Source organism: Kryptolebias marmoratus, linkage group LG18 (genome assembly GCF_001649575.2).
Source record: "Kryptolebias marmoratus isolate JLee-2015 linkage group LG18, ASM164957v2, whole genome shotgun sequence".
Lineage (NCBI taxonomy): Eukaryota > Metazoa > Chordata > Actinopteri > Cyprinodontiformes > Rivulidae > Kryptolebias > Kryptolebias marmoratus.
In genome coordinates this window covers 10,302,465-10,432,965 of record NC_051447.1, presented here as the reverse complement: position 1 = coordinate 10,432,965, position 130,501 = coordinate 10,302,465, and the positions used below count along the sequence as shown (strand labels likewise).

General features: G+C 40.2%; 6 protein-coding genes across 17 annotated transcripts; 4 read left to right on the top strand and 2 right to left on the bottom strand.

Annotated features, from left to right (window-relative positions):
* The first annotated feature begins 9,413 nt into the window (after positions 1–9,413).
* LOC108233234 (leptin-B) lies at positions 9,414–10,391 on the top strand. Its single transcript, XM_017411529.3, has 2 exons — positions 9,414–9,593; positions 9,684–10,391. Exons 1-2 carry the CDS (start codon positions 9,441–9,443, stop codon positions 10,002–10,004), a joined length of 474 nt encoding a protein of 157 aa, XP_017267018.1. The 5' UTR covers positions 9,414–9,440; the 3' UTR covers positions 10,005–10,391.
* A 2,509-nt stretch (positions 10,392–12,900) lies between these two features.
* Positions 12,901–15,998, bottom strand: LOC108233210. Its single transcript, XM_017411501.3, has 3 exons — positions 15,329–15,998; positions 13,866–14,470; positions 12,901–13,350 (listed from the first exon to the last, which is right to left on the bottom strand). The coding sequence occupies exons 1-3, from the start codon at positions 15,352–15,354 to the stop codon at positions 13,016–13,018; spliced, it is 966 nt and encodes a 321-aa protein (XP_017266990.3). The 5' UTR covers positions 15,355–15,998; the 3' UTR covers positions 12,901–13,015.
* A 5,996-nt stretch (positions 15,999–21,994) lies between these two features.
* On the top strand, positions 21,995–43,566 carry LOC108233258 (proline rich transmembrane protein 4). Its single transcript, XM_017411591.3, has 4 exons — positions 21,995–22,100; positions 29,610–30,645; positions 35,266–35,388; positions 40,198–43,566. Exons 2-4 carry the CDS (start codon positions 29,700–29,702, stop codon positions 42,246–42,248), a joined length of 3,120 nt encoding a protein of 1,039 aa, XP_017267080.1. The 5' UTR covers positions 21,995–22,100; positions 29,610–29,699; the 3' UTR covers positions 42,249–43,566.
* impdh1b (IMP (inosine 5'-monophosphate) dehydrogenase 1b) lies at positions 42,947–66,970 on the bottom strand. Of its 9 annotated transcripts, XM_037981304.1 has the most exons (18): positions 66,688–66,970; positions 63,977–64,081; positions 53,974–54,072; positions 53,730–53,810; positions 50,989–51,037; positions 49,059–49,160; positions 48,887–48,961; positions 48,693–48,698; positions 48,283–48,489; positions 48,114–48,201; positions 47,836–48,035; positions 47,137–47,227; positions 46,914–47,009; positions 46,302–46,445; positions 45,991–46,135; positions 45,769–45,912; positions 45,550–45,633; positions 42,947–44,804 (listed from the first exon to the last, which is right to left on the bottom strand). In XM_037981304.1, the coding sequence occupies exons 3-18, from the start codon at positions 54,069–54,071 to the stop codon at positions 44,783–44,785; spliced, it is 1,632 nt and encodes a 543-aa protein (XP_037837232.1). In that variant the 5' UTR covers position 54,072; positions 63,977–64,081; positions 66,688–66,970; the 3' UTR covers positions 42,947–44,782. The 9 variants fall into 9 exon arrangements, with proteins under 9 accessions (XP_037837232.1, XP_024860731.2, XP_037837231.1 ...); XM_025004963.2 differs by lacking the exon at positions 66,688–66,970 and having other exon boundaries at positions 63,977–64,197; XM_037981303.1 differs by lacking the exon at positions 66,688–66,970 and having other exon boundaries at positions 53,730–53,807; positions 63,977–64,196.
* On the top strand, positions 66,862–81,509 carry si:dkey-159a18.1 (sortilin). 4 transcript variants are annotated; one of them, XM_025004957.2, is made up of 22 exons: positions 66,862–67,001; positions 68,170–70,613; positions 71,680–71,742; positions 71,918–71,994; positions 72,095–72,191; positions 73,199–73,366; positions 73,475–73,548; positions 73,759–73,805; positions 74,698–74,834; positions 74,956–75,039; positions 75,420–75,480; positions 76,900–77,052; positions 77,364–77,458; positions 77,560–77,659; positions 77,755–77,929; positions 78,016–78,209; positions 78,309–78,501; positions 78,630–78,746; positions 78,852–78,996; positions 80,387–80,493; positions 80,581–80,642; positions 80,780–81,509. In XM_025004957.2, exons 2-22 carry the CDS (start codon positions 70,365–70,367, stop codon positions 80,914–80,916), a joined length of 2,535 nt encoding a protein of 844 aa, XP_024860725.1. In that variant the 5' UTR covers positions 66,862–67,001; positions 68,170–70,364; the 3' UTR covers positions 80,917–81,509. The 4 variants fall into 4 exon arrangements, with proteins under 4 accessions (XP_024860725.1, XP_024860728.1, XP_024860724.1 ...); XM_025004960.2 differs by having other exon boundaries at positions 80,581–80,671; XM_025004956.2 differs by having other exon boundaries at positions 80,566–80,642.
* Positions 81,510–82,303: 794 nt separating this feature from the next.
* Positions 82,304–87,424, top strand: fam3c (FAM3 metabolism regulating signaling molecule C). The gene is made up of 10 exons (XM_017411450.3): positions 82,304–82,421; positions 82,798–82,860; positions 82,954–83,058; positions 83,553–83,579; positions 83,719–83,842; positions 85,193–85,251; positions 85,405–85,455; positions 85,538–85,622; positions 85,727–85,853; positions 86,657–87,424. Exons 2-10 carry the CDS (start codon positions 82,845–82,847, stop codon positions 86,744–86,746), a joined length of 684 nt encoding a protein of 227 aa, XP_017266939.1. The 5' UTR covers positions 82,304–82,421; positions 82,798–82,844; the 3' UTR covers positions 86,747–87,424.
* Positions 87,425–130,501: the final 43,077 nt, after the last annotated feature.

The following is a 130,501-nucleotide window of genomic DNA, read 5'->3' as shown; positions in this document are numbered from 1 at the left end:
CCCCCCCCCAAACTGGGGCCACAGAGCAGGGCGTTCACCAGGCAGAGAGAGCGGGTCTGGTTTTAGCACCAAGGACAGCTCGTGGTGCATTTCAGGACCACGGAGAGCGCCTTTCCTTCACCATGCAATTTGCTTTCATTTTTAGGTGTAAAAAGGTACACCTATACCCCAGCAACCTATGCCAAGCAGACAGCTTCAGCTGCTTAAGGCCCTGCACAGCTACAGCAAAAAGATAAATATTTCAAAAAGGATCATTTTGGGGGGGGGGGGGCAGTTTGTAAAGCATGGGACAATGTAGGACATGCAGAAGTGCAGAATTTGTGACACTTTTATTTTTTTTTGTTCCATATGACGCATGTGGTGAAGTAAGTGTGGCAGATGCCTCTGTGTGTGTGTGTGTGTGTGTGTGCAGATGGTCCAGTCCGCTGGTCCCTATCCGCCCTGGGCTTGACGTAACACACATGCAAAGACCCCTTCGTCCAGATGTGTTCTTGTTCTGTGCACGGCTTCCCAGCTCACGCCACAGCGCCACAAAGACTCCCCCCCGTCCCTTCAAACCAGTGCTCTACTGGAAAATTTACCATGCACACTGCACGTATTTACACCCTTCGGTTAGATTCTTCTCAAATTTGAACAAAAATCTGTGTCTTAGATGTTGAACATAGAGGACTGGATTCATTTCTTGGTCCAATAAGTTACTAAATATGGTACATTTTACATTCAATCTATCCAAAATGATGAAATCTGTGAGGGAACAAAATGTGAAACAGACAGGTGTAGTTTTCTTGAATACAAACTCCACCAGTAGTTGTCAGATTAAAAATGACAACTAACTGTTTAACACACATGGTGGTTTGTCTCAGCAGACTCAGTTATAGGAGCAAAATAAACCCTTTAAACAGCTGCACAGCCTAAATAGGTCAACATTTATAAATGAACCCTGTAAAAAAAAACATTATGAAAATGTTTTTAAAGAGTGATTTTTTTGTTGATGTTGTTAAAGCTTAATGAGTTGAATTAACTGTAATATTATGAAGTTTTGAGCAGGTTGTGATTTTGCTGATGGTTGTTTGGATCAGGGTGTGGCGCAGAATGCTGTTTGGAGCAAATATGTGTAGTGGTTTGATGGGGAAAAATTAGGATTTTAGGGTTCTATGTGAAGCAGAAGTGTGACTTATCTTATACTATCTTACTTAAATGTACCCGTACTACACCAGGTATGTTTGAATTTTAGTTGTTTCGTTGTGATTTATTAGAGTGTATTCAGAGATATTTCATATGTCTGATTTTTAACTGCATCCTGTTTCCTTTATAAGATTTAGAGTACATTTGATTATGATTTCTGTACTCAGACATGTTTAAAGCCGATCAAGTGAAGTTTTGGGTTATTGTTGTTTTACACTGTTCATGTTTTCTTTATTTACACAGAAAAGTAACCAGCAACTTTTATTGCTCTAGACTGAGTTAATATTTCCTAGAATAAGTTTTAAAAAAATGTCTGAGACGGTGAAACAGATCACTCAGATTTTGTGGCACAATTTAAATAGACTGATAAAGTTTGTTCTGATTAGAAGCAATACTTAAAAAAGGGCAAAAGCAAATGTTTTAACAGTATTTGGTGCTTTAATGCAGAGTTTAGAGAAAACTGCACATTCACATTAGTTTCAGGCATATCGCTAAAGGAATGCATATCGCCCATCGCCTTTCACGCCAGAGTTTTAGACTTAGATCCTCTGATATTGAGAAATGACAGAAGTTGTGGTTGTTTCAGTTAAAACTTTGAAAACAACGTTTTGCATGCCCAGAGTATTGTGGATGACTCCCAGCTGCTGCCAAACGTTTAACTGAACATCTGTAAAACTGACTGTGTTAGAGTCATTTTTGTGTTGACTAACGTCAATAAGCTGAAATAAATTTTAAAATAAATGTGCAAACATGGGGAAAACAAGAAACAGCTCAGATCATTGCACTCTTTGAAGGTACATTTTTGAAACGTGCGGTCTCAGGATGGGTTTTGCAACTCAAGCGAAACGTGAAACGTCACTGTAATGTAACAAAACCTGGGCAGGGATCACAGTGAGGTAACGGCCAACAACAGGTCTGTTGGTGTCTTCATGGCTAAAGACTCGATGGCGCTGGTTTCACTCCTGTTTCATCATCGCAGAGCTGCAATTATGTTGTGAAACTCAAAAACATCACAGACCAAACCAGAACATATGTGATTGAAACATCTGCATGGATGACATCTTCATTTTCAGCCATTCAAGAATAGAAGTATCTGTTTTTTGTTAATACTTCAGAGAAGTGGCTTTTAAATACTGAAGATGCTTTCTTTATATAGTAAGATGAAGGCACCCGTTTGTGCTTTTGGGAACAAAGCAAAGAAAGAAAAAGGGTGTGTTCTTCTGTGCAGGAGATTCCCAAAACTCTGCGCCAAATCGGGGACTTCCTCGATACGTTTCAGCCTCCCAACTGCATCAGTTTTCAGTTATAGGCCCAAAAAAACAAAAAATAAATGAGTGAAACAAAAGGAGACAGATGGGGATGTTCTTGATGTTAAAAAAAAAAGAAAAGCTTGAAACACAAATCAGCATCTATGTAGTGGGACTCCCTGTGATGGTGGGTCTCATGTTGTTGATGAAATCCTAATTAAAAGAATGTGTTAACCTGGACATTGTAAGCAGCTTTGTATAGAAAATGTATTTTTGTGGAAGCAATTTAAAGAACTATGAAGTACGTACTTCACATTTCGGTTCCTCTCTGAACGCTACAGCAAGTAACAAACTGTCCAAATGGCATGTTTCAGGACTTAGAAACATTTGCAAGTGATTGATAATAATGCAAAAGTTTCGTAGGTAAATTCTGAGCCAGATATTATAGTAAACTGGAAAAACAAACTGTCACATTACAAATCAACTGTGTGAAAAAATCTAACTATTCTTAATTACCATTTAAAATTCTTAGTCAACTAGTGTGCTGTTTTTTTTTTTTTTTTTTAAGGGTGCTACTGCTTGTCCTGGATCTTGTCGCACAGCTTTGAAACAAAATGTGAATATTGTACGTCAATACATGAGGTCCAGTTAAGAACAGAGGGCTGTGACTTTTGGTAGTGGTATATCGTACAATGTGGACAAAATTTACAAAAAAAAAAAAATCCTGCTCAATTGAAACAGTGGTGATCAATGGGATTTTAGTGGCACACATGAGAAAGCAGTGCTTTCTACTCTGTGATAGTAAAAGCTTAAATAAATCACAACAAATCAGAGTTTATATGTCTGAACTGGCATTTTGATTTTTTTTTTCATGGATTTTACATAATTGCAGCTTTAGTTTTTGGAGATTTCTTTATGAATTGTTGAACCTACAGTTGATGATGTCACACTCTAACCTTAAATGTGTTTTTTAAGCAAACTCTTCTTATTCCCACAACTATTGTGGTACCTATACAAGTTATATATCAAAACGTCTGTTTTTTTGTCTCCTTTAACCCAGTGTATCTCTCACTGCTATAGGACATACAGTTTTCTTTCAAATCCCACCAGAGTACAGACAGCGCACACCCAAGCTTCCACAGACCAGTTGTATTTTAGCTCAAAATATTTTCTTCAAAAGTAGAAGAGAGGGATCTTTCATAACTTATCATATCTCTGACATGAAACACTATAGAAACATAGGATTTCACACATGTGACCATCAGTCTCTTTTACTGCTCACAATTCAAGAATATTTAAGATCTGACTTACAGTTTTTGCCTGGCGACGGTTTGTTTGAGGCTAAGTTTTCAGTCTGTTTGTCGGCTTCTCATTAACATGCTGTTAAATATGCAAAACTGTTTTATTACGTCAGTTTTGTCTCAGCAGGCTGCTCATTTTGACCAGGAACCCATCACACGTTTTACCAAAACTGATGAACATATTTAATAATGCATTGTTTAAGCAGACATACTGTACCTTTTTCATTCGGCTTGTTTTATAGAGCTCCTGAAGTTGTGCTGAAAGCGCCTCTTCTTTCTTCAGGTGCTGAGGACATGCCGCCACGGGACATGAGGACCTGAAGATCCCATTTATGTCCTTTGTGGGTCTTTTTGCGGTCTGGGCTTGCTGTTCCTAAGGCAGTAGTCAGGAAGCCCTTACCCCAAAAAGTATCTGCAGCGGATTCCGGCATCGGAAACCTGTCTCGTCCGTGAGGGAGCTGTAACAGCCAGCATGTCAGGATGTAGCTTGTACTCATTGAAAAGTAGGAAATCAAATATAAAGTAGATTATCCCGACCTGTATCAAATGGTGCAGTTTAGAAGTCTTGTTACTCCACTTGTTTTTCAGATATATTGACAGGCAATTCTGAAATACGGATATGCACTCAATGTAAACACTCTTGGCTGAATCTGCTTAAAACCATAAAGAAACACAGCTGATAGTTGGCATCTAGTCACAACTTTTGCTTACATTATTATTTTTTTAATTTAAGGACGTGTTAACAATCGATACAAGGAAAAACACTGCACAGATTAAGTCTATTTTTTTTGGTCTGGTCTTCATGATTTTGAATTACCTTTTAAATCAAGATGTAAAAAAAAGAGAAAACTTTAGACAGAAACAGTTAGTCTGAGTTGTAATTTTGCATCTATACTGCATGCAAAGAAAGTGCTTTAATTGCTGCAAACAAGGCTTTCAGCGTTAAGTAAAAAAGGGGGTATGTAGTTGTAAAAAATGATAGTGGTCAAAAAAAAAAAAAAATCAAAGGCACTTTATAGAGTTTGTAGGAAAAAACTATTTAAAATGCCTTTTTTTCACAAAATGTCTGTATCTTTTCATTGGATATTGTTTTTTCCTTCTTCTTCTGTGGTTTATAACATCATTTTTGACCTGCACTAGTTGTAATTTACACTTTAACGCTACAGTAAACGGTGCTGTTTTAAAGTATTTAAGTGAAACTTCGTGGCCAGGCATTCAGTGAAGCAGCCATTAAACTCCATAAACAGGACACACACAGTGAGGGGAAAATAGACATGTAGCTCGAAGCCTTTGATGCACTGTGCATTACGTAAATGTGATTATTTATCCGAACTCACGAGCCTCCGTTGAGCAGTTTCGTGTGCATTAAAACCATGTTTTCGTGCTTTAAGAAAGACTCTGTGACGCCATCGCTCCGGGAGCATTTCCATGCACACAATACGCGCATACAGTCTTCTTTCCGGTGCTGTAGGAAAACACAATTAGGGAAACATGTTCAGCTATAATATGCAGATGAGTTTGTCTGTCAGTGGAATGGCAGGGGCTTGTCTCTTCCCATTTTTGTGCCGTTTTCTTCTCCCTGTGGACAGCTCCTTTCACATGTTTGCACTTTGTTCAATAAAACTGAAATAAAATGAAATTCTTGCGCTGTTACTTTTTGCCTGGGAAAGCTTGCGCAGAACATATCAAGTTTTGTCTCAGTTAAGTCATTTGCATGTTTCTAAAAATTACACAAAATAACATGCATTAATATATAGTTAAATCATACAAACAATCCTATTTCTAAGCCTGTAAGAGCAGAGCAAACATGTAATATTTTCCTTCCTTTTCAGAGGATTTTAAACAAACTCATGCTTTCGGGAACAATAATCGATCAAACAAGTTCTCCTGACTGACATTCGGCCCGGAGTGAAATATTCCCAGTTAAACGGCCCACACTTTGTGTGTCTCACACCGCCCTGGGAAATAGGGCATCGCCTCATCCGTGTCACCAGAGAGGAATGTGGGGAGTGGGCGCATGTTTTCCACTTGTAGGGGAGTGAAATCAATCTGGAAACCACTGGCAACAAACATTAGGAAAAAAAGGGGGGGTTATTTGTGCACTGATTTTTCCTTTCTTTTTGCTTTGGTTTGAAGTAAGATGCAACATATAAATAAAAGAAAACTACTAGTGAAAAGGGGGGGAAACTAGCCTCACTATTTATTGTTTTGTCCAAAAATAAGAAAGGATAACATTTAGGGGGTGGGGGAACTATAACCTTGCACTGAAATTCCAAACAAAACAAGCACTAGATGTTACTTTTAACAAGAGATCCTCAAAGGCTGAAGAGGAAATGATTAAAGTGGGGAAAATGATGCTGTCCAGGACAGAAACGCTTCAAATTGTGCTGTTAAATCTCTGGGTGAGTGTTGCCCTCTAGAGGATGTTTTAGGTACTGCGGCTGGTGACACAAACAGGACCAGGGGAAACCACCAGTGAAGTCCTGCAAGTTTCATGTGCAAACAGGTTTCATGGATAATTTCATGATGGTAACCTTCATCCTGAGTTGTCAGAGCTCTCAAGGCAAATTTCCACCCTGGGACAATAAACAACAAATTGAACAAACAACTTGGGCTGAAACAAATCTAACCTTCAAACTTCCTTCCAAAAAGTTAAAACTGTCTGTTTTTTCTTTTTAAAATAAATGCAAAATTCACAAATATAGGTGTGCTTTGGAATTTCTGAAAAGGTAGCCCAAAAAATGCATGCTTCTATCAAGTTATTGCAGGAAAATTAGTTTTACTTTATTTATTTATTTTTTTTACTTTTCCTGTTTCCAGCGTGTCAATTTTATTTCTATGACACATAAAAACAATGCAAGTGCTTTAAAATCCAGTCCAACAAAAAAGGTAAGACAACAAAAAGACTAAGAAATATAAAAAAGCATTAAAAGAATAAGTAAAGCTAAATAAAATACAGAAACGCATCATAAAACCAGCAGCTCTAATCGGATCTCAAACTCTGCCTGAATCAAATGCCAAAGAAAAAAGATGGGTCCTGAGCACAGATTTAAGTCTCCACAGTGTCAGCAGTTCAAATATGAAGAAGTAAACTACTCCACAACTTTAAATTAGCTCTATCTTTTAGTTCAGATCTTAAAAATGTCTAAGGGAAACTGGTTGGTTGACCGGAGTGCTCTTACTGGAGCATAGATGTTAAGGAGATCCCACATGTATGATGGGGTCAGACCTTTTAAAACTTTAAAAACAAGCAATTAAGTCTTGAAGTCAATCCAGAAACAGACAGGAAGCCAACGGAGAGAAGCCAGCACCGGGGATCTGTGTTTGTGATGCAGAGATGATTTATCCAAAGCATTAAAACACAAGTAAAAGCATGAATCACTTTTTCTGTGTCTTTGTTATGAAGATATGACGCCACCTTGGTGAGGAGTCCTTGTTGGACAAAACCCAGGTTCCAGACAGCAAAGTCAGGAGCCTGGGTTTAATATTTAATATCTTTTGTATTATATCTACCAAAGCTGATGACTTCAGTCTTACTTTTATTGAGATTCAGAAGTGAAGTGAAGTGAAATGTATTTATACAGCGCAAGGAGATCCAAAGTGCTTTACAACACAGAAACAACAACAGAATCAAATACAGAAATACTGAAATAAAAACATAAATCAGGTCAAAAGCAACTCTAGCTAACAGAACGGTTGATGTAATGATATTGATAATGATAACAAGTCTTTAGTACACTAGGTACAGAGCCGTTCAGTGATCTATAGATCAATGGGAATATTTTAAAGTCTATTATTTAACTTGGATCAAAACTTTCATCTAAGAGGAAATAATTGAGGTTGATACAGTGATAACAGGTCTTAATAGACCATTAGAATAGAAATAATTTTTCCTCTTAGAGAAGCATTAGTAAGACAAATCTATTTGATAAGGGTAGACTGACAGAAGCAAAAGAGAAAGAAAAAAAAAAGCCACATGAGGTACAGATAGCAAGCAGGGTGACAGACGAAGAGAGAAAGCAGAGATGGTGTAATGTGTGTGTGTGTGTGTGTGTGTGTGTGTTTGCAGATAAGTCCATGAATCACGTCACAGAGGCCATCGTCTTTGATAATATGATGAAATGTTTATCAGCCAGCCCAGAGCAGAGAGTTAACCAGCACGGTTCAAGTGGACCGATGATGTCTAACGTAATGGGCAGATCAACCTAGATATGATTCGCAAACAAGTGGAAAGGGATGTTATGCTTTCCTAAAAATCTTTTTTTATTCGTCAGTATTGTCAAACCAACAAGGTCTGTTTTCACTCGGGTCAACACAGAAACTAACACTAATATCCCTCTAAAGACTGCAGAGCTGGTTGTTGGTGCACCATTCCTCGGATTTGAAGCAAGCGCCTAAAACCCCATCTTGCATACGCCATGGAGCTTTTCTCGCTACGCTCCTTAACTTTTCTGCTTTATTTAAGCAGCAAAGACCGTGAAACAAAATCGCCACGTCACAAATCCACTTTTTACTGCTTTCCTTAAGATGAATATGATGACCCAATACAGCAGGAAAAAGAAAAGTGAGCAGGACTGAAATAATAAAGACGGCTACGTTAAGTTACCATGGTAACCAGTGCTGGGTATCTGCTCCGGGGCAGGCTCGGTTTGACATAAGAGATCAACAAAGAACAAAAAAAAAAAGATATTAACTGAGAAACTATTGTTGTCAAAGTTTGACAACATCTAAACCAGTGGCTCCCAAAAGCTGGGGACTGACAGAAACAGCAGATATTTTCACCGTAGGTGTTAGAAGGAATACAAAGAGAATTGGCTTTGTTTGACTTTTAACTGCTGAAGAATAAGGTTTAGAATAAGGAGCTAAGAAACACGGGGCTACGCACCTGCAGCACATTCGTTTAATCCAATATAAAATCATAACCATGATCAAATCTGCTTGGGTTTTATTGTTAAGGCTTTAACGTTGATAAGCGTCTGAACTTTGATGTTCACACAAGGCTGGATGATTTACCAAAGTGATAACCGGCTAAGCTTGATTCTGTTCGTTAATTTGAGTTTCAGAATCAGAAAAACCTACTCTGCCGTCACGTTTTAGGGTATAAAGCACCAGTGGCCTTGGTTTTAAAAATGCAAAGACAAACTCTCATTTTTCTTTGATGCAACAGTACAATGAGTCTGACCCTTTTCCTTTTTGCACCCCATCAGATGCTTTTGCTGGTCTACATGGATAAGAAAGGGGTTTGAATTGTGTGATTCAGCTCGAGATAATGCAGATCTGCGCAATTTCCAGTAAGTTGCGCCCTCATAAGGAAACACGACCAAAAGTACCAGATGAGTGGGAGTTCCAAATAACTGAGTCAGTGAGATCTGTTCGGGTTCAGGACAAATTTCCAAAGTAGTCGGTCGGGGTCAGACTCAGGTTTAACGACGAGCGTGGGTGGGTAGGTGGACGGGAGGAGGGCTATAGGTCGGGCCAAGATTTGGGCTGGGGATAAAGTATTTAAATGAGACCTGTGAGAAGGCCTGTGCCTTCTCTCTTTGATTCACTGTAACCGGAGCGCAGCCACAGTGAAAATAGAAAGGTAGGGGATACGGCAAGAAAAGTAATTTAGGTCGTGTACCAAGATATTGATCCAAAATGTGTGGTTTTGTAATAATACAGAGTGTTGTGTCTCAGTGTGTAATTTTGTACTTTCTTTTTTAGGATGTGCATCCCTTTGCGACTTCTATACGTCTTTCTTATGGCATCTCATGATTGCACGAGTCTTCCTACAAAGGGTGAATGCATCAGAAATAACATACACGGCATACTAGACATTGCCCAGATAACTCTTGTCCACATTAAACTAAAGACAAAGGTATACGCCGTGTTCATCGTAACAGCTTTTTTTGTTTGTTTGCTTGCTTTTGAGTTTAATTCCTGCTCCTCTTCCTCCTCTTCCTCTCAGTGGCAGGTGCTTTCCCAGGTAGAAGCAACCTCTGCGCCCGTCAGCGGACTGACAGGCATCAGTAACGACCTGGGACAATTGGACAACGAGCTGCAGAGCCTGTCCACCGATCTCCTGAGCCAGATCCAAGCCGACGTCTCCAGCCTGGACGGACGGGTGCGCTCGCTCGCCCTAATGATGGACTGCCCCGTCCCGGACAAGCCCAGCGCTCGGGCCGGAGAGCAGCGGTTTCCGGACAGCCAGCATTACGTGACGCTGGCCAAGGTGCAGCACTACCTGGAGAGCCTCCGCCTGAACAGGGACAAACTGACGGTCTGCTGACACGGGCCGCCTATATGCAGCACCTTCAGTGTCTTACAAAATAAGACTTTGTAAATATTTTCCTATGAATGTTTAATTATGTTTGTCATATTTTTTTACATTTCAGTAATGTAAGGGTTTTAGATGCTGTTTTAACTGTTTTTAACGACTAAAACGTGGAATTAAAAGTGAAGTAATGAAGTGACAGGAGGTTCCAGAAGTATTGTGTTTTGACCATTTCTCAATACGCAATTACGCAATAAAAGGCTCTTTCTCCTCTTTTGTCTTTATGTTTTAATGTGTATGCTTTTTGTTTTTGACAAAGCACATCAAAATTAAAGAATTGTGCTGAATCTGAAACATCCTGGCGTCATTTAAATTTATTTCTGCATGTTAAATCCTGTCCCAATTTGGCATGCTGTGTAAAATGTAAAAACCTAATTTTTAGGGGGATTTGCTAATCTTAGAAACTCAAGTTTTATTCACAATGGAACATCGCAAACATGTCAAATCTTTAAACTAAGATTATGGACAAATTTATCTGAAGAGAAAAAGGACAGGGCCATGTTTCCTACTGTGAAGCGTCAACATTTTCTGGATGTTGTTCTAAAACCTGTGTACACTTTTCTGCATGGACGGGGCCTTTCCAGATGTGCAAGCTGCTCATGCCAGAAGGATGAATGCACCCCCATACCATCAGAGAGGCAGGCGTTTGAACTGTGTGCTGACGACAGGCTGGATGATCCCTCTCCTCTTTATTAGGGAGGACGTGGCATCAGTGGTTTTCCAAAAAGGATTTCCAATTTTGATTCGCCGGCGTTTCTGGATGGTGTTCACATACAGATTCTTTTTTGCCAGATAGAGCTTTAATCAGCATTTATAGATGACACGGTGAACTGTGATTTGCGGAAGTGTTCCTGAGTCCATGTAGTGACGGTCAGACCAGAGCCAGCCCTGGTTTTAATGCTCCCATGGCCATCGGGTCCCTGAAGTGAGAAGGGGGGGTTAAAGCAGTGTCACCTGAGGGCCCGATACTGACTTTTGGCTTTGTCCTTTGATCACAAAATCTTGAAATCTTTTGGAGAGCTTGTGAACTGTAAAAGATGGGATATTCGAAGCCTTCCAATTTTCCATTGAGGAACATTATGAAATTATTTCACTATTTTTAGATGTAGTTTTTTTCAGACTGGTGAACCCCTGCCCATGTTTACTTCTGAGAGATACAGCCTCTAAAAAAAAAAAAAAAAAAGAGTTATTTTTATATCCCGACTTCTTCCTAACCTGTTGCCAGTTAACCTAATTAATTGCTAAATGCTTCTCCAGTTAGTACCACTTACTTTTACAGGCTTTTGTTACCCCTGGCCCCACATTTTTGTGATGTGTTGCTGTCATAAAATTAAAAATTTCCTTAAAAAAAAAGATTTGTTCAACTTCCTAGATATTTGATGTATTTACTATGTTCCACTGTGTATAAAATATAGGTTTATGAGATCTGCAAGTTACTGCATTGTTTTGGGTTTTGGGGGGGGGGGGTTCCATTTTTTGTTTGAAACAACGGCCTTTTTCAAGACCTTTTTTCAGAACTGGGGTTGTAGAACCACCTGGGTTCTTCAACACACTCTGTGTTGTTCCTTGGTTTTTGTTCAGTAGCACGAATGTCTCATCTATGACAGTCGTTGTCTTTCGCTCCCTGTCTTTCACCACTATGCCTGTCTCGGACTTGAAGTTAGCATTTTTTGCTTCTCAGACACTTTCTGTGGTGGGTTTCAATGGCTCTTTGGGAGCTATAAGTGATTTGACTCCTGTATTTTCCATCATTTAATGCATATGGATTAGAGAAGCTCCGTGGCATCATCACATTACCAGTATCAGCTATAGTAAGCTGATGTTATTGGAGAAAATAGCTAATATTTTTAACTTACAGTTAAGCTATTGGTATGCTTAAAGATTAAAAAAGAAGACTTTATAGAATGTCTACATCTGTAAGTGGGGCATCCCGATCAGAGTAACCATAATCATGTTCATCTCTTTAAAGAAGATACCTGATGCTCTCCAGATGTGTACAGAACTGACACTCATATCTGTAATAGCAAAAACCCAATACTGGACATTACTGATGCAAATAAATACTTTTTTATTTTCTTGTTGCTCCCTTTTAAAAGTGCAATGGTTTGATGGCAGAAAGACCTATATTAACCCATTCAAGAAATATGAACAATTAATTTATAGTTAAATAAATTACATGTCTAGCATTCTATGAAGGAATGCATATCAGAGATTTAGACAAATATCTTCTTATGTTAAGAAATGACAAAGTTGCAATGTTTTGGTCACACCGTGACAATAACATTATAGGATATTTTATTCCATAATGCGATCTGTTTGCACTCAGAGTATGTGTTGTGAATCACTCTCAGCTGATACCACATCAAGTTTTAGCTTGTTATCTGTAAAACTGACTGTTTACTTGCAACAAAGTCAATCCAATAAACTTTTACCGGGTGGATCTTCAGCTTCCAGGCACCACCCTCTGTCTCTCCTCCCAACATAGCTTTTTATCTCCATTTCCTGTTTGCACTGACTGATGGTACTATTAGATCCAAAAACCTCACAACTGTGTCTGTATCTTATCAAAAATATAGATATTCTTGATCTATTACACTTTAGCTGCTCTGTATCCAACACCTTCTACGATAACTGTTACAGAAATAAATATACATGCGATAAAATTTAAAACTACAATTAAATTAACCTTAGAGTTTCAAACTTCTGTTTCTCATATTGTGTAGAAAACAGACCTTTTCTAAGAATCACGGTGTATGATTATTTTGCTAAACAAACATTAAGTGTTGCATTGACTTTTTAAATTATTTCAAATATGACTTTGATTAAAATCAAATCAGTGAAGCAGATGGGGGAAAAGCATTTGTTTCATTATTTTACACAAGCAATAGGATGAAATCATCAAAGGTCTTAGTTCATGTCTTAAAAACATTCCTAACAGTTTACATAGTAAAGTTAGGAGAGGAAGTTCAAACTGAGTTCAAAAAGTGTTGCAACGTTGAAACATACTCTTCTGGGTGGCATCGCAGGTGGGCGGCATGAGTGGACTCCTTCCACTTCCTGCTGTCGACCGTTACGCCCCTCCGCCTCCAGAAATCAATCAGTTTCTCCAGGGCGGCCGGGTTGCACATTGCGTCATTTTCACTGAAGAAGAAGAGTGCTGGGGAGGTGACGGGGCTGTTGTAGAAAACCTGGATGCTCTTCTCGTACAGGTCTGCAGTGTGGGCTCTGAAGAGCCAGAAGTAGAGCATGGCAATATTTCTGACAAGGCCCTCTAACCGAGGCATCAGAGTCTTTCCGAGCCCTGAATCACACAAAAAAAAGAATTTTATTAAATATTCAGGAGGCTTAATATTTTATAAATATTATTGCACTTACAGGATTCCAACAAGTTAAACAGTTTGAAGCAGGACAAGCTATCAAACATCAGTTACCAAAATGCAGCTTCAGTTAGCATGTAATAATACATTTAGATAACCTTTTTGTCAAAGTGACCAAACATGTTTGTTTGTCATTAATGAAGCTGCAACAAGACTTTGAATATGTTTTTAGGTTTTAAAATACAGGAACCTGGAAAGAAGGAGCATTTATGGTTTATTGTATGTAATTCTGTCAAACAATAGTGATCAGCTGGATGGTGTACATCCTTGAGCCGTGAGACTAAATTGGCATTAAGGAATATATTTAAATGACACCCGTGTAAATGTAAAACCGTGAAAGTGAGGAAGTGGGTCACCGGCTGATAAATTCGTCACTGATCTGTCCGGCACAGATGTAACCTGAGCTGCAGTGCAGCTGTGGCGGATCGCTCTCACTCACCTGTTGCCATGTGCTCCAGTGTGCCGACCACCAGGCTGTCATAGACGTGTCCTATCACCCTTTGCGTCACATCAGCATACTGTTTTGGCTCTTGAGCGATGTGGCTGACCACCTGGGTGAACGTGTAGCCCCCGATGGAGGAAGTGTGCACCAGCACGGCCCTGCCAGAGAACGGAGGCTCCTTCAAAATGTTCAAAACCTCCAAGCCGTAGCTGAGCCCCCAACGAGGCCACAGGAAGTGCATCACTCTGCTCTGGACCAGGAGGACGTCCATGCCACGGTCGAGGTACAGGTCCCTGTATTTGGCCACGGCTGCTGGCTGGGCGCCGAGCCAGCAGAAGAAAACGAGGAGGGGACGGGAAGCGGAGGCAGTGTGTGAAGGTGCACCCAAGAGCAATGGGGAATCAGTACAGTCTGCAGCAGAGGGGTCACTGAGAGGCAAAGCTGCGATGGAGCAACGAGATGTGGGAGTCTGAGAGTCTTTGGCCTGGAAGTCTGCCGCTGTGACTGGAGCGTAATAATAAATAATGCTATTGCAGATTCTTTTGGCTACAAATCCCTCTGTGGCAACTTTTTCAGACTTAGTTGCATCAGTCTGGAATAAACTAGAACAAAAGATAAATCAGAACCAATCCTCTTTACACACAACACCTACTTAGTAGTAGTAGAGTGCATGTGCACTTTTTTAAATACATTTCAAATTCAATATCTAATCTAATATTTTGAGTATCAGTTCAAAAGACAAAAATTGGGATGGCAGATGAGATTATGTGTAGGTAACTTCTGTGGGCGTCGGCACAGCCAGATGATGTGGATTTAAACAAAAGATCTGCTTATTTCACCGTGAAATGTTAAAATAGGAAATACAAATAGAAACCTGTTGGTTCAGTTCCATATTTAAGCCCTGCTCATACTCACTTTAAAGTCAGTCAAATTCTATTTGTTTCAAGGAGTTTTTATTATTTATGTGGCTGATAAACTGATTCACCTCACCTAAACGTCTTTTTCAATAGTATATGGATTTCCTCAAGTGTAACCATATAAATTTCACACTTATTTTACGTCTTAATTATATTACAGTGATATATACACACACACACACACATACATATATATATATGTGTGTGTGTGTGTGTGTGTGTGTGTGTACTAGTATTCTTCACGGAGCTACATTAGGCTAACTTACTATGCTCGCATAGCTAGCTAGATATGCTACTGTACATCCTTGAATTATCTTCCGTGAAAATTATACTTCAGATATGGGAGGGGAAACGGACTGTCTAGACTTTAAAATACCACCCTTTAAAAATAAATAAATAAATAAATACAGGTTGCCAGTTCAGCTAGAGGAGGTGAACTGGAATTCATTTGAATGGATTCCTACGTAACGGAAGGACACAACACATCATATTTTATTACTTTTTAACCACAACAAAGCAGCGTTTCGTGTCATGTCGTGTTACCTAATGGAGAGCGGCAGGTTTCCCATGCTGACGGGCTGCAGAGTGCACTTGTCCTCCTGGCTGTCTGGTTATTAACTTCGGACGTGGTCGCTGAAATCAGACGGCGGCGATGCATTGACAGCCCTGATGCGATGAATCATCGCGAGTCGCCGCCCCTGCTCCTGCGGGTGCACCGCCCCCTTTAACTCCCGCAGTCCCTCCGTGAACGCGCACACTCTCCTCCTCCTGCGACGCTCGCTCCCGTCGCGCATACGCAAACAGCAACAAAAGGTGGCCAGAAGGTGAAAGCAGCAGTTATAAACCACATGCATTAATATTAAACGACTGACCACGATACAGTGTTCAGTAACGCTTGTTAATTGAGTACTGACAGGTCAAAGGCTTGTGGCGTTAATAATAAAAAGGTCACGCTGACCGCTCATGTATCTGAAACTTAAGGTCACATTGCACTACTTTCCTTCTGACCTACTAACCAAGCACCTGCAATACCTCTTTATTGCCACAAGATGGAGCCAGTCTACTGTTGTGAACTTTCCTGAACACAGGAAGTTTACAATGAAGTGTCTTTTTGATCCTTAATATTTCTGAATGATCTGATCTTTCAGACTATAATGATATTAAAACTTAAGTAGAAGTGTCTAATTTAAATAGGCACGTTTTCACCTTAAAAATGGCTATAACTCAATCAATTTTTTTAGATATTAACCTGGAATTTGGATTGTGCAAGGTCTTTGTTTGAAATACTGCCATTACTTATTTGGAGTCATCTCTGTTTGTCTGTTAGCAAAATATCACATGAAACACTGAATGAATTTTAATAAAACTTTCAGGAAACAATCATTGGTTGTTCTTCTAAAACTGATTAACTTTTAGAGTCAACCACATTTCAGATGCTCGCTACAGCCCGCTGATTTTAGAAAACACAAAAATGGCTATAATTTAGTCTATTTTACAAACGCTAAGCTAAAATTTGGTGTGGTTGTAGCTAAGAAATATTCCCAACACATACTCCAAAGGCGACTCATTGTACAATATCTATGCTTAAAACTTTAGCATTAACTGATGGAGTCAACCTTGTTTGTCTGTTAGTGTAGCTGAGTTAATTTTATTTATTTATTTACTTACATTGTTTTAATGAACCTTCTCAAAACACCTTTTTGTTTAATTTACATGTCTGGTATCGCTTTTGTATTATAGTAGGACTATTTCTGTTCATACTGCTTTTCATTTTTGGTTTCTGATATTATTTTGGGAGGATGGTATTTGGTGTTGCACGGGGCGGAGCTCTGGAACGCGGCTGCAGCAGTCAGGCAGAGGCTGCCTAACTGAGCTGCTGGGATTTGACTGTGACTGAGTGCGCCTCGTGGTTAAGTGTGTCCCACACTCTGTTTTGTAGGAATAAACCGTCGCAGAGCCTGAGTCCAGTGTGTTCCTGTTTTACAACTGTTACATTAGCAAAATATTTAATTAACTACTGGGTGGTTTTTATTGAAGCTTTTACAAAGTATCCATTGGATGAACATCCACAATTGATTACTTTGAGGAGTCAGTCCAATCAAGATGGATGTCACAGCTAAGTGACATTAGCCTACAAGAAAAATGGCTATAACTCAGTCAATATGTCAGATATTGACTTAAGATTTGGTGTGGTAGTATCTGAGAGTCATTCACAATGCATACTCTGTCGTCTCTTGATCTTGCGCACAATGCTTTAAAGGTTTGACCAAAACGGCAACAACTCATTTCTCAACGTCTTCATTCTGGCATGAAAGGTGGCGGGTGACGTGCGTTCCTTCAAGGAATTCTACACCTTTAGTCAGCAGATATCAGAAAACACAGTCGAGCCATCCTGATGTCGCGATAAAACCTCAGAATTTCTTGCAGCGTGCTGAAACAGGAGCTCAAAAGTCCTAAAACTGTTTCTATCTATCACTCACCCAGAAACGTTTTACCCAGTTCTGACACAAATTTAATTTCATCATAAGCTCCATCTAAATGCTGCATCTCACCTAATTTTACAATGTTGTTCTCATCTACAATGCTCTCCAAACCCAGCTCGTGTTTCTCCTTGTTACGAAGTGAATAAATCATCTTAATGGTTATTTATTTCTCAGATAACATATTGAGCTTTTATTGGATTTTCCCCTGTTTCTTAAGCACATTCTTTAAAATGTCGCCCATTTGTTGTAGATGCAATATTTGAAGACCACTACCTTCTTTTTTGTCTTCCACATTTCTAGTTTCTTCATAGGTTTTCGAGATAAACAGCAGGCCACCTTGAGAGGACTCGAAACAGACAATAACGTAAACTCTGACAGGTCAAATTTTTAAAAAAGCACATGTTTAAAATGGATCTGACAAAAAGCTCATTGTATTAGACTAGATCACAGCACCTTGAAGTGCTCAATGGTGAGCTAATAGGTTTAAGTTTGTTGGCACTTTATAAATTTTACACAAAATTCCCCTTTTTTTAATTTGGGGTGGGGAAAATTGGAAACACGACCTCATATTAAGCAGAGTGACTTTGTCTGGTTAAGTTTAATTTCGCTTTTTAAACATGTCTTTGGGCTACAGAAAAAGTCAACATTGTTTTGTTTAGTTTTTTTTTTTTTTCTTGGCTCAGCATGATCACTTTCAGGCTCAGTCAGCCAGAAAAATGTTTAACTCCCACAATAACATAACCCTCATCCTGCAGAGGCCATGTTTCTCATCGCCCTCAACACCAACTGGACCCTCTCCAGTCTCTGCCCTCGCACTCAATGCTTATTCCCATTTTACACCACCCTCTTGAGCGGACCCCTCCCCTACGTCTCTGCTGATTTTCCATACATCGCCCTCCTCAAAAGTCCTCATCTAAATAAAAGGGGCTGCAACGACCACCTCCCTGTTGCTGGCACATAACCCTGTGGCCTTTCCTTTCTGCTTTGTTCCTCCATGGCCTCTATTGTCCGAGCAAAGAGAGAAAGTTGGGAGGGAGGGGACTGCAGAAAGGGAAAAAAACGAGAGAAGTGGAGGGGAAACTGTGCCCTCTGTTCTGTTCTGTTGGCAGGAGGGGTCCACCCACATCAGGGTGTGGAAATTCCACCGCAGCTTCCTGCTTTTTCCATTCGCCCAGTCGCCTCGGTCATACTTTCGCCCCGGCATCACGTGCCCTCGTGTGTACAATAAAAATAGCAGCAAACTGCATCTGAGGCAGGATTGACCGAATTTTGATTCTGCCATTTAAAGTTTAGTGTTAGAGGCGGAGGGAATAAAACCAGAGTCAACTGCAGGAACTGGTGAAGTCAGCGTTGTTTGTGGTTTTTAATTTGAGCTAACTTTTAATTTTAAATGTAGCTAACTTTAGCTTTTAGCTGCTGTTCTGCTAATTTTAGCTTCTAGGTATTGTTTTTATCATTTTAGCTTATAGCTATGGATCTACTCATTTTAGCTTTTAGCTTCTAATGTGCTAATTTTAGCTTTCATCTATGGTTTTGAAAATTGTAGCTTTTAACTCCTGTTGTGCTTACTTTAGATTTTAGCTACAGTTTTGCTCATTTTTGCTTAACGTAGCGTTGAGTTACTGTTTTGCTAATTTTACCTGTGTTAGCTTGTTAACTGTGATAATTCAGTTTCAGCTTCTGAAACAAATTCCAGCCCTCAGCATTCACACTGCATGTTCACAGAAAATGCAAAATTGTCTAGTTGATATTAAAGACGTTCTTAACTTATTTTCTTATTCGTTTAACAAGGAAAAGAGAAGGAAAAAATCATAAATTGTCTAAAATTGCAGGCCCAAACCAGCTGAGTTTAAGATGACAGCGTCTCCTGGTGAACAGCTTTAGTTTGCAGAGTGTGACGAGCGTCAGCACCGCAGGTCCCAAAGCTTTCTTCCTTCGTAAGTTGATGTCCTCGTGTCGGCCTGTACCGGATGTGGTCACACTTTGCCCAGTTCCAGCTATTTTACCACACGGAGTCCAACATCTTTAAACATTATTCTGATTCATATTTTCCAAACCCAAGGAAACGGTGTTGAGCCTGGCACCGAAGGAAGCATGTCCAGCTCCAGTTTTCCATCTTCAGCTTTCTTCAGTCCTGCTCTCTTGCCCAGCTTCTTCCCTCTGTTTGCAGGCTGACATTTGCATTCATAACATGGTTAAAAGCTTTCACAGCAACTGTGTGGCACCTGTCCTCTGGGTGAGGAGGTTTTATCCCATTTATCTTCCTTTATTGGTTTGGAAACCGTCTGAGATTCCCAGTGGGACGTTGGCGCATTAAACGCACTCATTGATTGCAGAGAACAGTCAACGCTTCAGCGAACACAAAAACAAGGACAAAATGCTATTTTAAGCCCTTAAGTTTTTTTGATGATCTGCAAAATTATACAAAACGTGTTACCTGTTACAGATCTGTCATATCCCAGCCCGTTTTAGTGAAACATCATTTGCAGATCGTTACAAAAATTAACACATGTATTTACCACACATCAGAGAGACACGAATGTGTAAAAAGCATAATTTTTTAATAACGCGAGTTCAGTTAAAACAGCCCAGCCAGGGTTTGTGTACATGAGAGAGCCAAAAAATACTACTGTGAGTGCCCATTGTTTTCTGTTTTCTTGGGTTTTTTTTAGAGAAAGAAACTTTCTTTGACCTCGACAATTAACCATTGTCCGGCTCTTTCCGTCAGCTGAGGCCAGACAGTCGCGCAACACCCTGAATATTGTCCTAAAGACGCCAGCATAACTCTGCACGGCACAAGCACACGGGGAAGTTTACCGCCATTAGAGATGCCGCAGAAATATGAGCGACAGTGCATCCCTGTCTACAGAGAAATAACCAAAAATGGAAGAGGATCTGTTCAGTTCAACTTTGATGACTCAAAGGAGAAGCAAAGCGACAAAACAGTAAAGAAAGTGTAAATAAATGATCATTTAGAGCAGCTAAAACTGTTCACAGGGGTTTATTTGCAAATCAAATAGCAGATGGATGACAGAAAAATTGGCAGAAACTCAATACTGATAAATCATGGGCAGAGGAGCGAGCGAGCACTAAGCAATGAAAACCAAGCAGCGTATATACTCAGAGGAGTTATTAGGAGAGTGGAAACAGGTAATGAGTAACAGGGAATAAGGAAGTCATCTATAGACAAGAAATGGGTAAATGAGTATATCATGGGTAATGGGAGGTAAATAAAGCCAAACTCAGGCAACAAATACCAGAAAACAAGAAGAAAAGTGGAAAAACGTCAAAAATAAATTAAGAACATGAAGTTGCTGATTAATCTGCATAGTGATAGGTTTATTCAAGGGAAAAAATTCCAAACAATTACCTCAAAATTACAAGTTTTTACAGTCTTTTCTTGTTTTTTTTTTTAAAATTGTACCCATATTTGATTTTAGACTCAATTATCTGATACAGCCAGACACCTTTACAAGTGTAAGTGCTCACATTCTTATTTCACGGGAGAGGGGGCAAAATAAGAAGGTGTTAAGAATAGAAAGGAGAGTCAAGGTGAAAACCGTCATCTTCCGTGAGCCGGTGGGACTGAGGCCAGCCACAGAGTTGGGGGGGGGCTTCATCACAGACGGGACCACTCAGGAAATTATGTTTCCTCGCTGATTGTTTCTATATTTGACATTCCTGGGGATCATTTAGGCAAAGATCTGAAGCATGTTTGATGAAAGTTATTGGCCAGCTGTGACAGCCTTTCACTGTGCACTTTAACTGTAATCAGAGATCAGTCTGACACGCTGAGTGCCAAAACAATGCTGCAAACTGGGCTAAAGGTGAGATACTTCTGACATTGTGTAAAATTATTTGGTAAATGGATGTGGTGTTGATAACTTATTGGACAGACAGGAGCCAATGAGAATGGCACATACAGCATAACCTAACCCCCTAACTCTTATGTTTATCATCACCCGCCACAGAAGGTGAAAGAGTAATTTATTTTGGATTCAAGATGGCCACCACAATCAACCATCCTTAGAAAACACAAAACTGACTCTACTCAGTGAGTTTTACAGATATTGAGCTACTATTTGGTGTGGTGGTAGCAAAGAGTCATTAACAACGCTCATATTTTTTCCCATTTTTTCCTATGAAAATGTAGGAAATTTTGCATTTAGTAGGTTTGACCAAAATGGCTATAACTCTGTCTAACTGTATATTTCCGTGAGGTTGATTTGAAGGGTAATGGAGAACACAGTGTTGCAGCAGACAGCTAGACAGAATGCCAAACTCCACACAAGAAAGCACTTATTTTTTCCTGGCACTTTTGGTCGCTTCAACCTTGATGCACTTAACCCTGCTGGTACCTGATCGGAATATGGTTTTGTGCAGTCCTGGAGAACACATTCTGAACGCAGGCTTCAGACTCAAAAAGTCAACATCAGCATGTTCCACGTTCAGATAAACTCTGTTTGGCAGCCTTCAGCCCGCATACGTGTGCGCATGCATGCAGGGGCTTTGCATTTCATTTTCAGACTGTGCGCTTGCATACTGTGTGTCCGGGCATCCACGCCTGTGGGTTGGTCTTTGGTAATGAACAATTTGCTCAGTGAGGTGTGACCGCAGGCATTGTGACGGCAAACTACTGATGCAGTGGGTGAGAGAGACAGGAGAGAGAGAGAGAGAGAGAGGGAGAGCGAAGCAAGTGGGAGGGAGGGACGCTGGAACTCTATTCCACACGGGCAAAGGCACAGAGGCTCGCAAAAACCTCCCTCGCCTGCAGCGCGCACACACACACACCGCTGGCTGTGGATTCTCCATCTTATTCGGAACATCTGCAGGTAAGCAGCTGACATTTTCTCGTCCACCATCTGCGTCTCTGTGTCCAACTCTGTTTGAGATTTCCAGTCAGCTGGTTTCGGAAAACAGTGGCTTTTATTTCTGCATGCATGTTGATGAGCGCACCGTAGCTGCAACTACACTGCAGGTAACGTGCTATATTTCACCAAAAACACGTAGGGAGGCTGGAGATTAATGCCACTTTTTATTATCAAGAAAAAGATGTAAGGAAACCATTTTAATGACGATTCTATAGGATGACAAGCAATCTATATGTGAGTTAAAAGGGATAAACCTCCCATACAGTGACTCTGACATCTGTATTTCTCACTAATGCCTAGCATTAGTGACATAATTCATCCATAATTGCTTATCTTATTTTAGATCAGGAAATACACATGGGCCAGTTTGTATAGGCTGATGTTTGATTGTCCATTTCCATGTGAGAGCAGCACATTTCTGCAGCAGCTGAATCCAAAAAGGTACTCAAATCCGTGGGATTAACGCGACGTCTTTGGCTTCAGCTGTCACCGTGGTGAAGGCAGCCGGTGGAACGTCTGCGCTTGAGAGCATCCTTTTTTTGAAACGAGCAGGTCCACTGCATCCATTAGAGCCAGGGCTAAGGCGAGCATTAACCCAGGATGTGATACTCGAGATTCGTGTTTCAAGAGGATTTAAAAGAAACTAAATTTAAAACATGGGTAAAAATATGAGGGCAAAAATGGATAAAGTCCACTGCATGTTCTGGGAGAAGTTCTGCGTGTCGTGCGTGAAACTGCGAGATTAGAACAGCGATGAATTAACCTCGTTGGTAAATAGAGTAACTCAGGGTGGTGTGTGTGTGTGTGTGTGGTTGTAAAGCGGGCGGCAGATAAATCACCTGTTGGAGTGCTTCCTTTTTGGAAACACAACAATGGCTTTCGCTATTCTTAGACATGGGAGCAGCTCTCATTATGGTCGATAATGTGCAGGGACTATTGACTGGGGCTGGTTGCATAATTCAATCTGTGGCTCTGCTACAGCTCATGAGTTAATGATGGGGCATCTGGAGTGGAAGATTAAGTTAAAAAAAAAAAAGATAACTAGAACTTAACCAAGACTGTGACTTGTTAAAAGTTAAAACAAATACAATTAAATGCTTTATATATGTCATATTCTTAGTAGAGATATACTGCGAAAGCAAGTAATACTGTTTATTAGATTTTAAGCCATAATTTTAATGGACTTGTCAGCCAAATAACATTTTCTTTCATCAGCACTCATACAATTGTTAGATGCAGCTTTTCCAAATAACAATTTGCAACTTAAGTTTCCACATTATGACAACTATGGAGTTTACTGAGATTAAACACAACAAATGCAACTAAACAGCTTCTAAATTTTTCCTAACTTTTTTCCTTCTCTGAATTATGGTCTGCTGGATAAAGCTTCCATGTATGTCGCCAAGAATCAGCATGCCTAGGGCCCCACCGTCACCAGCCACTCAGCTTGCACTGCATCCAACCTTGACGACTCTACGCAAAGGTGGTGGGCCAACAAAGAGGTGGCGTCTTGTTGTTGTTGTTTTTTTGAGGGGAATTGGCCTGAATGAGCTTCAGGAGGCAAGCCTTGACCACCAGGGTTTCCCCTAATCCAAAGGTATTAAAGGTATCTTCTTCCACGTGGTCCTCCTCCATCATCAAGGCCTTCGAACTGGAAAAAGGTGGAAAGCTCCCGGAGTTCAAGTATTTGGAGGTCTTGTTCGTGAAATAAACCAGGATGGGGCAAACCCGCAAAGCCCTGATCATGTGGCTTTGGATGAGGCCGTTTCTTGACCAGGGTTAGCAGTTTTTATAAGGAGTGCTTACCAAAAAAAGATACGAGCAAAACCAATGTTTACTCAAAATGCGTTGACGTGCGAACTGATGCTCCTGCAGGGAGCACAAAGGTTCATTTTCATGTGCAATACTGATATGGAAAGTTACATCGAATCGATGTTTAAGGTAATGTTTGTTGTCTGTAACAGAGACAAGAGCAAAGCAGACTAAAACCATCTGGGAGAAATTTGGTTGTTTTGTTTTGTTTCCATATTAGGCCAGACTAAAATCATTTGACTGCACAGAAAATCAGAGTGTAATTTTTATAGCTTCATTGTTGTTTTCCACTCTTTCTTTCTTTCTGACAGTTGAAAGACCTGGGCACCTGCTGGCTACATTAATTAGGCCCTTTCTTTACTCTACTTTATGCTAAATACATCCCTGCTGGCCTGGAACTGAACTGAAGCATTTCAATCAAGAAACTGGTAAAAAGCTGCTCGCCGACTCATCGAATGGGGCACTGTGCAATCAAAAACACACGAGACCACGAGGGGGGAAAAAAGCATGTGCGCCCACATGCTCGCACATGCTTACGCATCACCATGGAAATAATGGTGAAAAGTACAGCTTGTAAATATGCACGCCCACTCAGCAGATGCAGTAAAGAAAACAACAACTATCACCCTGAACGGGAGCCATTTTCAGGAAGGTGAATTGCTCCATTATCCTGGACTGTGCCACCGATCCGGAGACTTCGCCGTGTTTACACCGGGTTTGTTAAAAAGTAATGACAGTGGCAGCAGTCAGTTCGTCTCAATTTGCGGCTCCCCGGGGTGCAGAGCCTCTCTATTTCAGTCAATCAGCAGAGACAAACAGCTCTAATTCAGCCACTATGTTTTTATTTCAGCTTCTCCTGTTTTTTTTTTTTTTTTGTTTGTTTTGTTTTGTTTTTTACCACTATCTCTATGTTTATTCTTGCTTTCCAAAAAGCTTTAAAGCTATGCTCACGCTGAGGCGTGCAGAGGCAAAAATCCTCAGATCAACAAAAAAGGAAAATTCCACGGAGAAATAAGCTACAGCAAGGTGAAGGCAGATTAAGATCAAGATGGCTGATAGCGCTGAGAGGAGATTGCAAGCCAGGAGGAGGCTTTTCATGAACGCACGCAGAGATTCGGGCTAACAAACGAACATGAGCATCAAGGAGGCTGCTGCGGAGTTTCGACTCTGATGATGCCACAAGAGAATGTCTCCTTTCTCCTCCACTGTCCTTGTCTTTTGCTCCATCGAGTGTGGCGCGCCAAACCCCTGTGTTTGTCAGGAGCAGTGAAACAAAACGACAGAAAAATGAAAGACGGGCGTTGTAACATCACCACAGACACTTTTTTTTTATGCTCTCGTTCCCTTTGCTCTGCTGCCTGTCAGCCCCCTGCCTTCAGATTTGATGTGGTTAGAGATGGAAAGTACATTAGATTAACGGCGGGAGAGCGTAGCGAACACATAAATTATGTTTAGTTGTTCAAAATTGGAAACTGGAAACCGAGTCGTGACACCTAATTTATCGCGTCTGCATCACAAGGCGTTGCGACATCTTTGTTGTTGCTTCAGTTTTTATTTTTATAAAACGCATCCACTCACCCATTTCAGCTACGTGGGGTTCAGTTCGATGGTGCAACAACAGATCTGTTGTTTATGACAACAGATATCTCTTGTATATTCAAGAAAAACTTTAAACAAAGTCATTAAACAACAAGAACTCGTTAATGACAGTTTGGTAAAAAGAGACTTAATCGGGTATTTGAAGCCAGTCTGCATTTTGTTTGAGTGGTCGGGCTCGATTTAACCATTTAATGCAGAATTTACTGAAGTTTTTACTTTAATCTGTACATTTTCTTTGTACACAAAGTCTCGGAGAAGGAAAATAGCTTGGCTGTTAACCGAACGCAACAGAACTGCTGTTGTTTTGTAGCCAGAAAGAGTTAAAGTTGGATAACCTCCATTGTTTATGTTACCACTCTCTCCACAGTTTTTATGAGACTCTAAAGTGGGACAAAGACAAGAGGGTCTCAGACAACAACACAAAGGTCACTAAGGCACACTCCAAATGTGAAATGGGCCACATGTATACAGCGGTTTTTTTTAAACCTCTATAGGTCCTGCAAAGAGCTGTTTCTCACAGACACACTCACTCATACAGTGCTTTCTATTGTACAGCACTCTTATATTCTCAGTCATGCACTGATAAGAGCGTTGGAGGCAGTAGGGTGGGGGGGCCAGCTTCCCTTAGAATACTTTGGCACGCTGCAGGAGCTGGGGATCCAATCCTTGAGCCTCAGATTGAAAGGTGACCTCTCTATTACTGGGCTCAAGCTGCCCCAGAAAGGGGATGATTATAGATAAGAGAAAATTGCTGTTTTGTGTGTGTGTGTGTGTGTACAGATGTAGCATTGAAAAAAAAAGATCTTTATGGACTATTTATGTGTGTGCATGTGATTCCCTGTTGTGCAGTTTGAAAAAGGGGGGAGAATTTTCCATATTTTCAACTATTAAGCCAACATTTTGGGCTAAAAGGTTTCCAACAAACCGCCTTAAAGGGATAGGCCAGTCAATTTTGAAGTGATGTTCTGTTAAATTGCTGTCAGTAGTTAGTACTTTATCAGCCGCAACGCCAGCATGGAGTATGGGGAAAGAGGCAAAAGTCTTCATCCAGGCTAGGCTAATGGCTAGCCAAATGAGGGCTTGTATTTTACTGTTTATCGGTTTTAAAAACAATTAATTTTTAAAAGAGACATGCTGGTGTGAAAGAACACTACATTGAGTAATAGTAAAGTGACACTTTAGCATGACAGTTTGTTTAGTTTGTCACTGTTTACTCACTGTATTTTGTAAAAACGTATGTTTTGCCTAAAGGTCCTCATCAGTTTTATGAAAATACTCAAGTATCACAGCTCCCATTTCACGTTTTTTGTCACTTTCTTACTTCTAGAAATGTCTAGAAATCATATCCAGCTGCTGTTTGCCAACAAATTTGGCTTATAAAAGGATGGGAATCTAATTTTATTGTCAACACATATTTGGTTGATGCCAGTCTTAAGAGAAAGAGCAACTTTTCATTGTTGCCAAAGATATAATCCAAAAATAACATAACCCAAACCTCAAATGAGTGTTAATGTAGCTTTGTAATCTTGGAATTCAATTAGAATTTATCCCTCACCAACAAATAAAAGAGGTCGTTGTGTAGTTTTTATTTGACACGAGCTTACTTTAACCACATGAAAGAGTTGCTGCAATGAAATGTGAGAACGTTAGGCAAAATAAATTATACATGGTCTCTGCTGATCAAATCATAAATATTTTAAGCTTCCAATCAACAAAAGAGCAATAAGGGAGGAATGATAACTCACTTCAAGACATGAGTCTGTTTTGCATTTGAGTTTATTGCTGTTTGAAACTGTTGATGACATCTCTTGAAGGAACCAGGAAGAGTCCGTGCGTGGGTGTTTACACCTACAGAACAGTGCATGTGGGCAACAAAAGCACACTCTGTGCTAACATGCAGAGTCAGGTCCCAATTCATCTGCAATCCTATCTCTGCACGCATGAACTGCATGCAGGTTGGTCACTGCGGGCTCCAGCAAACAGGTTCCTATAAATAAAGCCCTCACTTCCTTGGAAACCGATTTTCATGCCGCTCAGTCAAAGTGCTAAAACTGGGGAGTGTGTGGGAAGCTCTGTGTTTAACCCCATGTGAGTCAGACCTAAAATGAATGTGACTTCCCAGCCAGGCTGGCCTCATCCCTCGAGGCTCGAACACAAGGGGAGATGGCTGGTCAAACCCCTACCTCTCTGATTAGTTTGATTCTGTGGCCCATTGGTTTGGTTTATGAGCTTGTGAAAGGAAACAGTAACAACAGAGCAAAAATTGAAGGCCTAGCATTTCTTGACAGAATGCATATCGTCAGCCACCTTTCATGCCAGACTTTTAAACTAAGAGTATCTTATGTTGAGTTACAGCCACTTTTGTCAAAACTTGTAATTGACGTTGTGCGCAATCTCATGTGATTTTATGACATTTTTTCAAGATGTATTAGCACTCAGAGTATCTGTTGAGGATAACTCTAAGCTAGTACCCTGTCAAATTGTAGCCTAATACATGTAAACCTGACTGAGTTATAGACATTTTTGTGTTTTTAAGGTACATTAGCTGTGCCGACCATCTTGAATTGAGCTGACTCCAAATCTTAAGTCAGTTGTAGATGTACACCCAATGATTAGTTTCTGGGAGTTCTATTAAAATCCGTTCAGTGGTTCGTGAGATATTTTGCTAACAGACAGAGACAGCTGACTCTAATAGTTTATAACAAAGTTTGAAAAACAGATCATGTGCGCTCAGTTAGTGCTCCTAGTACGTGTTGGGAATGACTTTCAGCAACTGCCATAACAGCTTTTAGCTCAATATCTATAAAACTGACTGAGTTCGAGCCATTTTATGCACTGTAAACAACACAGACTGGAAGCTGATAGTGAAGCGGAAGCATTTAGAACGAGAGTAAGAACAAAACAGAGAGACGCAGGCGAGAGCTTCAATCTTATAGCAGCTTTCGGTGAATATTAATGTTTTTTTTTCTTTTTCACTCCCACACACCAATATCTTTCTCCGTCTTCCTTAAAGAACAAATAAATCTGAGACTTAAGGAGACCAAATCCAAAGCAGGGGTTATTTAGGGGGGTGTTAGGAACAACGAAAGCACACAGGTTGTTGTTCTCGCAGGGGAAATTCCTCTGGTGCTCCAGTCTTTTCACTGAGGCAACAGGCTTCTGACTTTGAACCATTACAAAAGAATAGGAGGTCCCCCTATTCTTAGGATGGAAATCCAGCCTTCCATTCTTTACTGACCTCCCCCAAACCCAACTCTCAGACATCATTTCTCGACCACTCCTTGTTGGAGATACTACATAAGGATGGAAGCACTTTCATTGTTTGATGACATAGTATGTATGACATGGAACCTATTGTATTTAAGCTCTTGTTATCAGTGGTTGGCGATGGTCTAAATCCTTGTGTCTCTATTAGCGTGTGCATGTGTTTGTCTGTAGTGTTCGCAAAATATCTCATGAACCAGAGGATGGGTTTTAATGAAATTCTCAGAAAGTAGTCAAAAAGTGTGCATCAACAACTTATCTTTTAGAGTAAACCTGAATCAAGATGGTTGCCACAGCTAATCAACCTGAACAAACACAAAAATGGCTATAACTCAGTCAGTTCTACAAATATTAAGCTAAAACTTGGTGTCGTTGTAGGTGAGAGACATTCCCAACGCATAGTCCAAGTGCTAACAAATTGCACAAGATCTTGCAATATCATATGCAATCGCATATAATGTTATTATGGGCTAAAACCCCTTCATTTTTCCAGATAAGGTTATTTCAGTTTAGAACTCTGACATGAAAGGAATGCCAGGTCTTTAAGTGTGACAGGTGGTTGGTGACTTCAGCTTGTTTGTAGCCTGCTTACTTCAGAAGTTTCTTTTTAGAGTGTCATAGTTTCCACACTTCTCAGATCACTTTCTGAGAAACCAACGCTCTGAGCCTTCCAAAAGGTGTTTCTTAAAAAAAAAGCAAAATGAAAAGATCTATAAAGAAAATCCAAATGTAGCTGTCCACCATGAGTGGAAGAAAAGTGTGTCACCGAGTGTCCTGTGTGTTCTTGTCTTCTAGGCCATTCTGCAGAGAAGCCAGCCGTACCCGCCTCAGGGAGCAGGAGAAGAGAGAACAACATGTGACAATCCGTGCTCCACTGTCGGCAGCATGCTTCGCCTCCACCGGACATTAGCTCTCTGCTTCTGGTATTTTTTACTACTTCACAGGTGGGCTCTGGCAGACGAAGAGGCCAGCTGGGGGCCGACAACAACAAACAAAAATCCATCCGAGAAGAAGCCTAGCAATTACTGGTGGACCCCCTCCTTGTCGAACTTTCCCTCCCTCCCCTCGTTTTCATTTCGTATCCCTTTTTACGGAGATTCCGAACACAAAGCAGCTGACTCGATCACAGCTTCCAAAGGGCTGACAGAATCTCAGTCGCCCACCACACTGACTCAGGAGATAAGAACTGAATCACTTCCTACAGCGACACCAGATTTTCCACGCAGCAGCATAGTTCCGAGTGACAATGGTGCTTTTGTTTCTCCCACAATCAGCTTGATCAGAAATACTCTGTTTACCGACGGTTCCACCAGAAGTAACAGTCCGAAACAAGATACAACAGATACCCGCCCACCATGGGGGACCACAACAGTAACAAAACCCAGCGTGGGTTTGCCTACACAGCACCTCACAGAGGAACAAAGTGTTAATCAAGAAGCAGAAGATTTATCCGTGGTTTACTCAACAATACCACCAGAAACTACAGTTCCCACTGCGCTGATATGGGCTTCAGCCCAAACCACAACACTAAACCCTGGAGTGGTGGCGCTGACCAGCACACATGTTCCGAGGCCTGTTACTCATCCTACATTTGTTAGAGGACCAAGAATTTCAACCATTAATGTAGGGCATTTGTCATCAGCGGGCACAATGTCAGAAACCCCCCCCACTCAAAGCCATATGGGCCAGGGCTTCTCTGGAACCACGACTGCGAGTTCCGAAAAACAGCCAGGGACGCTCTCCTCTACCCTCAGGATCGATCAAAACCAGGTTTCAGAATATATAACGAGCACAACTCAGACCCAAAGGGCCAACTCTCCAACTGCAGGAGGTAAGCAAAAATATTCAAATCGATAGAACTGAATTGACTCAATGGCTGTGATCAATCATGTGTTCGATCGACGGCTGTCAACAGGCAGGAGACGGTTTGGCTTTGATCAATGACATTTCTGCCATGGAAAAAGTGGTTAAAGGCCTAAGATTTGCATAAAAAAAAATAGACTCTGTTGAAAGTAAAAGTACAAGTCTCATAATCAGCCATCAAATAATTGCAGAGGTACAGTATGCAAAGAGATGTTTAAGAGTGGGAAAAAGTATCTTAAAAAGGCAATTAAAGATTTCTAACGTGACATGATGTCATTTAGTGAAGTGTAAAGGCTTCAGAGCGTGTGAAGTAATAACTACCAGCTACAAAACAGCTCGTAGAAATAGAAGCATAACAACATTTATTAAATTTCCAGTGCACACATCAAGAACAAAGCATTTGAATTCATTGAGCAATGTGTTGATTTAAAAAGACCCCTCACATGCCGGGTGGTTGTTTATTTATATCATCTAGTCTATAATCCTCATTTTCCATTTCACAATGTCTTCCAGTAATTTGTCCCACCCTATTTAAAAATCTATCCATCCCCTTTAACTGTCCCTTTAAGCGTTTATGATGAGATTCTCAACAGCAAATCCACTTCTCCTGCATGAGTCATTACGTCGGAGCATAGGAGGAAAGACTAGCTGATTGAAATCTAATGAGCACTTGGATGAAAAGGGAAAGCTAAGGAAGAAAAACGGCTAACGGTGGGGTGTGTGCTTCATGGAGTCCCTGATTTGACATTGAGGCAGTTCCACCTTGTCCCTGCCCATCCCCCATGACTAGCCCGCCTGGTGTCTGTAATGAGTTTGCAGGAGGAGTCTGTATCCTCCAAGTACAGACACATTCATCATGTAGAGCCAAAGGTCGGACAAGAAAATCACGAGTTGATTATTCTCCACCAGGGAGCGTTTGGTATGCATCTGACGAAATCATGACGGATGAGTTTCCATTGTCTGTTGTTGCCATCCCACCAAATGTCCATTAATGTCGACTTAAACAATTTTTAAACTATAGCATTGAATGGAATTTTAAGACAATTCTGTCCACTTCACAGCAAGAAGGTTCCTGTTTCCATTTCTGGTGGACCTTTCCTGTTCCTTTGAAGTCCGAGTGAGGGTTTCCTCTCACGGTCCAAAAACATTCTTGCTTGTTTAATTGGGAGCTTTGATTTGGACATAAGAAAAAGTCGGAACTTGAATGGTTGTCTGTTTTTGTGCGATAGGTAACCCACCCAGGGTGTGACCTGTAACCCTAACAGAGGCAGGGAGAGTCTGATTCCACCTGAGACTCTGAACAGGCCAAAATGTAAATAATGAATAATAAAGTTAAAAAATAATACTAATCTGAAGACCGAAACAACAGTTTTGCTTCCTTGAACACTTCAGGACTCACCAATGTTCAAAATCCAAAAGTTTGAAATGAATTTTTTCCAAGTTAGAGGATGGATTGTGAGTCTATGTTTACAGGTAATAAAATATTATAATAACTGGTCTGGTTAATGTTGAAAAACTGTTTTTTTTTTGTCTTATACATCAACGGTATTGGAATGCAATTAATCTAGATTTTGATCTCACTCTCTCTGCTGAATCTGGTGAATGTTTTGTCTGTGCCGGTTGTTGCGTCTGCTCTTGTTTTCAGCTGTGCACCGTGTGGTGGCAAACACAGAGAAACGGGGGGGTTTCAGCTAAAAGGGGGGGGTGGGTTCACGTATCAGTATTCTGGGCGCACACTCAGCAAAACCACCGTGTCTCTCCTGTGGGACCGTCTGCTCGCCATTCGCTGTTTGGGATGGTGAACAGGCTTCTTGACATTTAAACTCCCCCACCCCTTTCCTGTTTGATATCTTTTTACCCCTGTCCAAACACAAACCCCTGTCTCTGATTCGTGGTCATAGATGTGAGCTCCAGCTTCTTTGAAGAATCGAAAAGGTTAAACATGGGGGAGAAACCAGTCGGATTATGAATTAAAATGGGAATGAATGATGTGTTTTGGATTTCCCTGCTCTTAAACTGAACTGAAGTCTTGCAGTTGCTCCTTGCAAAAGGAAACAGGCGAAGAATAATTGGAATATATGAGCATAGCACCCCTTTCACTATCGTAAAATACCCCCATATTAGCTTGCCAGAGTCGCAGAAGTTAAATCACCTCCTACCACAGCTAGTAGACATTTTCTCCACAAAAGCCGAGCGGCTTTTCGTGGATCAGGAGAGCATTTGCCCTTAAGGAAGCTAGCAGGAACAAAAAAAAAAAGCAATGGTTTGAATCTGTGTCAGATCATCTATTTAAGGGGAACCATGAACAAGAAAAGAAGAAAGAAGCAAGAGACTAAGAAAAGAGGGGAAGAAAAATTAATACAGGGAATATAGGTTTTTCTAGAACCATTGCTGTAAATTTTCATTCATCCTACTTATTTTCCCCCTCATTCTTCTGTTTCAGGGCTATTACCATCAAGCCTATATAGTTGATTTAAGAAATAAACCATCAGAGATTGGTCAGTAACAGTCTTATTTACCATGACATAAAAATTCACTTGTGATTTTAGCATGTAACACAAATATTGCATGCCCTGTTATTGAATTCGCACAGATAATGTGCTTAAATGCAAATGGAAAATGCTGTGGGAGGTTAAATATTACTCCTCATGTTAACCTTTCATTCTGAAATGTTTTTAGTATTCAGCCCACAGTTCACAGCCTGATTGAAGCCGAAAACAAGGGTTTTCAGATGGAAACACAGCAGAACAATAAAGATAATTCTGTACCCTGAATTCAGACTGAGAAACAAAAGCATGATGCAATTTGCCACAAGGCAAAAAAAAAATAATCACAATGAGCTGCAGATTTTAAGTTATTATCCACCTAATTATGATCATCTTGCTCCCTTCTTCACAGCTTAATAATACATCTTCAGTGTTTTTTGTAACAAACCCATGCGTGTATTCTTTTCAGAAACTCGCTCGGGCTTAAAAAGATAATGATGTAATAGAGTGCAACATCATCTTTCTGAAGAGCATAATGTGGAGTCCTAAAACACGATGCAATGGATGATAACTATCACAGTGAAAAAAAATAATAAAATAACATAGTTCAGCTCTTTCATTTGAGAAGCATTTCAGACTGAAACCTAAATTTGGTGAGAAGTCTGGACTGAGAACAGACCAGTTCAGCACCCAGACTCATCTACTACGAAGCCATGCTGTTCTCACGGATGTAGTTTGTGGTTTAGAATTTTTTTGCCGATATATGCAAGGCCTTCCCTGAAAGATAAGTTATCTGGATGGGAGCATATGTTGTTCTAAACCTTGTATATACTTTTGTTCAGTGATAGTGCCTTTCCAAATGTGTAAGCTGCTCATGCCATAGGCACTAATGCATCCCCATACCATCAGCGAAGCAGCCTTGTGAACTGCATGCTAACAGGCCGAGTGGTCTTTTTACTTGTTCATGTGGATGATGTGGTTTACAAAAAGAATCTCAATTTTTTGATTCGTCTGCCCACAGAACAGTTTTCCACTTTGCCTGAGTCCATTTTAAATGAGATGTGACCCAGAGAACATGGCAGTGATTCTGGATTGTATTCACGTTTGGCTTCTTCTTTGCCTGATAGACCTTTAAGCGGTATTCGTGGGTGGCTCAGTGAACTGTGTTTACAGACAGTTATTTGTAGAAGTGTTCCTAAGCCCATGTAGTTTTATCCCTATGTCAGAATTAAAATCCATTAGAGCTGATTTTAGCTCAGTGCCGCCTGAGGGCCTGAAGATCACAGGCATCCAGTATTGACTTTCAGTCAGGTCCTTTGAGCTCAGACATGTTTCGTTGATATTATGAACTGTAGATGATGGGATCTTCAAAGTCAATTTTCTGAAATTGGTCCACTTCTTAGACACCGTTTTTTGAACCTCTTCCCATCTTTACTTCTGATTGATTCAGTCTCTTTAAAATGCTCTTTTTATACCCAGTCCTTATACTGACCTGTTGCCAGTTAATCTAAATTGTTTCTTATTATGTATGCCGTTTCTTATTCAAGCCACTTACTTTTACATCCTAACTGGAGTTGTGTTAATGCTTATTGTATTAGTGGTCAGCTCTGAAACATACAAAAAAGGTGGGGATCACATGAATATAATGGTGAGTTTCTTTAGCTATTGCAGTCTTTCTGGGACGCCTGTCTCACTCTTTGTGCACTTTATAGGATGTTTTCTCCTCAACTCCAGTTGCACTAGAAAGGAGTCTGGGTTTGCAGTAAACCAGGATGTGCACACCCATCCACATCCACATAAGGATGTCAATGTAATTAGACCACAGAGGCCCTGTCTTCTGAGCTATGGATGACTGGCTACAACTAAATGGATGACAGGCCCAACTCCGACAGAACTGGGTTAAGACTTATAGTTCTTCCACTTTCTGCCGAGTTCAGTCTCAGATGTGCTCTGAGCAGAGAACAGAGAGGGTTAAACCGTCCCGTGGCGAGACCCGGGTCTGCTGATCAGTTCTACTGAAGATGCAGCCCTTTGTAAATTCCATTTAATTCCCCAGACGTTTCGAGATTACTCAGAGGTGAAACTGTGTCCGTCTTCCCCAGAGCTGCCAGGCGAAGAGGTTACAAAGGAAGATGAAAGTCCTGCAGATGAGGAAGCTGACACAAGTGTGACGGCTGTTTCCACACCACCCGCAAAGCTGCTTACGTCCACGACACAGAGCCCAGGTAAGCAAACATATCAGACTTTCTTTAGAACCCACCTTTATTATCATTGCACGGAGAACAACAAAAATAACTGCAATATTCTTGTTACATAATCTGGTTCGTTCCAGCACCTGTAAGTATGTCAAAAAGACTGGAACAGTTACCCTGCGTCCTTTCCTTGAAGCTACTAATTGCCTCCACTGGGAGAGGAAAACTGCTCATCCAAGCTGTAAATTTAAAGAAAAGATGGGGAATGATGCCCATCCACTGAACAAAAATGCCTCTGTACTGTCCCTCAGACAAATCATCACTTGTCTGATGAAAGTAGTCACACCGAACTTCTACCGGGCAGCAACAACAGAGCTCTTTAAGATGAAGACTTGCTGCAGTTTTTTGTCAATAAAGTGTTTTTATTTTTTTTCTTTTGGAAACCAGTCATGGCAGAGGTGCACAATTTATGTTTTAATAATAAATAGATCTTTATAGCTGCTTCATCTTGTCTTCCACATGTGAGGGAAGCAAAAAAACAACAAAGAGAGCTGAACTACCAGATGTAATTTGGCTCGCATAAAATAAAAATGTCTCCTAACCAAAGTAGTCCAGACTCCTCTGCATCTGAAACTAATGAATCAAATCATGTGATTTAAAATGTCATTCAAGCATCAAATCTACAGACATGAATAATAGGGAGATTGGTCTCATGGGATAAAGAGACGGCAAATTATCCCATAAAACAAATCCTTTTTAAGGCTTTGTTTGTTATACAGTCTACAGTTGTTGTTTTTTTTAATTAGCTCTCTAACGCTTTAATTTTAATAGCGTCTCATTGAAATATTCATTTTGATGGATTAATACCTAACGCCTGCAGAATGGGGGCACACAAAAACACGGATTTAGTGGAAGGAAGGTTCTAAATTGTGCCTTCAAACAAACAACATAAAAAGACTAAAACCAACTTCCTGTTTTTTTAAACTCATTTAAACTTGGATTCTTAGGCCAGAGCCTGTTGCCTGTTGCAAAATGTTCCAAGGACCGGGGAACGGCTTTTGACGAAACGCTCAGAAAGTAATCACTGGGTGTGCATCTACAACTCATTAACTTCTGGAGTCAACCCAAATCAAGACGAATACCACAATTCATCAACATTAGGCAACACAAAAATGTCTCTAACTCAGTGAATTTTACCGATACTGACCTCAAATTTACTGTGGCAGTGGCTGACAGTCACCCTCGACACAAACGCCGAGCGTTAACACAAAACTGCTTTTTGTTCATTTTACTCTGCACGTTGCTCAAATATTTGCAGTTCGATCACATATTTTGCTTCTTTCTGGTCAGATACGTTTCTTAAGAGCCGCAGTTGGCCCAGTTCACAGGAGCAGATGTAACCTACATTACCTCACCCAGATTAGCAAATGATGTGAAGCGACTCTTAAAAATGGACCTGTCAAATTTTCCATGAGCCGATGATGAAAACGCTGTCATCATCAGCCTGTGCCCCCTAAGTTTTGACTGAAGGTAAAAAAAAATAATAATTTTTTAATCGTTTCCTGAACACACATTGATAATTATTAAACAGAATCCCAACAGCGGGCCTTTTGGCACCACGTAAACTGTTTAAAAAGCAATTTCACAATCCCCCACTTGCAAGCCGCTCCTCCTCGAAATGTGTAATCTGACTTCCCCTTAGTGATCGTGTTTAATTGCTTTTTCAGAGGTGCACCTAATTGAAAATAAAGGCAATCAGATTAAAACTACACCGGGCCGTCAGTTTCATGATGCAGAATCGACTTGCAGACGATTAAAAGGAACAGTGCTGGTTTCTTCACTCCTCGTACTATCAAAATAAAGCTTCCCTTTCATTACTTCAGTCCAGGTTGGGTGCCTCCAGTGAGACATTTCAGGGGTTTAAAGCAGCGCTGACAGAAATTAAAACATGCCCATGTGCATTTAAACAGATTTTTTGCATACCCTGCAATAAGCCTTCATCATCACCTGCCACAGAAAGCTGGAGGCAAACAATGTCTTTACTTTCAGGTGCCTGTTAGCAAAATATCTCATGAACCACTGGACAAATTTTAATAAAACTTGCAGAAACTGATCAATGGTTGTAACACCTACAATTGAATAACGTTCAGATTTAATGAAAATTTAAGATGGCCACAACAACCAAATGACTTAAGAAAATACAAAAATGTCTCTAATTTAGTCAGTTTTATAGATTTTGGGCTAAGATTTGGCGTGGTAGAAGCTGAGAGACATATACCGAGTGAAATCAGCATTCCTTCAAGCAATGCTCGGCTTTTAATTATTTGGAATGAACTTCGAATGAAAGTTGAACTTTCAAACTTAGCGGATTATATTATTGTATGCCATTAATGCTCATAACCTCACGGTCCACGTGTTAGTCTGCTGTATGTTCACTTCAGATGTGTTTACTGTCCATAGCACTCGAGACTCGTGACCACAGGAACGTGTCAGATGACCCGAGCTACACGTAGTGCAGCCGCCATCACATAGGCCCCGTCTCAAGCGAGCAGACAGATCAGATGTGACACCAGCTGACATGAGCGTTTTGGGTTTTTTTTTTTTTTTTTCCCAAAGAAAAGAACAAGAAACATAACCCTAATTCCACACGTGTCACTGTTTCCACTCTCTGGCGTTTGAGTCATTGCCTGTGTTGGAAGGTAAACAAATCATGCTGGACCCGACCTGCTTTATCAGCAGCCTCAGCATTCAAAAGGTTCACAGCTGTGCGTTTGTTTTACACTCCAGTCACATTTCCCACACAGCTACTGGGATGTTATGATAAATGATGTGGCTGGAGTAACCATACTTTTTTTTTTTTCCTAGCATTATAGCTTCATGGCATTACCAATAGCTGCCCATCTTAAGTGCTTTGCAAATGTGACAAATACAAAAAGGAGTGTTTTTTTTTTTTCCTATTTAAGTCGTCAGACTCAATTAAAAAGCAATGCATCAGCGCAAAAACAAAGCCACTGAAGAACATCCATCACCGTTTTCCCTCTTCTCTGTGAAGTAAAACTGCTGTGTCACACAAGCAGCTCGTCCCGAGGTCACACTTTCCCAAAGCTTGACAGAGGTTAGCAAAACAAGCAAGAGAAACGATCGGGACGAACTGCAGGCAACGAGCGGCGACGTCCTCGAACGCTTCTGCAAATTTCCCAGCTCTCATGAGGATCTGTGGCAGAGAGGGAGCACGGCCTTCCCCCACTGAGGGTTACTGAAATGTCAGCAGTGCAAATGAATGGAAGTGCACAAACACATAGCCTAGAAATGGCTACATAGACAAAAAAATATTGTGCAACACATGCAAAAATTCAATTCTTTTTTATCTCAACAATATAGCTGAGATCACCATTGCCCACCACCTGTGGCTCCAGAACCAACCATAGAAAGCACGGCAGAAATAGTGGATTGTGTCATATGTTTTAAAAAAAGAAACTCTCCAAGTTTAGGACGAGCAGACCCATCTTATGGGAGTTGCCCCTCATTTAAAAAGGCATGTGTTAAAAAGATATCAACAGAAGCAGGAGGCTAGAAGTTGGTGGGATGAGAAACACGAGAACACGACTTGAAAACACAAGACAAGAAAAGGGAACTCGAAAATATAAAGCCACAAGAATTCTGTTTTTAGTCAGGCGTAGGAAACAAATTAGACATTTTAAATTTATTCGTAAAGATTAAGGGGTTTTGTGGTGCCGATGTCTGGACATTTATGGCTTTTTAACTTGAACATGACATCACTAACAGATTTAATGCATTTCCCAGGTATTGCTAGACGGGATTCAACCCGTTTTTTCCACCGTTTCAAATGAACTCGTGCAGTTTCGGCTTTTTCTTTGGCGAAGTGCTCCTTTTTAAAATCAGAAAACGTCACTGTGTGAGCAGGAAATTATTGCAACATATTTTACACTTCACTAAACCAGCATGCCATGTGATTAACTGTGCTGTCAGTTTATCCTTGCTGGGTTTTTTTTTCTTTGGTTACCACCAGGCTCTTTTTGGATTAGTTATTGTCTCTGACAGCCTTGCAGCAAAATGACTAATGAGCCTGTGCGTGCAAATCAGACGCCGCTTCTCTCGTCTGTTGCATTGGAAAAGCCAGCATGCGCTCTGTGACGGCGATGGAAAAGGATCAAACGCCGGGACGTGGAGGCAGGAGAGTGACAAACTTCTATTTTTTATTTTTTTCGCCCATCTGTGAGAAACGATGGCGTGTGAAGAGATTTGCACGCAGTCACTGAAATGCAATAACATGTTGCGGGTAAATGAGTTTCGCCGGGCTTCTCTGAGAATGTCACGTAAACGCATATAATATAGACATGGTTACGCCTTAATTCTCAAAGCTAAATGACTTCCTTTGTAATGCTAAAACACATCTAACAATCAGAAAAAAGAAAAAAAAAAAAAACTTTCTTGGAAAGACCAGCTGGCTTATGTAATGCAGGAAAGATCTGTGGTTCTGAGTGGGCTGATCACACACAGACGCCTGCTTTTTTTGGGCCTAGTTCAGTTTGAAGTTGCCTTCTTACAAGCTTTTGCACAGGATTAGCACATTAAAGGACCAGCACTCCTTCAGCATCTTGGATCAGAGCCATTTGAGCATTTCTTAAACGCTTCCACGCATTCTTATTAGTGCCGGCTCGTAAGGGTTGTAAAACAAGATTTTTACAGCCCTTTAAGTCTTGAAGTTGAAGGCTTTTCTTCTTTTTTCTTGTCAATGTCTTACTCTGTAACAATGTTAGTTTTCTCGCCACCAGTGCCGGGTCAGTTTGATCACGATTATGATCTTTCCTTTCCTTGCAGACATTCTCCCTGAATCTCCGTCTGTTCTTCTGTATTCTGAAGACTGGATGTCCAACCAGCCGAACAGCGAGGGCACCCTGCTTCCGGACTGCAATAAAGAACGCTCCGGAATCTGCAACTTTTCCTACACCTGGGATGCCACAACTCCCTCGGGTTTCAAGCCTACGCAAAACAGCACTGCCACAAACCAGTCAAACGGCCCCTTCGTGTACCCAGCTCCACCCATGTTGGTGCCCCTGTACACGGACTGGAACAGCGCCATGGCAGACTGGGGCCTGGCCTGGGAGGCGCACGTTTACGGTGTTGGCTGCGCTTTTGCCATGCTAACGCTGGCCTCGGCACTCAATCTGCTTTGCCTGCCGCTGCGCTGTCCATCAGGATGTGGCTACTTTGCTCTCGTCAGCCTGTTCCTTCTTGCTGCCGGTGGCACCAGGTCGTTTTCTCTCCTGTACGACGCCTACGGCCACCAGGACCGAATACCCTCCACAGAGGCTTCGCTGATGCTCTACGAAGCACCTTTTCCCTGCCTCACCGCCGCCTTCGGTTTGGTTTTTCTCCTCCTCTCAATGCGCTCAAGAATGCAGCTCTCCTACTCGGCCTTCCAGAGACCCTGTTTCCTGGCCTGCCTGGTTGTGTTGCACTTCGCTGCTGCATTCGGCCCGGTGACTTTCCTGAAGCTATACCAGCAAAAGCCTCCCTTGTGCCTCCTTTTGTCGCTCATCTCCCGTGGAGCCTTCGTGGCACTGGCAACGTTTCTGTCTGCTGCCTATTTTGTCTTTTATATCTACGTCCGTGCAGACTCAAAGCACATCTATCACCTGAACAACACATCTCCGACACCTGCCGAGCGCTACAACCGCTGTCCGTTTGCCGAAAGCCGTGACTGGAACCGTGCAGCTGGAACCGTCTGCCTCTCTGCATTGTTTTCTTTAGCATGTGCAAGTCTGCAGTTATATGCAATGCTTAATGCTATGGGTGTGGCAGGCGGAGAGGAGGTTTTCCATCCTTGGCCCTGGTGGGCTTTTCAGTTTAGCTGTAGATTGTGTGAGCTCGGAGTTTGTCTCACCTTAGCCTTGGTGGTCGCACAACCAGTCTTTTGTTCCGACCAGCTTCCGGCTGCTGGAAGCTGTTGGACTGAACTCTTGGCATCCAAGTCACCCATCCTGCCTGGAACCTATCATTGGACCCTTAGCCAGCAAGAAAAGCTCGCCATTGTCGACACCGTTGGGCTCGGAGAGACGGAAAGCCTTCCACTGTACACTCTGATGGATGAGAGGCTTGGGAGCAGCTTGAACGGCCTGGACCTCCTGTACCACAGCAACCGCGCCTTAGCATATCGAGACCTCGACCTGGATTTGGGGATACAGGGTTTAGAAAAACCCGAGGATGGCAGAGGCAGAGAGCCATCGGGAGGATCCTCGTTTACCAGCGACTCCACTACAGACCTGCGGCCACCTTCGCCGATCAACCTGCGCCGTAGCATAGATGAAGCACTCTTCAGCGAGGCCTTGTTCCCCATGAGTCTATTCAGCCCCACTAGGCCTTTTCTCTGCAGTGACATGCCTGTAAACAACCACTGGACGCTTCCAAGCAAAGGGCTCTGTGATCCCCTCTCATCTGAACCTGGTTTTTATCGAACCTCCTCCTGCCAGGAGATGGCCTCTCAACCCCAACCCCCCTGTGCCCAGTCTAAAGGTGGCGAAGACGCTCCGGCATCTTCCTCCATGTGCTCATCCTGCAGTCGCTCTTCACCCGAACGTTGGAGGGGCAGTTCATCCTCCTGCTCCCTCTACCGAACCTCCCTTGGAGGCTCCTCACTCATCCTCTGCCCAAGCCCGGAAAGACATTCAGGGCAACGTCTTCAAGAAGGGGGCACGGGCCATCACGTGGCATCCTCCAACTTGCAGAGGCACTATCAAACTCTGGGAGCTGCCTCACAGGAGAGCTTGGACCTGTCTGCCGAGGCAGATCGATCCGTGCAGGAAGAATTTATCAGTGTTTGCAGACAAATCGATTCGTCAAGCATCTGCAGCGAGACTATAGACTTATAAAGAAAATTGCATCAGCCAGGACCTTAAATGAGTGTCTGTTTTGTGCAGCAGGTTGGCTGGATTTTTCAGTGTGTTTGATAGTGCATGTCAGCTTTATATTCACTTAAAAAAAAGACTATAGCTGCCAAAAAGTTTTGGGACTTTTATTACAATTTCTTTAGTGAATGTTCCTGAGAGTCCAAGTGCCAAGACTGTCAAAAGCCAAGAGATCATTTGTAAATTTTACATGTCTTATAGACGCTATTGAAGTTTGTTACAGCCGAATTAACACTTTACTAGGTGGTGATATCAAGAACGGATTTGTAAAAAAGATTTTTAGAGCATTCCGACATTCCAATAGCTATTACTGTGACTGGATTAAACTCTTCAATACTACTGAAAATATGTCTTTAAAATATATATATTGTAATTAAATCTCATGTTAATTTGGGATTGAAATGATCAAAATATAAGCTCATTTTTCAGTTATGGCACAACAATGCCCTCTACTGGTGAAAAAAAAACATGTTATTTTTCTTCTTTACATCGGCATTCTTTATGACTGACATACTAATTTATTTATGCTGATATAAAATTTTGCTCGACATGTTTAATAAAATGCTTTAACATATTTGGTGTTCCCCTCCCCCCTCCGTTTCTTAAAATGAAATCTTACAATAAGGTTGTGCGACCCTCGTCTAAAAAGACAGCAGCCCAGACACAGTCTTATGCATTTATTCATCTTTAACATATTAAACAGTAAAATCAACTTTCCTTTGAGTGTTTACCTGTAAACATGTCTTGAAGTAATGGTTCTTTAAGTCATCTAAAGAACCTACTAAATACTGAGTTTTTACCCATAAACCTACAAAAAAAAATAATTAAAAATTGACTTTTCTTTACATTTGGTCATCAACTGCTGAGACCGCCACTGTTATGGCAGCTGTTGTGAAGCTGAAATCATACAAGAAAAACAAAACAAAAAGGAAATCTGAGTTGTGCTTTTTGGTTGGACGAAAAGGTCTAGGTACATGATGTTAAGACATTTAAAGAGTTAACCTGTGTAAGTGAGAAAGTGACACAAACAGCAGCCACTTCCATTGAAATATACTTCTCCATATAGTTTCACATACTTTTTCTTGCAATTTAGTCCAGTTTGCAAGCCTTCTGTTAGTAAAAATGAACTCTTTGCAGAAGAAAAAAACAAGCATGTTAGAGGGTGAAAAATATATTTTGGAAAATCAATTAAAACAGTAAAAAAAAAAAAAAAAAATTTCACGGAGCCGTAGTTTGCAGCTTTTGTCTGTGTCAAGGCAAACCTTCGGTGAGGCAAAAAAAATAAAACAACATGTATATAAGTATCTATGCTAGACCGTGAATGCACAGAACAAAGCAGAGACAAGATTACAAGTAAGTTGCTGCAATAGTTTTGGTTTTTAAAGTTACAAAATAAGAAAGTGTCAAAAAGAAGTGTAAATCCACTCGGCAGTATGTTTGCGATTAAAGCAGAGTATAAATACAGCCACGTTTGGCTTAGTGGAAAAAAAAAAAAAAATAACACTAAAAAACCCTTCATTCTCAATTCAAAGCCCCCCAGGTCTATACAGGTTTAATAAAAAGAAATTTGAATTAAAAAAAAAAAAAAAGATTCAAATTACAAAGACATTATTTTCCTTTAGCGTGTTTGATTGATAAATTTAGCTCTTTTTAAACAAAACTGGTCCCTTCCACACGAAACAACACACACTGAGATTGTACACTGGTTGCTTGGCTCAGTATGTCCAAGGGATTAATGATGAACGACTGTTTTCTCCACCGAGCTGATGTGATTAGTAATGGCCAGCACAGAAAGAAAAAAAAAAATGCATGAAACAAAAAAGGTAAACAATATGTGGTGTGACATAAGCAGCCGCTCTTCAAGTAACATACACCTATGACAACATAAAAATACACAAAAAAAAGGATTGCTGTCACAAAATGGCACACTGCTCATGAGTTCACGCGTACCGTCGTGTTTTCCCCGAATATGTACATGTGTTTTAAGAAGTGGGATGAGTTTAGCTTCGAACACAAGTTCGCTGGCAAGTGAGGATCCCAAACAAGCGGAAATGAAACGCTGCTGAACTGCTCCGACAGGACAGACGAGCTCGGCTCACTCCGTCCTGTCCCGTGTCCACGCACGACCCCTGCTTTCGCCCGCTGCTATCAACACACTAAACCGGGGGATGAGGCTGCATACGGAGGATACAGCTGTGTGTGTGTGTGTGATTCCAGAAGAACCCTGATGCGCCGCTTCTTGAGAGCAAAGTTTAACGTGTTCAGAGAGTCCGGTGTCAGTTTTGAAGGTTCTCCGTTTTGCTACGATGCCGCTCTCCTCCCCCCCGCCCCCCTCCAAGTCAGCCGGGGTGAGATAAGTTAAAAGAGCAGGCGTGACGTGTGTGTGGGGGGGGGAGGCAGAGAGGGTGGAGAGGGTGGTGCGGATTTTTTTTGGCAGAAGTGGCGATTTACCATTTGGTCACCATGAGATTGAGCATCGTCTTCACTCTACCAGCCACTTAGTAAAGACGCTTCTCGTAACTGTGGAAAAATAAATAACAACAAAGAAGCTATTTGAATGATAGAAGCCTTGTTTTCTCTTTTAAGTGTGTGAATGCTGAGTCAGGATTCACACCATCGTTTCTCTGTTTAGGGTTTTCCTCTGAATGCTGAACTATCAAACATTTGTGTTATTTTATCATTTCATATAAACCAAAAGGCTCAACTCGATCAGGAATAGTGTGCTATAACTTCTGGTTTTTGGTTAGTTTTATATTTTTCAAAATACTTAAATTTAAAATAACATTTCCCATAGAAATACAATGAGATTATTTCAAATCTGCTTCAGTATACTGGTATTAGTTTTAAATTATTATGTTACTTGAAGCTTTTAGCTGCTGTTTTGCTAATTTTAGCTTACATTCTGCCACCTTTAGCTTAAACATCAGTTTTGTTAACCGTAGCTTCTGTTCTTCTGCGCGTTTCATCCACTTTTCTGCTAGTTTTGACTTCAGCAAATTACTTTCAGCGTCTTCAAAGTCTCAGAATTCACACTGCATTTAGTTTCTGTAGTTTTCTACACAACGTTCATGCTAAATGCTCAGTGCTGATGAAGAAACAGTATTAGCACTAAATTCTTATTTACACTTGTTCTGAAAACAGTTTTGTTCAAAAATAATGAAATGCAAATAGTTCTGAGTGTTTACCTATAGTTACAGCATGTATCAAAATGTCTACATTAACTTTGTGTGGTGGGTTTTATTCATTATTTATATTTTTTACTTACGAGTGGAGTCCATGAACGCCTCCCTCCACCTGTGCAGACATGGTTCTCTTCTCAAACTTCAGCTCCCCAGAGTACATCATGGAACTACAGGAAGATGGAGACCTCGTTAAACAAGATCAAATAGCTTTTGACTGAAAATTCCTTTCTGCACTTAATCAGATAGCACTTTAAATCGCTGATAAATATTAATATTACAGCCAGCATTTGAACGCAGCTCACCGGAGGACAGAGAGACTCTTTGCTCCAATGTCCTGGCAGCCATGCTGGATGCCTGCTATGAGGTAAGGTACAAACTTGTGGATGGAGCCCTTGTCCTGGACTGAGCCAGACACCCCCTGGGCTACCTTCACCTTGTCGCCCTCACTGTGAATAAAAATATCACTCGCTTAATATTCGGCCTTCTTATCACAAACTTTGTAAAATTCATCAGCCTCCACAAACCTGAAATAGCGCTTCTGGCTGCTGGTACTTTTCTCCATGGCATCCAGAGAGCCCATACCCCGGTATTTCTTCAGCCGCACACCGTCTGAGAAGAAGTACTCTCCGGGAGCCTCGGTGGTTGCCGCTAGCAACGAGCCCATCATAACTGGAGCAGGAGATAAGGGAGATTGGGCTTGTTACACAGACCAGCCTCGGCTCTGCTGTACTCTGCTTTATCGTTACAAAGTTCATAACATGCTGTATGAAGTAATAATGAGATGGGCCTTTTCCCAACATCACACAAGTGTGTGTCGCGCTCTGTCGGCTCTCACCAGTCGATGCTCCCAGAGACAGCGCTTTCACCACATGGCCCACAGTCTGAATGCCACCGTCAGCGATGACCGGCACGCCGAAACGCCGCGCGTACTCCGCCACCTTGTACACAGACGTCCCCTGGGGTCGCCCACATGCCATCACTAGGAGACAGAAAGCCGAGCTGATGCGGTTGCCATGGAAACGGAACAAATCCAGGCGATGCGGGCCAGGACTTGGGTCGAAGCTAATCGTGGGAGATAGTTTTGGGTTTCGCTGCAACTCGAGTCATCCGAGATGTTAGGTAAATGCGACCTAGTCTGAACATCAAAAGACTGATCTCCATAGCAACAGAGAACAAGAGGCCTTGGCAAAAATCACCATGACAACTAGGAGTGGTCTCAGGGTGGCCGTTACCGGGATAAACTGATAACCGTTTCTTTTCGCCGCGACTCAATGCGAAGCAGATGAAACTGTAAGACTTGTGTTCATCTACTCCAGGTTTTTTTTTTTCCCTGGTGTTATTTTCAGCCAGCAGCTTTCAGACACGGCGTTATTTGATTTAGCATAGCGCTGCGTGTTTACAAACTTCACGTTTCATTCCCGCATCCACGCTGGCTCTGTTGTTGTACCTTCCTGTGTGATGCAGATGGAGCCGCAGCCCATGCCAACTCTCAGAGCGTCCACACCTGCATCGATCAGATTCTTGGCCTGGGCTGCTGTAACAACTGGTAAAAACAAACATCAATGCTTCATTTTCATCTCAACTGCAAATACATTTGAAGGAAGACTATTACATTATATCATTTTATACTACGAAGTGCTAAAATGTATAATGTATGACATAAAACTCACCATTTCCTCCCACAACTTGTAAGTCTGGATATTTTTGTTTAATATAGCTGATCATGTTGATCTGATACACCGAGTTGCCTTGTGAAGAGTCCTAGAAATGTAAAACAACAATAAAGTGAAATGACAAGACTGCAAAACAAAAGTTCTGACAAACAGAAGGCATTTTGTATACATATTGCATGTGAAGACACTAGAGAAAAACTAGTTATATTTATGGATTTATATTAAAGGACAGTAATCTTGCTAACCTGAAGAGTGTGATATGTTACAAACTCAGTAAAATATAAAATCACCACTCTTGGAGGATTCAGCTGTTTTACTTTGCAATAAAAGATTAAAAACAAATAAAACATCCTCCAAAAGAAGTGATTTCTTATTTTTCCCACCAGAAGGTGTTGACTTTTCTTTTCATCTCCAAAAATCATAGCAGCAATGCAAGTTGATTTTAACATTTTTTTAAGCAGAAAATCAAAATTTTTAATCTCTTTAATCTCTTCCATGATAGTCCAGATAAAATACTGTATTTTTTAAAGAAAAGTGAACATTTGTTTCAGACAGCTCGGCTAAGAATCAGCTGCCAACTGTCCCGCAGACGCACACTATTAAATCCGTGTTATCTTTTTGTCAGTGGAGGTTTTAGAGTCCATTTCAGATTAATTATACTGTCGTGCTTTCATCAACGTCAGGCGCGACACCTACTAGTACGACGACGTCCACTCCAGCCTGCACCAGCAGGTCCAGTCTGTATTTGTCGTCCTCCCTGGTGCCGATGGCCGAGCCACACAGAAGCTGTTTGCGCGAGTCTTTTGAAGCGAGCGGGTAATCTCTGTTCTTCTTTAGATCCGTCCGGGCGATAATGGCCACCAGCTCGTCATTGTCATTCACAATGGGAAGCTTGCCTGGTCGGAGAGGGTGAATGTGAGCTTACAATTTACACGAAAACACGGGAAGCTCCGCTGCTGCATAATTTATCTCACCTTTTTTGCTGCGCTGCAGAATATCATTGGCTTCTTTGAGAGTAACTCCGGCTGGAGCCACCACCAAGTCCTCTCTTTTTGTCATGGCCTGAAAAGTAAAGTGCGATAAAAGTAACTACATTAAATGTTTTAAACTGAAGGAACTGGACGTTCTGTAAAATTTACACACCTCCTCCAGAGGTTTGTCGTGGTCTTTCTCTGAGAGGAAGTCGATATCTCTCGAGGTGACGATCCCCACAAGTTTGCTGCCCATTTTTCCCGTTTCTGTGATGGGAATCCCAGAGAAGCCGTGCCTCACTTTGGCCTCGATGACGTTCCCGACTGTGTGGCGTGGGCTCATCACGACTGGGTCTGTGATAAAGCCCTGCTCAAACCTCTGAGAACCAAGAAAAAAGGAAAAGAAATGGGAATAACGTATTCATAGTGAGCTGTTTTTTGGGTGAGTTAAGCAGAAAGAAGCAGCACAAAGTCAAACTCCACACACAGGAAATTAAAAACAAATGGACAGCAATACACACGCGTAATATGAAAACAGCAAAAACAAGTAGTAAACACACACAACACAAGACAGACAATTACCATAGCCTACATCAAAATATCCAAAAACAAACAAAAAAAGAGATATTTTAGAATCATACAGACAAGAAAAACAAATCCATTCATACATTGACCACCAGGGGACAGTAAACAGTAATTCTAAAATCACTACAACCTGTACAACTATCCACAAACTGTCTGAAAACACTGAGAAATATTCCTAAATATTAGTTTACCTTGACTTTGCGGACTTCATTAGCTTGAAATTCCGGCGTGCAGTTGTGATGAATAAAACCAATGCCTCCCATGAGCTAAATTTGATAAGAAAAGATCATTTTAAAGTTAGAGTCTTAGCATATTGGGGAGGCAAATAACATTGTCTTGCATAAATGTTCAGCATTTTCTCACCGCCATTGCAATCGCCATGGCTGACTCTGTGACGGTGTCCATGGGGGAGGAGATGAGGGGCGTTTTCAGAGTTATCTTCTTGGTCAGAGCTGATGTCAGGTCCTGAAAGACAGAAGGCTTGACATTTCATCTACTGTCCACCAGGAGGCACACTCCACTAAAGAACCATTCAGTGCGTCTTTGTTCTGTCTTGTTGATGTTTCTGAATCTCAAAGCAAATTAATATGACCTTAAACTCACAGAAACCTTGGATTTATCAGCGTTACAAGAGGCCTGCAAATTAAAAACAGATTTTTTTTTTTAAGAAAAAGAAGCCTGAAAGTCTAAAAATTGAACTACGGCTTCTTTCCATTCTTCCTAAACCGAAACATTCAAATGTTTTAGTCAGTTCACTTTTTACTTATCAGCCATTCCCACAAAAGCCAGCAGATTTTGTTTTCTTCCACTGAGTGGGAGACAACGCTGGCATTCCTCACACATGGGAAAGCAGCGAATTACTGCGGTCGAAGCTCCACTCTTTATCTCTAAAACGTAAACCGTGAGCGCTGCTCGCTGCCTTTCTCAGGGTGAAGGTGAGAAGAGTCACCCTTTTTCCCATAAAAAGTACTGCACGTGAAAGACAAGTATGTGAAAAGTGCCGCAAACTCGAAAAATGCCCCTCGGCAACAAAGCACACCCGGCCTGTGGTTGTGTTCCTACATGCCTGTAAAATGTGAAAACTACCAGGTGAAAGAAATAAGCCAACTTAGTCACTTAGTTACCTCTAACATGGCAGGCAAACAAATTTGTTTGTGTCGTGGGTTTTTTTCTTTAATGAAACGGTGCAAAGGTCATTGAAATAACTAGAAACTGACAAAAGCAATAAGAAAAACAAAAGTGCTGAAAATCAATGAAAGAAAATCAGACATAGCTTTGAAACTGCAGTTCAGCAGAACCATTTTAAATAAACCAACAGAAGAGTCGATGCAGTTCCTGTAAGTCAGACTTCTGCGCCTGTCCGCAGGTATTTTGGCCCACTCCTTGTGAGCAAACTGCTCCAGCTGTCTCAGGTTTGACGGCTTCCTTCTCCAAACTGCATGTTTCCACTGCGTCCAAGATTTAAATGCGGGGTTAGAAAGCCACTTCAGAACAGTTCTGTTCCGAGCCACTCTTAGGTGTTCTGGGTCATTATCCTGTTGGATGACCCATGATTTCTGTTTGTTTTATAGACACCAGGCAGCACATTTCACTCCAGAATGCTTTGAGATTTTAAATTATACCCTGCACAGACTCCTGACACCCTGTCATATTTAAGTTATTTGGTTATTTCTTTAACCAAATAAATGTAAACAAATTTCCCTGCATTGCCTACTGGAATGCAGCCTTTTTAACTCTGAAAAAATAAAAAAAAACAGAGCGAGATTAGAGATCAATTAAGCTAAAACCTCTCAGAGACGGGCGAGCAGAGGAGAGGGATTTCATGGAAAAAGCTCGGAGATTAACTCATTTACCGCCAGAGACGGATGAGCAATCGGCCAGACGTGAACGTAAACACAAGGGTGCCGGAGCAGCCAGCGGGCGACCACGTTGAGCAAAAAATAGCAGGGCAGTGAAAAAACCAAAATAAATTTGAGATGACGCAGGAGAGAAATGGAAAACGTTTTGACAAAACACGCTATTATAAAACGGAGGTGAGGTTTAGTGCAATGGCAATTAAAAAAAAGGTTTTACTGTGATAAAGCTGACAGTTTCAACTGTTCCAAAAATAGTCTGTTTGCTGACTGTGTTATGAAGCACATAAGTCATGAGGAGGAGAAAAAACCTGAAGACTGCCTTGTATTAAAAGTGTCTACACTAACTGCTCTTGAAGGCTCTCGCTTTAATGCTCCTAAATATGATCGTAACTCGTGTGTGTGTGTGTGTGTGTGTGTGTGTGTGTGTACACACTCACCACTTCATCCGAGGTAAAGTCAATGAAGCCAGGTAAAATCAGGAAGTCACTGAAAGATAAAATGCAAAACAAATGATCAAGACTGAGTCGCTATCCCTGAGGTCTAAAAATAATAACCATGACCACACTCAGTTTTAACGTTTCTGGATCTACAGATTATGTGCAAACAACCGCAGAATCATCAAGTGAGCCGTCTCTCCTCTTTTTGAGTGACTCAAATAAAACGGGAATGAACTAAAAAGGCCGAAACACTTCTACAAACAACATAATGTGAATGAAAGATTGAGATTTTGAGACATTTTCAGGCCAAAATTGGTAACATTTCTTCCAAGGGCCTAGCTTATTACCACCTTCAATTGCCAAATTATCATGTGTCTTATTGTGTTTCCTGGAAAATAAAGTGACTGAGCACAGATGGTAAGCACAGCTGGTTACTGCCTGTAACTGCTAAAAAGCTGCAGGTGACTTCCTTCAGCCAGTAGAAACATGTCAGATAGAATTAGATAAAAATAAGTTAAGGAAAACTAGCTACACAGAGGAGTTTACTTTTTTTCCCACTCTCCTGGCAGATTCTGTATGTATTTAGTGGTTTTAGCAGATGTGTGTGTGTGTGTGTGTGTGTGAGAACAGACACAGAACTAAGGGAAGCTTTATATTTCTGATGGGGGGGAAAGTTGGATGAAACTACGCAGTAAATCTAAAAATCAGAAGAAAGTCAGCGCTATCGGTGGACAGGAAGCGTAAACAAAACTGGAAGATCTGGAAATGGTGTACTACCCACGTTTAGTCTGCTTCAGACATGGGTGGGGACAGGGGAAAAAAAACTAAGAATAGATGCAGTGAGAGAGAAATTGCAAAGGAGAGAGGTCGCACCCACAAACGGAAAGCAAGGATCCACATCTGCTAGCATTTAGCTGCATCACACAGGCTGAGGTGACTCGAAGTCAGCAGCTTCCCAGCGGCCTTGTTATGGTTTTTATTTGAATGGTAAATGTAGGCAAATGCACGATGCTAGATTGGAGTGTTTAAATCAAACCAAAAACCACAACAGGTCCTCATGCTCTGCTTCTTGTCAACATGAAAGGTGTTGACAGAATGATATCTGATATTTAGTAAAAGGCGAGCATCTGAGCTTCAGACAGATGTTGTACCAAGAAGAACATCAGTGACCTGCACACAGCTGCAGAGGATGGAAGAGGGACTTGTCGTGTGGTCCTAGTGCCTGACCTGTTTTGTTTAAACTGTTTAAAGTGACCATATAAAATCAAGAAACGGGGTTCTTTGGGTCTGCGAGACAGTTATCAACTCAGTGAGAAGTTTTGTGATGTTTTAATTTTGCTCTGTATCTTGTTACCTTCATACTACCAACCGATGAGCTTCATTTAGGGTGAAAAAATCTGATTCTAGTCAAAGAATTTCAAGATGATTTGATATCTAAAGTATGATCAGAGTGCTTTAGTTTGAAATTTGATTGGAATTTTTTTGCCGCTCAATGGTTGAACTTCCTGCTCAGCACATCAGCTCTGTGGAGTTTAATGTGGCCTCCATGAAAATGAATCAACCAGTTACATCAGCTACTGAAACTAGACAAAAGCCAGCAAGAAGAATTAAAGATAAAGACGTCAGGTCTTTTTACTTAAACTCAACTCAAATTCTGAAGATTTGTGTGCTATTACCGTGAGTTTTTAAAGGGCATCTAAATTTTAAAAGGGTTGTTTTGAAATTGCATACTGAAGTTCAAGTTCACAAAAGAACAGGAAGTTTCTATTTTCACAGAGCTGCTTCTGTTTTCCTGTATCAGTGCATCACCTATGACCTTTACTATACAGAGAGAAAAACAGCAATGAAGATTTTTACATCATTTCAGGAAGAAAAATAACAAATCAGATGTGTGTTGGGGGGGTGGGGGGTGTTAATACTACAATTTAACAAATTTTGTGTCTGGTTCATTTGTCTTTGTAAAAATTAAAAAAAAAAAAAACAACTTCATTCCTTTTATCTCAGGCTCTTAAATAAGTCACATGACCTTTCCCACAGATATGCATTTCATTATAATCCATGCAGAAACATTTAAATAACAGTGACGTTCTCTTCTCAAATAGCCACTGAAACAGAGGAGAAAAAAAATGATGGTTAAAGCCAAGATTTTAACAATTTTTTTGCTGGTATCTAATGGATCTTCAGGGAGCGCTGAGAAGGCATCTAAAACACTGATCGCCAACGAGCCGTGATTGACGGAAGGGGTCGCTACGCCCTCCGGCTAATGCGTTCAAAGGCACTGAAATATTTAAGTAAGTGTCTAATAAGAGTGAAAGCAAAGAAAAGAAGAGGCCACTTCTGTGCCAAATCACAGGTCTCGAACTGCGAGATGCAGATAAACCTTTTTAGTCACAATTCCTGATTAGTTGACACACGAGGTACGTGCCATCAGGATGATGAGAGGAAAGTGGGAAAACAGGTGAGGAAATCTGTGATATAATTAGAACCTTCAGAGCAAAAACCCAGTGTGAGAAGTGACATGAGGTGTTAGTCGTGCATTCTGTGTTTACAGGACAAATTCACTGATTAACTGAAATTAATTGAAATTATTGTTAAACATTTCAGTCCGAAACAACACGCTTGGCATCAAAAGAAATTGTCTGGAAGGACAGAAATTTGCTTCCCCCTTTTTTTTTTTTTCAAGTCGCTATCTGGAGAGACAGAGGATCTTTTAACAGTTTGAAGAGGACTGGTTTACTCACTTGTAAGTCAACCCATCTCCTTTAGAGCAAAGCTCTTCAGCCGTATGACCATCCGAGACAACACACTGTTGGTCAGATCTGCTGGTTCAAAACGCGTTGGCCATTACAAAGCACCGGTGCACACACTTCAACCCAGCGTTACGCACGAGCGAAGCTTTAACAGCCAGGAAACCTTTGACACGGTTGCTTTACTCTGCAGAGATGTTCGGGAAAACAGATCAGATTGTGACGCAGGGAAACTTACTTGTACGTGAGGCCGTCCCCGATTGAGAAGAGCTGCTGCGCTGAGAGTCCATCATCGGGGACGTAGCCTGTCCCACCACTGATTAGGTAGTCTGCCATGCTGCCGGACGACAAGAAAGAGAGGCTACTTTAGCTGGATGAGCTACGGCCTGTATTACGAAGGAGGGTTAGTATAAGGAGGTAACTTCTGGTTCAGGTTGGTATTTTTTTTTGTTATCATCATCATGGTAGCTTCACCTGTTCTGGAACAAGTCGGGTTTCAAGATAAGCAATCGACACATTTAAAAAGCACCACCACTCAACCAATCAATGGCCTAAAAAAATAAAATGGATGCGTGAACAGTGAGCGTGTCCTCACTCCTGTCTGACTTCCACCTAGATGCAGCTTCATGAGACGTTTCAGTAAAACAGACTTTTGTTTTTTAGTACCGCACACCACCGAAGGCACTAACATGCTTGACTGTGTCTGTATGTGTGTGTTTGTCCACGCACATACACACACGCACAACATGTGTATCACAAAAACAAATAAAAGCCCCTCCCGAATACATTGAAACCGCTTTGTAGTACCGGCCTCAGATCCACACCTGACCAAAAGGTGTTTACAAGCAGACAGTGTTATGATGCTCTGTAGGAGCTCCAGACATCCGCCCTGCAGACGGTGCTGCTGACCTTCTCACAGAAAGACATAACCATGGCAACGTCAACATTTCCTGCCTGGCTCGGGTCAGTGCTTCTGCATGTTAGGGGGAAAATGCATCCCTTCCCTCTATAAATAACCCCATTAACTAAAAAGAAAGCTTGCTGCTCACATTAAAGAAAATTTCCAGCTAGATACATTTTTTTTGTTTGTTTTTTTAAATGAAAAAAACATGATAAGAAAATGGACATAAACACTTCTTTTGTGCTGATGGAAAAATAGTAATTTTGCTTGTTTATAGCACCAAAATAAACCAGTTGTTTCCAAAATTCAAATGAATGAATCATGAAATGAAAAGCAAAACACAGCCGGTTGACCTACTAACACATAAACGCACCACTCACTGCAGCAAACAGTACAAGCTATTATTTAAAGCCCCGTTATTTGTAGATAAAGTTTCAAAACGTGTGGCTTTAAAACGCTGCAAGGAAAATAACAAACATAAACAGCAATATCTCAACTCGCGCTTTACTGGTCTGCTGACCCAGATTAGATTATCGGCTATTAGCAAACATTACCTGCAGGCACTGCGAAGGCGTAGATAACGGAAACATGGCACTTTCGACATGTCTATGTTGTTTCAGGGAAGGTGCCTGAACGTCTCATCTATCTGTGTTGCATTATCCATTACAGCTTTTAGCATCCATTTAATTTATTAAGCACCTGTCAGGTTTGGGAAACAAGACAACCCACAGCATCCTTTTCTTATCCTCTTATGTAATGATAAGTTATATTTAGCTATTATTAGAATTAAGGGAACGATACAGATCAAAACGGGAGATAAGGGAACTGCAAATGTTCATTCGTTTAAGCAAGTAGTTGTGTTTTTTGTTTGTTTTTTGGCGTTTATGCTACTCCGAATTGAAGATGAGGTAAATATACATCTTTTTAACATGTGTCATAATGCTCAAGACGACATGTTAAATCTCTGGGAGAAAAACGAGCCAATTTCAGACGAATTTTGAAGCAAGTTCGGTGATCGAATTAGAGGCGTGGACCACGTGCATAAAACACAAGCTAAATGAAACATTTAACCACGACTTCTTGTTAAACCGTGCAACACATCAATGCTACTTTAAAAGTTAAATAAAACAATGTTAATATTCCATTTCGGCGAAACAATGCACAAAATACACATCAACTTAGTCGCCACAGCTGGGTTAGCAATGCATGCTCAATCATTGGAATATTAGCCTGGAGTAATAATGTCTATTGATTAATCTCCACCAGCTGGCAGTAAGGCTTATAGTTAATTTTGCGCAATCTAAATAAGTGATAAATTAACACCAAAGTTAGCAAATATCCCGTGTAAATCGTGGGACTGCGTTTAAACATTTACACGAGCTTTCTTTCTTCACAGCTTGATGCGTGATGAAGCTAGTGTAACAAACAAGACTTGACGAGATACAAAACTATTAAACTTGTGTGTGCACACGTTAATGATAACAATAATGACGAACTTGTGGTGGACCACATGACTCGCAGACATGTGGGAGCAACCGTTAGCATTTAGCATTAGCAGCTTTGTTATTTGGGCTTCCTTTACGTTAAAAAAAACAGGCTCGTGAGGCGTTCAAGTACCCGTTTTACAAATTTCGCACGAAAGCGTTTGAAACTCCGCAACTTCCTCCGAAAAGTGAAGTACAGCATCTTTCTCTTTCACTCCCAGCTTAAGCCTTAAAGAACCTCCTCAGAGAGCTGATGCCCACGTTGACAAAAAAAAATAAGGAAGCAACTTTACAGCTTTACAAAAACAAAACGAGACGAATCGCATCCATCGTTACCTTTAGAGGGGGAGGGAAACGGATGAGTTCACCAGTGGTGGTTCGCGGGTCCAAGATGAGGAGGGTGGGGGGGAAAGTGCAGTAAGGTGATTGAGAAGTGCCTGCTGGTCGCCGTCTGCAGACGGTGTTGGTGTTTTTGTTCAGGCAGCGGCGTCACATCCCCTCTCCTCCCCGTCGAGGAGACGAGTTAACCCCCTGCATCCTGCTGCCAACTCAGCGTTCATCTCCAACACCAGGAAGGGCTTCACGGGGACTTTTTGACTTTGTCAGCTTTTTATTTATCGTACCATAATCAACAACGATAATTCAGGTGTTGGTGCTGACTTCTGAAGCAACTAAAGCGAATATAGTTTCAGATTGCCCCCCCATAATAATACATTAGGCCACCACAGATAATCAACCTATTGCTCAGTCAGTTTTACAAACATTGAGCTACAATTTGGTGTGGTAGTAGCTGAGAGTCATCCCTAACACACACCTAAAAACATAATATTTTGCTTGAAACTTTTGCATTAACTGTTGGTGCCTGTTAACAACATATCTCACAAACCACTGATTAAACTCCCAGGAAGGAATCACTGGAAGCACATCTACAACTCCTTAACATTTCCCAATTCAAGATGGCCACCACAGCTAATTGACCTTACTAAACACAAATATGACTGACTCAGCCAGTTTTGCAGCTATTAAGCTAAAACTTTGGTGTAGTAGCAGCTGAGAGTCATTCCCAACATGCACTCCGAGCTCTACACGCCACGCCACATCTTTGCCGATAACTATTAGCGTCAACAACATTTGTTAGCGAAATATCCTAAGAACCACTGAACAGATTTTAGTGAAACTCTCAGAAAACTTTCACAACTCAGAAAACATTTCGAGGCAACTCAATTCAAGATGGCTGCTACAGCTAATCGACCTCAAACAGCAAAGAAATGGCTGTAACTTCGTGAATTTCAAAAATATTGTGCTAAAATTTGACTAGTAGCTAGTAGCTGAGAGTGATCCTCAACGCATACTTTAAGTGCTACCAAATCACGCAAGCTTTCACAATTTCGCACGAGATCGCATGTAACGTGATTTACAAAGGTTTGACCAAAACGGCTATAACTCTGTCCCATTCTCCTCATGAAACAATCTCAGTTTCAAACTCTGTGCATTCCTTCAAGATGATGTAAAACCAGACAAACCAGAATGAATTAGATCTGATAATTCATACTTGGCGGTTTGGCCTAACCTCATGAGTGAGGAAGTCATGTGGCTTAACAAACACAAACAAGTCCATTGATTGATAATCAGAGGTGCCGTGCTTCAGTCGATTTAATTTTTCTAAGTGAGAGCGTCTTTTCGAAGCGAGGAGACGCTGTCTGAATTTAGGTCACATGTGAAATGATTCTAACTGGATTAGAAGCACAGAGAGGTCAGCACCGGCCACGTTTCATCCAGCCTGAAGTCTGAATGTGTAAGAAGTTGTATGTTGCCCCTACTTTCCTCTGTTCTTGGGTTTTCAAATCAAAGGTACGCTCACTAGTTTATTTTACTTTCACATTGTTATTCTAATAAAAGAGCAGAAGTTGGGCGTTAATAAGAGGTAGTAAGAGCAAAAAGATCAAGTTTTTTTTCCAAAATAAAAGAAAGAAGTTAGATTTAGAGTCATAGTAATACATGTTATTGTTTCAAACAATACCAAGGTGACTCGGGGGGGATCTGTTACTCACTTTGTGTCTGATAAATGTGGGTCATTACAGATATGGGTCAGTGATTCCTTCATGCACTGTTGCTATTCTGAGCACTCCATTCTGCCTTTGTTTATCCTTCCCCGCGCCGTGCCGCTCACTACATCGCACCACGTGCACAGAGGGTTAAAAATAACACCTGCCAGCTCCAGCTAACGACAGGAATATTGTGTTGGCTTTACACGCACAGTCTTTACGCTGGCCCAAAGTGAGGCGCAGCAGCCGATGCAAACGACATGTAAACGGATCCGGTGCCTGGTCGTAGTTACATAAACTGACCTGACAACGTGGAGTTGATTGGGTGGATACGGATTCAACATTCATTTTACTGCTTTTCAGAGTCTTCAGACATTTATTTTATTTTTTTTTCAACTAACCAGTTCCACACGCTTAATGCTATTTTAACCGTTCATGTGTCAAACCGTTCAGCTCACTCAGGAGATAGATTCTATGACATGTGATTTTTGTAACTCTTACACTTTTTAAAAATATTTAACTTTATTTATCAATATTTTTCAAACAGACATACACTGAGATGTAGTCAGTTCCTTCAAAAAAGTTCTTCTCTTTGAAACCTGCTTTAGCAAACTAGCTTTATTTTTTTCTTTTCTTATGCAACTTTTAGTTTTTAATTAGCCTTTACCTACTTGTAGCTTTTAGCTAGTCTTTGCTACTTTTAGCTTCTAACTAGCCTTTAGCTGCCTTTGGGTTTTTGTCAGCCTTTTCTTACTTATAGCTACCATTCTGCTACTTTTAGCATTTTAACTAGCATTTTGCTTCTCTTAGCTTATAGCTACCATTCCGCTACTTTCAGCTCTTTGCTACTTTTATGTTTTATCTAGCCTTTTGATACTTCCAGCTTTTAGTTAGCATTTTGCTACCCTTTTGTTACTGACCTTTTGCTGCTTTTAGTGAGCATTTAGCTCTTTTAATCTTTTAATTAGCCTTTTTCTGCTTTCAGCTAGTGTTTTGCTACTTTTAGCTCTTACGTAGCAATTGCACTTCATTTAATTTTCAGATATTGTTTTGCTCCTTTCAGCCTTTAGCTACTGTTTAGCTAGTGTTCTGCTTCTTTCAGCTTTAAAAACTCAGCTTCAGCTTCTTTAACAAACTCCATCAGTTTCTCTGGCTTGCAGCTGCGACCTGATAAAGGGCCGGTCGGTTAAAGCCCAACAGTCAGAGAACTAGATCATATTTATGTCTTTGACTCCGAGAAGAACTTGTCATTCTAAATCTTTTAGACTTATATTTTCCTTATCCCGGACAGGAACTCAGACTGACCAAATACGGACATCTTTTCAGCGCAGCCAAAGTTTTACATACTCACTTTTCGGAGCAAAAGCCTGCTTGGATCCTTGTGGCGGTGTATCTCTGGGCTGCAGTTTCATGTCTATGAACGTGTAAGACGTTTCTTAAGCAATGCTCCCCTTCCCTGGAGGAGACATTTGACGGCCGAGTGTCCCCTACTACCCTGCGATAGTCCACCTGCAGGTCCTCCTTTCCTCCGTCCCCGAAGTGCTCGTATCCGAACCCTTCCATCGTCTGCCCAAGGTCACGGTCTGATTCCAGAAGGGGGCCTCTGCCTTGTTGTGCAACCAGTTTAGAGTGAATTTACAAAATAGGAAAAGATATCCAACAGCTGAAGGTTATGTTTGAGAGGGGGGAAAAAAAGCTGAGGCTGAACTCCTGACAGCCATGATCCAAGTTCAGCAAAACAAAGTGTTCAAAATTTGCAAAACAGATGGCTTCCCTTTATTTGTGTTTAAATAGTGATATTAAAAATCTCAGCATGTGATCGGTTTACTCTGCTGCTCTTTTCCAAACTACATATGGATCTGAAAAAAACTCCAAAAAAAAGAGGAACGTGAGTCAGGCTGCTTCCATCTGGATCCACCTGTCTGAAGAAAGCCACCTCTAGGCGTGTCAGCAGAGGGCGTCACCTAGGAGACTCTCCCACTGAGGGTGTCGCCGTGGTAATGATGCCCGCAGCCGAGCGCTCTTGTTGTTGTGCCCATGTCTCGGAAATCTTTCTCTAACTTCTGCTTGGGATGAAGCAGCCATTGCCCTGAGCGTGAGCTGAATGGAGCGAGCTAAGTGCTCCACGAAGCCCTCTTTATGTCCCGCTCCCTGTCTCCGCACGGGTTAATCCCGCTCTCTGTCAGCGGCACCACGTCATTTTCACAAAGAGGATTTCAGCATTAGAATGAGCAGCAGACGACAGAACAGCCTCTGCTTCTCCGGAGGACGATAAGGTTTCCGATATGTTTGTGTTTGTCTGTTAGCAAAATATCTCATGAACCACTGGTCCAGTTTCAACGGAGCTCGCAGAAACTAATCATTGGATGTACATCCACAACTGATTAGCTGTACATCTACAACTGATTAGCTGTTAGGGTCAGCCTGTTAAGATGGCCGCCACAGCCAAACAACATTCAAAAACACAAAAGTGGCTATAACTCAGTCATTTTTACAGATATCAAGCTAAAATTGTGTGTGTTAGTAGCCGAGATTTACCACGAATAGATATGTGGAGCACTAAAAGGTTGTGCAAACTTTTTTTTGTTTGTTTTGCCATTAACTATTTGAGGTAAGCTCTCTCTCTCTGTTGGCAAAATATCTCAGGAACCAGTGAATAGTATTTACTTGAACTTTCATGAAATAAACATTGGATGCACATCGACAACTGATAAACTTTTGGAGTCCAATTCAAGATGCCCGCCGCAGCTAGGACACATTAGCAGACATGAGCATAGGTGTGATCATAGCTGAGAGTCACTGGCATGTCAGGTTGTAAGATAATTGCACTTAAACATTGTATGAGCATTCTTTTTCTTAAAATAAAGAAATATAGTCATGGCCAGAGGTCAGGCAGTTGTTTTTTCGTATGTTTTTGACACCACAGAGAGGATTGCTTTAAAGTGTGTTAAGCAACTTCTCTAAACAGCTGCAAAAGTGTTCAGTTCTCAAAAAACGATATCCCACATGGCTGCACATCTGTTCACCACCGTACGATACAATACAGTATGATATGATGCGATACAATATACTTTTCTACAAAATAGATAGGAATGGATTCAGCTTATTTTAGAGGAGAGAGACCAGTGTTGGAAAGTGTGAATGGTATTTGTTCAGAATCACCTTTATTGACCAGGTTTGTGTGCACAAACAAGGAATTTTGTTTGGTTTCAAGTGCTCACAGCATACAGACGTCAGATATAGTTTAAACCCTTAGAGGAAAGCTAGAAGGAACGGTATGTACATGTAAGTGTAAGTGTGGCTGACTGCTCAGTCTGTAAGGTGTTTATCGTGTCCATCAGAGACACAGCCTGGGGGACGAAACTGTCTCTGTGGTGACTGGTTTTTCCTGACCCTCGCCCTGTAAAAGTCCTGGAGTGAGGGAAGGTCAGTCTCAGACCTAATTGTTCATTACGGCCTGGATCTGTCCTGTTTCGTGGCTGAGCACAAAACGGACTGAGTAATGGTCGTGTAGAAGACGACCGGCAGCTCCTGTGGTAGGTTGTACTTGTTGAGTTGCCGCAGGAAGTACGGTCTCTGCTGGGCCTTCTTCTGAACAGTGACTATGCGTGAGGACCGTCTCAGGTCCTGAGAGATGGTGGTTCCTAGGAACTGGAGGTGATCCACGGTAAATACAGTGTTGCTGAGGGTGGTGAGTGGAGGCAGTGTGTGTGTGTGTGTGTGTGTGTGTGTGTGTGTGGGGGGGGGGGCTTCTCTTTAAGTCCACCGTCAACTTCACATTTTTTATACAGCACATTTGTTGTTTTAAATAAGCTTTCTCTCCCCCTCAGCTACTATTAGTCATCTCAAAAGGATCACCTGCAGGTGACTGACTGACTGAGTCAGCTGGGGAGACGTTAAAATGAAAAATCCTCGAGGCTCCAGCTTACTCCCCACTCACAGCTCGCCTCAGTAACAGGAACCCCTCGCCCACAAACTCCCGCGAAGCACACAGAGTCTGCTGTAGAAACCTCGTTTCACCCGCTCTGTGACCCTTTAAGGGTCAGTGTCACATGCAGGATAACGCCACACGTGCACGTCCCCCTTCGTTCACTTATCGTAATGGACGTCATGTGCGCAGCCAGCACGGACAACCACAAACTAGTTGAGACAAATCAGAGTCATACGCTTGAACAAACGACTATCTATTCTCTTCAGTGTGTAAAATGTGTGTGAGTGACCGCCGAAGACACGGTCTCAGATGACATGAACGGATTTCAGATCTGGCAACGTGAATAGAGGACGAGCCTCCTAAAAAGCAACAATAAATCTGTCTATATCATCGTTTGGCACAGAACCATCAAAATGTTGCATCGTTTTGTGGTAATTTTGACTTTCGTTTTAATTTCCTGAGAGTTGTTTTCCTCTAATCACTGGAAATTCCCTGCAGAGATTTTATATATCAACAGGAAACACAACCTTCTGCACCTTGTTGGACTCCTGATCTGGTTTATCAGATAAAGTTTAAGTAATCTAAAAGCAAATCTGCATGGAAAGGACACAGCAGAAATAAGAAATACAGTAAAATATTCTACAGGTGCATAATTAAGTCTAAACATATTATTTTATTATGTATTTACTGAACTTTTACTATGTAAATTGCTGAGAATCAAGCTCACTTCAAGCAGCTTCTAATTAATCTCTAATTGTCAAGTGCTGCCATCTAGTGGATGTTTTATTTTACTGCACTGAGCAACAAAATTTCCCGATTCAAAGATTTTTATTTCATTTTATTATTTTTTTATTTACAAAGGTTCAACCACATCCTTTTATTAAAGTCTGTTTGAGAATCTGTAAAATATGAATTTATGTGTTTTGCAGTCTGTGATTGTTATTATGTTGTACATATTTCACTAGTAACAGTCAAATTACTCAGATTTGGAATCCAGTTATATCAGTTTGTGTTTTTGTAAACCTTTAGTTGTGAAATTTTGGTTTAATAACAGGAAAAAATGTCTGATTTACAGCCATTTTTGTGCTGACTTTGATTAGCTGTGGTGGCCATCTTGAATTGGGTTGACTTCAGGAGTTAATCAGTTTCAGCTGTACTTCCAAAGGTTACTTTCTGAGCATTTCATTCAAATCTGTCCACTAGTTTATGAGATATTTTGCTAACAGACAGAGTGGACTCCAACAGTAAATGCCAAGATTAAAAGATATGAAAGGCAAAAGGTGGGCAATAAAAAAGGAGGGGAAAAAAATCTTTGAAAGCATTATTAACAAGTACTAGAAATGGTGGATAACTCTGTAATATTCCATGGCTGAACTGAGATGAATATATGCTAACAGAGTATAAAACCAGATACAAAGCAGGTATGGGGATTACCAAACTAAGGCGCGAGCTGGGGAAGGAGAAGTCTCAAAGAAACAATCGTGGGAACGGACCGAGGTCTACACAACTTAAAGAAGAGCAACAAACCGCAGAGTTAAAGAAAAACTCTCAGTTTATCACAATGTAATTACACCTCAGAGAATATAATCTGTTTTGAGTACAAACACTGTAATGAAAACCAGACAGGAGTACTATCTGTGTGTGTGTGTATGTTTGTGTGTGTGTGTGTAATCTGAACTCGCTCTGTGGGAAGTGCTGAGAATCTGCACACTGAAACCACAGCAGTCGTGACTCAGAGATCACCACACTGGCTTAACTTTAACCATTTACCAGGAAGACTGGAAGAATGTCTGGAGCTGATAAGATGGAGAAAGAAAAAGAGCATTTGGCCAAACCGACGTCTTCATCAGCTCTGGGAAAGTGAAAGAAAAAGATCTCACCAAGGAAGTGATTTGTACTCAGCGGAAGGATTCCTCACATCTGTTTGCTGTTTGCTGCACTCCTCCACTCTCAACCAAATCCAGATGTTTTGTAGAATGATGCAGCTGAAAGACACGGACAGAAAATAAAACATGAATTGCTTCGAACCGACATCACTGGTTCGGTTTGATCTGGTGTCGATTCAGAGCGTGGGTTCCATTTTTTTATCCAGTGTTCTTTTTTTAAAACTATTATTTTCAGAGTGCAGTCTGTACAAGCCTGTTGTGCAACCCTGGGTTTTTATGAACAGGAAATCATAAGGAGTGAATCACACTGCAGTTTGGAAAAGCACACACAGCTCATAAACAGCAGCTTCACTTTTAAAGTCACAAAGTAACAGCAGAGCAAAGAAAGTGTAAGAAGGCAGAAACCGTCCTTGTTGTGGGAACGCTAACTCAGCACTGCGGTTTTCCTTTTTTAAAATTTTCTCCCTATGTTTTACGAAATCTAGCTACTTCTGCATACTTCAGCGGTTTTAATCGTTTATCTATCAAAACATTCGGTTCATCCAGGAGGTGGGAGCTGTTGTGATTGTTGTTTGTTGTAACTTTTGTACTCTTTAAACCATTTAACCTTATTTACAAATCTATTCCCCATAGAAATATGTGGAAATCTCTTCATTTCCTGAGTTACAACTTTTCTATTTAGCTTTTTGCTACCTCTTTGTTACATTTAGCTAGTAGCTACTGTTTTGCTATGTTTGGCTTTTAGCTACAGTTTTACCACTTTAAGCTAGACTAGCGCTACATTTAGCTTTTGGTTAGCTTTTTAGCTAGTGTTCTGCTCCTTTTAGCTTCTAGCTAGTGTGCTGGTGCTTTTAGCTAGTGGTTTAGCTTTTAGCTACTTTGTTTGTGATATATTTTTAGCTTCTGGTCCTTTTAACTTTTAGACAGTGTTCTGCTCCTTTTAGCTACTGTTTTGATACATTTAGCTTGTAGCTACAGTTTTACTACTTTTAGCTTTTAGCTAGACTAAAGCTACATTTAGCTTTTAGTTAGCCTTTTGCTACTTTTGGCTAGTGTTTTGCTCCTTTAAGTTTCTAGCTAGTGTGCTGGTGCTTTATACCTTTTAGCTAATGGTTTAGCTTTTAGCTAATTTGGTTGTATTATCCTTTTAGCTTCTGCTCCTTTTAATGTTTAGACAGTGTTCTGCTCCTTTTAGCTACTGTTTTGATACATTTAGCTTGTAGCTACAGTTTTACTACTTTTAGCTAGACTAGTGCTACATTTAGCTTTTAGTTAGCCTTTTGTTTTTTTAGCTAGTGTTGTCCTTCATTTAGCTTCTAACTAGTGCTCTGCAGCCTTTAGCTAATGTTTTAGCCTTTACCTAATGGATATGCATTATCCTTTAACTTTTAGCTAGTGTTCTGCTCCTTTCAGCTTCTAGATAATGTTCTTCTCCTTTTAGCTAGTGTTTTGTTACTTTTAGCTACTCAGTTCCAGCTTCTCTGGCACATTTTAGCCGTCCTTCAGCACGCAGCACTCACACTGAGTTTTCCCAGAAAATGCAGTCTGTATATCAGATTGTGGCTGAACCGAACTGAAAGTTCTGTGTAAAAGGGAAGCGTCTGACTGCATCGGAAACAGACTAATTTTTAACACGTCGGTTCGTTAAAGACTGCGTGTTTGATAGCGAGCCACCTCTGCTCATGGTAAAATTACTCAGTCGGGGAAGTGAAACCATGATTTGTGTGATCATTTCACTCTGAGTCACTCTTACTGGTCATGATTGAATAAACTAATGATAATAAAAAAAAGTTGTTAAAACACAGCTACTCATTACTCTCAGATAGCAGTTTCCCTCTGGCTGACCTCTTTTATTTCAAGCTAAATGTGTCAAATTCTGTTGAAAAGTCTGTCATAAAACATGGTTCAACCATTCATTCTCAGAAAGAGTTAAAGGCTTTCAAAACATCCTACATCTGCATCCGTCCCACATCACTCTGGAAGTATAAATATAAATATAAGTCACATCCCATATGTTCCTGATTAGGTTCCATTTTGTAGACACCACATTTTATTAGACTGCAAACATTTTTTTTATTTATTTGTCAAACTGAAATGTCAAACAGCCTGGCCACTGTATTTAACACAGAAATGACAGGATATCTGTGTGTGTTTTTGTTGGAAGAGTTGTTTTGGACAAGCCGTCTCATATTTGACTCTCTAAAGGCAATAAGGCATGCTTGCCAAGTGCCAGAAAAGATCAAGTTTATAAAAAATTGCCAAACTTTCTTGTTTTGTTTTTTTAAATGTTGCAAAACGAACAGTATGGCATTTCTCAAATGACTAATTTGGATCCAGTAAAGTAAGTAAAAAAGAAATATAGTTAATAAAGTAAAAGAAAAAGTAAAAAAAATAGACAATTGGGAACAAAGTATCCAGTTTTTCATTAATTGTTCTTAGAGACTCAGACATAAAATCTTATTTTAGCACCAGCTAAAAACTTTTCGTACAAGATGATCAACTGAGACTGGACTATAATAACTTTTTATATTCTGGTTATCTGCTGTTGTCATGACACTTTCTTGTTTTCTTAAAGCCCAAACTTCACACTTCCTTGGTACAAGCCTGAACAAACACTCTCATTAGGTTATCTTATTTTAAAATTTTCGTTAAAATGACTCAGAGATGAGTTTACAGAACGGCATGGAATTAACGGATTTGCACACCTCTCTGTTCACCTTCAATAAAACCCCCGCTGGAAACTCCCCCCTCGGAGTCAGGAAGTAGCTCATAAGAAGCGGCGGCGGAGCGGAGACGCGCATACAGCAAGTCGCGCGTTCAACGGCTTGGATGACACCGACTAAATCCTGGAGCGCGAGCGGCTTTTTTCTGCGGAGCTGCCGTCTTCGTTTTCACACCCTCACGTCGCCTCCGAAAAGAGCGACAACACAAAAACAACAACAACAACAACAACAAAAAAAAAACCTCCAAGTCTCCTTAGAGCCTCTGGTTTGTGATTGTTTTTAACTACTAACTGCTGGTAAGAGTAGTTCCAGGTTTTATTTTGTACTCTCTCTCTGTGTTTACCGTGCTCTTCCGTTTCATCGATCGCTGTCACTTCATGACTGTCGGAACTATCAGGATTTGTTACAACCTTCTTTATGCCGATGCTCGGAATCCTTAGTGATTTTCTTTAGACGCGGTTTAAGCTAATTTTAACTCTTAATGTAAACAAAAGGCTCATAGATTGTCACACATGTTAGCAAAGCATAGCGACAACACGTGTAAATTGTTTAGTAGTGTCGTTTCCGATGGTTCTTGAACTCACCATGTTTTACGCCGACGTAAATTGATGGATGTTCTCCTTTTAGCTTATTCGATAAATTCGTTTTATTTTTTTTATATCAGATTGTTGTGCCGAAAACAAATACTTATCTCCCGCCACCGAAGTCGAAGTGAAAATAAGGGTTTTGCCCATTATTTCCGCTTTGTCGTGATGGTTTGTCTGTCTGTTAGCAAAATATCACATGAACCACAGGACGGATTGTAATGAAACTTCCAGAAAGTGATTACTGTGATTACATCTACGACTGATTAGCTTTTAGGGTCAACCCAATTCAAGATGGCTGCCACAGCAAACTAAACGTAAAAAACACAAAACCGGCAATTAATCAGTCACTTTAACAAACACTGAGCTAAGTTTTAGTGTGGTGGTAGCTGAGAGTGATCCCTAAATACATACTCTGAGCGTCACACATTGCACATTTTTGCTTTAAAATGTAGCCTTTAACTGTTAAATTCAAGAGCGTTTGTTAACAAAATATCTCACAATCAGATCTACTTTCAGGAAGTAGTCGTTAAATGGACAATAAAGGAGTTGACTCAGTTTAAGATGGCTGCCACAGCTGTTACTCAGTCCCTTGTACAAACATTCAGCTAAACTTTGGCGTGGCGGTAGCTGAGAGTCATGTTAATACATACCCCGAGCTCTCACACATCCCATGAGATGTCACACCACGACATGACGTCATTTCCAAGACGACTTCTCATGATGGGAGTTTAAAAAAGGGGTTACTTGTGATAAGCATTCCTTCAAAAAAAATGCTAGGCCTTTATTTCACTTTTCAGATTATTATAATTATGGCTAAAATGTATTTCAAAGTAAAGCCTATAAAAACACGTTAACTGATGTTTTTTTCTGGTTTCAGGCAGCCGACCTTCTCCATGGGAATCATGGTGGGCGCAGCGGCGGTCCTGAGGCTGTACGCCATCGGAACGGCGCTTTACGTCCTCGCAGTCATTTACGGAATAGCTGACTCCTTCGGCGGGCTCATGTACTCGCCGGACCACCGCTACATAAATGAACTGCGCTACCAGACGCAGAGGCAGCTGCCCCCCTCCTGCGACCACCTGCCGGGGCGGCCCCTGACCAAAGACGTCGGCTCGTGAAGCTAAAACGTCATCGTCCGCCTCGATAAGGAACTGAATCCCCGGCAGGACGTTCCTGTCATGAAAAAACGGAACTGTGGCAGCTTGTTTTTACAGACCTGTAAACAAACTTCACGTCACTACTGAACAATTTGCTCTAAGACTTGAATGTGTTCCTGAATGAAATGCGCTGTGAAGTGACTTTAACGAGACCAGATTTATTGCAGATCCTCTACAGAACGTGTAAGACATGTACTGGGGGAGTAAAAGTAAAAAAAAAAAAAGAAAAAAGCCTTCTGAGCCCACACGAACGACAAGTCCGGACAAAAATACAAGACAAAACAGCCCTTGAAGGAAAACTAGGTAGTGCAACAGCAGCTTCCTAACTATAAATCGAATGTTAGTGCTTCTTAAAATCTTTTGATTTGTGCCCAACACCTTTCTTGTGAACATCAGACATATATACGCCGAGGAAAGTGAGAAGTGGGTGTATCACTAAGAGGTTTGTGTCGTGAATCACCACCTGTTGACAAAACCTCTGACGAAACTCGGACATCTCATGTCGAACTTAATTAGCTCTGATTTGTGACGCAAAATAAACAGAACCTGTCACCAACAGATGGGGAGTGTGTTCCTTTTATAGAAAGGCGTGATGTGTTTCGTATCAGGAGGTCATGCGTTCGGCTTTTCCTATTTTCCAGTAAATGGAGTTTCTCCAGTTGAAACCAATTTCTTTGTTTGTTTTTTTTCCCCCAGGGCTGATAGTTGTGATGAAACTGTTACGTAGGCATACCGACGCAGATCAGAGGTGTGTCTTGAGGTATTTTATTCTTTGGCACGGCATGTTTTATCATGTGCTCGTGTGTTTAGTTAATGAATTTCCTCAGAGTGCTCTCTGAGAACTTCACCACCAGCAACAAGACTGTATTTTATTATTCCGGCTATTTTTTTTTTGGAGCGACACATCAGGGCATACCCAGCTGTCACTAGTTCAAACTTTAAGTACTTTTGCTTGGAATGTTTTTGATTTGAAATGGAAACATTCTTTCCCGACCACACCATTTTAAATCCCAGTTACAGCTGCTGACACGATTGTGTTGGCAAAGATTTGAGCCTGTATGAACAATTAAAAGCCCCCAAATAATTGAATATTCATGCCCGTGATGACTTTATATAAACTTCTGACCAATTGTTTATTACTGTTTGAGAAGCAATTAAAAAGAACAATGAAAAAGATTAAGTGTATGAGATTAGAGACAGTTAATTGCCATCGTTTCGGCGCCATTGTGCCATACGCGTGAATCACATTCATTGAAAAAAAAAAAAAAACTTCACTCACTGTTCCAGAAGTCGGTCTTGCGGTTACCTGCTTCAAAACTCTTCAAAACCACTCTTGCCTATTCGTGTTCTCACTTTCAAGTCCCTAACTACAGAGACATGCGTAAGACTGTGTGCGTAAAAGTGTCCTAAGGCACTTTGGCACACCCAGGTGTAGCGGCAGGGGTTCACGCCAATTCTTCATTTCTTTCTTTTTTTTTAATTACCACCCTTCTATGCTGTGTCTATCACCCTTAATGGAAAATTAAAAAAACAAACAAACAAAGTGACGACTTTTAAACCATTTGTCTTTTAGTCATTTCTTTTGGCAAATTTGCGCACAGACGCGTCATATTTATTATTCTCTATAAATCATCCATCTCCTATCTTTTCTCTATTTTTTTTTTCTTTTTCCTAAAATGTGGTTTCGCATCTCCTGCTGAAGTGTTAATCCTCCCCGCAGGAGGTCACATGGATGCGGGCCAAAAGCACCTGCTGGCGGTGGACGCGCCGCTTAACGCAGCACTTTTTTATGTTAATGACCCGTCCGAGCACGTCCCAGCCCTCACTCTTGCCTTCAGGGCGCAACACCTTTAACGGAATCGGGCACATCGGTCACTGGAAATCCACTTAACTTCCTCCGGGGGGGTCTTTTGGTATGGTCTGGAGAACCGGGGTCCCCGCTGCGGGGTGCGCTTTGCTGCTTTGCCTTCTTCTGGGCGCTGGGAGCAGCAGCCGATGGGGAAAATCGGTGACTTTCCAGCGGGCTCGGGGCAAAGAGCGCCCCAGAAGGGAAACCAGCAGCTCATCCGACACTTGGAAGCCTTCTTACGGTCCTACCTTCACCCCCTGTCGGATCCCACTCACCCCGGCCGAACACAAGGTTCTGGATGACAACACGCATGAGGTGAGGTGGATTTGACTCCATGCCTGTCTGTTATTCTAGATCAAAAGCGTCACCTGTTAATAAGTAATCCCACTATTTGAGGCTGGGCAACAGAATTCCAAAGCCTGTGGAATTACTGACAATCAGGCAGAATTTTACTATTTATCAACAGCTTTATACATAATTGCCAGACAATTACAACGCCAACTCAGACAAAGTTGGGACATTGTGTAAAATCTAAATAAATACAGAATGATATGTTTTTCCCCCCAGATCTCTTCAATCCATATTTTATTCACGATGGAATGTAGTAAACATATCAAAGGTTGAAACTAAAAAATTGTACAAATATTTGAGGAACAAAAGGAGATTTGGATGTTGATGGCAGCAATACATTAAAAAAAATTGGGACAGGGTTTCCCACTGTGAAGCATCCTGTTTTAAAAACAGTCTGTAAACATCTAGGACCTGAGGAGAGCCACTGTTGGAGGTTTTGGAGGAGAATGCTGTCCCATTTTTGTCTGACGTAGGATTCTAGCTGTTCAGCAGTCCTGGGTCCTTATTTGCTGGATGGGAGCAGATGTTGTTCTAAAACCTGTATACACCTTTCTGCATTGATGGTGCCTTTCCAGCTGTGTAAGCTGCCCACTTCATAGACACTAATGCACCCCTATACCATCAAAGAGGCAGGCTTTTGAACTGTGTGCTGATTACAGTCCGGATGGCTCCTCTCCTCTTAAGTACTGAGAATGAGGTGTCAGTGGTTTCCTCGGAGCTTTGGTCCAAAGAAGATGGTGACATTCCTGGGTGGTGCTCACACCTGGCTTCTTCTTTGCCTGATAGAGCTTTAAGCAACATTTGTTGATGGAACTGTGTTTACAGACATTGATTTGTGGAAGTGTTCCTGAGCCCATGCAGTGATGTCCATTCTGTTTTTATTTATATCTTACACAACATCCCATTTTTTTGGATTTGGAGTTGTACACCAAGTCAACAACAGTGTTGTTTGGTAATCACTTTAACAAAAGCAGCTCATTGAATAAGTTCCTATGCTTGAGCCTTTCTGGTCTTTTTTCCCCCTTTCTAGACAGGGTTTAATGGCGATGATGGCTCCTATGTGATTCTCACGTGGGTGGGCGATGGCACAGGAGTGAGTATCATGTGTCTCTCATCCTGAAACATGAACATTTAGCCTCCACTACATTGTTTTCAAAGAGAAATGACCCAGAAGCTCCTTCCACAGAAACCCACATCTCATATTCATCACAAAATAAGAGGCTGAAATGTTTTTGTTCTATCGCTCTCATAACTTCATTACATTTCAGGTGATTCTGGTGCTGTCGACAATCAGTGTTCCGCTCGATACTTTTATCGAAGGAGGCTCGTCGCGACTTTACAGGAGGTGGGCCACCATCGCACCTGCAGGTTTATCCAGCTCTTTGTGCAGAACGTTGTCAAAACCCTTCTTTTTGTTGTCGTTGTTGTTGTTGTTTCCCCATCAGCACGGATTATGGCAAGTCCTTTCATGACATCTCCCAGAGCATCAACCACACCTTCATCAAAGAGGAGTTTGGAGTCAGTGTTGGACCAGGAAGCTCGGTGAGTTAATGCTAGTCGCCATTTTGCATTGCCTACATGGGTAGTAAAAAAAAATTAGGGGCTACTGCACTGACCTCTATCATCGTTATAAATAACTACTAAAAACCTGAGGACTTCTTTACGGTTCTGAAGGTTGTCGAATTAGAAAAAAGCTTGTGGTGTGAGGGTTGTCTGAGGTGTCTCATACGGTGTTGCTGCACTAAAAAGACAGGTTTCTTGTTGTCTAACCAACTCTAACTGTGTCATCTTTATCACACTGCTCATCTTTTAAGTGTTGTGGCTGAAATCTACTTTCAGAATTTTAGAAACATTTTAAAGCTGATGCCTTAACATTATTCAGAAAATACTTAAGGGAAATCTTGCTGAACTAAGAGGGGATGGAATACGAAAGGCAGAATTTCAATAAGGCAGGTTTGAAATGAAAAAAATTAGGAAGTCATCCATCCATCCATTCATCCGGAGCAAGTGGAGCTGCTCCTCCATTTTTTGATTTAAAACACAATAACACTCCAAGCAATAAGACAAAAGCATGTTGTGTTCATTGATTCTAATTTTACTTTTGTAGTTACAACCTAAAACATTTATATGGAAGGTAATTGCCTTATTTTTTTAGATTTCTAATCAAAAAGCTACCCACAAAATAATAGAAGTGTTTAAAAATTCCATTTGTGCTGATTATATTGACATCAACTGTAGGTGATTATTTTGGGTCTGGAATAAATATGGCCTAGAAGTAAAGGTTTTGTAAATGTCTACACCTGCTTAGATAAATCATGGCATTTTGCTATTGTTAATTTAACCATCTACTACTCCAACTAAAACTGGATCTTCAAATTTTGATTAGGTGCTTATGAACTCTTGTATGGTAACACAATAAAAAAAATTTAAAATCAGCAAAAAATCTCTTTTATAAACAAAAGCCATTTGAGTTTAGGTCTTTATTTCTTCTTCCCTTGCTGTCACCAGACCTCCTGCCTCACACCTCTTCTCTTTTTTTTAAATTACAGGTGATACTGACTGCAGACACGCCTGTTTTTGGCAATCCAGGTGGGATCATCTTCACCTCCACAGATGCCGGGGCGACGTTCCGATTCATCCAGCTGCCCTTCCATCTGGTTGAGCCGATCACGTACCACTTCCTCAACCCTGACTACCTGGTGGCCCTCAGCATTGACGTGAGTCTTCAGATCTCTCAGCTCTTGGAGTCAGCCGCACACGCATGGCTCACACATCAAGAACACACCTTAAAGCAAAAGCAAACACGGCTGTTTCCTGACTTGCAGGGCGGTCTTTGGCTCTCTCTGGACTTTGGGGCTAAGTGGACGAAAGTTCACGATGGAGTGCATTCTTTCTCATGGTGAGAACAAACAGGAAACAAAATCCCCCAGTGAACGGGCCGATGTAAGAGCACTGTAAAGACAGAAAGAATCCTCAGACAGTTAAAACAGATCGCTGCACAGCGAGTGTTGCTCTGCAGAAAAGAGCCGTGCAGTAAAACCTATTTGTACAAAGAATGTTGGGACATTTTTAATGTGTGTAATGTTTGGAACTTCCTGTTTCATTCTAGGGGCGCTGGCATAAATTTGTTCTTCAGCTGCAGCCGAGTAGATGCAGGTAAGAAAGAAGAGCATAATATTCATATGCAAGTAGGATATTTATTATCAGTGTGAGCCAGAGAAATAGTTAAATTGTTGTACAGAAATAGTTCTAATTTTTAAACATTAAAATCCAGGTTTTATAACCAAAACAACAAGATTCTAACTCAACATTTAAAGATTTTAGGGAGCAGTTTGGTCAGTGTTAAATGCCACTTTAGCTACTTGGAACCACCGCCGTGATTGTGAGATATTGCATCAACTTTTCCTTCTGTATGAACAATGAATCTACGTTACTTCAGCCTCGGTCGCATCTGTTCAAGCACTGTGTGATTGTTTCTCACAGGTGATCCCAGTGCAGAACGCTAGAGAAAGGAAATCATCATTGTTCTATTTTAGTCGGGCGTGAGTCGTGTAAGGAGAGGCACTCAGATCAGCAAGCAAAAGAAGGAACACAGTTAAACAATGTGTGCATGTTTGCAATGAACAAAAAGAAAAGCAAATGAAATATTTCAAAATAAAACGGGAAGTGGTACGAGAGATTGGAACTCTATCGTTATGTTTCTTACTGGTATTTTTTTTGTCCCTGTCAAACAGTAAATAACTTGTGTAAGATCTGGTATCTGCACTAAAACAGTTTTAATCAAACAAAAAACAGGAGTAAATAGTTTGAACTGCAGGTCTGCCGAAATGTTTTTGTGTTGTTATGTGAACAATAAAGCGTGACCCTATTTAATCATTTGTTTAGCAAGTCTACACTGTTAAAAAGTGTTTATTTTAAGTATAAAATATCAAATTCATTTTTTAGTTTTAGTTAAGTCAGTCTAGTCCATGTGTGTTGTGTGGAACTGAAATGGCACCTATTTCATCAAATGCAGCTCCGTTTTCTGGTTGATTTCTTGTCACTGCAGTCGAGGCAGAAGAGAGAGGAGACTTACTGCTGAAGAGGACGAAGGACCTGGGCAGGACGTTCACCATAATTCACGAGGACATCTACAGTTTTGGCTACATCGGAGCCTTTCTCTTCTTCTCCGTGATGGAGGACCCGGTAAGAACTCTCCTTAAACACGCCTAATTGTACAAATTCTCTTTTCAAATGCAAACGAGGTCCTAATTGTGTTATAAATTAGGACTGTATGTCTCTGACGACAAACTGTTTTTTCTGCCAGAGGTCTCCTCGTGTCATGTACTTCTCGTCAGACCAAGGAGACTCGTTCAGTCAGGCCCTTCTGCCCTCTGCTTCCACTGAACAGGTGAGAGCGACAGCAGCTATCAGCTCTTTCTGTTGTAGTGAAAGCAAGAAATATTGTGTAAGTTACAGGAAAGGTTTATTAAAACATGTTTTTCTATGAATCTGTACCTATATCTGCTGTCTCCTCTTTATTTGGACAATGACACACATGCTTTGTGGGAAAGATTTTACCCCAACACCTCTGATGAAACTCCTGCACACACACACGGAGTGTTGACACCGCAAACACACTCCGTCTCACCATGATTAGGTCATGTTTATACAGGGGATTAAATCAGTCATCAAAAAAACCCAAAGAATCTGCTATTTTTGTTTGTTTCTCACCCACATGTGCTCACTTTCCCTCGATACTTGTGTGTGTGTGTGTGTGTGTGTTTGCAGTTTTACTCCATCCTGGACGGGGATGAGGACATGCTCTTCATGCATGTGGACAACCCGGGAGGTACTGGCCAAATAAAACAAACACCCAAACAGGCGTTAATCTCTGCCTTCATGCACACCTGCCTGACATTTGCAAATATTCTCAAACGGCGCGACACTTGAGGGCTTTTTCAGCTCTTTTTTTTTTTTTTTTTTTTTGTTGTAGTAATGGAAAAGCTTAACGGGAAAGGCCCAACTGGTTCCACAAGTTCCATGATGTTGACAAATCATCCCCTTGGAGTCGCAGTTTGTGCTCCTGTCATTCATTGGAGCCCTCTGTCTCGATCACTTTCATGTTTTTGTCCAGTCGTTTCTCCTCCGGTAGCCTTTCAGCTCCAATGAAAAATGGGGCTTTTGAACTGCAGGTGTAAACAGAGGAGATCTGGGGGTAGATGGGCTTTATCTTTTCCTTAGCTGCAGGGGTGGGGGATTTAGGTTACACTGTAAAAGCTGACAATCTTGTCAGCGGATCTGGGTGTGACACGAGAAGGTGCACGCTCCCCCTGTGCTCGACCTTCATGCTTTTAGCTGACGTGTGTGTGAGCTTCACACACATAAGAGCACGACTGCTGATGACTTGACGCTGATGATGCTCATGTTGAAAAGTTTGCGTCAGCATATGATTGTCTGTTCCCAGCTGGCAATTAATGGACTAGGTACCAAAGCACTGAGTCCTACATTCCCCATAATGCATCTGCACAACAGCCTGAACGCTGATTAAACAGTTTTCCTGTTTTTTAGTTTTTTCGTACCATATTTGCAATCCAGAATTTAATGTATGATTGATTTTAGAGGCGTAAAGCAGCAGGTTTCTAAAACTGAAAGTGCTCAGAAATGCAATTGTTTGGACAGAAAAAATAAGAAATCTACGTCAAAAAATGTGTAGGATTGTAGTAATGAGTACATGTTCCAGGCAGTCAGATTGATGCCTGTGTTGTTTGATAAATCAACATTTGATACTAAACTACACATAACTTAAAAGAGTCCACTGACAACTTTTCAGCAGACCATTTACATCTAAATTACAGTTTTTAATCTTAAAATGAAAGAGCATCCCCCCTGGGTCCCCCAAAAGGCTTTTGCCCCTGAACCCCTTATTTACAACATCTAAAAATGTCAATTTTTCCTAAAAAAAGAACCCCCCCTTCAAAATCCTGGCTCGGGCCATGTTCTGCTTCTTTTAGCTTTAACAACTCTGTTCAGCTCTTTCAGCAAATGTTAGCTAAGCCCCTCAGCTCTCAGTATTCACGCTGCGTTTTCGCAGAATCTGCACTTCCTCCGGTTGTCTCTGATAATCTGTTTTCTAAACCATGCTCCTCCAGTTTTAAACTCATACATGACAGTGTGCATCCCATTTTGTTACACTTTAAGACTATTCTACGACTAACAAATCACACACTTCGTGTTGATTGTGTTTTTTTTTTTACCCGTTTAACCCCAGACACCTACTTTGGGACCATGTACACCTCAGACGACCGTGGGATCTTGTTCTCCAAGTCGCTGGAGCGCCACCTGTTTGACGGACAGAGGAAGAGCGACTTCACCAACATCACATCACTTCGAGGAGTTTATCTCACCAATAAACTGGACGTTGGTGAGTTTTTCTTTGGTTTGCTGGTGTGTTAAATACAAAATGCCCGAGAGCTTGATTGCTTTAAATCCAACAATCAAGAATAAAGGGATGGCTCAAGTCTTTTAGTATGTTTTTATCTGCTAAAAGATCTACAGACTAGAATCTTAGGGCTGCTTGCTACAGATTTTATTCAACTCTAAATAAAGCAGTATTTCCCTCTGGTGAGTGTTGTGACTGTTGGGACTGAGGACTGTTACTCTCTTCTTATTTCACCTCGAAAATCTCAGAAAGAACAAAAACAAACCTGACCTGAGCTCTTTGTTTTGCTACAGATGGCCATATAAGATCTGTCATTTCCTTTAACAGAGGAGGGACGTGGAGGCAACTCAACAAACCTGACAATGTCAACTGTGACCGTGTCAAGAACGTATGTTCAGTCGAGAGAAATCGAATCCCCAATAATTGCATCCTCCTCCTTAAACTTTGCGAAAAAAAACAACATTTGTGTGTGTTTATTTTTGTTCCAAGTGCAACCTTCACATTCACGGAGAGCACAGTCGTAATAACCGGATAGTGCCTATGCTGGCTCTGTCTGAACCAACTGCCATCGGTCTTGTTATCGCTCACGGTAATTTAACTCAAATTTACCCACTTTTCTTTCCCCTGAAAACGAGTCAGTTTGTCATAATTAGATGTAATTTTCTTATCTTCTGTTTTCACCAGGCACTGTAGGAAATTCTTTGTCCTCATCACAGCACCCAGACGTGTTTGTTTCCTCTGATGGGGGATATAACTGGAGGGGGACATTAAGGGGCCCTCACCACTACAGCCTATTGGACTCTGGGGGTCTCATTGTGGCTGTGGAGGCCCACCATGAAGGACAAGTCAAGACTATCAAGTACTTAGAGATGTTCTTTACTTCAAGCCCAATTAACAGATAACTAAAACAGGTTTAATAATAATTTGGGTTTGGATTACGACCAGGTTCTCCACCGACGAAGGCCAGTGCTGGAAACTGTACAACTTCACCGAGCAGCCGTTCTTCTTCGCCGGCCTGGCGTCTGAGCCGGGCACCAAAGCCATGAGTGTCAGCGTGTGGGGCTTCCGTCCTGAGGAGGACGGGCAGCCCATGTGGGTGGCCGTCACCATCGATTTCCAGAGCCTCGTCACCAGACAGTGTAAATGGCCGCACATTGGCCGCGTCGGTTCGAGTTACAGCAGTGCTTCTTGTTCGTAAAACTTTAGTTTCTTTTTTTTTGTTTGTTTTGTTTTTTTAGGTAACGCTCGAGACTATGAAGAGTGGCTGGCTCATTCCACAGAAGGGGGAGACCCGGAGATAAACGGCTGCGTCCTGGGACTGAAAGAGACTTACAGGAGGTTAAAGAAGCAGTCTGTGTGCAGGAATGGCAGAAACTTTGCGGTGATCAAGAAGCAGAGCCCCTGCCTGTGCACCAGGGAGGACTACATATGGTACGCCAGAATGTTTGTGACATGTCTTTGCATAGACATTACCTAATCTTAAAGCTCTGAAATGGGAAATGTAGCCTCACTAAAAGGCAGACTTGCTCTATACCCACTGTCCTTCTCATTACAAACAGCGACTATGGTTACTATCGTCATGTGAACACCTCGGAGTGTGTGAGGCAACCTGTCGACGTGAATAAAACCCTCGACATGTGTCTGAATGGAGAGGAGGACGAGCTCCTGACTGCAGGGTAAAGATGTCTCCTTTTTAACGTTTGAAGTTTGAAGTCCTGCATCTGTTTTTTTTTTTGTTTGACGCTAACTCACACCTGACTCCATTCTCAACACGTTTGCAGGTACCGAAAGGTCCCGAGTGACAGGTGTGAGGGGGGGTTCACGCCTCGTCTCAAAGTCCCGACAGTCATCCGACCGTGTGGGGTCAAACCCAGTCCTGGACCTCCGGACAAGTCGCCGTCTTCAGTCACACACTTTGACACACCGGTGAGCAGATTTACTGCTCCGCTTGGGGCTTTTAGTTGATATCAAGCATCAGTGTTGCCCACTAGTTCCGGACTGCACGTCACTAGTTTCCCACTGGGTCACACTAGTTCAACAAACCCTCTTACTAGTAACATTTTTGTGTCATCTGGTGGCACCTTTCACCAACTAGCTGGAGCGGAAGTCACACTAGGCAGCCTTTTGGCCCCACTAGTAACCCACAAGTCCCAACTAGTTGGCCTTTTACACACTAATGGATAACTGGACCAAACTAGTTAATGACTGTGCCATACAAGTTAACAAGTAAGGGTCAAAAGTCCTTAAAAGTTAACTAGTAAATACAGTTTAGCCCTACTAGTTGACTGGTGACTGTCAAATGTGTGAACTAGTCGACTTGTGCAAGCAAACTAGTCTAAAGCTGGGAAAGTCTAAAATGTTCATTAGTCAACTAGTTGACATGTTTTTGACCTTACTAGTTAACTAATGTGCCAAAAAAAGTCAACTAATGAATATTTTAGAGTTTACCAGTTGACTACCTAAAATGTTGACTAGTTACCAAGTAAGGCCAAATTTTATTGCGCTAGTCGGCTAGTGCTCATATTTGACAGTAACTAGTTGACTAGTCGGCATAATTTGTGTTGACTAGTTGACATGTAAGAATTTCTTATGCCTACTAGTTAACTTGTATGACACAGTCATCGACTAGTTTGGTCCAGTGATCCACAAGTGTGTTAAATAGCCAACTAGTTGGAACTTTTTGACTACTAGTTCGACAGAATCGCTGACTAGAATGACTTTTTCTCCAACTAGTCGAGCAAAGGGACACTAGTTTGCAAAGCAGTGTTACTGGTAAGAGTGTTTGTTAAATTAGTGCACAAAAATGTTGAACTAGTGCAACCAAATGTGCAACTAGGGTAGTGTCATAGCAAACTAGTGGAAAAAAATTGATGCATGATATCAGGCATATTGAATAAATATATAAAGTCATACATTGTGTTGACTAGTTAACATGTAAGATTTTCTGATGCCTACTCGTTAGTTTGTGTGATACAGTTGTTGACTAGTTTGGTCCAATGGTCCACTAGTGCTTAAAAAAGCCAACTAGGTGGGACTTTGGGGCTACTAGTCCAACAGAATTGCAGACTAGAAGGACTTGTGCTCCAACTAGTCAGGCAAAAGTGTTACTAGTAAGAGTGTTGAACTAGTGCACCAAGATGCTGAACTAGTGTGAACCAGGTTGCATCTAGTGCAGCGTAGCCAAGAACCAGTTAGATGAAAATGACGCTTGATGTCAAAGATATTGAATAGAAACAGAAATGGCTCATTATTATTCTCTTCCCTGGTCATCCTTCAAGCATTTCCCAGGATAACTCCATTTCTGTGTGTTCTCCAGACAGAAAGGCTGGTCCTGATCCTGGTGTGTGCAGGAGCAGCTCTGGTCATCCTGGTAGCCGTCGTCTCGGCGGTTCTTGCAGTCAGGAGAGTGGTCAATGGAACCAGGTGAGCTAGACAAAGACTCCCTCAGAATTCAAACCTTAAGTCATCAAGACCTGACCTCTGTACGTTCTACAGGACACCTGCATACAGTTTCTCTAACCTACGCATCCAGGAAGAAAATAACTGCATCACAGTTGATCACAGCAGCAATGGTACAGCTTGCCACCAGGACTCAGATGAAGTAGAGTACTTCAGGACTTCTTCTGTTCATTTCATGAGCTACAAAATTGAAGAAAAAAATCATTTTCAGATGTATGCTTATGCGTTTGTGTTCTTTTTTTTTTGCCAGGATCTTCTTCACTGACACACTCCACTGATTTTCAAAGAATTCTTGACCAAAGGACTGCTGTGGCTATGAAAAAATCTGTTAACTTATTAGCTCTGTTTTGCTTTATTTTTGATTTGTACAGAACTTTTTTTATTTGACTTTTTTATTTTTGATGTAAAATCAAACCGGAAACAATCCTGAAAATGTGCACGTCCAAAATATGGAGTTCTTTGTGGTACCAGGTTAGGTTTGGTAAAGTTGTGGATAGCAGGCTTATAGAATAAAGATTTGCATAAATTAAGACACTATAAGCAAAAAAACGTTAATTTTTTTCAGTTAACAATTATAACCATAATAAAACAAATCATTCCCTATTAAACAAAACACTTGTGATGTGATGTGATGTGATGTGGAACTGGGTACAGGAACACCATCAGCGACTTCGTGGACTAGTGCTGCCACAACCACCTGCAGCTTAGCACCACCAAGGCCAAGGAGATGGTTGTGGATTTGAGAAGGCTCCTTCTACCAGACTGTGGTGGCCAGTGCTCTGTTCTTTGGTGTGGTTTGTAAGGGGAAGGGAGCCCACACAGCAGGCACAAACTCATCAGGAAATCAAGCTCCACATGTGTGACTCCACTGGATACAGTACAGCATGCTATCAAACCTGAATTTCCATAACCTGAACTCTATTTTCAGTAACACCTCCCATCCACTGGTGGAAACTGAATAAACCTGTGGTTCTACATGATTACTCGTGTTTCTGTAACGTATATGTTTCCTTGAGTGTTACAGTGGTGTTTAAATAATCACTTTAGCTCATATATGTGTTGTTTTATAAAGTATTTTCTGTTCGCAAGTGCAGACACAATAAACAAGGCAGACAAAAACAGAAAACCAAGTGTTGAGCTTTATTTTGTCCATCAGGGGGCAGTAACGGCGCTCAACATGTCCAGACTTCCTCAAAATTGGTGAAGAAGAACGTAAAAACAAAGATTTTGTTCAACAGACATCTCACGTCGCCATAAATCAGTGCAAGATTAAAAGAGCAACATGCTTCTAAGGGTGGCTCAGTTTTAAATGTAATGAAAGATTAACCCTTTAGAATCAAAAATTAGGTTTAAATATCTTGAATTTCTAAATAGGGTGTTTTTTTAAAAAAAAAAACTCTCTAAACCAACTGGTAACAAGTATTTATTGTTTGTTAGATAAAAATAAACAAAATCAACTTTCTTTAAGAGAATTTTAAAGTCACTGTATTCAGTATGTCAGTAATAAATGTATTAATGCTCATAGTCAGAAAACTGACTAAACAATTAAGAGTGAAAGTTATTATTTTTTTGTTTCATTTATTTAGTTAGTTATCTGATCTTTCAACTCTCACATTAGATCTACATTATTTCAATCACTTTTGTTTTAATTGGTTCCTCTGACTGACTTCAAAACAGAGAGAAAAAAAAGATTGTTTTAGCTGGTAAAGTCCAAAAAGCACTTCCTTTGTTCGTTTTCTTTTTGCGCACACATTCTACTTCGTCTTTGCTTTTCCCGACAGAGTGGTGCATCTTAAAATTTCATGATCTCTGCAGCTGAGTCGGAAGTAGCAGGAAAAGTCAGCTCCGCTCAGGTTGATCAAGTAAATCAAGTCTCTGTATTTCCTGAGCAGGTAAGAGCGTAATAAAGCTTCAATTAAAACAGAGGTATTGTTACGAATGTTACGTTGCGGTTGTGCCAAGTTAGCCCCAAAAGTACGACGTTATTATTGTACATTATTGACAAATCGAGAAGAGAGAAGATAACGGTAGACGCTACAGCTGTTGCTAGCTAGTTAGCCGCTGTAAATTAAAGCGTAAGATTGTATACACCGTCACAGAAATAATTTGATGCTGATATTAATTGTTTCGTTTTAACAACTGAATTCAATGACAGAGAAATAGTCAAGTTTATTTAAGGGAAAAACCCGTAAGTTTATGTCGCTCTGACTCCTGACGTCGACTCTGAGATAAGCGCTAACAAAGTTATCCGCATTGATTTCACTCAAGGTTTTTTTGGCTACGAGGGCAAGAGAGGTAGTCAGAGGCTTGCCAAGATGCTCAGAGCTGGTGGTACGTGAGTTTCTCATAATGTAGTAACTTATGGCTACAACAGAGCAAAAAATAACAAATGTAACTTCTGTTTTCCTGTGTGTTTAATTGCAGGTATTTTGAAGTTAGCGGCGCTGATTTTAGCGTTTCTCCTCGCCGTCTTTCTGGCTTTTCAACTCCTGGAGATTAACGTGGACTTCAAGTTTGGCGGAGTGATGTGTGAGTAATAAGTAGTGTTTAATAAACTCGTAAAACCTCAGCAAGCGGGACGATCATTACTGTGAAAGAAATGCTACACCCGTGTGTTTTTTTGTTTTTAAAGGTGCAGCGTTTATTTAGCTCTTGAAAGAGAGCTTTGTCAGGAGTAAAAATGCTGTGGGGTTTAAGTTTGTTTTACAGTTAAGGCACTCCTTTGGCTGGCCATTGTGTAGTGCTACAAAGCAAGATTTGCTTAAGAAAATCAGACTCGCCTTTCGTGTTTTCAACGTTTCCCTTCTGCGACACACCTGATACTGGGAAAACGTGTAAATTATGCAGAACCAGGGGGTTGGGTGAGGGGGTGGGGAGTCTGTCAGAGATGGAAGAGGAAACCGGAGCCGTCGTTTGTTTGGCGGCTTCGACAAATGACATGAGCTCAAGATTTACAACAAGACAAAACTGTGGCTGATGTCATTCACACGATTACTTAATATGTATCTCCTTCTTCTTTTCAGCAAAATCTTTGCCCGTGAATGTAGCACGTAAGTGTTCTCTTGCCTTGACATTGTTTTAATCTTATCAGCATAAGAAAGATCCTCATGACTTGAATGCTTTTTAGAGACGCACTTTAAAGTTTAACTGCATATAGGGGAATCGTGATTTTTTTGTGTGTGTTCACAGCAACGAAGCCAACCCCACATAAATGCGGGCTGTCCAAGGCATGTCCCCCTGGACATTTTGCCTTCAAGATGACGAGCGGGGCCGCCAGCGTGGTCGGGCCCAGAATCTGTCTGGAAGACAAACTGTAAGAACGCAAAACATCCATATTAGCTGGGGCAAATTGATTATATTTGTTTGTTTATTTTGTTGTTGACTGATTTAGCATTACCAGTGGCTTCTTAATCTCATCAGTGCAACTCATTTTAAGTGATAAAAAGAAGCAAAGAGTTCTCGCTTAATACAATAAAAGATAGCGTCCCTATCAAATTGTTCCAGCTCTGCTAAAGGAATAACGTGCCACGGTCACAAACGACGACTTTGTGGTTAGCACTGTTGCCTCACAGCTAGAAGGACCTGGGTTCCAGCCCCGAGTTGGACCCAAGGTCTTTCTGTGTGGAGTTTGTGTGGTTTTTCTACCACGGGCTAAAAACACACCTGTTAGGCCGCCTTGAGGCCCAGGCCTCCCTTGAAAAAAAGACACATCTGTGATCTCAGTGGGATTTGCCAGTGTAATTAAAGGTTAATAATAAACATGGCTGCTCCCGCTTCAGGAAGTTAACGTGGCTGTAAATATCAAATTTGAACGACTGCAGCTTGGCTTGCTTAGCGAAACAACATTGGTTTGTGTGGCTTCCTTTGCCAGTCTGAAACAAACAGAGTTGAAACCAGATGTTGACATACTCTGTATAAAAAGACAGACTCGTTGTCTGACTTCAAATAAGACTACACCTTTCTTGTTTTAGGGCAGTTAAGAGTTTCAAAATGATTTCTGTTTGTTAAATGCCCAAATAATGAGAGAGAGGATTTTTTTTTTTCTATTACTTTCTTCAAGTCACAAGTTTACATACAGTTCTTAGTATTTGGTAGCATTGCCTTGAAACAGTGTGACTTGGATCAAACGTTTTGGATTTCCTTCAACAAGCTTCTCACAACAGTTTGCTGGAATTTTTGTCCCACTCCTCTTGGCAGAACTGGTGGATCTGAGTCAGGTTTGTAGGCCACTTTGGCCCCACGTGCCCTTTCAGTTCTTTCTTCAAATGGTCTATAAAATTGAGATCAGGACTTTGTGATGACAGAACCCGTCTCCTTCCTGAGTTGCGTGACGGCAGGCCAACCCCACGCCGTTTACACTCGTGTATAAATGTTGGAACGGATCGACGTGGTGCCTTCAGGCATATCTTGGCTGATTCCTTTTGATTGGATTTTCGCGTGATGTCACGCACAGAGAACAATGTGTTTGAGGCGTAACTCGGCATGAATCCACAGGTGTGCCTCTAAAGAACTCAGATGTTGCCAACTAATCTATCAAAAGCTTTCGAAGCCATGACATCATCTGGGTTTTGCTGAATATTTAAAAGGCAGAGCAATCTTAATGTATGCAAACCTCTGACTATAAGGAAAGTAACAAAACCTGTGTTTCTGCTCTTTGCTGTAGATTAATGAGCGGCGTGAAGAACAACGTTGGTAGAGGAATCAACATCGCTCTGGTTAATGGTAAGCGCAGCTGAAGTCTCACACCTCGAAGCAAAACAACTCTTAAATGAGAGCATCTGCTTGTTGATTCCTTGTGTTAATGAACTGCTTTCCTTATTTTGGACTCGGTGGATTCTTCTTGTTCTAATTAATTGTAATGAATTTTCTTTCCAGGAAAAACAGGGGAAGCTATTAAGACAATTTACTTTGACATGTGGGCAGGAGGTCAGTCTACGTCAGATTTCTGTTATTTTTTCAGCCATTTAAATGCGTTCACATCGCATTAACCCTGTGTGACCTTGTGCAGATGTGGCTCCCTTTATTACGTTCCTGAAGGAAATCGAAGAGGGAACAATTGTAATGATGGCGTCATTTGATGATCCCGCAACAAAGTAAGAATTGAAGCTTTTCCGCTGTTCGGATTCCCACGTTCAGTTTAACGCTCTGTCTTGCTTCGTGTTATGGTTCAGAGTTATCACACCTTCTTTGGTTGCAGACTCAATGACGAAGCCAAGAAGCTGATCGCTGATCTGGGCAGCACGGCCGTGAACAGTTTGGGCTTCCGGGATAACTGGGTTTTCGTAGGAGGGAAAGGCATCAAGACCAAGAGTCCGTTTGAGCAGGTAACCTGATCCCACATAAACCAATATCTTTTTCTCACCTGCCACTAAAGATTAAGGGGGGGCGAAAATAAATCAAATGTTTTGGGATATTTGAATTTTAAAAACATTGTGTTTCCTAGGGGGCTGTGCTCTATGGAACAACATTGTTGTGAATTTTTTAAATGTGACAACCTTTCACATGAGTAATGCAGACATGCAGCACAGCAGGTTTAATACCCCCCCCCCCCCAAAAAAAAAAAAAAAAAAAAAAAAAAAAAAAAAAAAAAAAAAAAAAAAAAAAAACAAGAAGTGTATTCAGAAACAGCAGTGTGCCTTTCGAGAAGTGCTGAAACTTAACCCAAGAGTTCGGCAAAAGACTAAAATGTTTCAGTCTAACTGGTTTGGTGAGCTGTGGCGTGTGGCCTTTGAAACTGTTTTTGAAGCAAATTTACTCTCTTTGTGTGCAGATCTCATCCTTTTCATGCTTAAATGTTTGCAGTGGGAGAGTCACAATGCATGAAACAAGAACCGTCTTATGTGTATACAGTTGAGCAAGAGCTGTTTCATTTCCTGAGAAGCCAAACTTAACAGCTGCAGTCTTTCCCCCTGTATGTGTGTGTGTGTCTGACGCAAGCTTGTAATATGTAAACTTTTGTAAATTATTTCTAGTACAGTCTGGGTTCTTTATCAGAGACAGCCTAACTTTGTTTCCTTATTTTTTTTCCCCCTGTTTAGTCGATTAGCCTATTTGACGTGTACCAGTGCTTGCTACTTCCTGGTCCCCCCCCCCCGCTCATCACGCTGTGTGTGTTTTACCTCCTCAGCACATAAAGAACAGCGGAGACACCAACAAATATGAGGGCTGGCCCGAGGTCTTGGAGATGGAAGGCTGCGTACCCCAGAGGCACAACTGATCCCCAGTCTTTCCTCGCGCCTCCGTTCACACTGGAATGTTTTTTAACGGCCGCAGCTCTTTAGGGCTGACAACCTCTCATCTCAAAGCGTTTTTCAGATTTGCCATGTTCGGGAAAACAAAACTGCAGGGACCCCTTCAGTCAGAGCGGGAAGAGCTTGGACCAGCTGCACTTGTGTTCGGTGCTCACATCGGCGCTTCCTGGTCTTTTTTAACGGGAGGTACAGTGGAGCGCTCCGAGTGGAAGAGATTCATCTTTGATTATTAGTTTTCTATCAGCCTCCGTATCTTTAAAACCCAAAGACCTCGCTTTGGCAGACTGTTGCATTATTTTTGATAAAAAAAAAAAAAGAAAAAAGAACGTCGTGGCCCGCATTTTAAGGAAGGGCTAAACTATAACTTTTTTTTTTTCTTACCTGCCTTAAATCCACTTTTTGTACCTGTTTAACCAAGTTTTTTTTTTTTGTTTGTTTTGTTTTGGTTTTTTTTTGCTCGAGTCATTTTCAGAAAACTAGAAGCAACAAACACTGAGATGCGTCATCGTAACCAAACGTACCAAACTGAATGTGAAATCTGTACATATTTCTTTAGATGGGAAGGCAAATTGAAAATAATTTAATTTAATAAATATTGTAATAAAAATAATATAATTTCTTGAAATAAACAATATTGTAATTGTGTTGTGCGTCGGCTTCTTTCAGCTACAGCCAGATATGGCTTGTGAATTTTGTTCACATGAAGAAAGTCATTCTAAGGTATCAGTTAAAGCCGTAATCAGCACGGGGATCGTGACTTTTTGCGGTTTCCAGTCAAACCCAGGCTGCTCAGCTTTTACCCTGAAAGATCTGGTTTAACAACTGAGACGTCGTGGGGGAAACAAGGATGAGAGCAACAAGTAAAACAGGTTAATTCTTTTAGTTTACTGAGTCGTGAAACTGAAGCGGTTGCCCTGTGCTGTCACGATTGCCTGCTTGTGTTTGATTAAAGAGACAAACTGCAGATGTAGCAGTGTAAAATAATGCCTCGGGGACTACTGCTCGGGCTTTAATGAAACGTCCAGAAAGTGATCGCTGGATGTAAAACCCCAGCTCTACAGAATTTGTGATGTTATGTAAAATGTAAATAAAAACCAAATGCAATGAGAAGCAAATCTCGCAAAGCAATATTTTATTCACAGTGGAAACCTTTCAAGTGATGAAACTAAGATATAGTTTCATTTGTAGGGATTTAAAAAAAATAGTTTCTGTCGGGGAATGTTGTCTCATTCTTGTCTGTAGGATTCAAGTGTTCAGTCCTGGGTCGTCTGCTGCCTTTTTTTGTTTCAGCTGGAAGGAAGTCTGGACTGCAGCCAGGTCTGTTCAGCACCTGGAATGGATGCAGCATTGTCTTGATAAAAAAAGAAAAAAAAGAGCAAGGCCTTCCCTGAAAGGAAAAACGTTTTTAAACCTACTTTTCTGCACCGATAGCACCTTTCCAGATGCTGTGCATGCCTTAGGCTCTAATGCACCCCCATACCATCAGAGAGGGAGGCTGCATGGTCACTATGGAGGACGTGGCGTCTGGTTTCGGAGAAGAATTTTAAGTTCTCATGCTCAGAGCTAATGTACAGTATCTCGTGAGATCCTGCATGAGACACGCAAGATTCACCAAGTCGGAGCAAAATGCCAGCACTCCCTTTCTTTTCATCAAGAGGATTTACTTGTTTTTCTTACTGGTTTTTATTTTGCTCATCTGCTAAAAAATGTGGATCTGTTGGGTCAGAATTTTCTTTAGGTGACAGCAGCTAGAAACAAAGGAGGTGAAAACCTCTGCCGCCTGAGTCTTAACTGTACTCTGAGAGGTGGCTCTTCAGCTTTTTGACGTTTTGTTTGTTTAGCCACACGACAACACACCGTAGGGAGTTCTTATCAACTCTCCTGAATGGCTTTTCTTGCATGATATAGATTTTTTTCTTTTTTTTTTTGTAGGTGCAACTCGGCAGACCAGTTTTTGTCAGGTTGCCGCAAAAAAATATTTGGTGAATGGCATGATTACTTTTCTACAGTCGGTCTTAGAAATATCAAAAATAATCCAACGTCTGCTTGATTATTTCCTCAAACTCTAATTTGTTTTAGGGATTATAACATCCTATTAATTATTCTTTTAATAATAATTAAACAAAAGTAATGTCTTTTACTGTCTGTCAGTAAAATATCTCATGAACCCCTAAATGGATTTAATGAAACCCTCGTTAAATAATCATTAGATGAACTACAACTGGTTAACCTTTGGATCTAAGCCAGTTCAAGATGGCTCCCACAGCTAAGTAACTTTCTTAAACACAAAAATGGTTATTGCTCGGAATACTGAGCTAAAATTAGGCGTTGGTAGTAGCTGAGCATCATCTTCAACCCGTACTCCATCGTTGTGTGACGCTTGTCTGAATCGTTGGCATTTACTAATAAAATCAAAACTGTCCGTCAACAAAGGATGGGTTCAGTCCAAAACTCTGTCTTGAAAGATTATGCAGTCCAAGGAATGCTAGGATTTTGACGCTTCCCCGTTGACAGGAAACATCCTGCAGGGGGCGCCATTTGATTATTATTGTTAATAATAATAGTTGTCTTTTTTTCATTTTGCATGTACTCAATTCAATGTTTCCCCTGCATTTGGTGTTTTTTAAAGTTATAATTCAAAGTAAACACAATTAAACATACATTTTGTATATAAATAAGGATAAAAATATTTTTTTATCCTAATACCACCTCTGGAGGTTGTATCCATGGAAATAAAGTAGATTACAAATACACTGATTTTAGTCAGTGGACAAAAAAATAAGAAACTATATGAAATGTGCTGTACTTCCACTATGTGATAAAGTTGTTGACGTTTCAAACCTGTGCTGAAAAATTGACTTTTTATTTGTTGTAATACACACAAAAAGTAAAACACAATAAACTTTAACTCCCGATTGTATGCAGTCACTTTTACTTTCATACATATGGTTGTGAAATGACCTCCAGAGTTCCCCTTAGTGTATGAAAAAAGCACACACACACGACCCTGCTGACACTTTCTACTCCCTTGTGTTTTTATGGGGTTATAAATGACACCTTTTTTTAGTAACTGTATTTTTATTTATTTATTTTTGCTCCTCACTGTGGCTCATTCTGCAGGTACATCAATAAGTCATCGGCCGTTTTCGTACAGTTATAAATGTCCGGGCTCGTGTGCATGACGCGCTCAAATATATGTTCTCATCGGAGCTAATGTGGGCTGTGTGTGTCCTCTGAGTTCTGCAAGATGAAGTGTGGGAGTGGATCAGCTCCAGCCCGTCTTATGTAAAGCAACATATGTGGTGCATTATGGATGAACGCAGCTCATCTCCATCATATAAACCTCTGGAGGTCTTGTGGGAGCCTGAAGGCAGAAAAATATTCATACAGGATCCTTATAAGAGCAGCACTCTCTCACAAAGAATGCATTTTTCTAAATAGCAGGTTTTTTTTCCTTCAGTATAAATCTGTCCATGAAACAAAAGGATTCTAAAAAGCTCAGTCTTCTCCTTGTGACCTCTGACCCTTGGCCTCTGACCACCTGACTGAGAACACTCGTGCTTCAGCAAACTTTAAGGAACCCTTTCTGTTTACCATTAATCTTGTGATGGAAATGCATTTTCTGTCATTTGAAATGCCCCACTTCTTTGTTTCCTTATAAAGAGACACTCTGATTGGTCCAAAAGATCAATCTGAGAATGTGAAGATTATCGTGATGACCCTCATGTAAACAGAAATTTTTAGAGACAAAATCTAGGAGCTGTAATGCAAAAATTAAAAAAAACAACAACACACAGATACAAAATCAGGAACTACAGAAATTGCAGCACACAGTTCACGTGTGATGCAATTTTTAAAAGCATTTTACATCTTTGGACAAATTATGTTTCTACTTTCGATGTTTTATGACGACATCAGTTAATTGAGCCTGCACAGGAGGGCAGTGTTGCACACATTTCTGCAAAGACGTTGGGCCTTTTCAGTCAGTGTTTATCAGCTGTTCTTTGTTGGAAGGCTTGTGATGTTCTAGTTTTACTTTAGAAAAGAAAAAGAAAACTATAAAAGGTACTTTACTGGATTCAGATTAGGCAACACACTTAACCAGGCCATGGTTTTATAAGAAACTCTTATAAGTGAAATATTTTGGTGCATCAACACACTTTCCCATTTATCGATGACATCTAATACACACACACACACACACACGCCAGCCAAGCATTCTCACCTTCAGATGTGGGCGATAAACTTATCTTAAGTTCAATCTTTTTGCTACGTTTTACTTCCCCTTCACATTGATTTTCAGTCCTTAAATGAGTCCTCCACAGGAAGTTTACTTTTCATGAGTTTTTGTTAGAATATTTAAGTTTCTTTTGATGATTTCCGGACCATAACATGTAACGGCAGGAACCCGGATGAAGGCCCAGCACTATCCGAACATAAACACCAGCAGTTGTCTCCTATATTCCCTCTTCCTGATACTGAACTCCAAACAAAGCCTAGCCGTCTTGTTTACTTCCAGCTCTGCGCATTACCCCCCCCCCAAAAAAAAAAAAAAAAAAAACTTTTTCTTACAACCGCTTCTTTCAGGATTTCCGACCCTCCCCCTCTCACCACATATATACGTCCCACCCTCCACAATAACTTCACCACCCTGGTTTTCTACCCCACCTCCATCCAGTCTTATGACTGCCTCCTAAACACACACACACACACACACTGAGACAGGCAGCTGTGTTTACACTCTGTGTCTGTGGCAGCTTCCTGCTGACCTCAGCACAGACTCTACAGAAAACACACTCTTGTTGATCAATAGCTGATCATACGGATCAATAAATATGCCATAAAGACAACTAAACCAGGTTCATATGGTTAAAACATGCTCGGCTTCAAAACAACATTTGTACCCACACTAACATAGCTCACACTCATACACACACACACACACACACACACACACATGCTCTCTTTGGTCCTGTGTGGAAAACAAAGATCTCATTCATGACCATCATCTTGACTTTCTGCAGCCTCCAGCTTGGGGGTCAGGAAGTCGAGGTGGATCAGATCACCGCTGGCGAAGAAACATTGGACCAATCCAAATTTGACCTCCAGAAACCCCCAAAGTATATGAGGAGTTGACGAAAATTCCCTGAAGCTGATGTTTTTAAAAGGATTGTCCAGTCAACTGTGAAGTAAGGCCTAATGGTTATTAATAGTTAGAACCTTATTAGCCGTGACATCAGTCGTAGAGCATGGAGTGTGGAGAAAGAGGCAAAAGTCTTTATCCAGGCTAGGCTAATGTCTGGCCAAACAAGGCTTATAAACCAACTCCGGATGGTCCCTCTCCTCTATAGCATGAGGGACATTGAATCTGTAGTTTTCAAAAAAAATTTCAAAATTTTGATTTGTCTGACTACAGAATAGTTGTCCACTTTGCCTCAGTCCATTTCAAATAAGCTTTGGCTCAGAGAAGACAACAGTGTTTCTGAATGATGTTCACATTCGTCTTCTTCTTTGCCTGTCTTTATTTCGGAGAGACTCAGCCTCTCTAAAATGCTCTTTTTATACCCGGTCCTATTACTGACCTGTTGTTAATTAACCTGCAAAATGCTCCTCCTGTTTCATATACATTCCACTAACTCTGACGTCCTTTTGTTGCCCCTGTCCCAACTTTTGTGAGATGTGGAGACAGGGATAGATAACAGATAATTCACCAAATTAAAGTTTTAATGGCACTTTCCAGAACTTTCTTTCAGTTTGTGATCTTTACGCAGTCTGATAATGGTATAAGACATTCACATAGTTATTGTTTTAAAAAAATGTGAATATGCCAGGTATGCTCCGCTTAAATAAAAGCTGTACAACTACTGATCCAAACCTGGATAGAGTTCAACCCTGGTCCACAGAGCGATGAAGTTTTGTTTTTGTTTCTACATCAGCAAACCACATGCATCTTCAGAATCAAAACCATGGTTGAATGTAGGGTTGAAAAGGAAATAAAAAGCATAAGGGAGGCCCCAGACATGGGTGGGCTTTCTTTATGCCTGAGATTAGTTTGTGGTTTCACTGTAAGTCATGGGTTTTGCTGAATACAGAGCACACACCCTCTCTGATGCTTTTTCCTCCATTTAAGGGCTTTTTTTCAGCGGAGGCTTTTTTCTTCCATAAGCATTTAAGACAAAAAAGAGACCTATGCAGAGTAAATTAGCCTTCCAGATTTGTGATTCTGAACCACAAAAATCAAACTGACTTAGGATCTTTAACTTTCTTGTGTTACATTTGCTGCTCTCATCTCATACGCTGATAGAAATAATAAAGAAATCCATGACTGGTCAGGAATGAGCTTTCTACTGACTTCATGCCAAGTTACGGTGAAACTTTTAAAGATCTAAACTGTCAGACAAGCTTTGCTGCCATGAAAAAAAAATCTTATTTGCATTCTTATTGCAAACAGTTGATCTTGGTACTGCCTTCTTGACAGTAACTCTTAGGTCATGAGTGATGATGAGCTGATTGAAAACCAGTTTATAGTCATGCGCTTCTAACCAAGTTATGGTCAGAATTTATGGCTCGTTAATAACTTTATCTGACACAGTGAAAAACACCTTGTGTTCTCCGAATCCCTGTGTGCGGTGAGTGGAGGTGGATTTTGTTCACCCATACAGTACCTTGATAGAATATTCACACCCCTTGAAATTTTCCACCTTTTGTCACGTTATAGCCACAAACATCAAAGTATTTTACTGGGATTTTATGTGACAGACCAACACAAAGTAACAAATAATCGGAAGTGGAAGAGAACTTGATGCATGGTTTTCAAAACCATTAGGGTTAGGCTGTAAAACAACATCCCAAGCTTTGAACGTCTCACTGAGCACTGTTCAATCCATCATCTGAAAACGGAAAGAGCGTGGCACAGCTGCAAACCTACCAAAACATGGCCATCCACTTAAACTGACAGGTCGAACAAGGGGAGCAGTAATCCAAGAAGCCAATGGCAACTCTGGAGGAGCTGCAAAGATCTACAGCTCAGGTGGGAGAATCTGTCAGCAGGACAACTGTTAGCTAGGCACTCCACAAATCTGTGCTTTATGGAAAAAAGAAAGACGTTGCTGAAAAAAAGCCACAAGAAGTCCTGTTTGCGGTTTGCCACAAGCCCTGTAGGACACAGCAAACATTTGGAAGAAGGTGCTCTGCTCAGATGAGACCAAAATGGAACCGTTTTTGCCTAAATGCAAAATATTAACCTTCTTGAAGCCAGAGAGAGAGGGAGAGGTGGAGAAGCACTTGTAACTTTGGGTCAATTTGACTCGAAGGCCACGGGAGGGTTAAGTGTAACATTGCACATGATCCTGAATACACCATTTCCCTTGTGAAACATGGTGGTGGCAGCATCATGCTGTAGAGACCTGAAACAGGGGCAGAGGTTCACTTTCCAGCAGTACAACCGCCCAAAACATCCAGGGAGAGCTACGATATAACGGTTTAAATCAAAGCAAATTCATGTGTTAGAATGGACTAGTCCAACTCCAGACCTACTTCTAACTGAGAATCTGTTGAAAACTGCCGTTCACCAACACTCTCCATCCCGCTTGACTGAGCTCGAGGTATTCTGAAAAGCAAAATGGGAAAAACTCTCGGGTGTGCAAAAAAGTGGAGGAGACATACCCTTAAATGCTTGCGCTGTGATTTAATAAAGTATTATTCAGTTCAGCTGAAACAGTTTCACAGCAGCTGTTTTGTCAGACTCAAGAGCAGATTGAGTCCAGCAATAGCAGCTATGTTGCTTTACCAGTTGTGCAAGTATACTTTGAAATCTTGCCAAGCTAACTGTACACACTGCAGTGCCTCACAGTTTCCCCTGCAGAGCTGTCAGCCAGGTGTTTTTGCTTCCATAAAAAGGCTGCAGGTGTTTGGGTTTAACCTACACCTTCACCTCGTGGCGGGCCTCAACACACATGCATGTAGATCCTATGGGAGCTGTGCTGCTTTTCATGTGAATCTTGGTAAAAAAAACAAACAAACAAAAAAAAACTTGAGGCTGAACTGTGAGGACCTTGAAGTGTGAACTGTGCATCACACCTTTGCTTTGCGTTCTAGGTTTTAAAAAAAGGCCAAAATTAGTCTTTGAATATGGAATCTAAACAAGGTTTATAAGCACAAACAACACTTGTTTATGAGCCGAAAGTCAAGCAGGACGTGCAGAATGTGCAGATTGCATGAAACCAGGACAAGCTGCGCAGATTATTGCCTCAGAACAAAGATAGGTGTTTACCCACACAGATTAGTTACCTCAGATGACTTCACTCAGATTCTTTCGTTAAAAGTTGACGCCTCAGAGAGACTGCAGGTCACTGAACTTTCAGGAGGTGTTTCGCCTTCTCCCTTCAAGTGACCAATGAGGGTCAAGAAATACCTGGTGATAGGAGAGGAGGGGAGGGGCTACAGTGTTTTTTCCTCCCTGTAGCATGTGTGTGCCAGGAGGTGTTTTAAAACAGGAATGATGAAGTGATTGAGGCAAACGCGCTTTAAAAAAAAAAAAAAGAATAAATGGACAAACAATGTGGAGGTGTTGGCAGATCGAACCGGTTCCAATTGTTTTGCATATTCTTTTGATGTAAGCGTTTACGTCTCTGGTTTGCCTCTGCGGATCTTGTTTTAGACCTGCACGACTGCGTGTTTACATCCAGCACAGCAGAGCCATGTGTGTTTCATTTTCGAGCCAATTTAGATCCGTTTTCACAACATCTCCCCCAATCCACGCTGTTCGCAGAGCAAACGGCCTCCTCGTGCCACATGAGTCATGTGGAAACACAACACCATTTGGCTCAAAGCGATCCAAATATGGCATGCAGCCCGTTTGGTAATGCCTTAAAGACTGGCACAAGAAATCGTACCCCTAATTCAATCAACAGCACGAGAAAGATAGATGTTTTTGCCCTTGTCTGTGTATTCATGTGTCTTTACAGTTAGGAAAATATGTCATAAACCAGACAGATTTTAATGTGCATCTACAACATTTGGAGTCCGCCTAATTCAAAATGGCTGCCACAACTTATTGACCTTTGCCAACACAAGAATGGCTGTAACTTAGTCAAAATGACAGACTCTGAGCATTAACACGTCTTGTGAAATGTGGTTGTGGAGGCCATCTTGAATTAAAACTCTGTAATGACAGGCAGCAGGCGATATGCATCCCTTCGAGGAGAGCTAGGCCTTTAATTATACCTGTTAGTTTTTCTTCTGTGTTCACGCTAGTCGAGTGTTTTGTAAATGGTGAACACAACAGCAGGTCTTGGACAAAATGCTGACAGCAGCCAAGGACAACACCCTCCCTGCCTCCATCAGCCTGGGCACGCTTTGTGAACCACGGAATCGACTCATTTAAGCTCCATTTGCCTTTATTGTACAACCTCAATATCAAGCCTATCATTTTCTCTGCTATTGTTCCAGATCCCCGCCACTGTTTGGCCCATTCTCTCTGCCTTTCCCTCCTCCCGTAATCTGTATCCACTTGGTGATAATTACAGTTTACTGGAAGCAACGTGGCTGGCTGCGAGCGCTGCCTCTTGGGTTTGAAAAACAAGGCGACTTCCATCTTCCCGACTCCTTCGGGAGGCCGAATGCAGAGCTGTGAGGGTGACTTTGGTATGGGGATAGGAATAACAGGATTACCGCTGCTTGTCTCAAGTTTCACCTCAGCTGCTGCCATAATTATCACTCGCCGAAACTCTCAGACAGTAATTATTGGATGTACATCTACAACAGATTAGGTTATGGAATTGACCACACTCAAGATGGCTGCCACAGCTAAGCAAACCTGAAAGAACCCAAGAAATGACTGTAACTTAGTCACTTTTACAAATAGTGGGCTCAAATTTGGTGTGGTAGTAGCTGAGACTGATCCCCAACACAACTCCACACACAACTCAATCGATGCCTTTAACTGTTCATAGTCAACTCTGTTTGTTAGTAAAATATCCCACAAATCATAGTTTTAATGACATTTTCAGAAGATAATCAGTGGATGTACCGCTACAGTAAAATAACTTTAGCAGCCAACCCACTTTAAGATGTCCTGCACACCACAAGACTGTCTATAATTCAGCCAATTTTACAAATATTGAGCTAAAATTAGACGTGGTAGTAATTGTTACCTAACACATACTTCAAGCACTATACATTGCACAAGATAAAGTAGTAGCGATAGGCATCATTCTTTCAAGGGAAGTCTTTATTTTTTTCTCTCTTTGTCACTCATGCAGCTACATTCATTTACTTGCTCTCACACATGTCCAAAAAAAGTGTTGCAGAGATGAGGAGTGGTAATGGTTTTCTAAGCTGTCTGAGATTGTGGATCTCTTGAGTCTGCAGCGCTCATATGTGTGTGAGTATTCGGTTTCGGTCGCTCTCTGTGGTTGGATCCCGTTACACTGGTGGCAGAGGTCCTAGTATCCTTTAATGGCACTCAGAGCTCACCAGGGATGGATGAGTGACGCAGAGAAGGATGGGACACACAGGAGCACAGTCGTGTGAATGCACAGGAACTGTACAAGAGCAACAATGAAGCACATCTCCGTTACTTTAAAGACTGTTACATGAAGGGTGCTTTAAAAAAAGGCGCACACTGCAAAGTATAAAAATCAGACATAAAAAGGTTTTTCTGCACTATATCAAATGGTGCAGCTTGAAAGAGTATACTCCTGTGGTTTTCCAGATATATTGATATGCAGTTCTGAAATGTGGGGCCACACTAAATGTGAACAAAGCCCTTTTATCTGCGTACTTTACTCAACAGATTTGAGCATAAATACGTACCAACACATCAAAACTGTCAGACTTCTCAATCCCAAATGGCGTCAATTCATGAATGTTTTTTGACCCGTCTTCATGTTCTACAACGACTACCTTTAATCACTGAGATAAACCAAATATGACATTAAAACTAATTAATTTCATCTCCTCTCCACATCCTGTGTTGCTGAATTATTTTAAACCCTTAAATCTTCTTCCACCATAAAGCACATTAAGTGAAAGATATACAAAAAGAGATTAGACGTGCTTCCTCCCTGAGCGTACCAATAGTCCTATTTATAGCTTCCTCCTTAAAGAAGAAAACAAGCACAGTTGTTGTTTATTTGCAGAAGACTTTAAAGTATTCCCTTCGTCATATGCGGGGGTAGCCTGAAGGTTTCACAAGATTATGGTTGAGATATTTTTTTGCGAGGACTCTTTTTGTTCTTTTGGAAACCATTTAAAGATGCAACTGAGCAAGACACTAAATCCCTGATTAAGTAACATAAAAAGCATCTGTAATGTATGTAAGTAGAGTTAATAAACAGCTAAAGCACAGGACCCAGTCTCGGCGAGGAGCTGTTTTGCTGCACTCAAGCAGTTTGCGTTCCAGTGTCTTGCTCTTGGCCACTTTTGCAGACAGCTTTAGATTTATATTCATCCACTTTCATCCTTATTCATAAACAACAAAATTGTTAATAATTTTTTGTTTCCTGCTGTCAAAAGCAAATGAGGAGGGATAATGTTTTCCCCCTGTGTCTGTGTGTGCCTTTCTCTTCACTGTTAGCGAAATATCTCATTAATCACTAAATGGATAATAATGAAACTTGCAAAAATTAGTCATTGGGTTGACATTTACAACTGATTACCTTCTGAGGTCAACTTGATTCAAGATGGCTGCCACAGCAAGGAATTTCTACAAAACCCAAAAATGGCTAGAGTCGGTCTAGTCTACAGATATTGAGCTAAAAGTTGGTGTGGTAGTAGCTGAGACTGATCCCCAACCTATATTTTCAGTGTTAACTGTATGCGCAACATCTGTGTTTAAATCTATTTCAATCAACTCTGTCAGTCTGTTAGCAAAATATCTCATGAACAACTTTCAGAAAGTAATCATTAGGTTGACATCTATAACTGATTAACTTTTGGACATGACCCAATTCAAGATGGCCACCACAGCCAACTCACTTTGAAAAACAGATTTGCTAATATTTCTGCCAATTGTACAGATATCGAGCTGAAATTTGGTGTGGTAATAGCTAAGCATTGTCCTTTACACGTACTCTGAGGACAACAAAATGAATATTTGGCATTGGCTTTTGAAATTAAATTTGTCTGTTAGCAAAGTATATCTCATAAATCACTGGACAGATTATAATGAAACTCTCAGAAGGTAAACATCGGCTGTTCATCTACAACTGATTAACATTTGGAGTCAACCCAATTTAAGATTTACCACAGTTAGTCAACCTAAGCCTACACTAAAGTGGCTATACATCATTGAGCTTTACAGAAATTGAGCTAAATGTTGCTGTGGTAGTAGCTGAGAGTGATTCACAATGCATAGTCTAAGATCATTTGAGATATAGCAGTATTGTATGACATTATATGGGTTATAATGTATAACGTTAGTTTTTTTTTTTTTTAAAATGGCTATAAAGCTGACATTTGTCAACATAACGTGATCTTAGTTTAAAACTGTATATCCCTTCTTTTTATACATTCCTTTGAAAAAATGCCTGGCCTTTATTGATAGTTAGTTTTTTATGATGAATATTTTTCTTGGATCTATGAGCTGTCTCCTGTTTTCATGTTGTTTATCACTGTTACTGTAAACTTTGACCCGAGTTGTGATAAAAGATTCTCCTCCCTTAGAGAAATGGTTGGTGTTGTTGACATAGTTCACAGCTTTTTTTACCTTATATGGGAATAAAAAAAGAGGGTGGTTATAAATTACACCCACTCCTAACACTTGATCTAAACACATTTAGGTTGTTGCGTGTGTTTGAGTAGGGGCACCTCGATAAATTCCTCAGTCAACAAGCTCGGCAGGCTGTAAAAACAGTGAAAAGATATGGTCTAATCAAACATGTTGGCATAACTTCGGCCCCGTATCACGTCAACACCTTCAGGTCTTTCGCAGTGGAGTTTATCAGGTGTTAGGGAGCCAGAACTGAAGCATTACAGGTCAAATAAAAGCCCAGGCTCAACCACCTCGGCAGCAGCTCGTTTCATTCCTTTCAAATCACAGGAATGCCCAAGAAAGAAACCTTATAACAAGAAAAAAAACTAAAATCCGTCATTACACTTTTGGTTATCTTGTTTTCCAAAAGAGTTTACAATGTGTACAGGGCACAACCACCTGCTTGGGGCTTGGAAAGCATCAACCTTTGCACCATTTTAATCAAACTTTGAGTTTAGTCTGCAGCCAAATGTACACACCCTAACACTGACAAGCTGATTAACAGGTTCTTGTTGTTCCTCTGCTTCTTTTTTCACCTTACTAAAACGACCTGAAAGTTTTTAGTTAGAAAACATTTTAGTTAGGAGATTGTTTTAACATAACAGGTAAGCGAGTCCAGTGGGATGCTATAAATAAAGGATGTTTTTATTAAACACATGAATAGGCAAAAAGAATCACATGACTTAGGCAAAATATATACAAAAACCAGTGATCACGTCAACATCTGAGACATTTTTTGGATGTTGTACACTTTTAAGGCTTCAAACTTTTAGTCATGTTAAGTAATTTACAAATATATATATATAAAGTGTGAAAGAAAAAGAAAAGTGTTAGTGAAGAATTTGAAAACAAATATTTTCTCCATCTCCCAAAGCTAAAAATGTTTGTTTTTTTAAAAAAAAAAGCATTTCCTCATTGTGTTGTGAAAAAAAAAATGTTATTACCATTATGTTCCCTTCCAGAATATCAAATTATTTGCATAATTTCCTGGTAATGCAATAATTTGTGTTCTTTTTAAAAGGTAACCTTTGTTCATCATCTGCTTTTTGAAAACATTTTTTCTCCTCCATTCAGCAAATGTCGGCACCCGCGTGCGAGCTGTGTACTGTAAAGAGAAACAACCTCTATTGGGATTTTCCTGGAAATAAAGAACAGAGACATCCGTGAGTTATAGCGCACTGGAAACAGAAAAAACAGCAACTTGTTTTGTTGAGGAGGCGACCCTCTCTGACCAAAGCTGCACAAACAGCTGATGCATGCATGGAAAATGATCATGGTTGAGCAGGTGTGACGCTCACACCAGTGATCGTTACCTTTGGGTCAGAGTAAGTAAGTGTGGTTTCTAGTTTTGGTTCGCATCATAGTCTGAAGTGTGGTGGACCAAGAAAAGTCCTGCTTGTTTCCATTTCTGGAGCCATACGCACTAAGATGCTTATGATTATCCAAGACCCTCAAGCACAGTCAACACACACATTACTTCAAACCTCAGTGCTGTCATAGCTGAGTGTGTGTCTGCATCGCTTCTCAAAAAGCCATTTGCTAATTGACTTAATGATCCATGTTGGATATTTCTGAAGCAATAGGTTCTGCATAGGATATTCACTCCTAACTCCTCATCCTTTCCACTTCATACGTTGCATAATTGTGTGGCTGGTTCCCAGTGATAACGCTGGTAGAGCAAACAGTGTGTTTAATGGACCCGGGGGGAAGGGGGGTTAAAATAGCCTGACCTACTGGAAAGTGGATGTTTGCTTTGTGCTAAATGTGGAAAAATAAATCCAGATGGCTTTTTCTCACCGTTTGATTTGAGTAGATGATAGGTAGAGATGTGTGAAATTTGTTTTTATGTCCTAATATATACTGTGTATTCTGCTAAAAAAAGAACATCTATTAAATACAGCAAAAACACCAACAAAAGGCTTTAATAATTGATATTTCCAAAATCACAGACAAAAAATTAAAGAGGTCACTGATTATGTGTTGCAAGATTTTGAACTCCAACTACAAATGAAGAAGGGATGCATTGTTTGGCTTCTGAATTAGGGACTTTGGCTTCAATTTTTTATGAAGTTTGGCTCGGATAATTCATTTGGCATAGATGAGAAGAAGAACAACTGCTACTGGTTGTAAACAGTACATAAGGAGCTCTACACTCTGAAAACAAGTCCAAAACCACAACCATGTCTCAGCCAAAACATGGTCTCTCGAAGAATATCTGGCTCAGAGGGTTTTAATGTTGTCAGTAAATGCTCAGTAAACAGATTTTTGTGTTCCCGAAAAGCACAACTACCCCCCCCCCAAACAATACAATTGTGGACTTTTTAATATCATGCTTGTTGCAGTTCCTGACAAGGTAGGTGATTATAAATTTAAAAAAATACATTTAAGATGTTTTATTCAGGTGTTGACTGTTGTTGATTCACACAGTTCTTACCTTGCTGCTCTGTGTCCAAATAGAATTTTTTAAAAATATGTTTAGCTGTAATTAGTTATCTCATGCTTACCAGAAGGGTCATGTAACACCATGGCTGTGTGTGGAGGAGTAGGCGGGACTTAAAGGCCTACATCCCTAGAGGGCAGACGCTGGTTCCAAAAATACAACAGGGCTGCTCCCATGACCTGAGCTCTGCTGGTAACAAGGAAAAAGGCAGTGCCATTTCCTTAAATGTAGATGGTTTAAACCAATTGGTGTTGATACCAGCAGCAATGAGTCGGCATTGGGTGTGGCAACAATCAACACAGAAATGCTCCTCTTTCACTGATCAGCTTCCCGGTGTTGATCTCATTGGCTGAACTTTGCTTGTTTACATCCAGCACTCCTTTGTCTGCACGGTAATTTGATTAGCAGATGAAGTGAATAAAAAGAAAACACATTAAACTGGCCACAACAGGGCTCGTTGATTTTAGGCACTGGATTTTCACTGAAGAACACTTCTATCAAAAAGTCCCACTCGCTTATGGAAATGGAGTTCAGTAATATTCAACAGAACACAGACATTTCAAAGAAATGGCATCACGAACCAAAGAAAACTGTGTATTTAAAATAGGCGTAAACTCTTTTTTTTTAAATGATGTTTTCGAACCCAGCCACACCCTGTTTATAAGCTGGAAATCTTATCTCTGGAGGACAAATGTAAATGTAATCCATATTGTATTGTGTAGCGAAGAAAAGACGCAACACACCCAGTCATAGACAATACATTTGACTGACAAACTCTTTTCTTAGGAACCCATTTCATGGGAACCCATTCTGTATTCTAATGTATGTAAAACCTTTCAGGTTCTTATACGGGGCGTCCTTGCGTCAAGGTGAAGATATGTATGAAATCCAGTTATTATTAAGCTTGGAAGGATGTTCGGCCGTGGAGCTGATTACCAAGTGTAAGCGAAGAGGAGTGCACACTGATTCAAATGTAATTTTCGTCCAACAATCTAAAATCAGATTATGTTGACTCACAGGCTGTCACTTCTCTATTTGCATGTGTGATTTTGATATGTGCGAAAGGGTTATGTGACGTAGCTTGGCCATTTCAGGACACGTCGATGCAATTTCCTGGATCCGAGTGACATATTTTGGTATGGAATGTCACAAGGGCTCCTCTTTTTCTTGTTTGAGACAGCCTCATAGATCACAGTTAGAAGATGTAGACATAAACACATCTCACCAAAAACCACTAAATGTCCATGAGGATGAGAAGGTAAAAAAAAAAAATCTGTTTGTGTCAGAACAAATGTTAGATACATCTAGCGAATTATAGGTAATATTTCACCACAAGTCAGTAAAACCCGCTCTGCAGGCAACAATATGCTTCTACCTCAGACTTTTAAAAGAAAAATAGGTTTTCAGAAAACTCCAACTGAAGTAAAAAGGTTATTTCCCTTGTCTTTTTTTATTTATTCAGATGGTTAGATGAGTCTAAAGCCTTGTCATCATAACTGAAGCTGACAAAATTTTATTTTTTTTTTAACTTGTTATCATGTCATTTCACATATTACATCACATCTCATATTATTTTACGACATATCATATCCTATCTTAGTAAGAATCACAACTTATTTCTTCTTATGCCATTCATCATATCATACATCTTATATAATATGAGTTTTCAGATGCAATCATTATTTTCAAAATTGAATAAGGCTGCTTCATTAATATTGACCATATATGATTAAAAACAACCTACAATCTAAAGCCTTTCGTCCCTGCTAATGTTGACCACTTCTTTCAATCGTTTTCCCAGCCACTCTTGCTTGACCTTCTCCTTTTGTTTTCCTTGTGGCAAAGTGTAAGCAAATTTGAGCTGCGCTAAAGTACACTGAAGTGCAACAGTCTCTATAGTGTTTACACCTGCTTCCTCATGAGATCATGTGAGATGAGGTAGTGCTCTGCTTTCTGCTGAATTACTCCTGTTCAGCAGTATCCTGTGGAGTAAGATGTGCTATCGCCCAAATAAACTGCATCTGAAAAGTGACATCGTGTGTTAAAATCTGAGGCCAGCATAAGAGAATATCAAATAAATTTATAAGATAGAAGTCAAAAGGAAACCCCTTTTAACATAAACCATTCAATGGATATGTTTTTTATGCACTATGTTTTCAAATGACCAGAAAAAAATCTAGTGCTCTGGTTAACAACTTTGTGGTCCAAACTGCCTCCAAGGGATGGTATAGCAGGGCCATTACAGAAAAGAAGAAAAAAACTGGATACATTTTAGAGAAATCACTGCTCACAACTTAATAACTTATTGTACGTTACATAAAAGGATCGGTTCTAAGTGGATTTTTTTTAAAGGTCGTGAGGCAAAAAGAATTTAAATTCCCTGAAGATGTACCCATTTGTGTTCAGTAAACTCTTTATTATTATTCTGTCCTTATAATCCTCATCGCTTTTGCCCTACTGCTTCTGCCCGAGTCTGTACATTAACCCCATCTCTCCCGAGCATTGTCTAATTAGTGGTCAGACGGATAGGCTGTAATAGACGGAGAACCTATTTACCAAATGGCTACCCCTGTGCTGAGCTGCGAGGCAAATTCCGCAAAACCATGTGTTTCTGTTTTTAAGAGGCTTTTTGAAGCCAAACTACCAAAAGCACAAGAACCCCCTGCCTGCTTATCAAAGTACGCACTCTTTTGCATTCTTAAACATTTAAAAGAAAAAGAAATAGGGCGCGGCCTAGTTGTTGTCTGTTTCGGTACGAACATAGATTTCTCTGCTGATGGCTAAAAAGCAATGTAAGTGTTTCCTCTTTCAGGGAAGAGTGGGGATTTTTATTGCAATGTTCCAGCTTTGGTTTGTGGTGTACAAAAAGAAGAGGGGAGTTTGACAGACCTATTATGAGAAAAAAAAAGGGAAGCAGACGAAACAGACAGAACAACAAATACACTGTTTTTCTTTTCCCTTTTTACCAAAACAGTGACAAAGCTTTGACTGTAAATGTGAAAACCCACATTTTTCTTTTTTGTTCATTTTGAGTTCACATTGTTGTCTGTCTCCTTGGAATTTTTTTCTTATTTGAAACCCATGTTGTGGAAGACGTTCTGACCACTAAACAGGAGCAAACAACTTTCTGCAGATCTCTCACAGCAGTACAAAGGTCATTTAGTCTGCAGCAAACGTTAAAGGACCAATTCACAAGCCACTGCAAAATTCTCTGTGTTTTCCTCCACCACGTCTGTTCTTTCTCTCAACTTTGATCCAGCAGACAAATGAAAAAGATGGAGAAAAAAAAGCAGCAGTTGGTTTTCAACATTAGACGAAAGTACTTTATTATTATTGGTATTATTTATGACCTGAAAGTCAGGCAGCAACAGATGTGTTGTAGCCTGGCTGTGAAGAGTGAGCCTGTTTTGAACTAAATGCCTTCCAGCAAACACATAGTCACACAGCTTCATAACAAGGATTTTTTTTTTTTCACATGGAAAAAGTAGTAAACAGCTACAGTATGTTTGAGGTGTTCAGAATGCAAAATGGTTAACACAGTACTCAGAACAAATAATAATAAAGTTGAGCCTTTTTTATTGAATGGCAGGTCATATTTGAAACTGTTCCAGGCATGTTTCTCAGTTGGGGGTTGCTGTGAGCATGTATGAATTTGTATGGCCCTCAAAGCCATAGGAAGAATGCCATAATACCAAATACATGGAGTTAAATGCTCTTTAACTATATATTTCTACTTTTCATAACCTTGAATCCATGGTTTATTATGGAGACAACTAATTCAACGTTATGGTTAAACAACAACTTGAGGCCAGTCTTTTCATAAATGCAATGCTTCTTGGTTCAAAATTATGTTTACATTGCGAAACAACCCCCCACAAACTTCTGTTTGTTTTCTGCGCTGGCTAGTCATTTTTTAACCAGCTCACACAGCCTACACCAAGCTGAGCAAGCCTCCGAAAAACAGTTCAAGAATGTAAACAAACACGGTAACCTTCAGGTTTGCCCTCTTGCGTGTACATTCACATGTTTTCGACAGCGACTGGCTTTAAAGGTCGCGCAGGTTTTCTCACAAACACATATATGATAAATGAGGCTCCGCGGGAGGTGTTAAGTCCCTCAGCTTCCCAGTCTGAGGACCTACCAGGCTGCATGGCTCATTACAGCTCTTCTGCCCTCCTCCGCAGCCCTGTAATTATAAATCCCCTGACAACCCATTCACATAAAGCCTTTCATTAGCATACAGGAGCACAGGAAAGTATGAGCTCATCATGTCCGTGATATGCATCTGGGGTTTTAGATTTGCATGGGTAAAACGGCCTGTTTGTTGACATTTCAGACGAAAGGGGAAGTTAGGAGGGCTTCAGCTCTGCTGTACTTAAAATGTTTACATATCACACGCCCGTGCACGGGCTGCTTGAAAGTTTAATTTATGTGTTTGTGAGCGTGCATACCATGTGTGAGGCTGGACTGCAGCAAGGCGGGGCAAGACTAATTGCACTGGAGAAGGCAGAGATGTAATCAGCGTAGGCAAACGCAACAGTTTGAGAAGACGGTTTATCAGGCACATGCACAAATATGGAATCCATTTTGTATACACCCATATATACACTCTTATCCTTTTCTCCCAAACACACACTCAAGGACTGCAGAGATTATCAGACAAACTTGTTATGGTACACAGAGAGCAGTTTGACAGATAAGAAACCTGCACACATCATCTGTTGTCTATGACGGCCTTTGTTGATTTAGAGAAAGGTCTTTGGTGATAGTGTCACCTGTGTTTTTCCAAACTACTCGATGGCCCTTGGCTGTTTTGTTTCACAGCAAACCCTCCGGACATGCAAACACAGCAGATACTAGATCCTACTCAAGGGCTCTCCGGATCCTCGTGAGACTCAGTGATTTCCAACAGCCGGCCTTTATATGACACTGGTGTGGATTACAGCCTAGGCCAAACTGAAATGTTGTCTTTGCTTTCATGTAACATAATTTATGCTTTCCGGGGTCACAAAAAAAGACTGCATTCTAATTCTAGTTTTTTTTATGATCACCTGTTTAAAGCTTTAGTGTCTTAGGCCTCGTCCACACAGAAATAAAAGTTTTACAAAAACAATCTTTTTGTTTGTTATTTCTAAAAACTATGATTGTAAACACAGCACCATTTCTAATAATGTCTTCATCCATATGGAAACACACAAAAAAGCACACGGATAAAGCTTACACACTGGGTGTGAAACACAACAAGATGAGGAGGACACCCTCATGATGTAGGTTAGCTGGTGGTGAAGATTCTCAGCCATCCAGGACATGGTAAATCCAATAATAATAAAAAAAAATAAAGGGCTTAAACAAAAGTCCAGTTGTTTTTGTTAGATTAGATGTGGGCTATGACATGGTTGTTGTTTTTTTCAAAAGATTGTGTCTTGGCTGTCTACACAAAAAAAAAACAAATAGGGGTTTCAAGATTTTTCACTCTGGAATTAAAACACAGTTTTAGGGCTCCTAAAATACTGCTTCCACATGAATGCAAGCTGAAAATATAAAAAAAAAAAAAAAAAAATCATAATCACAAAAAACACCCCCTAAATGAATTGAATGTTCAAAAACAACTTCTGTACAAATGAGAAAACCATGATGTTTTTCAATTAACGCAACATTTCTTTCTTACATTGATTTTAGGCATAATTTGAAACTTTCAATAACTGTTCTGAGCTGTAATTTTGTCTTAGCCTTCCATCCACCTTTGCTTTTCAGTGTAAAGCGGTCATCATGTCACAGCCTCATTCATCCATCACTTTTATTTTCTGCCTGCCAGACGCTCCATTTAAAACTTATTGTGTTGGAGCACGAGATGAGGCATGGATTGCCCATGCTTTTCCCACGTGCCCACGCTGTTCCCTTTCTGTGCCAGTCTTGTTTGGCTCTGGCTGTCTCTCCCTGCAGATATAAGAGACCCATTGAAGCGGCGAGGCCCCAGCAGACAGCTCTGTGGGGGTTGGTACAGATGCCTGATAACAGGCCGGCTATTATGCATATGTGACAGATGCAGGTTGTGGTGCAGCATGTTTACTGGAAAGTGATAGTGGGCCTGTGTCTGTGTGCAGAAGTTGTTGTGAAGATTCATCAAAAAGCCATTGTTGATGATTTCTGTGATGTAGGTCAACAGAGTTCTCCACCCCACCCCCAATCATGGGACTTTTTGACCTTCTGCTTTGTGAGAGACTTCTCTTAGAGCTATGGGCTTGCAGAAATGGCGATCAAGAATGGTTTTGTGTTTGAGTGTGTGAGTGCTAATGTGTGTAGACTGCCTTTCTAAGGGACTGAATGATGTCACCAATCCCTGTAGCACAATCGACTCTGCTGATGTCTCCCCACAGCCGGGAAAGAAAACCAGTGTTCATTGTCTCGCTCTGTGGCTACACTACACTGTTATTGACCTCCATGGTCAGCATCAAGAATTAAGATACACTGCAAACTGTATTTATCTCTGTATAGCTGCAGACAATTGTGAATTACCATTCAAGTGATTTTTATCCCTTAATGATCTGGTAGAGCAGGCCTTTTGGTGAAAAAACTAGCTGCTGCAACGCAGACGAGGTTGTTGGAAACAGTACGCTCTGAAAAAAAGGTGCATTAGCATATTACTAAAACAACTCCTTCTTATAAACATTTTTGTTACGGTATGAAAATGTGTAGTTTATTTTGAAAAGTATACAAAAAAAAAGACATTTTTGTAACGGCAAGCCTTCAGAAATACTTTAAAGGTTCAAGATCTGATAAGATTTTAAAATAATTTTTGTGTCTGAGATTATATTGCCCTTTCTTGCATCACTATCCTAACCTATATACTAAGAAAAAAAACATTTACAATTTAAAAAAAATTACTATTTAACTTGTGTTTAGTAATTTAGCCAAATAATGTATTTGAAACAAACTTTTGATTGTTTTCCTGAACCTAACAAAGTCATTTTGGTGCAAAACAGAAATGAAAATTGAAAGATTTGCAAAGACAGTAAAACACACATCTCAACAGAATTCTAGCATCCACTACCAGGACTCAAAATGTGGGAAATCAGATAGTAAATCCCTACATGTTTTTCCTCCGGCTTTTAAAGCCATATTTTTCCAGGGATTCAAATTGGTCGATAGAAATCTCAGCAGAGAAACACAATCTTTAACTAAATGTTTAGTTAAAATATTGCTTGGATCATACTTTTGTGCTCTGAAACCTAAAGTAAAATTTGGTTATTGCAGTGATCTATTGTTAATGTTTAGAAAACTGGTTATTAATGAGAAAAGATTATTCATTTGAGTTCAATTTATTGGCGAGTATCTGCTGCATTCTTAAATCCCTACTAAAATGTTTTAATTAAAGTTAGACCCTAAATATACAGCAGCTATAAAATGTACCCTTGGCATGATATTGGATATAAAAAATAATCTGACATGATTTACATAGCTAGTATTTTTTTTTTTACATATTTTATTTGTTCCTTGAGCCATGGAGTGACATTCAAGAGAAAGCCTAAGGGCACATTTATCCCCAAAAGCTCTTAAAGTGAAACATCAAACCACTTTTACCATCAAGATGTTTTGCATAAACTGATTTATGAACTGTAACATACTGGACACTTTTGTGCACACAACAGCATGCATAAATCAGGTGTGTGTACATGCGTGTACACAACAACACACAAAGGCATGTGCTTGGACACATCGTAGTGGCGTTGATCCTCAGCTGGACTTTCTCGAGAGGTCACAGCCTTCTTCTCTTTGCTCTATCAGTATAAATTCTATGTTCCCTGAACCAGAACCCCAACAATACCTGTGGTTAAGACACTCGGGGTAACATTGGGATGCCACTGGACTTTGTACCCCTGTAATCTCTGGTTATGTTTACCCTCTGGCTGGTCTCCAAGGAGGCTTGAGTGTCAAATTCCCCATGGTTTCATCTTTATCCTCTTCCACGGAGTTATATAAGTAAGACAGAAATAAGTATTTCCACACATGTAAACACACACACACTTTATGGATACTTCTCTAATTTTAGCAAGGCAGTAAGTAAGGAGGCAATATGATGGTCATGTAAAACAAACTCTTTTACTCTTTACCCTTTTGTTATTTCCTTCATTCTTTAGTGCATTTTTTCTTAAAATGTTTCGTCAGAAAGCTAAGTTTGGGACTAATTTAAGTAAATTTACAGTTGTGGTAATTTCATACATATTAGCAACTTTATATGTCTGTGGCTACAAAGGAACAGAGAACATTAAGATAAATTTGAACAAGAATAGCAACATAACACTTTTTGTGCAAACCTTTGGACTTGCATTGTGAAAAACTGTAATCTTAAGCATATTTGTTTTGTTTTTCCAACATGCATAGTTTTTGGTGTTCATGCATAAGTATGTGTTATCATGCTACCATTATGCATGCTTGCATTAATATGGTAATCAAAAAGCACAAAGTTGACCAAGTATTTACTTACTAAGAACATGTAGCAGTAGTTTGTAATGTTGCTGAAATGTATATTTTTAATGTTTTAGCCAATTTGTTCATCTTAACAGGTTGCAAAATTTACAATTTATAGCTTCTAAAAGACACAAAAGCCCACATTCAGACACAACTGTAACACTATAAACTTAGTTTTGAGTCTTTTGTGCTGGTTTAGTCTGCGTTTTTATGTTTTTGATATTTTTAAGTTTCTGCTCAGGGTTATGTGCTCAAAATATGACATATTTATAATGAGGAAAAATATGACTTTTACATCCAGAATACAAAAAAACCCCTAATAAATAAATAAATAAATAAAGAGAAGTAGTTAATTTTAGCAGCATTTTTTGTCCTTAGTGCTTGTGTAACTGCATTCAGGGGCATTCTGCACTCTGGATATATCAAGACTCATTAAAGGGAAGCGTTGTGCTCACAGCGCACCCCTTGCTTTTGTTTTATTCTCACTCACAGTTTTATTTTACAGCACATATGGGGGGAGAAAAAACAAGGCACACAAACAATGAGCTCACGTGGATTCAATCCTCCCACAGCTCCCAGGCTGCTCTGAAGTCTGAGGGGTTTATCTCTTATTTATAAGACTTTGAGGTCAACACCACAGAGCCCCAAAGACCCTTAACTGTTGTAGATCCATGGAGAAAGAGAGTTAGCGTTCTTTTTTTTTTTAAAGGTTAGTTTGATTATCTTTCTGTTCTAGTTGACACATTTGGATCCATATAAAAATTTTGGCTGACAACCTGTGTCTTTTGTAAGAGAAATGAATGTGTGAATGTGCACATGGGTGTGGTAAGGGGACTCAGTCATGCTTCCCCCCCACCCCCAACCCCCACGCTGCTGCTCGGTTTCACCCCTAAGGCTCCTGTGGTGTATGACGCTAATAAATTTAGCAGAAATCACATCAAGTGGGCTCATGGCTCCATCGATTGCATGAATGACATCATTCCTTTCTCCTCTCCGACCCTTTTATGCTCAACAGAGGAAGCAAAGTAGGGCAGAAAGATCTTTAGCTCAGGAAGAGATCCTCTTTCATGAAGAAAGTTTTTATTGCATTTTCACCTGTCTTGCTTTTTCTCCTTCAGGCAATCAAGCTGATGAGCATATGCATTATTGGAGTTTTTTTTCCCTTCACCATTAATGTTTCCACATTAGTCTGCCTGATGCAAGATGGACAGTCTTTGAGACAATTGCGTTAGAAAGCTAAATGCAGATGGAAAAGCTTCTCACTCCTGCCTACCATGGGAGCTTAGTAAAATGAGTTTATAGATAAGTGTGTCAAGCCACTTTTGGCCCTGCATTGTGAAGAAATAATGTGTACCTGTGCTTATTTCAAGTGTTATAAATACTCTTGTTCCATATAAAGTTCTACAACATGTGGGGATTTAGATTACATTTTTTCAGAGGTTTTTACTGGTAAAGGTTTTTCAAGCTCGTTGTGTTTTCTTCGGGATGTATTAGATCGGAGTACTGACCAAAACATTCAGCGATCTGTATTGTTCACCTGCTGTTGGTGCTTTTACACCAGTGGTGTTGCAATATAGCAGCTGTTGTGATGTACTGTGCCAATATGTCTGCACTTTGGGTATTTCTCATGGTGGTAGTTATAGAGCAAGATTCAGTCCCACCAAATTAACCACTAAGCAGCACACTTGAGAGGAAACGCAAAAGAGAAGAAACACGTTTCCAAGAAACAAGGCAAAAAGGAATTTTAGAACAGGGAATCGAATATGTCGCTCTGGATGACCAACCCGTCACTGTGGTGGAGAAAATAGTTTTTTGTCACCTTTTCGAGCTGTTGCAACCACAGTATTTCCTACCCTCTTGACACAACATAATTACACAGGTATTTCTGAGATGTATAAAAAACCTTGCCATCACCTGGCATATTTTATTGATAATTTAAAAAAAAAAAAAAAAAAAAACAAAACTGACGAACAACAAGAACATAAGGTTGTTGTTTTTTACTGCAATGTAGTGCTACTGAAGTGTCAGGCAAAAGCTTGCACTGATTTTAATAACTTTAATATACTTATATTTGCTAATCTGCAAGGATCCATTGTCATAAAATGCAAAATAATGCAAACATCAGATTGAAGCTCAGTATATATTATTTTTAAGTGACTTGGATCAATATCAGAGACCAAAAAAACTCTTGGTTGAGACATTCCTAGGTTTTCTGACTGCTTGGAGAACTGAAACATTTTCATCTAGCCTCTAATTTATCACATTGCAAAAACAAGCTTGAGAAATAGCCATAAAACGTTGAAGCGTACGTTGGGTGAGCTTCAGAAAAACAGCTGCATATTTGTTCTCCAAATATGTGTAATCAAGATTTTACTGCTTGTGGCTTTGCAATAGAGTGTCCTAACAGTTTTACGTTTTGTCTTTCCCTTATAGTTATTTAATACTTGTGTGTGTGTGTGTGTGTGTGTGTGTGTGTGTGTGTGTGTGTGTGTGTGTGTGCTAATGGGAGGGAGTTTACATCATTTGGTGACTCATCCAGGAAAGAGCACACCGTGTACTGTTCCCCTGCATCTCTGCCTCATCCTGACTGCAAGCTCAAGGGAAAACATTAAACCTTTTGCTAAAATGGGTCTAACTGCCTGCCCTCTGCAAAGTCTTGACCAGAAAGAACTTAAGATGGTTTCAAATTATTGCCGACTGTGTTGAGAACAGATAAAGGAACATTTTGGCTTATTATATGTGACATCACCGAGAAGAGAAGTCTCTTTGATTAAGACTCATGTAAGCTCTGACCTCGCTGTTGTAACCTCTCCTGGGAAATGTGAAAATATCCACCATGGCCAGCATTAGTGCTCTGTCAAATAACACACCCTCCTCATTTTCTGCAATAAGACTGCTGCAAAGGCACAGCATGGGTCCAAATAAAAGAGACTTAAATCTGAAACTCTGAAAACTTAAATACTGCTCAACGTTTGATACCGTCTTTGGAATTACATTTAGATGTGCTCAACAGATGATGTGATAGACGCTCACAATCATTTTTGAGCGAATACTATAATGAAAGGCCAGGTGAAACCGGAACCAAGCAAGCAAAGGAGAAAGTCTATTTAAAAGTCAGACAGACACAGACCAAGAAGAAAGGTGGAATGCAGTTGCAGAGAGGTCTGAAAACAACTTCAAAACAAAATCATGTTTCCATGGTAAAACAAAAAGAAAAAAAGTTGGAAAAGGCAGGATTCATTAACACAACAAGAAGACATGGGAAATAAACTGAAAAACTTGACGCTTGTTGTGTGCAAAGATCATCTAGCAACAGTGAGTCATGACTGATAACAACCAGTTGTGGAGGGTAGGAACAAAACAACAAGGCAATAAACACACACCAGGTGTGAAGCAGAAATCCAAGCTAATAAAACTGCATAGCACCTTAAAAGGTTAGCATGAAACTGAGTGGAATATAATAAAAACAGATAGATTCCTAAATAAAACAAAACCCAAACTATAATGAAAGATGACTTTTTGCAAAGGATTCAAGGTGTATTGGGTATTGTGTTACAGAATGATGATTTTTGTATTTCTTTTGGTGCCTCTTCTTTGCATGAAAAAGGTCTGAAAAGTCATCATAAGGCAGATTTGCATAACTCCTGGTCTTTTTGTTGCTTTGACACAACACAATGAATTTTTTGACATCCGTGTTGGGATGCACCGGTCACATAAATATTAGATTACAAGAATGCAAACACTGGTAAAATGCACCAACGTTGGCTCAATGAATTTCACTGAATATAACAGTGAATAAATAATGTGGCATTGAACTGCTTTTTATTTTTTGACAATGGCCTCTGGGATTAATTTGAATTTCATAATAGTGACAAAAAATAAATAATACCAAAAACTTTGCTTTTACCATTCTGTATGTACAGCTATCCTAGTTTGTAGATGGAAATCAAACCGTGTACCTCCAGCAAAGCCTGTGTCCATGTCTTTGTGTTTGTTTACTCATACAGAATACTAAGATTAAAATGCGCCGACCATTCATCTCTGTGTCATATCCATCAAATACAGCTAAGGCGTACAATCCCTCCTCTCGGTCTCTGCGGCCATACGGCCCTTTACGTTGCTGCAGTCAATATTTGTTTTTCTGCTCTCCATTTCTTACCTTCTAATTTATTAATCTCCTGTCCTGTAAAATATGACAGGTAATTATAAATGGATTAGGAAAGTCGGTGCTGACAATGAGAGGAATAAGGATGAAAAGTAAAGACTGAGGACTTCACTTGTACCACGATACTAGATGTGTCATTGTGTTGTTCTAAGGATCAAAGGCTGATAAATCATTCATAAAGATTGATTGCTTTCTTTACATTCAAAAGCATTAGATGTTTTCTTCAAAGAGCTGCTTTAAAATATAAGCAGGATAGCAGAATCCTCAGTTGTTAAATTACTGCCTGATTCAAATTTGCTAGAACAGCCGGTATCATCTCATTCTTCGTTTCATTTCTTCCCCTTTGCTGATTCAGAAGCTGCATTAAAATTCCCATTCAAACTAGGTCAGCACCCTCTCGCTTTTCTCATGTTGCCCCATTCGCGCTGCATTTTTCTCTTTCCGTTTCCCTGGCACTGTTTGCTACGTAATCCCTATCTACAGCACTTCTGTTGCAAGAAAATGGATACAGATGAGACTAGGGAGCTTTGATTTCACACAGTCTGCTTCGAGCTAATTTCTTCTTTCCCTTTGTGGCTTTCATCCCCTTGGATGTCTGCCTTTCTCTCCCCATGTGCCTGAAACCATTCCTTTTCTTCTTTTTTTCCAACTCCTCTTTAGCCTCTCCGTGGGTTATCCATCACTGTCACCGCGCTCTTTTGCAGAGCTTCTGAAATTATAGATCAAGGATGACCTGAGCCTACATCTCTATGATAGCACCTACACAGCATTCCAGGCACTTTAGCAAATGGCCTTTTTAATAAGTCTCCCTGTAATTCTGAAGGATGCCGGCTGTCAAAGGATGGAAACTTAGATCATTGGGTTTTAGTGTTTAGTTTCTTTACAATGACCTGTCTTGTAATCTTACAATAGAATGGAATGTAGGTTAGCCTACTTTGAGACAAGACGTCACAGAAAAACAACCACCTTATTGTCAGTGTTAGGCGTTGATGCAACAACTCATTCACGCTCCATCCAAGGAACTTATTTCAAGTTCATTTTTTACATTTTAGTTGCTAATTATTGTAATGCCTAATTACAGTTTTTGGAGCCAAATTGAGGATTAGTTAGTTGGTTGGTTGATTTTGAAGCCCAGTTTGCAGGTGTGCTATTATTAATCACAAACCCAACATTGACTTGTTTTCACATGAATGCATCAAATAACAAAAGTGCCTTTAAAATGCACCGCTGGGTCAAAAAATTAATTGTTAAAATATGTCTGTATGTACCACGAGCACAATGAAAATGTAAAACCAACAAGAACTGTGTCAAAAGTTACTTGGATCATCTGAAGGAGGGTGTAGTGGAGGTGCAGCTGAAATGACAATACTTCAAATTAGTGGTGTCCAATTATAATCCTCAAGACCCATTATCTGCAGGTTTTAAATGTTTCTCTGTTGCAACATGACTGATTTGAATGAATAGGTAATTATTTGGGTTTCTGCAGGCGTCGAAGACACACTATAGACACAATTCAACAATTGAATCGGGTGTGTTGGAGCAGGGAAACAACTAAAAGATGCAGGAGTGGCCCTCAAGGACCAGGATTGGACACCACTCTGTTTAATATAGAGATTGGAGTCTCGGTGCTATGCTGGACAGAGGGAGTTGTCATTCAGTATTTGTTAAAAACAACAGCTCAAGTGGAAAAACACTGATTTTATTTTTCATCCAGCTAGTTTCTTTAGTTGTTTTCCAAGTGTTTAAAAGTGTCTTCCTTAAAAGATGTTTGTGGATTACTTTAAATTATACCAAGCAACAATCTTTTGATCATGTTTCGCAAACAAAATTTCCTGAACAGATAGTGAAGCTTTGAGTAAGGATCGGGGTCGCATTTCTCCAACACATTATTATGTTTAGCTGTTGTAGAAGTATCGCAAAGTTGAGACAATTCATACAAACCAAGAGTGTTTATGATCTTTGCTGTTTCTCTAGTTATGATTTCCATGTGTTCGGTCTATGAACATAGACCCAGACCCAGTTAAAGAGAATGCATCTCTGTTTTTGTTCTCTATTTTTATTTCCAGTTCAAGTCCTTTGTCAGCACTGTGGAAACAAATGAACATGTAAATGCATGAAAAAAAGGACCCTGATATTCCATTTTAATTACCAGGAACAAAAGCAAAATGCTGCCACATGAAGGTGACATGCTTCAAAGTACCTGTCACCATGGCAATAGCTGCTGGCTGACAGACAGACCCCTGTGAGGCACATCAACATTCACACGGTAAGCCTCTGCGTGGGTCCATGGAATGCTTTACCCCTTCATAGATACCATCATATTGTGTGGTTTAATTGCACGAGGGATGCACATGTTTTATAAAAACAAAAGAAAACAAACGGCTAATAAAATGTGTTGTAATGTTTAACACAGACTTCTCATTCAGGGAGCTAGACCCAGACACCCAGCAGCTGTAAGATATCCATAAAGTAATAAAAATGCATTTGTTCTGTTGTTAATGTCACATTTTACTCGTTGGATTTCTCTTTGAAGGCTGGTGCAAATTGCACAGTTTTCTGACGGCAGCAGGACTACAAAGCTGGGCTTTATCTTTTACAAACACATGCTGTTGTTCAGTTCCCTCGCCTACTGTACCATATGGTTGGATTTCTTTGGCTAGCCAGTCTTTGAGGGTTTCAACTAATGAAAGGTTTATAGTTGTGCGTGTGTAGTGATGTGTGTATAGGTATTATCATGCTCCCTTTGTTACATGATACGTAAATGACCAGGTATCTTCAACAGACTACCCTGTTATTTCATTATTTATACTCTAAAATGTGACTATTGAACACAAACACTAGAAACAGTTTGGTTCTCTACAAATGTTTGTTGTTTTTTTATCCCCTTAAGTTCTGCCCATTCCACTAAAACTCCATTATTTAAAAAAAAAAAGCTGGACTGTTGATCATCAGGGGCAGTATCAAAGTTAGACCCTCATTACTACCAGTCGACAGGTTAATGATTGTTTTTCCATCGTTATTCTCAGTTAAACTCTGACCATGTAATTCTTTCTCTAAAATTTTCACTTTAATGAAATGCTTTATAGTAACTTATAAATTTGCTGTGCCGGGGGTTTACATCGATTTCTTGGCATGCTTGTCCATTTAAGAACTTGAAAAAAGCTGATGTTATATGAGTACAGTGCAGTAAAGCTATCTTTTTGGAATAAAGAGAAGATTTGCTTAGATTAACATGATCAATTGAAAAAGAAGGGTAGATTTTTCTGTAGTGAAACTATTTCAGCAAAGAGTAGGTTTGTTATACAGGACAGGGGCATTTTACTCTTTAGTGATATTGTTCCTGCTTTTATTTGATACCTCATAGAGGAAAACCCCTCAGAAATACAGAGAATTCAGCTCTGACTGGACACAGGAACAAGGGACTTTGTGAAACAATGAAAGATTCAGACTGAACTCATATTGAGTCTGGCTGCTGTGGAAGTTACATTTACATGATATTTGTTTCGTCCCAAATGTAAAATTCTCTGTGCAGCAGTTACAAATCAAGTTACTGGAAGATGTATTTACTATCATCTAGTTCTCCATAGTCAGCAACAACTAGATACTCACAAACACATGCATTGCATTGTTTAAGTATGTGAACAAAATGACTGTAGATTGTTGTTTTGTGGTGGAGCAAAAGACATTTAGGTGCTTTAAATAATGTGTTGACTCCAGCTAGCTTTGCAGAATTTTATTTGTTTTTTCCACCTTTAATTATACATGTAATCATACTGAGACACAAGGTCTCATTCTCAAGAGAGACATGTTTCAAGTGACCATACAAAAATGTAATTACAGAGTCAGTACAGTCAATACAGCGTGTATGGCAATTAAATACAAGTATCACATAAACTAGAGCAGAACACCGAAAACAGGTACCAGTTTTCAAAGCTTTTCTATTAACCCTAAAAAATTTTAAAAGATAAAGTTGAACAGTTTCAAGTCTCAGAAATTATTGTTTGTCGACTAAACGTGGACAGAACTGTGAACAAGCAATGGTCCAACAGCTGCACTGGTATGTAGCATCTTGGTTTGAATTCACTTTTATTTTTTGTATAATTTGTAAGTTATTTGCATGATATATTATCTACCCAACATGGACTTACCACATCTCTGTTTCTGATCTCTTGACGTTTTATTTAACGTTCAAACAACTTTATCCCTTACTCTTGTCATGGCCTACCAGGAAGCCATTTTCCTTTTGTTATCCTTACTTCTCGTTTTTCTGTTCTGTTCTTCAAATGTGTTATTTTCCTTTACATGTCACATTTCACAGCTCACACTGCTTTTGTCTCGTGGCATGGTGTTTAGAGTTTGGAATCCTGAGACATTTAATTATTGATCTTGACATTTAATTATTCTTTTTTTCACCAGTTTTGACCACCAACCCCGTTACGAATATATCCTTTCAATAAGCAATCCATTAAATAAACATGCTGTGTTGTTTGTTTTGAGCGTCTAATACTAGCAGCGGGTGACTTAATCAGATACCAATCAGCAAAGCCTCGCAAGGTTCAAATAAGTCTTGCCTTTCAGGCAGTGCAGCCCGCCAACACTTGATCAACCGTTTGCTGCTGCAAGAAGAGAAACAATTAGTGTCACCTTCCAGCTAACCGAAGTCACCGCTGAAGGGTGTATAAGGATGAACACACACACACCTGAGGCCTCCTAGAGCAGCAAAAAATTTGATCTGAAGAAATATGATGACTTGCACTTGTGTCTCATTTTATGAACTGGCTCATCAAAGTCGTTTGCTGCAGGCTGGAACACAGCCCAAAGGAAGGTGGCCATTACATCCAACTTAAAGCAGGTGCAGTTGTCAAGTTTATTGCAGTGCAACTAGTTTGAAGGGGAACTATTTGTCATTAACTATTGACATCCATTCTGTTTGTATGTTGGCAAAATTTCTCATGAACCCTTGAATGGATTTTAATGAAACTCTGTGTGTAATCATTGAATGTACATCTACAACTGATTAACTTTTGGAGTCAACCCAATTCAAGATGGCCACCATGATGGCCTTCTTGAATCGAACTGCCAACTCAACTTAAAAAACAAAAATAGTGTTTTTTAATCAATCAGTAATATAGATATAGAGCTATAATTTGATGTGGTTGTAGCTGAGAGTCATGCACAACACATCTCACAATATTGCTTGAGATTGCGCATAACATGTTCAAGGTTTGACCAAAACAGCTACAACTCCATCGTTTCTCAACATAAAAGGATTTAATACTGACATGAAAGGCAGCGAGTGAGGTGCATTTCTTCAAGGAATGCTAGGTCTTTAACTACTGAAAGAGTTTGCATATGATCTGACCATACTGCAGTATGCTGTGATTAAAACAGTTTTTATTGAAGTTAGAGTAAATGCTGTTTAGATCCTCTCTGACCTGTGAGTTTCCACATCCTCTTATTCACCTTCACACAGTATCGCTCTCACTTCTACAGTTACTAACTCTTCAGTGACACCTGCTCCCTTTTCTCCCAGACACATTCTCTATCTCACCCGCAGCCTAAAATAACAAATTAGAGGAAGTGTGAAAAAACATCGGTCAGACCCTCGATATTATGTGATATCACTTTTTTGTTTTGTGTCACGTTTAAGTAGTGAGAGGAGATACCCCTCAATGCCGCACTAATTTCCCCTCTACTACTGACGGACATTTTACTCAGATTGTCTCTGGGTTAAAATTTTCTAGATTGCTGATTTATTTTCATTTTCTTAATTTTTCAGCATTTCCTAATTTATTTTGCCATCCTCGTTCTTTCTGCCCCAACCACCTGTACCTGCCTCCTGAAACCACTGACAGCAGAAACAAAAGCAGCGCGGGACCAATTTCCTGAGTGCTGCTCACCGATGGTATTCATTTAATTACTGCAGAGACAGAGAGGCAGGGCCCGTCAGAGTGTTGGCCCACATCAGGGTGGTCCCTCACAAAGCACTGCTGCTCTGAGAGAATCTATGCAGGAGCGTGTGTGTGTTAGATAGGGGGTATATACAGTACTTGTCATATTCTATAGCCTGTGTAAGCGCTTCAGCTGACAGCAGAAAATTAGCTTTCTTTGTAGCAGTCCTGAGAGGCTTGGTGGTCATATATTCAGAATACAGTTTAAACGTCTTTGATTTTGAGTGGTTTGTAATAGTCCTGTCTTTCTTATCTTCAGCTTGGGAAGTCAAAAGCTTCTAACACTGGCTAAAATACAAGGAATTTTTGATAGTTTGTTACAATTTGATGATTATGAAATCTAAACAATAAATACAGCCTCTGAAACTTTAAAGGCTTTCTAAAACGCATCAAGAAATCAGTTCTGTAATGGATTATTTAGTCTGAATCTTTATTCACACAGGAAAAAAAACTTGACAGCAGCAACACTCTTAGGAAAGTTAGGAAATAGACTGAAAAGTACAAAACATATGGAAAGTATTAAACAGTCAAAAGATTTGATAGTAGGAGGTAAGTGTGTCGAAAATGGGTAATAAAGGAATTATTATTGAAGTTACAGCCAAAAGCTACCGCATGAGGCACTGAGACTAGCAGGGCTCAGAAGTAGCTTTGAAAATCCTGTCAATTATTATAGTGTGCCCTTGCACCAAGATTTGACATATTAGACAGAAACCACTGGACACGTTTCAGTTTTCTGTAGACAGAAATTAATTTGGGGCTCTGTATGTCAAACATAGAAGAAACAATTCAGGATTTTATCAGAAAAAAACTCCAAAATCTTTCATCTCACTTTTCAGATCACATTCATTGCATTAGTACCACACACTGCTAGTGGCCTAGTACATAATTATTATGTGTGGTTAAATTTGTCCTTTCCAGAAAATAAAAAAAGTTCTGTTATATTATTCTGAATCTTTCATACTAAGCATTGCAGATGTTTCCAACGTTTTAGTTGAAACTGTAGCCAGCAAACGCTCAGATCTTTAACCTGTAATTAGAGCGACTTGTTTCTATTAAACATGTCAGGGTTGGATCTAGTCTGTCAAGTCTTCAGTCATGGCTAGGGGTTTCATACTGAAGTGTTTGGAAACCCTGAGTATAAACAGTACAACGACTAAAGGAAGTTAAGCGTCTGTTACAGGCAGCCTTTCTGCAGATGCAAGCTCTAATCCACCCACACCTTAATGATCCTGCCCCAGATTCAGCTCAACATGTCCAAACGTAACTCCCCAATGTAACATCTGTAAAGCACAAGAAGCAGCTGGGCTTTGACCTGGGTTAAAGTTCAGTCCCAACACTTATCATTACAGTCTACTCAACACTCAATATAACCTATAATGTTATGAGAAGCCTTTAAAAAGGGCTCAGGCATATCATATTCCTGGTACTTCTTCTATTAGATCTGAAGAACACATCACTCATGTAGAATAAAAGTGAAATTTGAGCTTGTTGGTTTCATTCTCTTTCACCACACACTTCAGATTCAGACATCACATACACTAATCATCAGACGGGTCGTTCTTCAACATGTCCTGGCATGTATCCCTTCACTGACTCAACCAGAAATAGCTTTAGTTTTTGTTATGAGGGGTATGTTTCGAAGTGTATGCATGCAAAATAAGACATAACTGCACATTTTAGTGGATAAAAAAATATGAGTGGATGTCTCAACAGTTTAATTAGTTTGTTCATATGTATGTTAGGTAAATAAATAACATGTCTGGTATTTATTTTTTATGTCTAGAATCTCATTTGCCCTTATGGCATATTAGTCTGTCTCTTGTAGGAATATTAATTCCTAAAAAGCTGGTCTCTGTCTTGCAATGTTATGACCACCTAATGGATTTGGAAGTGCCAGCGGGTCTGTGCAAGTAGTTACAGAAACAATGAATTACCCACAACATCACAGAAAAAGCTCCAATCTTGAACAAATTACGAAGTTACAACACGGTCACACTGACACAAAAAATACAAAGCTGAGTTTCAGTGAGTGTAACTATTTCCACCAAAGAGGGTATTTTGTGTGGTCTTCATCTCAGTCTGCTCCAATTTTCTTTGTAAGACCCACTGGAGAGAACTGGCAACTCTTTTGAGATTACCCAAAACCTCGGGAATTGGCTACCCAGCACTGGACATTTCTGATTTGTTAAGAACTCCCATCACTTAATTTACATCTTTCAATCTCTTCATTCACCATTTTTTTTTACACTGTAACTTCAAGAATGAGTGTCTGTTTATGAGTGCTCATAAATGAAAGAGGAGACAAAGATCAAATCTGAGCAATAAAATGTTCATTTTTAAAAAAAAAAAAAAACAGTGGTTATGTTCTAAGCCTCCAATTAAGACACCCACTACAGTACTACTTAGGAGACTGAAAAAATTACCAGATTTTGAGTAAATGTAGCTGACATACCCATATGTCTGCTTGGTTTGTCTGCCATGGAGTATAAAAACACTGGCAATTACAAGATTAGAGCACATAATAAGAAATATAATCTGTTCATCTTCTACTTTTTTAAGTAGTTACAGGTACAGGAATAATTTAAAACCACCCACATCTTTGTAGAAGTGACTGTAAAAATTTAAGATAACAAAGCTGTAGCACACTTTGTGGACTGACTGCTGAAAAAGACACTGTCGGACCACCAAGAAACCCCAACATGTCAATTAGGAGAGTTGTTGTACTTTAAAAAGAAGGACCAAATTAGATAAATCTACCTTAGATCTCAGAGGAAAATAAAGGAAGCAGCACTGAAACGATCAGTTATTTTAGATAAGCCCCAGGTGTTTCAAAATGTGCCTTAAGTTTGCCCTTAACTCTGATTTGTGGTTACTGCCTACAGTAAGTGGGTGGTTATTTATTAATAATAAGTAAATCCACTGGTACTTTAAGTATAAATGGATGTACCAAGTATCTTAGTCTGCAGCAGTTTTATGTAGCACTACGCTTCTAAAATATTGTACTGATGTTCCTGAAGGATGGTTTGTGAGAATCCAATTATTTACAGACTTCCTTTGAAGATTTTCCACTCAGTCCTGTCGAAAAATGTTTAAATGATCAGCAGCTGAAATCACGTGGGACAGTAGCATTGAATCTTTTAGAGGATTTTATTCAAGAGACCAAAAATAAGTCTCCATTACTGTTTTATTCTCTTGTCCTGTATGTTGCTTTCCCTCAGCTCATAGACATTCCAGTTGTATGAAAATGCATGCGTGCAGTTATCAGGTGTAAACATGGCAATTTCCATTTGCACCCACCCCCACCCACATCATACCGTTTTCTTTCATGATTTCATGTAATAGGAGCTCATCTGCAAAAGAAACAGCTGTAAATGTGCAAACAGCAGTTGCAGAGAAAGTCCAAACCCAGTCGCCCACAGATTTTTTTGAACATTTTTGAAGTTTATGTGTGAAAATGGCTTCTGTACTGTCAGCACATTCATCGAATGTGTCTCAAAGAAAGAAGAAAAAAAGCAACGAAAGAAGACTGGGGAGATGATCCAACAAGAAAATAAACTACAGTAAACTACTTAGGAAAAAATATGTTAAACTGTTTATTGCTGATGTGTTTTGGTGCAAAAAATAGAGTTTATCAGGCTAAAAGATTCATCAAAAGCAGAGACGACATGCTGATACTGATTGTCTTTTATTTAAAGGGAAAGTTTCACCAAACCTCCACGGGGATACTGAAACCTCCCCACCACATTAGCTCAACATGCCTATGCAGACTTTCTATAACACCTCCAGGCTGATATTTGTTCCAAGTGAATGTTTGCATGTCTCAGTTACCTGTCAAAAACAGGGAGGTGATACCATATGACAGACATATTTTTCTACACTTAGTTATAAGAGGTCAAAAGTTTTGTCTAATTTAAACATCTGCAGCACGAATTATATGCTAACTGGAGTGGAGTAAATTCTTATTGTTGCAGTTTATGCTCCTAGTTTGCTTGATAGATGAATGTACAACCAACTTTTCTCCAAATTACTGATATGAGGAAAGCTGTTCGAATCACAAAAGTGACCCTCACACTAGCAGAGATACTGGATAGAAAAGTCAACAATGTGTGAATCGCAGTTAGCTTAGCTTCACGTCATGATAGCCTGTGTATTTGCACATTTTCCCCACATTTATTGTCGTGCTCTGCAGAACCGTAAGTTGCATCGAGAATAGCAGTGTACAGAGAAACAACAGCTTGCTTGGGCTCAGACTGGATTTCAAGCTCAGCTGTTTGAGGGTGTTTAAAGGGTGAGTCATGCAGCTTTAGGTATCATTGGCTCTCACTCTCACATGTAAACTCTCGCTGTCTCTCGCTCTTTCGTTCGCTGCTTTGAGCGAGGGAAGTTACAGGGTGACAGCGTTCCTTTCAAGCTGCAGCTCAGTCGGATGACAGGCGCCGATGATAAATCTGTTGTTTGCCGCTGTGTGTTCCTTTTTATCTGCCTACATGATAACGCTATCGCACGTTATTGAGCTTTATGCTGTGATTACATTGAATATATGGCTTCATGGGAACAAAAGGTAGCAAGAAATGAAGGTTTGTAGCTTTACACTCATTTTGTGGTGTAGTTGTAAAGTAATAATTTGAAGCATTGTGAGAAAAGAGTATGTAAAAGAATAGTTTGAATATGTATATTGAATTTTTTTTTTTAATGTATGTGCTACATGAGATGTTTGGAGTGTAAATATAATAAAGAACAGGATGATGGTTCTTGTGTGCAACTCCCCAACCCCCTAAACAATGAAACAAAACTTATAAATAATTTCTGACATTTTATGAAATAATTAAACAAAAAACAAAACAATTAAAAACATCAATAATAAAATTTTACATACCAACAAACTAAATACACAATGTTATGTTATTTTTACCTTTTCATTTTTTTTTCTAAAAACTGTTTGCAATCAAAATGTCCTTTTCAGATGTGTTTTTGTGTTTCTGTTCGTCATGTTTTCTTTATGCCACAATTTTTGCATTTTTTTGGTCAGTTCTTTGCAGCACTTTGATGCATTTCTCATTCACAGACGTTTATATAATGCTTGGTATGGCACACACGCAGAACATTTTTCTTCTGCTCACACACTCCCAAACCAGTGAGCTTGTTGGAGGTGGCAGTATTGGGTTCAATTTAGAACCTTAATTTTATGAAGGAACAACCAATCAAATTGCAATTTGACAAATTTGATGACTTAAATAGGGAGAGACCGAAAGATTGTTTTGGTCCTCTGGGCCACCGTACTCCCTCCATCAGCTGATTCTTTTACCATAAAGACTCAAAAATGGAAAGCAAATGTTCCTTAAAATATCAGTTCATTTCTTTAAATCTTTTGGGAATTTAAGACGCATTAAGTCAGTATGCATTTGTTTAAAAGGTGACTACTTTCAAATTTTCTTGAAGCATACTCTTTTTACTCAAACACGCCCATTCCTGGTGTCGATCAAAGCAAAAATAATTGCATTTTTGGTGTCAATTAAAGCAAAAATAATTGCATTATTTTAGTCAATCGGAATACAATATTCACCTATGCCATAATGACTACAGGATTGTTACTAAGACAGGAGTGTGCGAAGACTGCTTCTAATAAAGAGCATATGTGTAATATTCATTAAAATGCTGTACATTCAGATCTCACTCAAATGTTGCGACCTTCTCAGGCTGTGTGTGATGACTCATCCACTAGGCACTGAAACTTGGCTGCTCGGCCAAGAAAAGGGTAAGTCAGCTGTTTCACAAGACCAGCAACGTGCCACACAACATCTGCAGCATTCAGCCTGTGTACTCTACGTGCACTGATCCACACAATGCTTACAAGATTTATAGAAGTTATACAACCTTTAAAAACGGGGTTATACGTGTTCAAAGGCAGACAAATGTGGGCAGAAGTCCCAAACTTAAGATGTCCCATTTTGTCTTGAGAACTTTCCCGAAATGTTCATAATAGGTGTGGCTGGAGGTGCAGTCTAACCAATTAAAATATTTTGCGATAGCAAATTTCTTTTTAATGGCTTCTCCTATATTTAATTTGTGTTGACTTTTAATTAAACCTGAATGCCTTCTTAACTAAAACATTCATGCTCTTTGATCATGTTACTTCTATCTAGTTTATGGTATGAAATGCTGGGACCCCTTTTAGGAGTAGTTTAGGATGCTTTTTTCTGTAGCTGTATATTTTATACCCAAAGTGATTTTTTTTTTTTAAGTTAAAGAAAAGAAAAAATATATCCAGTGTCTAAATCCAGTTTTGGTAATACAAGTCCTGGGTTTATAGTTAAGAGGCATTGCAAATCATTTGCAGTAAAAGCCCAAAAAACTTAAATATAGAAAGGTGTAATATTAACTACTGTAAGATGTAGCAATAACCATTTATTATTCACAACATGCCCATTGAAAAATGAAAGCTTTGTGACTTACAATCATCTGAAGGGTCCATTTGTTAATTACCAGTCAAAGCTGAACTTTACTGGCATTTTCAGACCCCTAACAGTCTCAAATGCCACAGCTAAAAATATACACACAGAAAAAAAGCCTACAGAGAGTCCCCTAAGCAGAAGTTTGTATTATTTTATTTGGAGACGAAGGAAGAAGAAAGTCATAAAAACACAAGCCCAGACAGGATTAGATCTCTCAACTCAAATCTGTGCATCTCATCGTTCCCAGCTCAGAACATGAATAACTCAAGATGTTTGAGGGAACTTTGAGTGTGAATCTAAATAATAGATTCTTGTGGCATGAAAAAGCAGGTATAGCGCTAAGAACCTGAGAATCCACCTGGTTTCAACCCCCCAAACAAACTAAGAAACTCATAGGAAGTTTAAGGCAAATAAGAAGTAGAGAACCACCGCTCAGCGCTTTATGAAGAGCTGAGGCCGAGCCAGAACCCACATCGTCCAGTGAGAAGTGAGGCCAGGACAAATTCCTGCTTCGGTTCACATGAGCAGAGAAAGAAAGAGAGAGCATCATGAAAAATTTGTGGTTTTCCTTGATGAGCCTCTTCCTGGTAACAGAGGACAGAAGTGGGAAGGGCAGAGTGTTTCACTAACTTGTTTTTCTGCAAGGTGATCTCTCCGGCTAAGCCACACCTAAACACTCACAATGATGTCACTCGAGTTTGGCAAGAATACATTTGCATTTAATAGGTTGTTTGTCTTTTTGCCATGACAATCGAGACATTATTCTGGTGTTTTATGTTGATTTTGCCAGTGTGTTTAGTTATAAGCAGTACAGATCATAACAAAGATAGACTGTAAGAAAAAGGTCAACAAATGTAACAGTTAGTAATCAAACTAGGATTTTTCCATAAGATTAAAGTGGTACCAAAACTTGAAAACTACAAAAAAAAATGCACAGCTTGAATTTATAAAGTTTTATTTTTTGTAACAGAACTGAAAATTCTGATAAACTTCATCCCGTCATAGCTTCTGTTAGTTAAATTCAAACTGGGATGGTACAAAGTATGGGGAAAAAAAAAAAAACTCTTTTAAATGAGAGGGTTGTTTTCCTGTAAGTTGACCTAATTCATGCCCACGTTTTGTTCAAAGTTACTCGCTCATTTCCTTTTTGGTAAATAAAATGAGGAAATATTGAATTTTAGTGAGGTATTGATTGCATGTTTACAACATATATGTGATCTGGCTTTTCAGAGTAAAATGATCAGATATCCTGACCCACCAAAAAGAAAACTTTTGCCTTTAGTAATTTGTGTCTTTTCATCTTTAATTATTTTGAAAACCCAGTTTAAAATTTGATGTTTATGGCAAAATTTTCACATGTATTTCTTGTGAACCTTCAGTTTTTTACTCAAAAATTCAGATTTTTTTGCCCTTGTAGTTTACAATGTCCTGGATATGCCATTCTACAAGTACTGAAACTTGTATATAACAAAATAAATACTATTTTAACTAAAAGTTTACCTGTGTCTTTTGCTGAGAAAAAGCTTTTCTGGTTACATGTGAAAATCACAAGATTAGATCAAGTGGAGAAAAGTCAAAATATGCGAATTTTAGTCACTGTTATGCAAATCTCTGATGCAAATGGTGTCAGTCATTTAGATACGTGTTAGTCTTTAGATATTAAACAATCCTAACTAGATGTTTGAACAGGGCCATATTCTATCAGTTATAATTTCTGTCTTCTTTTTAAATAAAATGTATAATTTATTAACTCAAAGTATATCTTTGTAAGTATAAAAAGCCAGAGGACTGCTCTTTGCTTTCACTTCATTTACCTGTCACTACTGTATAAACCTACTAACAGCTGATTTCCAATTAGAACATTTTGCCCCCAAACTATTTACTCTGTGCCTCAAAAATAACACAACACAAGTTTTACTGGAACTGCATAGAAATTATTTTTGCGTTAGTTTTACAACAGAAAATAACATTAGGATCTGTATGTTCTGCAAAAATGTTGTGTGAATGCTATAAATTAAGTAATTTTGGAATTAAATTAAGTATAAAATTTCCAAAATGCAAAAGTCATAGCTGGAATGTTCTGAGTCAGATGAATATTTTGACACTGAATCATTAAATTAGAGCAAAATATGCAAAAGCAGGTATGGAATATAAGACAAAGAACAAAGAGAAACAGGATCACTATAATTAGCATTCATACAAATACTCCAAGTGGGTCAGGAGTTAAAAGAATTAGTTTTACTGTTGAAATCCATACTTGCAGACACTGGAGTTTTGTTTGAATGATGAACTGGATTGCATCCAGAAAGACAAAACATAATCTGTGTTCAGGAAATGTTCTTCAGATCTGTGGAGGTGTGTACTGGGAACCTTGTGGACTTTGTTTTGTCTTGTGTCTTGATGAATGTTGGTTTGTTTGACCCGCAGAAGTTGCAGCGTTTCCTGCTCTTTTGTGTATTTCTCAGTGCCCTCATGGTCATGCAATGTGCATAAGCCCTATGTGTGTGTGTGTGTGTGTGTGTGTGTGTTCACCACAGTGAAAGAATGTTTGTGGAAATTTCTACCCACTCCATCAGGCAGCCAACATCTCTCTCTTCTTTCCCAACCTGACATTCTTTCGTCCGCTGTAGTTCACGAGTGGTTTTGAGATAAAAGCCTTCATTCATTAGTCGTCTAACTGAGCACCCAGAGTAATGACAGGATACCCCACCCTTGTCTGGCAAAAAGCGGGGGCCATATTTTACCCTGTGCTGGAGGCCCACACATTAAAACCAGACAGGACATTGTTTCTTTTTCAGGTGTGCCGTATACATAGTGTGTCTTGTTTATCAAAAGGAGCAGGAAGGTCCGGGAATTTCCAGGCTTGGTTACTCTTTACCCTCTCTCTTATTGCCTGGACTTTCTTTCGCTTTTACTTTTATAGTATTTGACTTTTATCTCCCCTGCTGAGCTGTGAAAAATCAGCCACACACTCCCGCAATCCCCGTCAGTAATGAGGCAGCTGCCTGTTCACAGATGTCTGTGTTATACACATGTGGACTATTACGCCTGTTTCCAAACCTTACTTTTTCCACTGCTACCGCTGCCCTCATGAGCCAAACTTCCTACCTCCATTGCTACATCTGAATGTTTTATGTGAGCTCTCTCGACACGTTGGTGCCATTTTTGTCACTTGAATGTTTTACAGTAATAAACTGCTCGCAACTTGGCTCTGAAGTTGAATGGCATTTTAGTTTGAATTCATGTTGGTGATAATGAGTTGGGTCTTTGTGTTAGGCTGAGGCAGCATTTACATACTGTATGTAGCTTCAGACATGACAGACAGTTCAACAAACCATGATGAGTTAGCACGAGATGTGAAACAATCATCCTAGCTACAGAAGTTGTCCTAAAATGGAGCAAAATCAGTGTTTAGTTGTGCAATGAAGCTCTGAAAATGGAGTGGAAAACAGCACAGACTCCACTCTTATGAATGATGGGCTAGGAAATA

Coding starts and splice junctions, on each gene's coding strand:
- LOC108233210 (XM_017411501.3), bottom strand. CDS start 15,354: ATGGGAAACCTGCCGCTCTCCATTAG. Junction 14,471..15,328: donor AACCTGCCGCTCTCCATTAG/GTAACACGACAT, acceptor CTTTTGTTCTAG/TTTATTCCAGACTGATGCAA. Junction 13,351..13,865: donor ACTGGAGCACATGGCAACAG/GTGAGTGAGAGC, acceptor TGTGTGATTCAG/GGCTCGGAAAGACTCTGATG.
- si:dkey-159a18.1 (XM_025004956.2), top strand. CDS start 70,365: ATGGTCTGGAGAACCGGGGTCCCCGCTGCGGGGTGCGCTTTGCTGCTT. Junction 73,806..74,697: donor CTGCAGCCGAGTAGATGCAG/GTAAGAAAGAAG, acceptor TTGTCACTGCAG/TCGAGGCAGAAGAGAGAGGA. Junction 80,643..80,779: donor AGTTGATCACAGCAGCAATG/GTACAGCTTGCC, acceptor TTTTTTTGCCAG/GATCTTCTTCACTGACACAC.
- impdh1b (XM_025004961.2), bottom strand. CDS start 59,728: ATGGAAGGGTTCGGATACGAGCACTTCGGGGACGGAGGAAAGGAGGAC. Junction 48,962..49,058: donor CCATGGCGATTGCAATGGCG/GTGAGAAAATGC, acceptor TATCAAATTTAG/CTCATGGGAGGCATTGGTTT. Junction 47,010..47,136: donor ACAAGTTGTGGGAGGAAATG/GTGAGTTTTATG, acceptor TGTTTTTACCAG/TTGTTACAGCAGCCCAGGCC.
- LOC108233258 (XM_017411591.3), top strand. CDS start 29,700: ATGCTTCGCCTCCACCGGACATTAGCTCTCTGCTTCTGGTATTTTTTA. Junction 30,646..35,265: donor CAACTCTCCAACTGCAGGAG/GTAAGCAAAAAT, acceptor CGTCTTCCCCAG/AGCTGCCAGGCGAAGAGGTT. Junction 35,389..40,197: donor GTCCACGACACAGAGCCCAG/GTAAGCAAACAT, acceptor CTTTCCTTGCAG/ACATTCTCCCTGAATCTCCG.
- LOC108233234 (XM_017411529.3), top strand. CDS start 9,441: ATGTGCATCCCTTTGCGACTTCTATACGTCTTTCTTATGGCATCTCAT. Junction 9,594..9,683: donor ACATTAAACTAAAGACAAAG/GTATACGCCGTG, acceptor TCTTCCTCTCAG/TGGCAGGTGCTTTCCCAGGT.
- fam3c (XM_017411450.3), top strand. Junction 83,059..83,552: donor CAAGTTTGGCGGAGTGATGT/GTGAGTAATAAG, acceptor TCTTCTTTTCAG/CAAAATCTTTGCCCGTGAAT. Junction 85,854..86,656: donor CCAAGAGTCCGTTTGAGCAG/GTAACCTGATCC, acceptor TTACCTCCTCAG/CACATAAAGAACAGCGGAGA.